A 142,099-nucleotide genomic window follows, 5' to 3' on the forward strand; every position below is an offset into this window, starting at 1 on the left:
TTTATAATGCAGGTTTCAGCACCTCTTAACAGTGTAAAGAAGAACCACCCAGTTTATAATGCAGGTTTCAGCACCTCTTAACAGTGTAAAGAAGAACCACCCAGTTTATATTGCAGGTTTCAGCACCTCTTAACAGTGTAAAGAAGAACCACCCAGTTTATAATGCAGGTTTCAGCATCTCTTAACAGTGTAAAGAAGAACCAGATAATCTGAATGTCAAGGTTTCTCATATTCTCACCTGTCACTGTCATCCAGCTCTCTGGTGATTCTCCTTCAGAGTTGGTACACTTGTAGAGTCCTTCATCTGACTTGGATACTGCAGGGATGGTCATCTCTCCTGTTGTCTCAGTCCTGATGAGGGATCCATCTTTGTAGAAATCAGCTGTGAGGTTAGAGGGAGTTACCTGATATCTGCAGCGCAGAGTCACAGAATCTCCCTCAGTCACAGGAAGGGCAGGGCTCTCCAGGATCACAGCTCCAGCTGTATATAATATATAAACATCATATATAAACAGGGCTCTCCAGGATCACAGCTCCAGCTGTATATAATATATAAACATCATATATAAACAGGTCTCTCCAGGATCACAGCTCCAGCTGTATATAATTTATAAACATCATATATAAACAGGTCTCTCCAGGATCACAGCTCCAGCTGTATATAATATATAAACATCATATATAAACAGGGCTCTCCAGGATCACAGCTCCAGCTGTATATAATATATAAACATCATATATAAACAGGGCTCTCCAGGGTCACAGCTCCAGCTGTATATAATATATAAACAGGTCTCTCCAGGATCACAGCTCCAGCTGTATATAATATATAAACAGGTCTCTCCAGGATCACAGCTCCAGTTGTATATAATATATAAACAGATCTCTCCAGAATCACAGCTCCATCTGTATATAATATATAAACATCATATATAAACAGGTCTCTCCAGGATCACAGCTCCAGCTGTATATAATATATAAACATCATATATAAACAGGGCTCTCCAGGATCACAGCTCCAGCTGTATATAATATATAAACATCATATATAAACAGGTCTCTCCAGGATCACAGCTCCAGCTGTATATAATATATAAACATCATATATAAACAGGGCTCTCCAGGATCACAGCTCCAACTGTATATAATATATAAACAGATCTCTCCAGGATCACAGCTCCAGCTGTATATAATATACAAACATCATATATAAACCTAACATCAGCTATCTCAAACCAGATGAACCACTAAATACTATAATGTTATTAGATGGTGTTTGTGGACATACCATGTACTGTGATGTTGACAGCGTTGCTGTGTTCTCCAGACTCAGACTCACACCAGTACACTCCACTGTGCGATGGTATTAGTGACACGTTGCATGAAGACCCTTGTTGTTTTCCCCAGTCAGTATTACACTCTGAAATGATTCCTCTCGATGTGTTCCTCACCACTCTCCATCCAGTTGAGTTCCCCTGAACCTCACAGCTCAGAGAGACAGACTCAAATTTAAAAAACTGAGATCTGTCAGGACTGATGCTCAGAGAAGCTGGAGGAGAGAGATAGAGAGAGAGAGAGAGAGAGAGAGAGAGAGAGAGACAGAGAGAGAGACAGAGAGAGAGAGAGAAACAATGAGTAGAGTACAGCAGCTTCCTCTTGCATAGCTAAAGTGAGCCTCCAACTTGGTTACATTAACCCAGGCGGACGAGCAAGGAACTAGCTAGAACGAGTTCAACTTTAACCAAGTTGGAGTCTCACGTTAGCTAACTAGCTAGCTACCACAGCTAGCTAGTTAGCTAACGTGAGACTCCAACTTGGTTACATTAACACAGGCGGACTATATACAAGAAAATATCCCCAAACACACAGTGGCTAAACTCTGGTGCCCAAACACCTGGCGTGCCCTCATTCACTAACTCAAGAGTGGTCATATCTACCCTCCCCCAAGAAAATACCTTAAACTGCTACCATACAGCAAGTGAATGCAACCACCACTCCATCTTGGACTTGAACAGCCTCTAAAATGAGGTCCATCTCTACCAGACAACAGTCCCCATCCTGGACATGAACAGCCTTTATAACCAGGTCCACCTCTACAAGACAACAGCCTCCATCCTGGACTTGAACAGCCTTTATAACCAGGTCCACCTCTACAAGACAACAGTCCCCATCCTGGACTTGAACAGACTTTATAACCAGGTCCACCTCTACAAGACAACAGCCCCCATCCTGGACTTGAACAGCCTTTATAACCAGCTCCACCTCTACAAGACAACAGCCTCCATCCTGGACTTGAAAAGCCAAGTGTGCAGTTAAATTTGGTAAAAAAACACATTTCTTTCCACTGGGCCATGGGTTGAGACAGGGGTGCAGCTTGAGCCCTCTTCAATATACATATATCAACCAGTCTGCAGCACCGAGCCTCACCCTACTTGACTCAAAAATCAAATGTCTATAGTTACAGATGATCTGGTGCTTCTGTCCTCAACCAAGGAAGGCCTATAGCAACACCTAGATCTTCTGCACAGATTCTGTCAAGATTTGGGCCCTGAGAGTAAACCTCAGTAAGACAAAAATAATGGTGTTCCAAGTAAGGGAATACCACCCTGAAATGGGCAAAAATGAATGTGAACTTATTGGCATCGGACGAAACATATACACTTTGTACAAAACCACTCAAATGGGCATTGTTTAATTCAAAACTGATTGCAAATGCCATATTGCAAATGCCAAGTGTCACACAGCAAAAATCCAATAGATGGCGAGCGCTACCCTGAAAATGTTCATATTGCAAATGAGCATCAAGTCAAGACCAAAGAGTAAAATTTTGAAAATGTTGATTTGTTTTCAAAAACGTATCACCACCTTAAAAAGTGCTTTCTGGATCTCGATTTTTTTGTCAATTACACATGTGTAAGAACGGTATGAACATACTTTTGTCATATTTTGTTGTCATATTTTTTTTAATGTAATTGTGCATAAGGCATATGTTTTGTCCATTTGCAATATGATTTCATAGGAAGTCAAAAGTCAAAGTCAAAAGTCAGTGAACCATTGCCAAAGGCCGTAAGAATGTCCATGAAAATGTCCAAATGCAATATGAAAGTATTGAAAGTGCGACATCAGGGTGTTATGTGCATTTGCCATGTACGATCATATGAAGTTGGCTTCCAAAACCTAAAGTCCAAACCCAAAAGTGAACCATGTCCAAATGGCATTTATACTTTCCAAATTATACACTGCTCAAAAAATAAAGGGAACACTAAAATAACACATCCTAGGTCTGAATGAATGAAATATTCTTATTAAATACTTTTTTCTTTACATAGTTGAATGTGCTGACAACAAAATCACACAAAAATTATGAATGGATATCAAATTTATCATCCCATGGAGGTCTGGATTTGGAGTCACACTCAAAATTAACTTCTTGAAACTCCCCATCCCGGATCCGGGATCGTGACTAAGCCTCAGGCTCATTAGCATAACGCAACGTTAACGATTTCTGAAAATCGCAAATAAAATTAAAATAATGCGTTTGCTCTCAAGCTTAGCCTTTTCTTAACAACACTGTCATCTCAGATTTTCAAAATATGCTTTTGAACCATAGAAATGGACTAATTTGTGTAAGAGTATGCACAGCTAGCATAGCATTTTGTGTAGCATGTAGCACGCAACATTTTCACAAAAGCCAGATAACCAAATAAATAAAATCATTTACCTTTCAATGAGGAGACTCCCAGCCACATACCAGATGCGCAGTGTTTCCTGAAAGCGTCTGTGTGTAGGAGAAATCGTTCCGTTTTCTACATTGCGCCTGGCTACCGAAACGAACCGAAAATGCAGTCACCTACAACGTGAAACTTTTTCCGGATTAACTACATAATATCGACCGAAACATGGCAAACGTTGTTTGGAATCAATCCTCAAGGTGTTTTTTCACATATCTCTTCATTGACATGCAGTTCGTGGAAGCTTGCTTCCCTCTCTGTGTCCCATGGAAAAATACTGGCAGGTGACTTTTGCGCACCAATTTCGGCGCAGGACACCGGGCGGACACGTGGTAAATGTGGTCTCTTATGGTCAATCTTCCAATGATCTGCCTACAAATACGTCACAATGCTGCAGACACCTTGGGGAAACGACAGAAAGGGCAGACTCATTCCTCTTGCGTTCACAGCCATATAAGGAGATCATGACAAACAGAGCCTCAAAATCCTTGTCATTTCCTGGATGCCATCTCATCTTGGTTTTGCCTGAAGCTCACGTTAAAGGGCACGCACAGAGAAGATATTTGTATTTCTGGACACGTCAGAGTGTTTTCTTTCGAACAGTAGCAATTATATGCATAGTCGAGCATCTTTTTGTGACAAAATATCTTGTTTAAAACGGGAACGTTTTTCATCCAAAAATGAAATAGCGCCACCATAGATGTAAGAGGTTAAAGTGGAAAACCACACTACAGGCTGATCCAACTTTGATGTAATGTCATTAAAACATGTCAAAATGAGGCTCAGTAGTGTGTGTGGCCTCCACGTACCTGTATGACCTCGCTACAATGCCTGGGCATGCTCCTGATGAGGTGACAGATAGTCTCCTGAGGGATCTCCTGCCAGACCTGGACTAAAGCATCTGCCAACTCCTGGACAGTCTGTGGTGCAACGTGACGTTGGTGGATGGAGCGAGACATGATATCCCAGATGTGCTCAATTGGATTCAGGTCTGGGGAATAGGTGGGCCAGTCCATAGCATCAATGCCTTCCTCTGGCAGGAACAGCTGAAACACTCCAGCCACATGAGGTCTAGCATTGTCTTGCATTAGGAGGAACCCAGGGCCAACCACACCAGTATATGGTCTCACAAGGGGTCTGAGGATCTCCTCTCGGTACCTAATGGCAGTAAACACCTTCTTTTGACTGTGAAGGGTTAATGTCACACGGTCAAGGATAGGCTTGGACAGATCAGGAGGACCTTAGGAACAGTCCTGTGGTTGAATTGTATTTCTAAACCTAACGGTTCCGCCGCTGTGACTCAAAATCAAATGACGTACTGGTGCAGGCTTCATATTGGGCCTATTTTTCTCATGGTCGCTGCGCTCAGACCGAGCGAGCTACGGTCAAGCGGGGCACCTCGTTGGACTCGGCACAGTCTGGACACTATGGTGATGCCATTGTTTGTGTTGATTTCAGAATGTCCATTTGGTCATGTTTTCTCACTTTTGCAAAGTCACTGTGCATTTGCCATATGGTTAACTGGGCAGTCACCATCACCAATTTGTCATGCCATAGAAATCATGCAGGAATGCCAAATTGACTGGCCCGATGACCTCGGGATGTCTGGGCAGTGATTCTGGTACCTCTCCATCGCTCGTTTGGGTTGATTTCAGAATGTCACTTTTGGTGATGGCACCTCACTGTTAAAACATATTGCAAATGTTCCTTACTTTTGCAAAGTCACTGAAAATTCATGCAGGAATGCCAAATTGACTGGCCCGATGAACTCGGGATGGCTCGGCAGTGATTCTGGTACCTCTCCATCGCTCGTTTGAGTTGATTTCAGAATGTCGCTTTTGGTGATGGTACCTCAATGTTAAAACATATTGCAAATGTTCCTTACTTTTGCAAAGTCACTGAAAATTCGTGCAGGAATGCCAAATTGACTGGCCCGATGAACTCGGGATGGCTCGGCAGTGATTCTGGTACCTCTCCATCGCTCATTAGGGTTGATTTCAGAATGTCCATTTGGTAATGTTTTCTCACTCTTTCAAAGTCACTGTGCATTTGCCATATGGTTAACTGGGCATTCACCATCACCAATTTGTCATGCCATAAAAATCATGCAGGAATGCCAAATTGACTGGCCCGATGACATAGGGATGGCTGGGCAGTGATACTGGTACCTCTCCATCGCTCGTTTGGGTTGATTTCAGAATGTCGCTTTTGGTGATGGTACCTCACCGCTTAAACATATTGCTAATGGACAAGAGTCACCTGCAAGTCACCGTCCATCAGTCAATTTGATATCATTCTGACACCAAACTGATACAAACTGACACCAAACCCACTCTTCCCAACTCATTTAGGAGCCAAGTATAACATACTTCAGAGCTGGCCCAAAATTCACAAGGCCTTCGGTACAAAACATTAAAAAAAACATAAAACACATAGTTACTTTCTAGCTGCGGGGCCAGTTCGGACATTATGTGCAGTCCTATGTGAGGCGACCCCGAATCCCGAGTTTCGGCTCGATAGGTCATTTGGTGTCCGAGTAAAAGCCTAATTGGAGCTGAAAATCCACTTTTTCCATGCCTTGCTACGGGGTCCTTGAATGAGCTATCGGACCGAGATGTTGGGTTCTGTCTCTATGGGCCGAGACGGTCACAATGCACCTAGTCTTGTGTCTCTGGGACATTTCTAAATGTCGCCATTTTCGTAATGGTCAAAATGAATTGAAGTCATTGCAAATGTTCGACGCTGTTTCTCGGTCCGAGAACCTCCTAGAGCGCTGTAACTCACCACGCACTATCTACCTGAGGTCTAGAACAGGATTCTAAAGTTTCGGAACTCTAGGTCTGACGGTTCTTTTTTAGCTCGAACAAAGCTAACTATTGGAGGCACTGTCAGTCTCTACACACCCCAATACGTCCCTCCATCCAAGTTGTGTATCTGTGTGATTTATTTTTCCTTTGAATTTTTATGGGAAAAATGACTGATTTACAGTTCATGGGGGTTGTCTAATCACACATATGAAGTTTTGGACAGATCTGATTTTTTTAACCCTTCCAAACAGCCCCTGAGACACCAATTATGGCACTTCCGGTTGGCACAGGAAGCTATAAATACACACATGTCTTGACTGACATAGAAACCTACGGAATCCTGAGTTTTAAGTCTTTAAGTTGAGAATTGACTGATCTACACAGGGTTGAATAATGCAGAGGCCTTTTCACCTTTCGAGGCGATGTACATCCAAATACCTTTTGGGTCAATTTAACCACTTCCGGTTGCTCCAGGAAGCTTAGAATCGACACGGGTAGATCTCATAGTGGTCTGATGGAATGTCATAGAAGACAGGTTCATACAGCATTCATAACCCATATAGACTCCAGGTTGTATTTAGGGGAGCAGGCAATGTATTCCTATGGGGAGAGAAGTCAATGCACACTGTTTTTTTGTAAACACCTTCTTTTAACTGTGAAAGGTTAATGCCACACAGTCAAGGTTAGGCTTGCACAGATCGGGAGGACCTTAGGAACACTCCTGTGTTTGAATTGTCCTTCTAAACCTAACGGTTCCGCCGCTGTCACCCAAAATCAAATGACATTGTGGTGCAGGCATCATTGTGGGCCTATTTTTCTCATGGTCGCTGCGCTCAGACCGAGCGAGCTACGGTCAAGCGGGGCACCTCGTTGGACTCGGCACGGCCTTGGGATTATGTTTATGCTATTGCCTGCTCTCTGTGTCTTTAAACACAACGCTTTGTCACTCCATCCTTGCTGTGTGTGTGTGTGAGAGCTTTTCTTTGACATCTGTTGGGAAAAATGACTGATTTACAGTTCATGGGGGTTGTCTAATCACACATATGAAGTTTTGGACAGATCTGATTTTTTTAACCCTTCCAAACAGCCCCTGAGACACCAATTATGGCACTTCCGGTTGGCACAGGAAGCTATAAATAAACTCATATCCTCATTGGGGTATGCCTTTACAGAATCCTGAGTTTTAAGTCTTTACGTTAAGAACTGAGTTATTTACGGAGGGTTTAGTGAGTGTGTGTTATTTCAGAAAATCATAGAAAATCACAGAAATGTCGCAGAGCTCCGCAGCACATTTTAAAAATATTCGTATGAACACCCTGCAACTGGATCTGTAACCGTTGAAAAAAAAACCACCTATATCTGAACATCACGATCTGGTCATCGTACGATTTCTATTAAATGACGATAGATAAATGGCTGATTTTTTTTTTATTGACACCGGAGGCTCCTTGACTTTGACGTGAAGTGAAAAAATCTTTTCTCTATTTTCATTTTGGACCTTTAATCCCAGAAATATGGCCATAACTCAAAAACCGTTGAGGCCTAGACGCCATCTTGTTCGGGGCCATCTTCCCATTATGCCAAACCTACGCTCACCAAGTTTCGGCTTCGAAATATTTTCAGTTTTCGAGATATGGCACGTCGTGATTCGGGATGTTTTGTCCAATAGCAATATGATTGCTTATGCCCTCTTGTGGGATCTTCCGGCATAGCGGAAAAATGGGCCAAAATTTGTTTATTTTATAAAACGAAAACCGAATGTCCGACAAAGTTCATTTGATGACTTCCCGGTAGGTCTGGCCCTGCCGCTCGGCCCGACGCCGTCCCCGAATTTTTTAAATGTTTTCGGACGTCTAGTAAGGACCGTACAGTTCCAATAGGGACTTTCTCACTAACCATACGGTGATTGTCAAAATGTTCCCTTAAGGTATGTCAGGCTACCTCTGGCAAGCACTTGGAGGGCTGTGCGGCCCCCCAAAGAAATACCAACCCACACTATGACTGACCCACCACCAAACCGGTCATGCTGGAGGATGTTGCAGGCAGCAGAACGTTCTCCACGGCGTCTCCAGACTGTCACGTCTGTCACATGTGCTCAGTGTGAACCTGCTTTCATCTGTGAAGAGCACAGGGCGCCAGTGGCGAATTTGCCAATCTTGGTGTTCTCTGCCAAACGTCCTGCACGGTGTTGGGCTGTAAGCACAACCCCCACCTGTGGACGTCGGTCCCTCATACCACCTTCATGGAGTCTGTTTCTGACCGTTTGAGCAGACACATGCACATCTGTGGCCTGCTGGAGGTCATTTTGCAGGGCTCTGGCAGTGCTCCTCCTGTTCCTCCTTGCACAAAGGCGGAGGTAGCGGTCCTGATGCTGGGTTGTTGCTCTCCTACGGCCTCCTCCACGTCTCCTGATGTACTGGCCTGTCTCCTGGTAGCGCCTCCATGCTCTGGACACTACGCCGACAGACACAGCAAACCTTCTTGCCACATCTCACATTTATGTGCCATCCTGGATGAGCTGCACTACCTGAGCCACTTGTGTGGGTTGTAGACTCCGTCTCATGCTACCACTAGAGTGAAAGCACCACCAGCATTCAAAAGTGACCAAAACATCAGCCAGGAAGCATAGGAACTGAGAAGTGGTCTGTGGTCCCCACCTGCAGAACCACTCCTTTATTGGGGGTGTCTTGCTAAATGCCTATAATTTCCACTTGTTTTCTATTCCATTTGCACAACAGCATGTGCAATTTATTGTCAATCAGTGTTGCTTCCTAAGTGGACAGTTTGATTTCACAGAAGTGTGATTGACTTGGAGTTACATTGTGTTGTTTACTTCTTTGAGATAGGGGGCGCTCTTTTAATTTTTGGATAAAAAAAACGTTCCCGTTTTAAACAAGATATTTTGTCACGAAAAGATGCTCGACTATGCATGTAATTGACAGCTTTGGAAAGAAACCACTCTGACGTTTCCAAAACTGCAAAGATATTATCTGTGAGTGCCCCAGAACTAATGCTACAGGCGAAACCACAATGAAATTTCATACAGGAAATGGTCCAGAATTTGAATGCGCTGTGTTCCAATGTCTCCTTATATGGCTGTGAATGCGCAAAGAATGAGCCTGCACTTTCTGTCGTTTCCCCAAGGTGTCTGCAGCATTGTGACTTATTTGTAGGCATATCATTGGAAGATTGACCATAAGAGACTACATTTACCAGGTGTCCGCCCGGTGTCCTCCTCCGACATTATTGCGTAATCTCCAGCTCCATGCACGTTTCAATTTGCTTCAGAGGAGAAAGCCAACTGCCACGAATGATTTATCGTCGATAGATATGTGAAAAACACCTTGAGGATTGATTCTAAACAACGTTTGCCATGTTTCTGTCGATATTATGGAGTTAATTTGCGAAAAAGTTCACGTTGTAATGACTTCATTTTCATTTTTTTTTACCCAAACGTGATTATATTATATTATTATTTTTTGAAAAACTGAACATTTGCTATCAAACTGAGAGTCTCCTCATTGAAAACATCTGAAGTTCTTCAAAGGTAAATTATTTTATTTGAATGCTTTTCTTGTTTTTGTGAAAATGTTGCCGGCTGAATTCTAGGCTTATAGCTATGCTAGCTATCAATATTCTTACACAAATGCTTGTTTAGCTATAGTTCAATAGCATATTTTGAAAATCTGAGATGACAGTGTTGTTAACAACAGGCTAAGCTTGAGAGCAAATATATTTATTTCATTTCATTTGCGATTTTTATGAATAGTTAACGTTGCGTTATGCTAATGAGCTTGAGGCTATAAATAGGATCCCGGATACGGGATTGCTCGTCGCATGAAGTTAAGTGTTCCTTTTTTGAGCAGTGTATATAGCCCTATGTTAAGCCATGAATCAACCTAGATGGTCCATTTGTCATGTATGATGAGGGAGAAGTGGGACTCTGTAGTTTAACTTGTTTGTTTTTTTAATCCAAAATGTCCAAAATAACCGGGGCGCCCCCAATTGGATGGGCATGGTTGGGGGGGAGGGTGCTCCATTACCAAACCGTGGACCCCTTGCACCCCCCCTAAAGGCATTAAAATATGTTTTTTATATGTGCTCCTGGTAACCCGTTCCAATCTCAGGCGCAGGATGTCCATTTGCAATATGTTTCAATGGGCATTTACAATCACGAATTTGACATGCTCAAAAATACTACAGAAATGCAAAATTGACTGGCCTGATGAACTCGGGATGTCCAGGCAGTGATTCTGGTTCCTTTCCATCTCTCATTGTGTTGATTTCATCATGTCCATTTGGTGATGTTTTTTCACTCTTTAAACATATTACAAATGGACAAAGTCAGCCAGCAGGTCAGCGTCAATCAATCAATTAGATATCATTCTGACACCAAACCCACTTTTTCCAACTCGTTTAGAAGCCAACTATCACATATTTCAGAGCAGTTCATAGTTCATTGATAGTTAATTTGGAGCCCGAGCAGAGACCTTAATTGGTGCTGAAAATCCACATTTTCTGGGTGTTGCTATGAGGTCCTTGAATGAGCTATCGGACAGAAACATTAGGGTCCGTCTCTATGGGCCAAGGCGGTTTCAATGCACCTAGTCTTGCAACTCTTGGACTTTTCTAAATGTCGTCATTTTCGTGATGGTCAAAATTAATTGAAGTTATTGCAAATGTAAGAGGCTGTTTCTCGGTCTGAGAACCTTCTAGAGCCACATAACAAAAGTTTCAGAGCCTGACGGTTTTTTGATAATTGAACAAAGGTAACGATTGCAGGCTCTGTTTGTCTCTAAACCCCACACTTTGTCACTCCATCCTTGCTGTGTTTATGTGTGAGTTTTTCTTGGAAGTCTGATGGGAGAAATGACTGAATTACAGTTCATGAGGGTTACCTAGTCACACATGTGAAGTTTTGGAAAGATGTTGCGGTTGACACAGGAGGCTGAAAGTGAATACATATCCTCATCGTCTTTATGTTAAGACCTGATTTACAGAGGGTTGAATGAGTGTGTGTGATTTCATCACAGAAGTCTCGCAGTCCGAAACCTTAACATCTGAACACGCCGCAACTGGATCTGGATCTGAAAGAATAACACATTTCTTTGACCATCACCAATTGTACTTTGTATGATTTCTCGTAAATTACGATAGATAAATGGCTGGTTCTGTTTTTCCTGACTCCGTAGGTTCAAGTGCTTTGACGTGAAGCAGTCAAATTAGCGCTCTATTTTCGTTTTTGACTTTTAATCCCAGAAAAATGGCCTTAACTCAAAAAGGCCTCGACGCCATCTTTTTCGGGGCTAACTGCCCATTATGCCAAACCTATGCTCGCCAAGTTTCGTCTTTGAAGTCTCTTCCGTTTAGGAGAAATGGCCATGTCGTGATTGGTGATGTTTTGTACATTTGCAATAAGATTCCATTTGCCTGGTGGAATTTACCGGGACAGCAGAATAATGACCAAAATTTGTAAATGTTATAAAACGAAAACCGAATGTCCGAGAGACTCCGTTCGATGACTTCCCGGAAGATCTGGCCCCGGTGCACGGACCGCCTCCGTCCGTGAATTTTACAAACATTTGCAGACGTCTAGTAAGGGACCGTATATTTTTAATATGGAGTTTCTCATCGATCATACAGCAAATGCCAAAATGTTCCTTTCATGTATGTAAGGTCCAGTCGTCAAGACAACAAATACAAATTCTATCTAGATACAGTTGCACTAGAACATAAAAATAATTATATCTACCTCGACCTAAACCTCAACACCAAAGGTAACTTCCACAAGGCTGTGAATGATCTAACAGACAAAGCAGGAAGGGCCTTCTATAGCAGCAAAAACAATAAAACTTGACATCCCAATCAGGATCTGGCTACACATGCTTCAATCCTTTAACCTCTTACGGCCACTGAGACGCTAGCGTCTCACCTAGCCACTAGCCTGAGGAAATGCGTAGCGCCAAATTCATATAGTACTCGATAAAACTCAAACTTTCATTAAATCACACATACAGGGTACTCAATTAAAGCAACACTCGTTGTGAATCGAGCCAACATGTCAGATTTTTAAAATGCTTTTCGGCGAAAGCATGAGAAGCTATTATCTGATAGCATGCACCCCCCCGAAATACCTGAACGAGACGGAAACAAAAGAATTAGCGTAGCCGGCGCTACACAAAACGCAGAAATAAAATATAAAACATGCATTACCTTTGATGAGCTTCTTTGTTGGCACTCAAATATGTCCCATAAACATCACAATTGGTTCTTTTTTTTAAAATTAATTCCGTCCATGTATACCCAAAATGTCCATTTATAAAGCCCGTCTGATCCAGAAAAAAACAGCTTTCCAAAACGCAACGTCATTACAAAAAATGTAAAAAGTTGCATATAAACTTTCCTAAAATACTTCCAACTACTTTTGTAATCCAACTTTAGGTATTTGTAAACGTTAATAATCGATCAAATTGATGACGGGGCGATCTGTATTCAATAGCAGCAAGTCAACAAATCATGGACGATTTTCTCTCTTTCATAACTTTCCACCGTGTAACCTCTGACAGGAAGTGCCTATTCTTCATTTCACCTAAGATTAACTTCAACCCAATTCCCAAGACTGTCGACATCGTGTGGAAGCTGTAGGAACTGTAAACTGGGCGCTATCTAATTTCCCTTGACATAGACAATACAGGGAACTGGCGGAGGGATATATTTTTTTTCCCTGAACAGTTTTCCCTTGGGGTTTTGTCTGCAACACAAGTTCTGTTATAGTCACAGACATGATTTAACCAGTTTAATAACCTTCAGAGTGTTGTCTATGCACACATACTAATCATATACATATACTATATTCCTGGCATGAGTAGCAGGACGTTGAAATTTTGCACGCTTTTTATCAAAAAGTTGAAAAAATGCACCCTAACCACAAAACACTTTGCCCATTATGGAAACACCCAATTGAGACACTGAATACAGATTTCTGCAAAAATATGCTTTTTGTAAAACACAAGCAGAGCAGAATTAGGGCAATATCTGTTCACAAACAGACCCCACAGAGCCCCAGGACAGCAACACAATTAGACCCAACCAAATCATGAGAAAACAAAAAAGATAATTACTTGAAACATCGGAAAGAATTAAACTGAGCAAACTAGCATGCTATCTAGCCCTAAATAGAGGGTGTGTCTAGAGAAACAACTAGCTTGTGTCTGCTACATGGTGTCTATAGAGAAACAACTAACTTGTGTCTGTTACATGGTGTCTATAGAGAAACAACTAACTTGTGTCTGTTACATGGTGTCTACAGAGAAACAACTAACTTGTGTTTGTTACATGGTGTCTATAGGACAGGCCCAGTGGGTTGTGCCTGTTAGATTGTGTCTATAGGACATGCCCAGTGGGTTGTGTCTGTTACATGGTGTCTATAGGACAGGCCCAGTGGGTTGTGTCTGTTACATGGTGTCTATAGGACAGGCCCAGTGGGTTGTGTCTGTTACATGGTGTCTACAGGACAGGCCCAGTGGGTGGTGTCTGTTACATGGTGTCTATAGGACAGGCCCAGTGGGTTGTGTCTGTTACATGGTGTCTATAGGACAGGCCCAGTGGGTTGTGTCTGTTACATGGTGTCTATAGGACAGGCCCAGCGGGTTGTGTCTGTTACATGGTGTATATAGGACAGGCCCAGTGGGTTGTGTCTGTTACATGGTGTCTATAGGACAGGCCCACTGGGTTGTGTCTGTTACATGGTGTCTATAGGACAGGCCCACTGGGTTATGTCTGTTACATGGTGTCTATAGGACAGGCCCAGTGGGTGGTGTCTGTTACATGGTGTATGTGATGCCACTGGGTGAAAATAGAGTTTCTATTGCCTCCGTATAGTGCTCTACCTTTGACCATGAAGGAACAGGGTGCCATTTGGGATAGAGGCTGCAGAAAACCATCAGGCCAAACCATCAGACCACGGAAACACAGAAAACCATCAGACCAAACCACAAGCCACGGAAACACAGATGACCGACACATTTTTAGATTTACATTTTAGTAGACGCTCTTATCCAGAGAGCAGTTAGTGCATGGACATCTAGTCATAGTACATTCATGGACAACTAGTCATAGTACATTCATGGACAACTAGTCATAGTACATTCATGGACAACTAGTCATAGTACATTCATAAAAAGATAGAGGCGGGTGACTGAGATATGGTCATGGTAGGACACAGTTTTGGAGTTGGGTTGGATATGAGATGAATCACACACACCAGAAAATATCACACACACACACACCTGGGGCCTTATGAAGTTTGCTGACTTAGGACCAGTTTTGACTTTAAGATCACAAAGCATAACCTACACAGTGCCTGTACAATGAATAACATACATGGGCAGGCAGGGGGACCTGATCCCCGATCTGCACTCTGAGATACAGGGCCTGTACAATGAATAACATACATGGACAGACAGGGGTACCAGATCCCAGATCAGACGCTGAAATGTTTGAACCATACAGACTATACAAACATGATCGAACACAATGGAATTAGAATTTACTATGAGAGGAGAAAGATGGAGGCAATAATATGAGAAAAAAGAGAGAAGAGAAGAGAAGTCGCTCTGGATAAGAGCGTCTGCTAAATGACTTAAATGTAAATGTAAATGTAGAAGAAGAAAAATGTTACTATGATAGAACAGGTGATGAATATAGATAAATGTTACTATTATAGAACAGGTGATGAATATAGATAAATGTTACTATTATAGAACAGGTGATGAATATAGATAAATGTTACTATTATAGAACAGGTGATGAATATAGATAAATGTTACTATTATAGAACAGGTGATGAATATAGAGAAATGTTACTATTATAGAACAGGTGATGAATATAGAGAAATGTTACTATTATAGAACAGGTGATGAATATAGAGAAATGTTACTATTATAGAACAGGTGATGGATTTGGAGAAATGTTACTATTATAGAACAGATGATGAATATAGAGAAAGGTTACTATTATAGAACAGGTGATGAATATAGAGAAATGTACTCACCTCCACCTTGTCCAAGGCTACAGTATACCAGTGTACTCAACAGCACTGAAACACACAGAGAGAACTATCACTATGGTACATGATGGAAACACTGAAACACACAGAGAGAACTATCACTGTGGTAAATGATTGATAATAAACTATACAGATATTAAACCATTTAGATATCAAAATATACTGAAATTAAAGTATATTGATATTAAACTATATTGACATTAAACCATATTGATATGAAACATATAGATTTTAAACTATATAGATATTAAACCATATAGATAATAAATTATATAGATATTAAACTATACAGATATTAAACTACATAGATATTAAACCATATATATATTAAACTATATAGATATTCAAATATACAGATATACAGATATTAAACTATTTAGATATTAAACCATACATATATTAAACTATACATATATTAAACTATACATATACTAAACTATACATATATTAGACTATACATATATTAAACTATACATATATTAATCTATATAAATATTAAACCATATAGATATTAAACTATGTAGATATTAAACTATACATATATTAAACTACATGATGTAAACACTGAAACACACAGAGAGAACTATCGTTTTGGTACATGATGGAAACACTGAAACACACAGAGAGAACTATCACTATGGTACATGATGTAAACACTGAAACACACAGAGAGAACAATCACTATGGCTTCAATCTATTAAGCATAATATCAAAATCCCCAACAAAATGTGTAGAGTACTATATATATACTAAACTATATAGATATTAAACTATACAGGTATTAAACCACACATATATTAAACTATAAAGATATTAAACTATACATGTATTCAACAATATAGATATAAAACCATATAGATGTTAAACTATATAGATATTAAACCATACAGATATTAAACTATATAGATAATAAACCATATAGATATTAAACTATACATATATTAGACTACTTAAACATTAGACTACATAGATATTAATCTATATAGATATTAAACACTATAGATATTAAACTATATAGATATTACACAACATAGATATTCAACTATATAGATACTAAACACTATAGATATTAAAGTATATAGATATTAAACCATATAGAAATGAAAGCATAGAGATATAAAACTACTTAGATACTAAACTATATAGATATTAAAACATACAGATATTAAACTACATAGATATTAAACCATATTGATATTAAACCATAAATATATTAAACTATATAGTTATTAAACCATACAGATATTAAAATACTTAGATATTAAACTACATAGATATTAAACCATATAGATATTAAACCATACATATCTAAAACTATATAGATATCAAACCATACAGATATTAAACTACTTAGATATTAAACTACATAGATATTAAACCATACAGATATTAAACTATATAGATATTAAATAATATAGATAATAAAACATACAGATATTAAACTCCTTAGAAATTTAACGACATAGATAATAAACTATATCGATATTAAACCCTATAGAAATTAAACTATATAGATATTAAACTACGTAGATATTAAACTATATAGATATTAAACTATATAGATATTAAACACTATAGATATTAAACTATATAGATATTAAGCTATATAGATGTTAAACCATATAGATATTGAACGACATAGATATTAAACCATACAGATATTAAACTAGTTAGATATTAAACTACATAGATATTAAACCATATAGATATTAAACTACATAGATATTAAACTATATAGATATTAAACACTATAGATATTAAACTATATAGATATTAAACCATATAGATATTAAACCATACATATGTAAAACTATATAGATATCAAACCATACAGATATTAAACTACTTAGATATTACACTACATAGATATTAAACCATATAGATTTAAACTATATAGATATTAAATAATATAGATATTAAAACATACAGATATTAAACTCCTTAGAAATTTAACTACATAGATATTAAATTATATCGATATTAAACCCTATAGATAATAAACTATACAGGTATTAAACTACACAGATATTAAACTACATAGATATTAAACTGCATAGATATTAAACACTATAGATATTAAACTATATAGATATTAAACTACATAGATATTAAACCATATAGATATTAAACCATACATATGTAAAACTATATAGATATCAAACCATACAGATATTAAACTACTTAGATATTAAACTACATAGATATTAAACTATATAGATATTAAATAATATAGATATTAAAACATACAGATATTAAACTCCTTAGAAATTTAACTACATAGATATTAAACTATATCGATATTAAACCCTATAGAAATTAAACTATATATATATTAAACTATATAGATATTAAACTACATAGATATTAAACTATATAGATATTAAACACTATAGATATTAAACTATATAGATGTTAAACTATATAGATATTAAACTAAATAGATATTAAACCATATAGATATTAAACTACTTAGATATTAAACTACATAGATATTAAACCATATAGATATTAAACTATATAGATATTAAATAATATAGATATTAAAACATACAGATATTAAACTCCTTAGAAATTAAACTACATAGATGTTAAACTATATCAATATTAAACCCTATAGAAATTAAACTATATAGATATTAAACTACATAGATATTAAACTACATAGATATTAAACTATATAGATATTAAACTCTATAGATATTAAACTATATAGATATTACACGACATAGATATTCAACTATATAGATACTAAACACTACAGATATTAAACTCCTTAGAAATTAAACTACATAGATATTAAACTATATCAATATTAAACCCTATAGAAATTAAACTATATAGATATTAAACTACATAGATATTAAACTACATAGATATTAAACTATATAGATATTAAACTCTATAGATATTAAACTATATAGATATTACACGACATAGATATTCAACTATATAGATACTAAACACTATAGATATTAAAGTATATAGATATTAAACCATATAGAAATGAAACCATATAGATATAAAACTACTTAGATACTAAAGTATATAGATATTAAAACATACAGATATTAAACTACATAGATATTAAACCATATTGATATTAAACCATAAATATATTAAAATACTTAGATATTAAACCATATAGATATTAAACCATACATATCTAAAACTATATAGATATCAAACCATACAGATATTAAACTACTTAGATATTAAACTACATAGATATTAAACCATACAGATATTAAACTATATAGATATTAAATAATATAGATATTAAAACATACAGATATTAAACTCCTTAGAAATTAAACTACATAGATATTAAACTATATCAATATTAAACCCTATAGAAATTAAACTATATAGATATTAAACTACATAGATATTAAACTACATAGATATTAAACTATATAGATATTAAACTCTATAGATATTAAACTATATAGATATTACACGACATAGATATTCAACTATATAGATACTAAACACTACAGATATTAAACTCCTTAGAAATTAAACTACATAGATATTAAACTATATCAATATTAAACCCTATAGAAATTAAACTATATAGATATTAAACTACATAGATATTAAACTACATAGATATTAAACTATATAGATATTAAACTCTATAGATATTAAACTATATAGATATTACACAACATAGATATTCAACTATATAGATACTAAACACTATAGATATTAAAGTATATAGATATTAAACCATATAGAAATGAAACCATATAGATATAAAACTACTTAGATACTAAAGTATATAGATATTAAAACATACAGATATTAAACTACATAGATATTAAACCATATTGATATTAAACCATAAATATATTAAACTATATAGTTATTAAACCATACAGATATTAAAATACTTGGATATTAAACTACATAGATATTAAACCATGTAGATTTTAAACCATGCATATCTAAAACTATATAGATATCAAACCATACAGATATTAAACTACTTAGATATTAAACTACATAGATATTAAACCATACAGATATTAAACTATATAGATATTAAATAATATAGATAATAAAACTTACAGATATTAAACTCCTTAGAAATTTAACGACATAGATAATAAACTATACCGATATTAAACCCTATAGAAATTAAACTATATAGATATTAAACTACATAGAAATGAAACTATATAGATATTAAACTATATAGATATTAAACACTATAGATATTAAACTATATAGATATTAAACTATATAGATGTTAAACTATATAGATATTAAACTACATAGATATTACACTATATAGATATTAAACTCTATAGATATTAAACTATATAGATATTACACGACATAGATATTCAACTATATAGATTCTAAACACTACAGATATTTAACTCCTTAGAAATTAAACTACATAGATATTAAACTATATCAATATTAAACCCTATAGAAATTAAACTATATAGATATTAAACTACATTGATATTAAACTACATAGATATTAAACTATATAGATATTAAACTCTATAGATATTAAACTATATAGATATTACACGACATAGATATTCAACTATATAGATACTAAACACTATAGATATTAAAGTATATAGATATTAAACCATATAGACATGAAACCATATAGATATAAAACTACTTAGATACTAAAGTATATAGATATTAAAACATACAGATATTAAACTACATAGATATTAAACCATATTGATATTAAACCATAAATATATTAAACTATATAGTTATTAAACCATACAGATATTAAAATACTTAGATATTAAACTACATAGATATTAAACCATATAGATATTAAACCATACATATCTAAAACTATATAGATATCAAACCATACAGATATTAAACTACTTAGATATTAAACTACATAGATATTTAACCATACAGATATTAAACTATATAGATATTAAATAATATAGATATTAAAACATACAGATATTAAACTCCTTAGAAATTAAACTACATAGATATTAAACTATATCAATATTAAACCCTATAGAAATTAAACTATATAGATATTAAACTACATAGATATTAAACTACATAGATATTAAACTATATAGATATTAAACTCTATAGATATTAAACTATATAGATATTACACAACATAGATATTCAACTATATAGATACTAAACACTACAGATATTAAACTCCTTAGAAATTAAACTACATAGATATTAAACTACATAGAAATGAAACTATATAGATATTAAACTATATAGATATTAAAATACTTAGATATTAAACTACACAGATATTAAACTATATAGATATTAAATAATATAGATAATAAAACTTACAGATATTAAACTCCTTAGAAATTTAACGACATAGATAATAAACTATATCAATATTAAACCCTATAGAAATTAAACTATATAGATATTAAACTACATAGAAATGAAACTATATAGATATTAAACTATATAGATATTAAACACTATAGATATTAAACTATATAGATATTAAACTATATAGATGTTAAACTATATAGATATTAAACTACATAGATATTACACTATATAGATATTAAACTCTATAGATATTAAACTATATAGATATTACACGACATAGATATTCAACTATATAGATTCTAAACACTACAGATATTAAACTCCTTAGAAATTAAACTACATAGATATTAAACTATATCAATATTAAACCCTATAGAAATTAAACTATATAGATATTAAACTACATAGATATTAAACTACATAGATATTAAACTATATAGATATTAAACTCTATAGATATTAAACTATATAGATATTACACGACATAGATATTCAACTATATAGATACTAAACACTACAGATATTAAACTCCTTAGAAATTAAACTACATAGATATTAAACTACATAGAAATGAAACTATATAGATATTCAACCATATAGATACTAAACACTATAGATATTAAAGTATATAGATATTAAACCATATAGAAATGAAAGCATAGAGATATAAAACTACTTAGATACTAAACTATATAGATATTAAAACATACAGATATTAAACTACATAGATATTAAACCATATTGATATTAAACCATAAATATATTAAACTATATAGTTATTAAACCATACAGATATTAAAATACTTAGATATTAAACTACATAGATATTAAACCATATAGATATTAAACCATACATATCTAAAACTATATAGATATCAAACCATACAGATATTAAACTACTTAGATATTAAACTACATAGATATTAAACCATACAGATATTAAACTATATAGATATTAAAAAATATAGATAATAAAACATACAGATATTAAACTCCTTAGAAATGTAACGACATAGATAATAAACTATATCGATATTAAACCCTATAGAAATTAAACTATATAGATATTAAACTACGTAGATATTAAACTATATAGATATTAAACTATATAGATATTAAACACTATAGATATTAAACTATATAGATATTAAGCTATATAGATGTTAAACCATATAGATATTGAACGACATAGATATTAAACCATACAGATATTAAACTAGTTAGATATTAAACTACATAGATATTAAACCATATAGATATTAAACTACATAGATATTAAACTATATAGATATTAAACACTATAGATATTAAACTATATAGATATTAAACCATATAGATATTAAACCATACATATGTAAAACTATATAGATATCAAACCATACAGATATTAAACTACTTAGATATTACACTACATAGATATTAAACCATATAGATTTAAACTATATAGATATTAAATAATATAGATATTAAAACATACAGATATTAAACTTCTTAGAAATTTAACTACATAGATATTAAATTATATCGATATTAAACCCTATAGATAATAAACTATACAGGTATTAAACTACACAGATATTAAACTACATATAGATATTAAACTGCATAGATATTAAACACTATAGATATTAAACTATATAGATATTAAACTACATAGATATTAAACCATATAGATATTAAACCATACATATGTAAAACTATATAGATATCAAACCATACAGATATTAAACTACTTAGATATTAAACTACATAGATATTAAACTATATAGATATTAAATAATATAGATATTAAAACATACAGATATTAAACTCCTTAGAAATTTAACTACATAGATATTAAACTATATCGATATTAAACCCTATAGAAATTAAACTATATATATATTAAACTATATAGATATTAAACTACATAGATATTAAACTATATAGATATTAAACACTATAGATATTAAACTACTTAGATATTAAACTACATAGATATTAAACCATATAGATATTAAACTATATAGATATTAAATAATATAGATATTAAAACATACAGATATTAAACTCCTTAGAAATTAAACTACATAGATATTAAACTATATCAATATTAAACCCTATAGAAATTAAACTATATAGATATTAAACTACATAGATATTAAACTACATAGATATTAAATGATATAGATATTAAACTCTATAGATATTAAACTATATAGATATTACAGACATAGATATTCAACTATATAGATACTAAACACTACAGATATTAAATTCCTTAGAAATTAAACTACATAGATATTAAACTATATAAATATTAAACCCTATAGAAATTAAACTTTATAGATATTAAACTACATAGATATTAAACTACATAGATATTAAACTATATAGATATTAAACTCAATAGATATTAAACTATATAGATATTACACGACATAGATATTCAACTATATAGATACTAAACACTATAGATATTAAAGTATATAGATATTAAACCATATAGAAATGAAACCATATAGATATAAAACTACTTAGATACTAAAGTATATAGATATTAAAACATACAGATATTAAACTACATAGATATTAAACCATATTGATATTAAACCATAAATATATTAAAATACTTAGATATTAAACCATATAGATATTAAACCATACATATCTAAAACTATATAGATATCAAACCATACAGATATTAAACTACTTAGATATTAAACTACATAGATATTAAACCATACAGATATTAAACTATATAGATATTAAATAATATAGATATTAAAACATACAGATATTAAACTCCTTAGAAATTAAACTACATATATATTAAACTATATCAATATTAAACCCTATAGAAATTAAACTATATAGATATTAAACTACATAGATATTAAACTACATAGATATTAAACTATATAGATATTAAACTCTATAGATATTAAACTATATAGATATTACACGACATAGATATTCAACTATATAGATACTAAACACTACAGATATTAAACTCCTTAGAAATTAAACTACATAGATATTAAACTATATCAATATTAAACCCTATAGAAATTAAACTATATAGATATTAAACTACGTAGATATTAAACTACATAGATATTAAACTATATAGATATTAAACTCTATAGATATTAAACTATATAGATATTACACGACATAGATATTCAACTATATAGATACTAAACACTATAGATATTAAAGTATATAGATATTAAACCATATAGAAATGAAACCATATAGATATAAAACTACTTAGATACTAAAGTATATAGATATTAAAACATACAGATATTAAACTACATAGATATTAAACCATATTGATATTAAACCATAAATATATTAAACTATATAGTTATTAAACCATACAGATATTAAAATACTTAGATATTAAACTACATAGATATTAAACCATATAGATATTAAACTACATAGATATTAAACTATATAGATATTAAACACTATAGATATTAAACCCTATAGAAATTAAACTATATAGATATTAAACTACATAGATATTAAACTACATAGATATTAAACTATATAGATATTAAACACTATAGATATTAAACTATATAGATATTAAACCATATAGATATTAAACCATACATATGTAAAACTATATAGATATCAAACCATACAGATATTAAACTACTTAGATATTAAACTCCTTAGAAATTTAACTACATAGATATAAAACTATATCGATATTAAACCCTATAGAAATTAGACTATATAGATATTAAACTACATAGATATTAAACTATATAGATATTAAACAATATAGATATTAAACTATGTAGATATTAAACTATATAGATTTTAAACCATATAGATATTAAACTAATAATATATCCCATTTAGCAGACGCTTTTGTCCAAAGCGACTTACAAGTCGGCTGGGGCCACTACTTTTACATATGGGTGGCCCCAGCTGGAATCGAACCCACGACGCTTGGCGTTGCAAGCACCATGCTCTACCGACTGAGCCACAAAGGACCCATAGATATTAAACCATATAGATAGTAAACCATACTTAGATATTAAACTACATAGATATTAAACCAAATAGATATTAAACCATACATATATTAAAACATATTGATATGAAACCATATAGATATGAAACCATATAGACACTAAACTACTTAGATATTAAACTATATAGATATCAAACCATGTAGATATACAAATATATAAATATATTAAACTATATTGATATTAAACTCTATTGATATTAAACTGTGTAGATATTAAACTACATAGATATTAGACTACATAGATGTTAAACTTTTTAGATATTTAACACTATAGATGTTAAACCATATAGATATTAAACTATATAGATATTACACCATATCGATATTAAACCATACATATATTAAACTATATAGATATTAAACCATACAGATATTAAACCATGTAGATATACATATATATATATATATTAAACTATATTGATATTAAACTCTATTGATATTAAACTGTGTAGATATTAAACAATATTGATATTAAACTATATCGATATTAAACTATACAGATATTAAACTATACAGATATTAAACTACATAGATATTAAACCATATATATATTATACCATATTGATATGAAACATATAGATTTTAAGCAAAAAAATATTAAACCATACAGATATTAAACTCCTTCAAAATTAAACTACATAGATATTAAACTATATTGATATTAAACCCTGTAGCTATTATACTATATAGATAATAAACTACATAGATATTAAACTATATAGATATTAAACACTATAGATATTAAACTATACATATATTAAACTATATAGATATTAAACCATATAGATATTAAACCATACATATATTAAACTATATAGATATTAAACCATACAGATATTAAACTATATAGATATTAAACTATATTGATATTGAACGATATTGATATGAAACATATATATTTTAAACTATATGGATATTAAACTACATAGATATTAAACCATAGAAATTAAACAATATAGATATTAAATAATATAGATATTAAAACATACAGATTTTAAACTCCTTAGAAACCACACTATCTCGATATTAAACTATATCGATATTAAACACTATATATATATTAAACTATATAGATATTAAACTATATAGATATTAAACACTATAGATATTAAACGATATAGATATTAAACAATATAGATGTTAAACCATATAGATATTAAACCATACATATTAAACTATATAGATATTAAACCATACAGATATTAAACTACTTAGATATTAAACTATATAGATATTAAACACTATAGATATTAAACGATATAGATATTAAACAATATAGATGTTAAACCATATAGATATTAAACCATACATATTAAACTATATAGATATTAAACCATACAGATATTAAACTACTTAGATATTAAACTATATTGATAATAAACTCTATTGATATTAAAATATATAGATATTAAACAATATTGATATTCAACCATTTTGATATGAAACATGTATATTTTCAACTATATAGATATTAAATTAAATGTTGGTAGACAGAAGGTGCTCTTTGGTAACAGGGGTGACTTGTCATCAAAAAGAAAGGAGGACCAAGGCCTCTTCATATAATTCATTAAAATGCCTTTATTTGTATGGCATGTTCAATAGAAACAATGCTTTAAAAATCCGACGCGTTTCGGCTGCATGGCCTTCGTCAGGGAGTACAAAGAAATAATACAATGTCCTCTTTTGAACAGCTTTTTCAATCAGCCCTAATTAGAAGAGGGAATGGTTACACAATTGATTGGACACACCTAGTAAGCAATAATATACACGTTAAAAGGGGAAATACTGTAGCTATGTAATCATAAACATACAACTCCAAGCTAGAAGTATCAGAACACTTAAAAAGGTAGTTCTAACCTTAAATATGACTGGCAGAAGGGTCAAGAATAAGATAGCAATATATTCCATAGGACACTAGAACACATCAAAACATGAACAGTCTAAACATAGTTGAAGGCAATTGAGCAAAATGTCCACTAGATGACAGCAAATGGACCAATCACAACCCTACAGGAAGGTTGAGAAATCCATATGTTCATTCAAACCAGGGTATTTAGTGGCCTGTAGTTTGTAAATCAAAACCTTCATTTAAACCAGGGTACTTAGTAGTTTGTAAATCCATATCTCCATTTAAACCAGGGTATTTAGTGGCCTGTAGTTTGTAAATCCATATCTTCATTTAAACCAGGGTATTTAGTGGCCTGTAGTTTGTAAATCCATATCTTCATTTAAACCAGGGTATTTAGTGGCCTTTAGTTTGTAAATCTTCATTTAAACCAGGGTACTTAGTGGCCTGTAGTTTGTAAATCCATATCTCCATTTAAACCAGGGTATTTAGTGGCCTGTAGTTTGTAAATCTCCATTAAAACTGGGGAACTTAGTGGCCTCTAGTTTGTAAATCTTCATTTAAATCAGGTTACTTTATGGCCTTTATTTTGTAAATCTTCATTTAAACCAGGGTACTTAGCGGCCTGTAGTTTGTAAATCCATATCTTCATTTAAACCAGGGTACTTAGTGGCCTGTAGTTTGTAAATCCATATCTTCATTAAACCAGGGTACTTAGTGGCCTGTAGTTTGTAAATCCATATCTCCATTTAAACCAGGGTACTTAGTGGCCTGTAGTTTGTAAATCCAGATCTTCATTTAAACCAGGGTATTTAGTGGCCTTTAGTTTGTAAATCTCCATTTAAACCAGGGTACTTAGTGGCCTGTAGTTTGTAAATCCATATCTTCATTTAAACCAGGGTACTTAGTGGCCTGTAGTTTGTAAATCCATATCTTCATTAAACCAGGGTACTTAGTGGCCTGTAGTTTGTAAATCCATATCTCCATTTAAACCAGGGTACTTAGTGGCCTGTAGTTTGTAAATCCAGATCTTCATTTAAACCAGGGTATTTAGTGGCCTGTAGTTTGTAAATCTCCATTTAAACCAGGGTACTTAGTGGCCTGTAGTTTGTAAATCTCCATTTAAACCAGGGTACTTAGTGGCCTGTAGTTTGTAAATCAATATCTCCATTTAAACCAGGGTACTTAGTGGACTGTAGTTTGTAAATCCATATCTCCATTTAAACCAGGGTATTTAGTGGACTGTAGTTTGTAAATCTCAATTTAAACCAGGGTACTTAGTGGCCTGTAGTTTGTAAATCTCCATTTAACCCAAGGTACTTAGTGGCCTGTAGTTTGTAAATCCATATCTCCATTTAAACCAGGGTACTTAGTGGCCTGTAGTTTGTAAATCCATATCTAAATTTAAACCAGGGTACTTAGTGGCCTGTAGTTTTGTAAATCTCCATTTAAACCAGGGTACTTAGTGGCCTGTAGTTTGTAAATCCATATCTCCATTTAAACCAGGGTATTTAGTGGCCTGTAGTTTGTAAATCTCCATTTAAACCAGGGTACTTAGTGGCCTGTAGTTTGTAAATCCATATCTCCATTTATACCAGGGTATTTAGTTGCCTGTAGTTTGTAAATCTCCATTTAAACCAGGGTATTTAGTGGCCTGTAGTTTGTAAATCCATACCTTCATTTAAACCAGGGTACTTAGCGGCCTGTAGTTTGTAAATCCATACCTTCATTTAAACCAGGGTACTTAGTGGCCTGTAGTTTGTAAATCCATACCTTCATTTAAACCCGGGTACTTAGTGGCTGTAGTTTGTAAATCCATACCTTCATTTAAACCAGGGTACTTAGCGGCCTGTAGTTTGTAAATCCATATCTTCATTTAAACCAGGGTACTTAGTGGCCTGTAGTTTGTAAATCCATACCTTCATTTAAACCAGGGTACTTAGTGGCTGTAGTTTGTAAATCCATACCTTCATTTAAACCAGGGTAATTAGCGGCCTGTAGTTTGTAAATCCATACCTTCATTTAAACCAGGGTACTTAGTGGCTGTAGTTAGTAAATCCATACCTTCATTTAAACCAGGGTACTTAGCAGCCTGTAGTTTGTAAATACATATCTTCATTTAAACCAGGGTACTTAGTGGCCTGTAGTTTGTAAATCCATACCTTCATTTATACCAGGGTACTTAGTGCCTGTAGTTTGTAAATCCCAAAACATTCCCTTTGGTTTTACTGTTTAAGACGGTCCCCTTTTCTATTAGAGGCCGGAATATGATCAATACCCATAGCTTTTTTGGAGGCAGGGTTGCCATGGTGTAGGTACTTGTAGTGCCTTGCCATGGGGTAGTCTTCATTGCCTGCCCTTTTGGCGTACTTGTGTTCCGCTAAGCGGTCTTGAAGGCGTCTCTTTGTCCGTCCAATGTAGAACACCTTGCACTGTGGACATTCCAATCTATAGATGACGTGAGTGGTTTTGCAGTTAATGAAATGCTTCACGTAGTACTCCATTTAGGAAGCTGTTTCAACAAAATACATCTTCTGTGCAATATTTCTGCAATGGTTGTAATGGTTACATTTAAAAGAGCCCTTGGGTTTGTGGTCAAGCCAAGTTTTTTTAGAGTCACCCCGAAGATAACTGTGGACTAATTTGTCATTTAGGGTAGGACATCTCTTAAATCTTATGACTGGTGGCTCAGGGAAGACTTGGCGGTAGTAGCGTATCACTTTGGATGATTCCTCAATTATTTTTTATGATTCTTTTAATGTTCTATGCTTCAGTACTGTATTTTGTAACAAAATACACTCTCTCTGATGTATCGCGAGGCTCTCCCCTTCGCAACAAGTTCTCTCTGTCAAGTCATCCAGCCCTTATACCTGCATCTTTCAGGACATGAACGCTGTTGCCTCGATTCAAGAAGCAATTTTCCAATTCAGCAGATTTGACACTAGTCTGTTTTCTGATCGCAAATTCTGCGGACTCTTTGGAATTGGACATATGGAATGTTCTCTTTTAGCTTTTTGGGGTGAAAGCTGTTAAACCATATTGATATCAAACCATATAGATATTTAACTATATAGATATTGAACCATATTGATATCAAACACTTACAGTTCTACACCATACATATACATATATAAAAACCTATGTATATTGAAATATGTAGATATTATGATGTAGATATTACACAAGGTAGATATTCAAAATATAGAATTTCTACTATATAGATATTAAACCATACAGATATTAACATATTCATATTAAACAATACAGATATTAAATGTAAATGTAATATTAAAACATATAGATATTAAACCATATTGATATTAAACTATATAGATATTAAACTGTATAGATATTAAACCATATAGATATTAAACTGTATAGATATTAACATGTAGATATTAAACTATATAGATATTAAATCATATTGATATTAAACGGTATAGATATTAAACCATATAGATATTATTAAACTCACAGAGTAGAAGACAGGTGCGTTCCATCTCAACGTGTCGATCACTAACTCTCTAAACTCTGGCGACTTCTAGGCTGTCCATCCCCCCCACCTCCCCCTTGTCTCCTCTCCTCTCTACCCATCTATACTTAGTCTCTACTGAGAAAGACTGAGAGGTGTGAAAGATGTGTGTGACAGAAGGAAGGGGCCTAGAGAGTAGAGATACACAAAGAGAAGAGAGATCGAGAGAAACCGGGAGAGAAAGAGATTGAGACAGGGAGATACTGGAAGAGACTGGAAGAGACAGAGACTCGGAGAGACTGGGAGAGACTGGGAGAGACAGAGAGACAGAGAGACAGGGAGACAGAAAGAGATAGAGAGAGACACAGAGAGAGAGACAGAGAAAGACAGTGATGAGACAGTGAGAGAGAGAGATAGGGATAGAGACAGACAGGGAGAGAGAGAGACAGCGAGAGAGAGAGAGATAGAGAGAGAGAGACAGGGATAGAGAGAGAGTCCAACATTTCCTCAGTGAAAACAATGTCCTGAGCAAATGTCAAATTGGCTTCTTACCAAAAATGCGTACAACAGACGACACACTGCACACTCAAATTGACAAAAATAAAACAAAAGCAGTCTTCCTTTGTTGATTTCAAAAAAGCTTTAGACTCAATTTGGCATGAGGGTCTGCTATACAAATTGATGGAAAGTTGTGGAGGGAAGGCATATGACATTATGAAAGCAATGTACACAAACAACAAGTGTGCAGTTAATATTGGCAATAAACACACAGATGTAGCCCCACCCTCTTCAACATATATATCAATGAATTTGTGAGGGCACTAGAACAGTCGGCAGCACCCAGCCTCACCCTACTGCACTCATAAATCGAATGTGTACTGTTTGCAGAGTATCTGGTGCTTCTGTCCCCAACCTACAGCAGCACCTAGATCCGTCCCCAACCAAGGAGCGACAACAGCAGCACCAAGATCTGTCCCCAACCAAGGAGGGCCTACAGCAGCACCTAGATCTATCCCCAACCAAAGAGGGCCTACAGCAGCACCTAGATCTGTCCCCAACCAAGGAGGGCCTACAGCAGCACCTAGATCTATCCCCAACCAAGGAGGGCCTACAGCAGCACCTAGATCTGTCCCCAACCAAGGAGGCCCTACAGCAGCACCTAGATCTGTCCCCAACCAAGGAGGGCCTACAGCAGCATCTAGATCTGTCCCCAACCAAGGAGGGCCTACAGCAGCACCTACATCTGTCCCCAACCAAAGAGGGCCTACAGCAGCACCTAGATCTTTCCCCAACCAAGGAGGGCCTACAGCAGCACCTAGATCTGTCCCCAACCAAGGAGGGTCTACAGCAGCACCTAGATCTGTCCCCAACCAAGGAGGGCCTACAGCAGCACCTAGATCTATCCCCAACCAAAGAGGGCCTACAGCAGCACCTAGATCTGTCCCCAACCAAGGAGGGCCTACAGCAGCACCTAGATCTGTCCCCAACCAAGGAGGGTCTACAGCAGCACCTAGATCTGTCCCCAACCAAGGAGGGCCTACAGCAGCACCTAGATCTATCCCCAACCAAAGAGGGCCTACAGCAGCACCTAGATCTGTCCCCAACCAAGGAGGGCCTACAGCAGCACCTAGATCTGTCCCCAACCAAGGAGGGCCTACAGCAGCAGCTAGATCTGTCCCCAACCAAGTAGGGCCTACAGCAGCACCTAGATCTGTCCCCAACCTCGGGAGTTTTTCCTAGCCACCGTGCCTCTAACCTGCATTGCTTGCTGTTTGGGGGTTTAAGCTGGGTTTCTGTACAGCACTTTGAGATATCAGCTGATGTACGAAGGGCTATATAAATACATTTGATTTAATTTGATTTGAGGGCCAGCAGCAGCATCTAGATCGTCTACACAGATTCTGTCAGACTTGGGCCCTGACAGTAAACCTCAGTAAGACAAAACAAATAATGGTGTTCCAAAAAAGGTCCAGTAGCCAAGACACAAATAATTATACCTACCTTGGCCTAAACAAGGCTGTAAACAAGGCTGTGAACAAGGCTGTGAACGATCAAGGCTGTGAACGATCAAGGCTGTAAACAAGGCTGTGAACGATCAAGGCTGTAAACAAGGCTGTGAACGATCAAGGCTGTGAACGATCAAGGCTGTAAACAAGGCTGTGAACAAGGCTGTGAACGATCAAGGCTGTGAACGATCAAGGCTGTAAACAAGGCTGTGAACAAGGCTGTGAACGATCAAGGCTGTGAACGATCAAGGCTGTGAACGATCAAGGCTGTAAACAAGGCTGTGAACGATCAAGGCTGTAAACAAGGCTGTGAACGATCAAGGCTGTGAACGATCAAGGCTGTGAACGATCAAGGCTGTAAACAAGGCTGTGAACGATCAAGGCTGTAAACAAGGCTGTGAACGATCAAGGCTGTGAACGATCAAGGCTGTGAACAAGGCTGTGAACGATCAAGGCTGTAAACAAGGCTGTGAAACATCAAGGCTGTAAACAAGGCTGTGAACCATCAAGGCAAAAAGGGACATCAAAAGGAACATAAACTCAACATCCCAATTAGGATCTGGTTAAAAATTCTTCAATCAAATCAAATAATTTCACATTTTATTGGTCACATACACATGGTTATCAGATGTTAGTGCACTTGTAGTGAAATGCTTGTGCTTCTAGTTCTGACAATGCAGTAATAACCAACGAGTAATCTAACCTAACAATTCCACAACTACTACCTTATACACACAAGTGTAAAGGGATAAAGAATATGTACATAAAGATATATGAACGAGTGATGGTACAGAACGGCATAGGCAAGATGCAGTAGATGGTATCGAGTACAGTATACATATGAGATGAGTAATGTAGGGTATGTAAACATTATATTAGGTGGCACTGTTTAAAGTAGGTAGTGATACGTTTTTTTTACATCCATTTCCATCAATTTCCATTATTAAAGTGAGCTGGAGTTGAGTCAGTGTGTTGGCAGAATCCACTCAATGTTAGTGGTGGCTGTTTAAAATGTATCCAACAAGTAATATCTAACAAATTACACAAAATACACCTAATAAACACAAATCTAAGTAGGAATGAATTAAGACTATATACATATGGACGAACGATGTCAGAGCAGAACGGACCAAGATACAGGAGAATAGTATAGAATACAGTATATAAATATGAGATGAGTATTGCAAGATATGTGAACATTATTAAAGTGATTAGTGTTCCATTCCTTAAAGTGGCCAGTGATTCCTAGTCTCTGCCTCTAGGCAGCAGCCTCTAATGTGTTAGTGATGGCTGTTTAACAGTCTGATGGCATTGAGATTTAATCTGTTTTTCAGTCTCTCGGTCCCAGCTTTGATGCACCTATACTGACCTCGCCTTCTGGATAATAGTGGGGAGAACAGGCAGTGGCTCGGGTGGACATCAACCAACTCATTGTCACAATGGTAGGGATTAACTGAGTTGGTCTTGGGTCATTGATAAGTCATTGTTTCAATGTAGCCTTGAAATGCGTGGACAGAGTCCAGGAGCCAAGATGATTTGGATGGACTCCTTCATTCTTGTAGAGTATCTTCTGTTTCCAGAAGGCAGACCTGGCTTTCGAGAGATGATAGGCTATGTGCCCAGCGCCCACAAAATAAGGTGGAAACTAAGCTGCACTTGCTAACCTCCTGCCAAATATATGACACATTAGAGACACATACTTGCAAAAGTTTTCATCCCCCTTGCCGTTTTTCCTATTTTGTTGCATTACAACCTGTCATTTACATGGATTTTTATTTGGATTTCATGTAATGGACAAACACAAAATAGTCCAAAATGGTGAAGTGAAATGAAAAACATAACTTGTTTCAAAATATAAAAAATGATTAAAAACAGAAAAGTGGTGCATGCGTATGTTTTCACCCCCGTTGCTATGAAGCCCCTAAATGATCTAGTGCAACCAATTACCTTCAGAGGTCACATAATTAGTTAAATAAAGTCCACCTGTGGGAAATCTAAGTGTCACATGATCTCAGTAGATAAAGGAGCTAAAAAGTACAGATGAGGGGATCAGGGTTGGGTTATAAAAAAATGTCTGAAACTTTGAACATACCACAGACCCACAAAGAATTAGACAACAAATCAAACATTGATAACCTCCCATGAGTATTGGGTGAAATACCAGTGTGCTGTCACAGCTGCAAGATGCTGCCCTGGTAACCAGTGGAGCACAATCAGTATTGTAACTACAACCTATATTTCCCTCTTTTTTTCATACTTCAACTTATTGAACATTGTTTCAAACTGTACATAGCGAATACCACATATACTCATAAACAGTTTGTAATAAGCAAACTTGCTCCCACCAGCATTCCCACCACATGTCTTCCAAATTGCTAATTTAGCTGCACCTGACACAACGTTAAGTGACAGAAGTACACCCCTTCGACTAAACCTGTACTTTGGCCCAAATAGAAACATTTGGGAAGCGAAAACCAACTAGTGATCCGGTCAATCATCCCGACCAACATGGGACACTATAAGAACAAATGTGCCAGTTTCAGACTCAGCACAGAATGGACACCCCTCCCCAACTGTAGGATCCAGGTGTACCAGACGCATGTTGGTGGCTATAGCTCCATGTAGGTCAGCTGTCCTCTTTTCAATAGGCAGTTTGTAGAAAGACCGCCAACAGCCTTTTGGGGAGGCACCTGGACCAAACACACCCGCTCACCTCGTCAATTTGATTTGACCCCTTCCAGGGTAGAAGCATGGGACACTTTTACACATATTATGCCTTCCTTCCTACTGCCTTGAACTCCCCAGGGTATTGAAGGTAAGCAGCATCCCCATATCCTGCTCGAACCGCAGCACTAACATTCAGCGCAGGGAACACATCCTCTAGACCCTCCGTCCACCGATCAGAGTTGGAAGTATCAGTCACATACTGCCGATGAAGTACTGGCAAGGAATCGTAGACCACAGCTGCAACCTTCCTCAGTAGGCGAGGTGATCGGATATACTTTTGGGGGAGGAATATTTTTAGGGTAGGATCAGCTTTAATATTGCAGAAAACTTGTCGCTTCCATCAATGTAATTGTCTGCATCATTTCCAATCCCTCAAATATTTTTGGGGGGTAAACATATATATTTTTATATTTATACATACAGTTGAAGACGGAAGTTTACATACATCTTAGCAAAATAAATTTAGCTCAGTTGTTCACAATTCCTAACATTTAATCCTAGTAAAAATTCACTGTTTTATGTCAGTTAGTATCACCACTTTATTTTAATAATGTGAAATGTCAGAATAATAGTAGAGAGAATGATTTACTTCAGCGTTTATTTTTTTCATCACATTCCCAGTGGGTCAGAAGTTTAAATACACTCAATTAGTATTTGGTAGCATTGCATTTAAATTGCTTAATTTGGGTCAAACGTTTCAGGTAGCCTTCCACAAGCTTCCCACAATAAGTTGGATGAATTTTGGCCCATTCCTCCTGACAGAGCTGGTGTAACTGAGTCAGGGTTGTAGGCCTCCTTGCTCACACACACTCTTTCAGTTCGGCCCACAAATGTTCTTCAGGCTTGAGGTCAGGGCTTTGTGATGACCACCCCAATACCTTGACTTTGTTGTCCTTAAGCCATTTTGCCACAAGTTTGGAAGTATGCTTGGGGTCCATGTCCATTTTAACTTCCTGATTGATGTCTTGAGATGTTGCTTCAATATATCCACGTATTTTCCTACCTCATGATGCCATCTATTTTGTGATGTGGACCAGTCCGTCCTGCAGCAAAGCACCACCACAACATGATGCTGCCACCCCCGTGCTACACAAATCAAACCAAATGTATTTATATAGCCCTTCGTACATCAGCTGATATCTCAAAGTGCTGAACAGAAACCCAGCCTAAAACCCCAAACAGCAAGCAATGCAGGTGTAGAAGCACGGTGGCTAGAGTATCTCTACCACTCCTGCTGTCTCTAGAGAGTTGAAAACAGCAGGTCTGGGACAGGTAGCACATCCGGTGAACAGTTCAGGGTTCCATAGCCGCAGGCAGAACAGTTGAAACTGGAGCAGCAGCACGGCCAGGTGAACTGGGGACAGCAAGGAGTCATCATGCCAGGTAGTCCTGAGGCATGGTCTTAGGGCTCAGGTCCTCCGAGAGAGAGAAAGAAAGAGAGAAACAGAGAATTAGAATTAGAGTTAGAATTATTTTCAACCACCAACTTACCATCCTGAGACAAGGCCGAGTATAGCCCACAAAGGCCAAGGATAGCCCACAAAGATCTCCGCCACGGCACAACCCAAGGGGGGGCGCCAACCCAGACAGGAAGACCACGTCAGTGACTCAACCCACTCAAGTGACACAGCCTCCTAGGGATGGCATGAAAGAGCACCAGTAAGCCAGTGACTCAGCCCCTGTAATAGGGTTAGAGGCAGAAAATCCCAGTGGAGAAAGGGGAACCGGCCAGGCAGAGACAGCAAGGGCGGTTGGTTGCTCCAGAGCCTTTCCGTTTACCTTCCCACTCCTGGGCCAGATGACACTCAATCATATGACCCCCTGAAGAGATGAGTCTTCAGTAAAGACTTAAAGGTTGAGACTGAGTCTGCGTCTCTCACATGGGTGGGCAGACCATTCCATAAAAATTGAGATCTCTTGGAGAAAGCCCTGCCTCCAGCTGTTTGCTTAGAAATTTTAGGGACAATTAGGAGTCCTGCGTCTTGTGACCATAGTGTACGTGTAGGTATGTACGGCAGGACCAAATCAGAAAGATAGTTAGGAGCAAGCCATTGTATTGCTTTGTAGGTTAGCAGTAAAAACCTTGAAATCAGCCCTTGACTTAACAGGAAGCCAAGTGTAGCGAGGTTAGCACTGGAGTAATATGATCCATTTGTTTGGTTCTAGTCAGGATTCAAAAGTTAAAGTTTTTCTATTTAAATTATTATACAACATTCTTGCAACCAATACAATGAAGAGACCGAATCATTAGATCATTTGTTTTGGTATTGACCATATGTCTCAGGTTCAGGAATGGCTGAAGAAATGCAACATTTACCTGGAGTTATCTCTGCACATAGCATTGCTGGGTGATTTCAAAAGTCATAGTCAATCGTTCAATAATATTATAATGCTTTTAGCAAAAATGTCTCTTTTATTTACAACCTGTAGAAACTATGAGAATCGAAAGCTTCAGTACTTTTGTGAAGCATCACAGCGCAGTTGAAAAGTATATATGACCAATAGAAAACTCTTCAGAGACAGATGGGAGGAGTTGAGTGTACTTGAAACAAACAGACAATATAAATTGTAAAATATAGAGTGACCGTAAAATGTTTATGGTATATATAAGCTTAAGTGTTGTTGTCCATTAGTTTACTCCAATTTGGGGAGGGGTGGTAGGGTTAGGGGAACATAATAAAGGAAAATATACAACACATATATATGTGGGGGATTGAAAATGATTAGGATAAATACATTGCCTGAAGTCACAGTCTATCTGCAATATTAAAGCTGAGAAACAAAAGAACACACTGAGTGTGAAACTGCTCAAGGACACATTGACACAATCCCCCATATAGCACTGGGTGGGGGTGGCTGTGAAACTCCCCTCTCCTCGCTCAAGGACTTCGACTTCACACCTCTGTGCTAATTGAAGATCAACTAGATCTGTTCAGTTCTAGCAAGCTTGGTAGCCTTAACTTAGTATTCAGTCCATATAAGATAAAATATATTTTTGTAATGTAGTATTCTTCTTGGATTTTAAAAGTAACTTCAGACTAAACATTACTCAATCAGTTCTAGGTTCAGGTTGTATGGTGTTTGCTGGTTTCTGTTTGCTGGTCGTTTTGCTGGTCTGTTTGCTGGTCGTTGGTTTTTCAGAGAAAGTTTATTGAACTTTAAATCCATTTTTTTTGTAAAAACATGTTGAAAAATTCAAGAACTCATCTGCTCAATTACATTTTATTAAAGGGGCTTTGTTGAAGACAAACAAAAGTGAAATAAACAAAAAATGTACAGTAAACATGACACTCACAGGAGATTAAAAAGAATAAAGACATTTCAAATGTTATTTCATATGCAAATGGTTAGTGAAAATAAATAAACATAAATATGCTTAATTAGTGCAGCTCAGTTTCCACCTCAATATGCACATAGACTGTCTTCTCTTGAGAGCCAGGCAGCCTTTCTCAATAACAAGGTTATGCTCACAAGGTTATTCAAGTCTGTACATAGTCAAAGCTTTCCTTAATATTAGGTTGGGTCTAATTGTGTTGCTGTCCTGGGGATCTCTGGTGTCTGTTTGTGTTTGTGAACAGAGCCCCAGGACCAGCTTGCTTAGGGGACCAGGTTCATGTCTCTGTAGGTGATGGCTTTGTTAGGGAAGGTTTGAGTATCGCTTCCTTTTAAGGTGATTGTAGAATTGAATGACTCTTTTCTGGATTTTGAAAAATTTGCGTGAATCGGCCTAATTCTGCTCTGCATGCATTATTTGTTGTTTTACATTGTACACAGAGGATGTTTTTGCAGAATTCTGCATGCAGAGTCTCAATTTGTTGTTTGTCCCATTTTGTGAATTCTTGCTTGGTGAGCGGACCCCAGACCTCGCATTCGCTCTCTGTCTGTCTCTCTCTCTGTGTCTCCCTGTCTGTCTGTCTCTCTTCTCTCTGTCTTTCTCTGCCTCTTTTAAAATTTTTTTTTATTTTTGCCTTTATTTAAATAGGCAAGTCAGTTATGAACAAATTCTTATTTTCAATGACGGCCTAGGAAGAGTGGGTTAACTGCCTTGTTCAGGGGCAGAATGAAAGATGTGTACCTTCTCAGCTTGGGGATTTGATCTTGCAACCTTTAAGTCACTACTCCAACGCTCTACCACGATGCTCCCTGCCACTCCTCTCTGTCTCTGTCAATTCAATTCAATTCAAGGGGCTTTATTGGCATGGGAAACATGTGTTAACATTGCCAAAGCAAGTAAGGTATATAATATATAAAGTGAAATAAACAATAAAAAATAACAGTAGACATCACACATACAGAAGTTTCAAAACAATAAAGACATTACAAATGTCATATTATATATATATATATATATACAGTGTTTTTACAATGTGCAAATGGTAAAGGACACAAGATAAAATAAATAAGCATAGATATGTGTTGTATTTACAATGGTGCGTGTTCTTCACTGGTTGCCCTTTTCTCGTGGCAACAGGTCACAAATCTTGCTGCTCTGATGGCACACTGTGGAATTTCACCCAGTAGATATGGGAGTTTTTCAAAATTGGATTTGTTTTCGAATTCTTTGTGGATCTGTGTAATCTGAGGGAAATATGTCTCTCTAATATGGTCATACATTGGGCAGGAGGTTAGGAAGTGCAGCTCAGTTTCCACCTCATTTTGTGGGCAGTGAGCACATAGCCTGTCTTCTCTTGAGAGCCATGTCTGCCTACGTCGGCCTTTCTCAATAGCAAGGCTATGCTCGCTGAGTCTGTACATAGTCAAAGCTTTCCTTAATTTTGGGTCAGTCACAGTGGTCAGGTATTCTGCCGCTGTGTACTCTCTGTGTAGGGCCAAATAGCATTCTAGTTTGCTCTGTTTTTTGTTAATTCTTTCCAGTGTGTCAAGTAATTATCTTTTTGTTTTCTCATGATTTGGTTGGGTCTAATTGTGCTGCTGTCATGGGGCTCTGTAGGGTGTGTTTGTGAACAGAGCCCCAGGACCAGCTTGCTTAGGGGACTCTTCTCCAGGTTCATCTCTCTGTAGGTGATGGCTTTGTTGTGGAAGGTTTGGGAATCGCTTCCTTTTAGGTGGTTATAGAATTTAACTGCTCTTTTCTGGATTTTGATAATTAGTGGGTATCGGCCTAATTCTGCTCTGCATGCATTATTTGGTGTTCTACGTTGTACACTGAGGATATTTTTGCAGAATTCTGCGTGCAGAGTCTCAATTTGGTGTTTGTCCCATTTTGTGAAGTCTTGGTTGGTGAGCGGACCCCAGACCTCACAACCATAAAGGGCAATGGGCTCTATGACTGATTCAAGTATTTTTAGCCAAATCCTAATTGGTATGTTGAAATTTATGTTCCTTTTGATGGCATAGAAGGCCCTTCTTGCCTTGTCTCTCAGATCCTTCACAGCTTTGTGGAAGTTACCTGTGGCGCTGATGTTTAGGCCGAGGTATGTATAGTTTTTGTGTGCTCTAGGGCAACAGTGTCTAGATGGAATTTGTATTTGTGGTCCTGGTGACTGGACCTTTTTGGAACACCATTATTTTGGTCTTACTGAGATTTACTGTCAGGGCCCAGGTCTGACAGAATCTGTGCATAAGATCTAGGTGCTGCTGTAGGCCCTCCTTGGTTGGTGACAGAAGCACCAGATCATCAGCAAACAGCAGACATTTGACTTCAGATTCTAGTAGGGTGAGGCCGGGTGCTGCAGACTTTTCTAGTGCCCGCGCCAGTTCGTTGATATATATGTTGAAGAGGGTGGGGCTTAAGCTGCATCCCTGTCTAACCCCACGACCCTGTGTGAAGAAATGTGTGTGTTTTTTGCCAATTTTAACCGCACACTTGTTGTTTGTGTACATGGATTTTATGATGTCGTATGTTTTACCCCCAACACCACTTTCCAACAGTTTGTATAGCAGACCCTCATGCCAAATTGAGTCGAAGGCTTTTTTGAAATCAACAAAGCATGAGAAGACTTTGCCTTTGTTTTGGTTTGTTTGGTTGTCAATTAGGGTGTGCAGGGTGAATACATGGTCTGTTGTACGGTAATTTGGTAAAAAGCCAATTTGACATTTGCTCAGTACATTGTTTTCATTGAGGAAGTGTACGAGTCTGCTGTTAATGATAATGCAGAGGATTTTCCCAAGGTTACTGTTGACGCATATTCCACGGTAGTTATTGGGGTCAAATTTGTCTCCATTTTTGTGGATTGGGGTGATCAGTCCTTGGTTCCAAATATTGGGGAAGATGCCAGAGCTAAGGATGATGTTAAAGAGTTTTAGTATAGCCAATTGGAATTTGTTGTCTGTATATTTGATCATTTCATTGAGGATACCATCAACACCACAGGCCTTTTTGGGTTGGAGGGTTTTTATTTTGTCCTGTAACTCATTCAATGTTATTGGAGAATCCAGTGGGTTCTGGTAGTCTTTAATAGTTGATTCTAAGATCTGTATTTGATCATGTATATGTTTTTGCTCTTTATTCTTTGTTATAGAGCCAAAAAGATTGGAGAAGTGGTTTACCCATACATCTCCATTTTGGATAGATAATTCTTCGTGTTGTTGTTTGTTTAGTGTTTTCCAATTTTCCCAGAAGTGGTTAGAGTCTATGGATTCTTCAATTACATTGAGCTGATTTCTGACATGCTGTTCCTTCTTTTTCCGTAGTGTATTTCTGTATTGTTTTAGTGATTCACCATAGTGAAGGCGTAGACTCAGGTTTTCCGGGTCTCTATGTTTTTGGTTGGACAGGTTTCTCAATTTCTTTCTTAGAATTTTGCATTCTTCATCAAACCATTTGTCATTGTTGTTAATTTTCTTCGGTTTTCTATTTGAGATTTTTAGATTTGATAGGGAAGCTGAGAGGTCAAATATACTGTTAAGATTTTCTACTGCCAAGTTTACACCTTCACTATTGCAGTGGAACGTTTTACCCAGGAAATTGTCTAAAAGGGATTGAATTTGTTGTTGCCTAATTGTTTTTTGGTAGGTTTCCAAACTGCATTCCTTCCATCTATAGCATTTCTTAATGTTACTCAGTTCCTTTGGCTTTGATGCCTCATGATTGAGTATTGCTCTGTTTAGGTAGACTGTGATTTTGCTGTGGTCTGATAGGGGTGTCAGTGGGCTGACTGTGAACGCTCTGAGAGACTCTGGGTTGAGGTCAGTGATAAAGTAGTCTACAGTACTACTGCCAAGAGATGAGCTATAGGTGTACCTACCATAGGAGTCCCCTCGAAGCCTACCATTGACTATGTACATACCCAGCGTGCGACAGAGCTGCAGGAGTTGTGACCCGTTTTTGTTGGTTATGTTGTCATAGTTGTGCCTAGGGGGCATACGGGGGGGGATGCTGTCACCTCCAGGCAGGTGTTTGTCCCCCTGTGTGCTGAGGGTGTCAGGTTCTTGTCCGGTTCTGGCATTTAGGTCACCACAGACTAGTACATGTCCCTGGGCCTGGAAATGGTTGATTTCCCCTCCAGGATGGAGAAGCTGTCTTCATTAAAATATGGGGATTCTAGTGGGGGGATATAGGTAGCACACAGGAGGACATTTTTCTCTGTTAGGATAATTTCCTTTTGAATTTCTAGCCAAATGTAGAATGTTCCTGTTTTGATTAATTTAATGGAGTGAGTTAGGTCTGCTCTATACCAAATTAGCATACCCCTGAGTCCCTTCCCTGTTTCACACCTGGTAGTTTGGTGGATGGGACTACCAGCTCTCTGTAACCTAGAGGGCATCCAGTGGGTCTGTCTCCTCTATACCAGGTTTCTTGCAAGATGACAATGTCTGTATTACCGATTTCTTTGGTGAAGTCCGGGTTTCTGCTCTTCAGGCCAAAGGCAGATGACCTCAGGCCTTGGATATTCCAGGATGAAATAGTAAAGGCTTTTTGTTCCATAAAGTGTCCAATGTTGTTGGTCGTGGTTTGGCCTCAGGCCAGTAAGTGTGAGCAGAGCCTGCTGAGCATCTGGTACATGCCATTGGCTTGGGCGAGTGTGAGAGTGGGGGTTGGGACTGTTTGCCCGCTCACTACCTGGGCGTATGTGTGGCTTCCATGTTGAGGCCCTCTTTGCGGGGGTGGGGTGCATGGGGTGGGCAGGAGTGGCATAGGTCTGATCTGAGGGGGCCTAAATGGGGTGTGGGCATGATTGACGTGGGGGGTGTTGATTGGTTGGGGTAGGGGTGTGGATGTGTCTGGGTGTGCGGTGGTCTGGATGTAATTCCTCTTGGCGTGGGTCCTCTATGTGTAGGTCCAGGGGGGGGTCCTGCAGGTCTGGGAGGGTGTCTCGCTGGTCTGGGTGGGGTGTCTATTGATCTGTTGCTCCTGTGTGAAGTGTTGGGGATACGTTTGAGAGCGATGTCCTTTAGAGTTCGGGCAAAGATGGGCACTGCTGCCTTGTAGAGGTGGACCTGGTCATAGAGGCTGTTCAAGTCCAGGGTGGAGTGGTGGGCCAGGAAAACGTTTGGTTTTGAGGCACAGTCACGGGAAATACTTGCGTTTACCCGCTGTATTGTGGCAGTGTGGAAGTCTTTTCGTGGTAGCAGGGTGGAGATAACCACTTGTGCGTTGGGGAAAGTAGAAGAAGCCTTTTCAATCACTCCCTTCAGTGCTGTGGCCACTCTTTCCTGCTGGGCCCTCAGGTCGTTTGTGCCTGTGTGTATTATTATGTGGCTGGGTGAGCCTAGTTTGGCCTCAGACAGAAGGTCTATGGCGCTCTGGGTGTTTGGACACCAGAGTTTAGACACACTGTGTTTGGGAAAAAGTTTTTTTCTTCTATATATTTCCCATTTGAGTCCATCAGTAGTACAATCTGTGTCTTGTGTTTGTCCTCAGTGGGAGTGGGGGTTGTCAGAAGGGCTATCAGGGTGGCTGACAGGGGGGTGCTCAGGGGGTGAGAGCCGCTGGGCTTGGGGTTCTTCATTTGTCTGTTCTGCTGTGATGTCGAGATTTTTGTTGGGTGCTGAGGTGGGCTGTTCTGCTGGCTTCTCTGTGGGGGTGGCCACCTCTCTAGTGGGTTGTTCTCTGTCACACGCCGTCCCCCTCAACCTCTCCTCCATCCCCCTCAACCTCTCCTCCATCCCCCTCACCTTCTCCTCCATCCCCCTCAACCTCTCCTCCACCAGCAGTCTGATACTCTCCTCTAGTTGCCTGTTCTGCTCCTCTTTCTCCTGTTGTATTTGTCTCACCACTGTCCAAAGTGCAGATATGTCTCTGTCCACCTCCAGCTCTCCTGGTCTGGTTAAGGGGCTGTTGTTTTGCTGGGCTGTTGTCTGGGTCTGTGCTGACTGAAGTGTGATCACCTGCTGTTCCAGCTCCACCTGCCTTATCTCCAGCTGGGTGAATTTGTCTTTCATTTCAATGAGGGAGTGGTAATCTGTGCTGGGAGGTTGACTCTCCGCTGGGGTTGCTCGTCTGTGGGGTTACATAGTGAAGAGGTCTGGTCTGACCCACTCGGTGTGGGGGTATCTTTATCAAGGGAGAGCTTCTCCTGCTGGGCTAATTCTTTGATTAGGTGAAAGTCCAGCTGAAACTGTTTGGTGTTATTCTGTACAATTACTGTTCCGGACTTATAGATATTTATATTGCTTGACTCAGAGTCCTCGTTATCAAGTATTCTGAGTTTCCAGCCCTCGTTAACCCCCCCTCTCTTAACAAAGGGGTAGTGTGCTAATATAGCACTGTGCCATGCCAGGGGATGGTTTGTGTGGAAGATAAGGTTGCTGATGTTCCCATTTTTGTAATAGTCAGCAAAAAGTGTCTCTTGATTTTCCATAAGGAGCTTCATTTTGTAATCTTTTCTTGACTTATCATTCTTTACATGCAAAGGGTACTGTATTTTAATTACCTCTGAACAGCGGGAGGGAGCCTCTAAGGCCTCTCCATTTGGTTGGGGTAGACTGTGTGACTCTCCTGCCATTGTTGGGCTCATGGGCTTTGACACCTCTCACTTGACACGTCAGTGCTAGTTGAAGCTGTATCAAGCTTGGCAGAATTATGTTAGAATTCAGTCCTTATAAAGTAATGTTGTGTATTTTTCTTCTTGGCTTTTGGCTTTTAAATATATAGTTTCAGACTAAGCATTACTCACTCAGTTCCAGGTTGGATGGGGTTTTCAGGTTTCTGTTGTTTTCCAGAGAATTTGCTGTGTAGAGAAATAAATCTTGGTAGTTGTGAACCTTCCAGGTGATTCCGTAATTCCGTCCAAAATCAGGTTGTAGGTTTTAAGTTTTGATTTGAAGTGGGGGTTATGTTGTAGAGGGTAGAATCCAGTATGTGTTCCTGACAAAAAATCCAAGTTTATCTAACTCCTAATCTATCTTTTTTAAAGAAAATGCTGAAAAATGCAGGAGCTCATCTGATTGTGACCTCTCTCTCTCTCTCTCTCTCTGTCCTCTGTCTCTGTCTCCATCTCTCTTCTCTCTCCGTATCTCTATCTCTCCCTATCTATGTCTCTCGCCCTATCTCTCTCTCTCAGTCTCTCTCTCCCTGTTACTCTCAATCTCTCTTTCTCTGTCTCTCTGTGTATCTAGTCTCTCTAGGCCCACTCCATCTGTCACACACATCTTTCACACCTCTCAGTCCTTCTCAGAAGAGAGGAAGTAGGGATGGGTAGAGAGGAGAGGTGGTCACAAGAGTTTAGAGAGAGTTTGTGATCGACACATTGAGATGGAACGGACCTGTCTTCTACTCTGTGAGTTTAATATTATCTAAATGGTTTAATATCTGTATAGTTTAATATCTGCATAGATTAATATCTGTATGGTTTAATATCTATATGGTTTAATATCTATATAGTTGAATATCTATATAGTTGAATATCTATATGGTTTAATATCTGTACGGTTTAATATCTATATAGTAAAATATCTATATAGTTTAAAATCTATCTAGTTTAATATCTATATAATTTAACATCGATATGGTTTAATATCTGTATGGTTTAATACCTATATAATTTAAAATCTATATGGTTTAATATATATATGGTTTAATATATATATATAGTTTCATATCTATATGGGTTGATATCTATATAGTTTAATATCTATATGGTTTAATATCTATATGGTTTAATATATATATAGTTAATTATCTATATGGTTTAATATCTATATGGTTTAATATCTATATAGTTTAATATCTATATAGTAAAATATCTATATAGTTTAAAATCTATCTAGTTTAATATCTATATAGTTTAATGTCTGCATAGTTTAATATCTATGTAGTTTAACGTTTGTATACGTTATTAAATGTTTTTATATTTCTATAGTTTAATGTCTATATGTTTTATATCTACGTGGTTTAATACAGTTGAAGTCGTTAGTTTACATACACTTAGGTTGGAGTCATTAAAACTCATTTTTCAACCACTCCAAAAGTTTCTTGTTAACAAAATATAGTTTTGTCAAGTCAGTTAGGACATCTACTTTGTGCATGACACAAGTCATTTTTCAACACTTGTTTACAGACAGACTATTTCACTTATAATTCACTGTATCACAATTCCAGTGGGTCAGAAGTTTACCTAAACTAAGTTAACTGTGCCTTTAAACAGCTTGGACAATTCCAGACAATTATATCATAGCTTAAGAAGCTTCTGATAGGCTAATTGACATATTTTGAGTCCATTGCAGGTTTACTTCTGGATGTATTTCAATGCTGACCTTCAAACTTAGTGCCTTTTTGCTTGACATCATGGGAAAATCAAAAGAAATCAGCCAAGACTTCAGAAAATAATTGTAGACCTCCACAAGTCTGGTTCATCCTTGGGAGCAATTTCCAAACGCCTGAATATACCACGTTCATCTGTACAAACAATAGTACGCAAGTATAAACACCATGGGACCACGCAGCCATCATACCGCTCAGGAATGAGACGCGTTCTGTCTCCTTGAGATGAAAAGACAGCAACAAACAAAGATCGTACTTTTTGGAGAAATGTCCTCTGGTCTGATGAAACAAAAATAGAGCTGTTTGGCAATAATGACCATCGTTATGTTTGGAGGAAAAAGGGGGAGGCTTGCAAGCCGAAGAAAACCATTCCAACTGTGAAGCATGGGGGTGGCAGCATCATGTTGTGGGTGTGCATTGCTGCAGGAGGGACTGGTACACTTCACAAAATAGATGGCATCATGAGGTAGGAAAATGATGTGGATATATTGAAGCAATATCTCAAGACATTGTCGGGAAGTTAAAGTTTGGTCGCAAATGGGTCTTCCAAATTAACAATGACAACAAGCATACTTCCAAAGTTGTGTCAAAATGGCTTAAGGACAACAAAGTCAAGGTATTGGAGTGGCCATCACAAAGCCCTGACCTCAATCCTATAGAAAATTTGTGGGCAGTACTGAAAAAGCATGTGCGAGCAAGGAGGCCTACAACCCGGACTCAGTTAAACCAACTCTGTCAGGAGGAATGGGCCAAAATTCACCCAAATTATTGTGGGAAGCTTGTGGAATGCTACCTGAAACGTTTGACCCAAGTTAAACAATTTAAAGGCAATGCTACCAAATACTCATTTAGTGTATTTAAACTTCTGACCCACTGGGAATGTGATGAAAGAAATAAAAGCTGAAACAAAGCATTCTCTCATCTATTATTCTGACATTTCACATTCTTCAAATAAAGTGGTGATCCTAACTGACCTATGACAGGGACTTTTTACTAGGATTAGATGTCAGAAAATGTGAAATGTGAAAACTGAGTTTAAATGTATTTGCCGAAGATGTATGTAAACTTCCGACTTCAACTGTATCTATGTGTTTTAATATCTGTATGGTTTCATTTCTATATATTTGCATATCTATATGGTTTAATATCTATATATTTTCATATCTATATAGTTTAATATCCATATGGTTTAATATCTATATGGTTTAATATCCATATAGTTTAATATCTATATAGTTTAATATCTATATGGTTTAATATCTATATGGTTTAATATCTATATAGTTGAATATCTATATGGTTTAATATCTGTATAGTTGAATATCTATATAGTCTAATATCTATACATTTTCATATCTATATGGTTTAATATCTATATGGTTTAATATCTGTATAATTTAATATCTATATAGTTTAATATCTATATATTTTCATATCTATATAGTTTAATATCTATATATTTTCATATCTATATAGTTTAATATATATATATATATATATATAGTTTAATATCTATATGGTTTAATATCTATATAGTTTAATATCTATATAGTTTAATATCTATATGGTTTAATATCTACATAGTTTAATATCTATATAGTTTAATATCTATATGGTTTAATATCGGCAATGTTTAGTATCTGTGCAATATGAAAACATTGCTGCCATACCACATATAGATGTATTGAACACATTCATAAATGGCAAAAGAAATCGATATATACAACAAGTAATACATATATACAACAAGTAATACAGTTTAGTTTAGAGAGACAGCAGTAGTTACTAACCCCAGTTTTGAAGTGTATCTAGGAGCTCAGGAAACATTTCTGTTTTTTTCGTTTGTATCTGAGTCTCCCCTTTCCATAGTGGGGTCATATTAGTTTGTAGCTGAGTCTCCTCTTTCCATAGTGGGGTCATGTTAGTTTGTAGCTGAGAGTCTCCCCTTTCCATAGTGGGGTCATATTAGTTTGTAGCTGAGTCTCCTCTTTCCATAGTAGGGTCATATTAGTTTGTAGCTGAGTCTCCTCTTTCCATCGTGGGGTCATATTAGTTTGTAGCTGAGTCTCCTCTTTCCATCGTGGGGTCATATTAGTTTGTAGCTGAGTCTCCTCTTTCCATCGTGGGGTCATATTAGTTTGTATCTGAGTCTCCCCTTTCCATAGTGGGGTCAGATTAGTTTGTAGCTGAGAGTCTCCCCTTTACATAGTGGGGTCATATTAGTTTGTAGCTGAGAGTCTCCTCTTTCCATAGTGGGGTCATATTAGTTTGTAGCTGAGAGTCTCCTCTTTCCATAGTGGGGTCATGTTAGTTTGTAGCTGAGTCTCCTCTTTCCATAGTGGGGTCATGTTAGTTTGTAGCTGAGTCTCCCCTTTCCATAGTGGGGTCAGATTAGTTTGTAGCTGAGAGTCTCCCCTTTACATAGTGGGGTCATATTAGTTTGTAGCTGAGAGTCTCCTCTTTCCATAGTGGGGTCATATTAGTTTGTAGCTGAGTCTCCCCTTTCCATAGTGGGGTCATATTAGTTTGTAGCTGAGAGTCTCCTCTTTCCATAGTGGGGTCATGTTAGTTTGTAGCTGAGTCTCCCCTTTCCATAGTGGGGTCATATTAGTTTGTAGCTGAGTCTCCTCTTTCCATAGTAGGGTCATATTAGTTTGTATCTGAGTCTCCTCTTTCCATAGTGGGGTCATATTAGTTTGTATCTGAGTCTCCTCTTTCCATCGTGGGGTCATATTAGTTTGTAGCTGAGAGTCTCCCCTTTCCATAGTGGGGTCATATTAGTTTGTATCTGAGTCTCCTCTTTCCATCGTGGGGTCATATTAGTTTGTAGCTGAGAGTCTCCCCTTTCCATAGTGGGGTCATATTAGTTTGTAGCTGAGTCTCCCCTTTACATAGTAGGGTAATATTAGTTTGTAGCTGAGAGTCTCCCCTTTCCATAGTGGGGTCATATTAGTTTGTATCTGAGTCTCCTCTTTCCATAGTGGGGTCATATTAGTTTGTATCTGAGAGTCTCCCCTTTCCATAGTGGGGTCATATTAGTTTGTAGCTGAGTCTCCCCTTTACATAGTGGGGTCATATTAGTTTGTATCTGAGTCTCCTCTTTCCATAGTGGGGTCATATTAGTTTGTAGCTGAGTCTCCTCTTTCCATAGTGGGGTCATATTAGTTTGTAGCTGAGTCTCCTCTTTCCATAGTGGGGTCATATTAGTTTGTAGCTGAGTCTCCTCTTTCCATAGTGGGGTCATATTAGTTTGTATCTGAGTCTCCCCTTTACATAGTGGGGTCATATTAGTTTGTAGCTGAGAGTCTCCCCTTTCCATAGTGGTGTCATATTAGTTTGTATCTGAGAGTCTCCCCTTTACATAGTGGGGTCATATCTCCCAAACTGACTGAACAGCTGACTGACTTCAGACGAATCCCTTGACACTTTCCACTGCAGACAACAACAACAACAACAACAACAACAACAACAACTCTGACTACTAGGAAATTAATATCTGTGGTCCAGCCCTGTGTTTCCATCATGTACCATAGTGATAGTTCTCTCGGTGTGTTTCAGTCTTTACATCATGTACCATAGTGATAGTTCTCTCTTTGTGTTTCAGTGTTTACATCATTTACCATTGTGATAGTTCTCTCTGTGTGTTTCAGTGTTTCCATCATGTACCATAGTGATAGTTTTCTCTGTGTGTTTCAGTGTTTCCATCGTGTACCGTAGTGATAAGTCTCTCTGTGTGTTTCAGTCTTTACATCATGTACCATAGTGATATATCTCTCTCTCTGTTTCATTGTTTACATCATGTACCATAGTCATAGTTCTCTCTGTGTATTTCGGTGTTTACACCATGTATCATGGTGAAAGTTCTCTCTGTGTGTTTCAGTGTTTCCATCATGTACCATAGTAACAGTACTCTCTGTGTGTTTCAGTGTTTACACCAAGTACCAAAGTGATAGTTCTCTCTGTGTGTTTCTGTGTTTACATCATGGACCATAGTGATAGTTATCCCTGTGTGTTTCAATGTTTACATCATGTAAAATGGTGATAGTTCTCTCTGAGTGTTTCAGTGTTTACATCATGTACAATAGAGAGAGTTCTCTCTGTGTGTTTAAGTGTTTCCATCATGCACCATAGTGATAGTTATCTCTGTGTGTTTCAGTGTTTCCATCATGTACCATAGTGATAGTTCTCTGTGTGTGTTTCAGTGATTACATCATGTACCATTGCAATAGTTACCTCTGTGTGTTTCAGTGTTTACATAATGTACCATAGTGATAGTTCTCTCTGTGTGGTTCAGTGTTTACATCATGTACCACCGTGATAGTTCTCTCTGTGTGTTTCAGTGTGTACATCATGTACCATAGTGCTAGTTATCTCTGTGTATTTCTGTGTCTACACCATGCACCATAGTGATAGTTCTCTCTGTGTGTTTCAGTGTTTACATCATGTACCATAGTGATAGTTCTCTGTGTGTGTTTCAGTGATTACATCATGTACCATAGTGATAGCTCTCTCTGTGTGTATCAGTGTTTACATCATGTACCATAGTGATAGTTCTCTCTGTGTGTTTCATTGTTTACATCATGTACCATTGTGATAGTTATCTCTGTGTATTTCAGTGTTTACATTATGTACCATAGTGATAGTTCTCTCTTTGTGTTTCAGTGATTACATCATGTACCATAGTGATAGCTCTCTCTGTGTGTATCAGTGTTTACATCATGTACCATAGTGATAGTTCTCTCTGTGTGTTTCATTGTTTACACCATGTACCATTGCGATAGTTATCTCTGTGTATTTCAGTGTTTACATAATGTACCATAGTGATAGGTCTCTCTGTGTGGTTCAGTGTTTACATCATGTACCACCGTGATAGTTCTCTCTGTGTGTTTCAGTGTGTACATCATGCACCATATTGATAGTTATCTCTGTGTATTTCAGTGTTTACACCATGCACCATGGTGATAGTTCTCTCTGTGTGTTTCAGTGTTTACATCATGTACCATAGTGATAGTTCTCTCTGTGTGTTTCAGTGTTTCCATCATGTACCATAGTGATAGTTCTCTCTGTGTGTTTCAGTGTTTCCATCGTGTACCGTAGTGATAAGTCTCTCTGTGTGTTTCAGTCTTTACATCATGTACCATAGTGATATATCTCTCTCTCTGTTTCATTGTTTACATCATGTACCATAGTCATAGTTCTCTCTGTGTATTTCGGTGTTTACACCATGTATCATGGTGAAAGTTCTCTCTGTGTGTTTCAGTGTTTCCATCATGTACCATAGTAATAGTCCTCTCTGTGTGTTTGAGTGTTTCCATCATGTACCATAGTGATAGTTCTCTCTGTGTGTTTCTGTGTTTACATCATGGACCATAGTGATAGGTATCCCTGTGTGTTTCAATGTTTACATCATGTAAAATGGTGATAGTTCTCTCTGAGTGTTTCAGTGTTTACATCATGTACCATAGAGAGAGTTCTCTCTGTGTGTTTAAGTGTTTCCATCATGCACCATAGTGATAGTTCTCTCTGTGTGTTTCAGTGTGTACATCATGTACCATAGTGATAGTTCACTGTGTGTTTCGGTGATTACATCATGTACCAAAGTTATAGTTCTCTCTGTGTGTTTCATTGTTTCCATCATGTACCATAGTGATAGTTCTCTCTGTGTGTTTCAGCCTTTACATCATGTACAATGGTGATAGTTCTATCTGTGCCTTTCAGTAATTACATCATGGACAATAGTGATAGTTCTCTCTGTGTGTTTCAGCCTTTACATCATGTACAATGGTGATATATCTCTCTCTCTGTTTCATTGTTTACATCATGTACCATAGTCATAGTTCTCTCTGTGTATTTCGGTGTTTACACCATGTATCATGGTGAAAGTTCTCTCTGTGTGTTTCAGTGTTTCCATCATGTACCATAGTAATAGTACTCTCTGTGTGTTTCAGTGTTTACACCAAGTACCATAGTGATAGTTCTCTCTGTGTGTTTCTGTGTTTACATCATGGACCATAGTGATAGTTATCCCTGTGTGTTTCAATGTTTACATCATGTAAGATGGTGATAGTTCTCTCTGAGTGTTTCAGTGTTTACATCATGTACCATAGAGAGAGTTCTCTCTGTGTGTTTAAGTGTTTCCATCATGCACCATAGTGATAGTTATCTCTGTGTGTTTCAGTGTTTCCATCATGTACCATAGTGATAGTTCTCTGTGTGTGTTTCAGTGATTACATCATGTACCATTGCGATAGTTACCTCTGTGTGTTTCAGTGTTTACATAATGTACCATAGTGATAGTTATCTCTGTGTGGTCCAGTGTTTACATCATGTACCACCGTGATAGTTCTCTCTGTGTGTTTCAGTGTGTACATCATGTACCATAGTGATAGTTATCTCTGTGTATTTCAGTGTTTACACCATGCACCATGGTGATAGTTCTCTCTGTGTGTTTCAGTGTTTCCATCATGTACCATAGTGATAGCTCTCTCTGTGTGTATCAGTGATTACATCATGTACCACAGTGATAGCTCTCTCTGTGTGTATCAGTGTTTACATCATGTACCATAGTGATAGTTCTCTCTGTGTGTTTCTGTGTTTACATCATGGACCATAGTGATAGTTATCCCTGTGTGTTTCAATGTTTACATCATGTAAAATGGTGATAGTTCTCACTGAGTGTTTCAGTGTGTACATCATGTACCATAGTGATAGTTATCTCTGTGTATTTCAGTGTCTACACCATGCACCATGGTGATAGTTCTCTCTATGTGTTTCAGTGTTTACATCATGTACCATAGTGATAGTTCTCTCTGTGTGTTTCATTGTTTACATCATGTACCATTGTGATAGTTATCTCTGTGTATTTCAGTGTTTACATTATGTACCATAGTGATAGTTCTCTCTTTGTGTTTCAGTGATTACATCATGTACCATAGTGATAGCTCTCTCTGTGTGTATCAGTGTTTACAGCATGTACCATAGTGATAGTTCTCTGTGTGTGTTTCAGTGATTACATCATGTACCATAGTGATAGTTCTCTCTTTGTGTTTCAGTGATTACATCATGTACCATAGTGATAGTTCTCTGTGTGTGTTTCAGTGATTACATCATGTACCATAGTGATAGTTCTCTCTTTGTGTTTCAGTGATTACATCATGTACCATAGTGATAGCTCTCTCTGTGTGTTTCAGTGTTTACATCATGTACCATAGTGATAGTTCTCTCTGTGTGTTTCAGTGTTTCCATCGTGTACCGTAGTGATAAGTCTCTCTGTGTGTTTCAGTCTTTACATCATGTACCATAGTGATATATCTCTCTCTGTTTCATTGTTTACATCATGTACCATAGTGATAGTTCTCTGTGTGTGTTTCAGTGATTACATCATGTACCATAGTGATAGTTCTCTCTTTGTGTTTCAGTGATTACATCGTGTACCATATTGATAGTTATCTCTGTGTATTTCAGTGTTTACACCATGCACCAGTTTGATAGTTCTCTCTGTGTGTTTCAGTGTTTACATCATGTACCATAGTGATAGTTCTCTCTGTGTGTTTCAGTGTTTCCATCGTGTACCGTAGTGATAAGTCTCTCTGTGTGTTTCAGTCTTTACATCATGTACCATAGTGATATATCTCTCTCTCTGTTTCATTGTTTACATCATGTACCATAGTCATAGTTCTCTCTGTGTATTTCGGTGTTTACACCATGTATCATGGTGAAAGTTCTCTCTGTGTGTTTCAGTGTTTCCATCATGTACCATAGTAATAGTCCTCTCTGTGTGTTTGAGTGTTTCCATCATGTACCATAGTGATAGTTCTCTCTGTGTGTTTCTGTGTTTACATCATGGACCATAGTGATAGTTATCCCTGTGTGTTTCAATGTTTACATCATGTAAAATGGTGATAGTTCTCTCTGAGTGTTTCAGTGTTTACATCATGTACCATAGAGAGAGTTCTCTCTGTGTGTTTAAGTGTTTCCATCATGCACCATAGTGATAGTTCTCTCTGTGTGTTTCAGTGTGTACATCATGTACCATAGTGATAGTTCACTGTGTGTTTCGGTGATTACATCATGTACCAAAGTGATAGTTCTCTCTGTGTGTTTCATTGTTTCCATCATGTACCATAGTGATAGTTCTCTCTGTGTGTTTCAGCCTTTACATCATGTACAATGGTGATAGTTCTATCTGTGCCTTTCAGTAATTACATCATGGACAATAGCGATAGTTCTCTCTGTGTGTTTCAGTGTTTCCATCATGTACCATAGTGATAGTTCTCTCTGTGTGTTTCAGCCTTTACATCATGTACAATGGTGATATATCTCTCTCTCTGTTTCATTGTTTACATCATGTACCATAGTCATAGTTCTCTCTGTGTATTTCGGTGTTTACACCATGTATCATGGTGAAAGTTCTCTCTGTGTGTTTCAGTGTTTCCATCATGTACCATAGTAATAGTACTCTCTGTGTGTTTCAGTGTTTACACCAAGTACCATAGTGATAGTTCTCTCTGTGTGTTTCTGTGTTTACATCATGGACCATAGTGATAGTTATCCCTGTGTGTTTCAATGTTTACATCATGTAAGATGGTGATAGTTCTCTCTGAGTGTTTCAGTGTTTACATCATGTACCATAGAGAGAGTTCTCTCTGTGTGTTTAAGTGTTTCCATCATGCACCATAGTGATAGTTATCTCTGTGTGTTTCAGTGTTTCCATCATGTACCATAGTGATAGTTCTCTGTGTGTGTTTCAGTGATTACATCATGTACCATTGCGATAGTTACCTCTGTGTGTTTCAGTGTTTACATAATGTACCATAGTGATAGTTCTCTCTGTGTGGTTCAGTGTTTACATCATGTACCACCGTGATAGTTCTCTCTGTGTGTTTCAGTGTGTACATCATGTACCATAGTGATAGTTATCTCTGTGTATTTCAGTGTTTACACCATGCACCATGGTGATAGTTCTCTCTGTGTGTTTCAGTGTTTCCATCATGTACCATAGTGATAGCTCTCTCTGTGTGTATCAGTGATTACATCATGTACCATAGTGATAGTTCTCTCTTTGTGTTTCAGTGTTTCCATCATGTACCATAGTAATAGTCCTCTCTGTGTGTTTGAGTGTTTCCATCATGTACCATCGTGATAGTTCTCAATGTGTGTTTCAGTGTGTGCATCATGTACCATAGTGATAGTTATCTCTGTGTATTTCAGTGTTTACATCATGTACCATTGTGATAGTTCTCTCTGTGTGTTTCAGTGTTTACATCATGTACCATAGTGATAGCTCTCTCTGTGTGTTTCAGTGTTTACACCAAGTACCATAGTGATAGTTCTCTCTTTGTGTTTCAGTGTTTACATCATGTACCAAAGTGATAGTTCTCTCTGTGTGTTTCATTGTTTCCATCATGTACCATAGTGATAGTTCTCTCTGTGCCTTTCAGTAATTACATCATGGACAATAGCGATAGTTCTCTCTGTGTGTTTCAGTGTTTCCATCATGTACCATAGTGATAGTTCTCTCTGTGTGTTTCAGTGTTTCCATCGTGTACCATAGTGATAAGTCTATCTGTGTGTTTCAGTCTTTACATCATGTACCATAGTGATATATCTCTCTCTCTGTTTCATTGTTTACATCATGTACTATAGTGATAGTTCTCTCTGTGTATTTCGGTGTTTACACCATGTACCATGGTGAAAGTTCTCTCTGTGTGTTTCAGTGTTTACACCAAGTACCATAGTGATAGTTCTCTCTGTGTGTTTCTGTGTTTACATCATGGACCATAGTGATAGTTATCCCTGTGTGTTTCAATGTTTACATCATGTAAAATGGTGATAGTTCTCTCTGAGTGTTTCAGTGTTTACATCATGTACCATAGAGAGAGTTCTCTCTGTGTGTTTAAGTGTTTCCATCATGCACCATAGTGATAGTTCTCTGTGTGTGTTTCAGTGATTACATCATGTACCATAGTGATAGCTCTCTCTGTGTGTATCAGTGTTTACATCATGTACCATAGTGATAGTTCTCTCTGTGTGTTTCATTGTTGACACCATGTACCATTGCGATCGTTATCTCTGTGTATTTCAGTGTTTACATAATGTACCATCGTGATAGTTCTCTCTGTGTGGTTCAGTGTTTACATCATGTACCACCGTGATAGTTCTCTCTGTGTGTTTCAGTGTGTACATCATGTACCATATTGATAGTTATCTCTGTGTATTTCAGTGTTTACACCATGCACAATGGTGATAGTTCTCTCTGTGTGTTTCAGTGTTTCCATCATGTACCATAGTAATAGTCCTCTCTGTGTGTTTGAGTGCTTCCATCATGTACCATCGTGATATTTCTCTCTGTGTGTTTCAGTGTTTACATCATGTACCATTGTGATAGTTCTCTCTGTGTGTTTCAGTGTTTACATCATGTACCATAGTGATAGTTCTCTCTGTGTGTTTCAGTGTTTCCATCATGTACCATAGTGATAGCTCTCTCTGTGTTTTTCAGTGTTTACATCATGTACCACATTGATAGTTATCTGTGTGTTTGAGTGTTTCCATCATGTACCACAGTGATAGTTCTCTCTGTGTGTTTCAGTGCTGTTGAGTACACTGGTATACTGTAGCCTCAGACAAGGTGGAGGTGAGTACATTTCTCTATATTCATCACCTGTTCTATAATAGTAACATTTCTCTATATTCATCACCTGTTCTATAATAGTAACATTTCTCTATATTCATCACCTGTTCTATAATAGTAACATTTCTCTATATTCATCACCTGTTCTATAATAGTAACATTTATCTATGTTCGTCACCTGTTCTATAATAGTAACATTTCTCTATATTCATCACCTGTTCTATAATAGTAACATTTATCTATATTCATCACCTGTTCTATAATAGTAACATTTCTCTATATTCATCACCTGTTCTATAATAGTAACATTTCTCTATATTCATCACCTGTTCTATAATAGTATAATGTATTCCTGTCTCTTCATTGGTTGTGACTTCATATCAGTCTACACCAACCCTTCATATCGGTCTCCAGTCCTTATTGTCTTAGTAAAGAAGGTACCTGGCCGTATCAGCATCACTACTCTGGACGGTTCTGACTTGTTCCCCCTTTGGCCGCCTTTCCTTACAGTTCTCTGCTGCCAATGACTGGAACAAACTGCAAAAATCGCTCTCTTATCTCCCTCACTAAATTCAAGCTCCAGCTGTCAGGGCAGCTCACAGATCACTGTGTTACGACAAATGAGTGAGGAGGTGTGGAGTCAGGCGCAGAGAGCAAAAGATGTGGGAAAAAACATGCTTTAATGTCCAGGAAAAATAACATGAACAAAAGTAGGAAAACGAATGATCAGAAATAATAACGGACAGCGCAAAACCCAAAATACAAACAAAATACACTCAAACACAGAACAGACGAACGAAACAGAAGCGGGCTGAACAAACTATATATAACCCTACCCAAACAACCAAACAAGAAACAGGTGATACCAATCAGACAAAACCAAAGGAACACAGAACAACGGTGATAGCTAACAGACCGGCGACGACGAGCGCCGAGCGCCACCCGAACAAGAAGGGGAGTCACCTTCGGTAATATTCGTGACACACTGCACCTGCACATAGCCCATCTGTAAATAGCCCATCCAACTACCTCATCCCCATACTGTATTTATTTATTTATTTTGCTCCTTTGCAACCCAATGTCTCTACTTGCACATTCATCTTCTGCACATCTATCATTCCAGTGTTTAATTGCTATATTGCAATTACTTCGACACTATGGCCTATTTTATTGCCTTTACCTCCCTTATCTAACCTCATTTGCACACACTGTATATATACTTTTTTTCTAATGTATTATTGACTGTATGTTTGTTTAATCCATGTGTAACTCTGTGTTGTTGTTTGTGTCGAACTGCTTTGCTTTATCTTGGCGTTGTCGCAGTTGTAAATGAGAACTTGTTCTCAACTAGCCACCTGGTTAAATAAAGGTGTTCTCAACTGGCCTACCTGGTTAAATAAAGGTGTTCTCAACTGGCCTACCTGGTTAAATAAAGGTGTTCTCAACTGGCCACCTGGTTAAATAAAGGTGTTCTCAACTGGCCTACCTGGTGAAATAAAGGTGTTCTCAACTGGCCTACCTGGTTAAATAAAGGTGTTCTCAACTGGCCACCTGGTTAAATAAAGGTGTTCTCAACTGGCCTACCTGGTTAAATAAAGGTGTTCTCAACTGGCCACCTGGTTAAATAAAGGTGTTCTCAACTGGCCTACCTGGTGAAATAAAGGTGTTCTCAACTGGCCTACCTGGTTAAATAAAGGTGTTCTCAACTGGCGTACCTGGTTAAATAAAGGTGTTCTCAACTAGCCACCTGGTTAAATAAAGGTGAAATAAACATAAAAAAGAGAGCAAAGACAGATAATAAATGGTTGATTAATAAATAAAGTGAAATAAAATAAATATATATATCAAACTTGTCACTATTTTTTGTGTCTAGGTTTTATAAAGCCTTGTCTCCAGGTCTCAGCCTACCCTCATCACCAGGTTAAACAGCTGGAGAATAGCCTCTTTCTGCTGTGTTTCAGCATCACTGTTCCAGGCTTCATCACTCTTAAGGGCCTGTATTTTAAAGTGTACATGAGACAATGCAACTCTATCTCTCCTTCTTTATCTCTCCCTTTCTTTCTCTCTCTCTTAGATCTCTCTCCTCCAGCGTCTCTGAGCGTCAGTCCTGACAGATCTCAGTTCTTTAAATTTGAGTCTGTCTCTCTGAGCTGTGAGGTTCAGGGGAACTCTGCTGGATGGAGAGTGGTGAGGAACACATCGAGAGGAATCCTTTCAGAGTGTAATACTGACTGGGGAAAACAACAGGGGTCTTCATGCAACGTGTCACTAATAACATCGCACAGTGGAGTGTACTGGTGTGAGTCTGGGTCTGGAGAACACAGCAATGCTGTCAACATCACAGTACATGGTATGTCCACAAACACCATCTACTAACATTATAGTGTTTAGTGGTTCATCTGGTTTCAGATAGCTGATGTTATGTTTATATATGATGTTTATATATTATATATAGCTGGAGCTGTGATCCTGGAGAGACCTGTTTATATATGATGTTTATATATTATATACAGCTGGAGCTGTGATCCTGGAGAGACCTGTTTATATATGATGTTTATATATTATATATAGCTGGAGCTGTGACCCTGGAGAGACCTGTTTATATATTATATACAGCTGGAGCTGTGATCCTGGAGAGCCCTGTTTATATATGATGTTTATATATTATATACAGCTGGAGCTGTGATCCTGGAGAGACCTGTTTATATATGATGTTTATATATTAGCTATATACAGCTGGAGCTGTGATCCTGGAGAGACCTGTTTATATATGATGTTTATATATTATATATAGCTGGAGCTGTGATCCTGGAGAGACCTGTTTATATATGATGTTTATATATTATATACAGCTGGAGCTGTGATCCTGGAGAGACCTGTTTATATATGATGTTTATATATTATATATAGCTGGAGCTGTGACCCTGGAGAGACCTGTTTATATATTATATACAGCTGGAGCTGTGATCCTGGAGAGCCCTGTTTATATATGATGTTTATATATTATATACAGCTGGAGCTGTGATCCTGGAGAGACCTGTTTATATATGATGTTTATATATTATATACAGCTGGAGCTGTGATCCTGGAGAGACCTGTTTATATATGATGTTTATATATTATATACAGCTGGAGCTGTGATCCTGGAGAGCCCTGTTTATATATGATGTTTATATATTATATACAGCTGGAGCTGTGATCCTGGAGAGCCCTGTTTATATATGATGTTTATATATTATATACAGCTGGAGCTGTGATCCTGGAGAGCCCTGTTTATATATGATGTTTATATATTATATACAGATGGTGCTGTGATCCTGGAGAGACCTGTTTATATATGATGTTTATATATTATATACAGCTGGAGCTGTGACCCTGGAGTGACCTGTTTATATATGATGTTTATATATTATATACAGCTGGAGCTGTGATCCTGGAGAGCCCTGTTTATATATGATGTTTATATATTATATACAGCTGGAGCTGTGATCCTGGAGAGACCTGTTTATATATGATGTTTATATATTATATACAGTTGGTGCTGTGATCCTGGAGAGCCCTGTTTATATATGATGTTTATATATTATATACAGCTGGAGCTGTGATCCTGGAGAGCCCTGTTTATATATGATGTTTATATATTATATACAGCTGGTGCTGTGATCCTGGAGAGCCCTGTTTATATATGATGTTTATATATTATATACAGCTGGAGCTGTGATCCTGGAGAGCCCTGCCCTTCCTGTGACTGAGGGAGATTCTGTGACTCTGCGCTGCAGATATCAGGGAACTCCCTCTGACCTCACAGCTGGTTTCTACAAAGATGGATCCCTCATCAGGGCTGAGACTACAGGAGAGATGACCATCCCTGCAGTATCCAAGTCAGATGAAGGACTCTACAAGTGTACCAACTCTGAAGGAGCATCACCAGAGAGCTGGATGACTGTGACAGGTGAGACATTGTAATCTCTAGAAGTAATACATATGTCTAAGATAATATAATTACAATAATTGTCTCTTGTTCTTTTAAACAGTTTGTTTATAACTATTTATTGTGTTGTTTTCAATTGTGTTTTTCAAGATAGGGGATCTACCTCATCCTCGTCTCCTCCCACCCCTCTCACCCCATCCTCCTCCTCACCCCCCTCCCCCTCCTATCTCCCCCCCTCTCTCCTCCTCCCTCTGTCTGTCTCTGGGTTGGTGGCTGGTCTCTCCATCTCTCTGATCATTCTACTGGTCCTGTTCTGCAAGAGGAACAAAGATGTAGCAGCTGAACCCAGAGATGTTACGTATGCTGACGTTAGAATCATACAGGAACCAGAACCCAGGAGAAGGAGAGGTACACACACACACACACACACACACACACACACACACACACACACACACACACACACACACACACACACACACACACACACACACACACACACACACACACACACACACACACACACACACACAAACAAACACACACAGTACAATGTCTTTATGTCTTCAAACCGTTGTCTCGTCTCCTCCAGAGAAGTCTCCAGGAGCTGATCCAGTCTACTCTGCAGTGAAGACCTCCAACACCACAGGTACTGTAGTAATGTATAACACTATACTTCCACAGGTACTGTAATACTGTATAACACCACAGGTACTATAGTACTGTATAACACTATACTTCCACAGGTACTGTAATACTGTATAACACCACAGGTACTGTAATAATGTATAATACTATAACACCACAGGTACTGTAATACTGTATAACACAATAACACCACAGGTACTGTAATACTGTTTAACACTATACCACCACAGGTAATGTAGTACTGTATAACACTATAACACCACAAGTACTGTAATACTGTATAACACAATAACACCACAGGTACTCTAATACTGTATAACACTATACCACCACTGTTACTGTCATACTGTATAACACTATAACACAACACAGGTACGGTAATAATGTATAACACCACAGGTACTGTAATACTGTATAACACAACAGGTACTGTAATACTGTATAACACAACAGGTACTGTAATACTGTATAACACTATAACAACACAGGTACTGTAATACTGTATAACACTATAACACCACAGGTACTGTAATACTGTATAACACAATAACACCACAGGTACTGTAATACTGTATAACACTATACCACCACAGGTAATGTAGTACTGTATAACACTATAACACCACAAGTACTCTAATACTGTATAACACTATAACACCACAGGTACTGTAATACTGTATAACACTATAACACCACAGGTACTGTAATACTGTATAACACTATAACACCACAGGTACTCTAATACTGTATAACACTATACCACCACTGTTACTGTCATACTGTATAACACTAACATCACAGGTACTGTAGTACTGTATAACACTATAACACAACACAGGTACGGTAATAATGTATAACACCACAGGTACTGTAATACTGTATAACACAACAGGTACTGTAATACTGTATAACACAACAGGTACTGTAATACTGTATAACACTATAACAACACAGGTACTGTAATACTGTATAACACTATAACACCACAGGTACTGTAATACTGTATAACACTATAACACCACAGGTACTGTAATACTGTATAACACCACAGGTACTGTAATACTGTATAACACTATAACACCACAGGTACTGTAATCCTGTAAAACACTATAACACCACAGGTACTGTAATACTGTATAACACTTACACCACAGGTACTGTAATCCTGTAAAACGCTATAACACCACAGGTACTGCAATACCGTATACCACCATAGGTACTGTAATGCTGTATAACGCTATAACACCACAGGTACTGTAGTAATGTATAACACTATTACACCACAGGTCCTGTATAGCACTATAACACCACAGGTACTGTAATACTGTAAAACACTATAACACCACATGTACTGTAATACTGTATAAAACTATAACTCCACAGGTACTATAATACTGTATAACACTATAACACCACAGGTAGTGTAATACTGTATAATACTATAACACCACAGGTACTGTTGTACTGTATAACACTATAACACCACTGGTACTGTAATACCGTATAACACTAACACCACAGGTACTGTAATACTGTATAACACTATAACACCACAGGTACTGTAATACTGTATAACACTATAACACCACAGGTACTGTAATACCTTATAACACTATAACACCACAGGTAGTGTAATACTGTATAACACTATAACATCACAGTAACTGTAATACCTTATACCAGTATAACACCACAGGTACTGCAAAACCGTATACCACCATAGGTACTGTAATGCTGTATAACACTATAACACCACAGGTACTGTAATACTGTATAACACTATAACACCACAGGTACTGTAGTACCGTATACCACCACAGGTACTGTAATACTGTACAGCACTATAACACCACAGGTACTGTAATACTGTATAACACTATAACACCACAGGTACTGTAATACTGTATAACACTATAACACCACTGGTACTGTATAGCACTATAACACCACAGGTACTGTAATACTGTATGACACTATAACACCACAGGTACTGTAATACTGTATAACACTATAACTCCACAGGTACTATAATACTGTATAACACTATAACACCACAGGTGCTGCAATACTGTATACCACTATAACACCACAGGTACTGTAATACTGTATAACACTATAACACCACAGGTACTGTAATCCTGTATAACACTATAACACCACAGGTACTGTAATACTGTATAACACTTACACCACAGGTACTGTAATCCTGTAAAACGCTATAACACCACGGGTACTGCAATACCGTATACCACCATATGTAATGTAATGCTGTATAACGCTATAACACCACGGTTACTGTAGTAATGTATAACACTATTACACCACAGGTACTGTATAGCACTATAACACCACAGGTACTGTAATACTGTAAAACACTATAACACCACATGTACTGTAATAATGTATAAAACTATAACTCCACAGGTACTATAATACTGTATAACACTATAACACCACAGGTAGTGTAATACTGTATAATACTATAACACCACAGGTACTGTAATATTGTATAACACTATAACAGGTACTGTAATACTGTATAACACTATAACACCACAGGTACTGTAATACTGTATAACACCACAGGTACTGTAATACCTTATAACACTATAAAACCACAGGTACTGTAATACTGTATAACACTATAACACCACAAGTACTGTAATACTGTATAACACTATAACACCACAGGTACTGTAATACCTTATAACACTATAACACCACAGGTACTGTAATACTGTATAACACTATAACACCACAGGTACTGTAATACTGTATAACACTATAACAGGTACTGTAATACTGTATAACCCTATAACACCACAGGTACTGTAATAGTGAATAACACCACAGGTACTGTAATACCTTAACACACTATAACACCACAGGTACTGTAATACTGTATAACACTATAACACCACAGGTACTGTAATACTGTTTAACACTATAACAGGTACTGTAATACCTTATAACACTATAACACCACAGGTACTGTAATACTGTATAACACAGCAGGTAGTGTAATATCGTATAACACTATAACACCACAGTTACTGTAATACTGTATAACACTATAACACCACAGGTACTGTAATACTGTATAACACTTACACCACAGGTACTGTAATCCTGTAAAATGCTATAACACCACAGGTACTGCAATACCGTATACCACCATAGGTACTGTAATGCTGTATAACGCTATAACACCACAGGTACTGTAGTAATGTATAACACTATTACACCACAGGTACTGTATAGCACTATAACACCACAGGTACTGTAATACTGTAAAACACTATAACACCACATGTACTGTAATACTGTATAAAACTATAACTCCACAGGTACTATAATACTGTATAACACTATAACACCACAGGTAGTGTAATACTGTATAATACTATAAAACCACAGGTACTGTAATATTGTATAACACTATAACAGGTACTGTAATACTGTATAACACTATAACACCACAGGTACTGTAATACTGTATAACACCACAGGTACTGTAATACCTTATAACACTATAAAACCACAGGTACTGTAATACTGTATAACACTATAACACCACAGGTACTGTAATACCTTATAACACTATAACACCACAGGTACTGTAATACTGTATAACACTATAACACCACAGGTACTGTAATACTGTATAACAATATAACAGGTACTGTAATACTGTATAACCCTATAACACCACAGGTACTGTAATAGTGTATAACACCACAGGTACTGTAATACCTTATAACGCTATAACACCACAGGTAGTGTAATACTGTATAACACTATAACACCACAGGTACTGTAATACTGTATAACACTATAACACCACAGGTACTGTAATACTGTATAACACAACAGGTACTGTAATACTGTATAACACAACAGGTACTGTAATACTGTATAACACTATAACAACACAGGTACTGTAATACTGTATAACACTATAACACCACAGGTACTGTAATACTGTATAACACTATAACACCACAGGTACTGTAATACCGTATACCACCACAGGTACTGTAGTACTGTATAACACTATAACACAACAGGTACTGTAATACCGTATAACACTACAACACCACAGTTACTGTAATACTGTATAACACCACAGGTAATGTAGTACTGAATTACACGATACCCCCACAGGTACTGTAATACTGTATACCACCACAGGTACTGTAATACCTTATAACACTATAACACCACAGTTACTGTAATACTGTATAACACTATAACACCCCAGGTACTGTAATACTGTATAACACCACAGGTACTTTAGTACTGTATAACACAATAACACCACAGGTACTGTAATACTGCATAATACCACAGGTACTGTAGTACTGTATAACACTATAACACCACAGGTACTGTAATACTGTATAACACCACAGGTAGTGTAATACTGTATAACACTTACACCACAGGTACTGTAATCCTGTAAAATGCTATAACAGGTACTGTAATACTGTATAACCCTATAACACCACAGGTACTGTAATAGTGTATAACACCACAGGTACTGTAATACCTTATAACGCTATAACACCACAGGTAGTGTAATACTGTATAACACTATAACACCACAGGTACTGTAATACTGTATAACACTATAACACCACAGGTACTGTAATACTGTATAACACAACAGGTACTGTAATACTGTATAACACAACAGGTACTGTAATACTGTATAACACTATAACAACACAGGTACTGTAATACTGTATAACACTATAAAACCACAGGTACTGTAATACTGTATAACACTATAACACCACAGGTACTGTAATACCGTATACCACCACAGGTACTGTAGTACTGTATAACACTATAACACAACAGGTACTGTAATACCGTATAACACTACAACACCACAGTTACTGTAATACTGTATAACACTAAAACACCACAGGTACTGTAATACCGTATAACACTAACACCACAGGTACTGTAATACTGTATAACACCACAGGTAATGTAGTACTGAATTACACGATACCCCACAGGTACTGTAATACTGTATACCACCACAGGTACTGTAGTACTGAATAACACTATAACACCACAGGTACTGTAATACTGTATAACAATATAACAGGTACTGTAATACTGTATAACCCTATAACACCACAGGTACTGTAATAGTGTTTAACACCACAGGTACTGTAATACCTTATAACGCTATAACACCACAGGTAGTGTAATACTGTATAACACTATAACACCACAGGTACTGTAATACTGTATAACACTATAACACCACAGGTACTGTAATACTGTATAACACAACAGGTACTGTAATACTGTATAACACAACAGGTACTGTAATACTGTATAACACTATAACAACACAGGTACTGTAATACTGTATAACACTATAACACCACAGGTACTGTAATACTGTATAACACTATAACACCACAGGTACTGTAATACCGTATACCACCACAGGTACTGTAGTACTGTATAACACTATAACACAACAGGTACTGTAATACCGTATAACACTACAACACCACAGTTACTGTAATACTGTATAACACTAAAACACCACAGGTACTGTAATACCGTATAACACTAACACCACAGGTACTGTAATACTGTATAACACCACAGGTAATGTAGTACTGAATTACACGATACCCCCACAGGTACTGTAATACTGTATACCACCACAGGTACTGTAATACCTTATAACACTATAACACCACAGTTACTGTAATACTGTATAACACTATAACACCACAGGTACTGTAATACTGTATAACACCACAGGTACTTTAGTACTGTATAACACAATAACACCACAGGTACTGTAATACTGCATAATACCACAGGTACTGTAGTACTGTATAACACTATAACACCACAGGTACTGTAATACTGTATAACACCACAGGTACTGTAGTACTGAATAACACTATAACACCACAGGTAGTGTAATACTGTATACTACTATAACACCACAGGTACTGTAATATTGTATAACACTATAACAGGTACTGTAATACTGTATAACACTATAAAACCACAGGTACTGTAATACTGTATAACACTATAACACCACAGGTACTGTAAAACTGTATAACACTATAACACCACAGGTACTGTAATACCTTATAACACTATAACACCACAGGTACTGTAATACTGTATAACACTATAACACCACAGGTACTGTAATACTGTTTAACACTATAACAGGTACTGTAATACTGTGTAACCCTATAACACCAAAGGTACTGTAATACATTATAACACTATAACACCACAGGTACTGTAATACAGTATAACACTATAACAACACAGGTCCTGTAATACTGTATCACACTATAACACCACAGGTACTGTAATACCTTATAACACTATAACACCACAGGTACTGTAATACTGTATAACACTATAACACCACAGGTACTGTAATCCTGTAAAACACTATAACACCACAGGTACTGTAATACTGTATAACACTTACACCACAGGTACTGTAATCCTGTAAAACGCTATAACACCACAGGTACTGCAATACCGTATACCACCATAGGTACTGTAATGCTGTATAACGCTATAACACCACAGGTACTGTAGTAATGTATAACACTATTACACCACAGGTCCTGTATAGCACTATAACACCACAGGTACTGTAATACTGTAAAACACTATAACACCACATGTACTGTAATACTGTATAAAACTATAACTCCACAGGTACTATAATACTGTATAACACTATAACACCACAGGTAGTGTAATACTGTATAATACTATAACACCACAGGTACTGTTGTACTGTATAACACTATAACACCACTGGTACTGTAATACCGTATAACACTAACACCACAGGTACTGTAATACTGTATAACACTATAACACCACAGGTACTGTAATACTGTATAACACTATAACACCACAGGTACTGTAATACCTTATAACACTATAACACCACAGGTAGTGTAATACTGTATAACACTATAACATCACAGTAACTGTAATACCTTATACCAGTATAACACCACAGGTACTGCAATACCGTATACCACCATAGGTACTGTAATGCTGTATAACACTATAACACCACAGGTACTGTAATACTGTATAACACTATAACACCACAGGTACTGTAGTACCGTATACCACCACAGGTACTGTAATACTGTACAGCACTATAACACCACAGGTACTGTAATACTGTATAACACTATAACACCACAGGTACTGTAATACTGTATAACACTATAACACCACTGGTACTGTATAGCACTATAACACCACAGGTACTGTAATACTGTATGACACTATAACACCACAGGTACTGTAATACTGTATAACACTATAACTCCACAGGTACTATAATACTGTATAACACTATAACACCACAGGTGCTGCAATACTGTATACCACTATAACACCACAGGTGCTGTGATACTATATAACACTATAACACCACAGGTACTGGAATAATGTATAACAATATAACACCACAGGTACTGTAGTACTGTATAACACTATAACACCACAGGTGCTGCAATACTGTATACCACTATAACACCACAGGTGCTGTGATACTATATAACACTATAACACCACAGGTACTGGAATACTGTATAACAATATTACACCACAGGTACTGTAGTACTGTATAACACTATAACGCCACAGGTACTGTAAAACTATATAACACTATAACACCACAGGTACTGTAATAGTGTATAGCACTATAACAACACAAGCACTGTAATACAGTATAACACTATAACACCACATGTACTGCAATACTCTATAACACTATAACACCACAGGTACTGTAATACTGTATAATACTATAACACCACAGGTACTGCAATACTCTGTAACACTATAACACCATAGTTACTGTAATACTGTGTAACACTATACCACCACAGGTACTGTGATACTGCATAACACTATAACACCACATTTACTGTAATACTGTATAACACCACAGGTACTGTAGTACTGAATAACACGATACCACCACAGGTACTGTAATACTGTATAACACCACAGGTACTGTAGTACTGTATAACACTCTAACACCACAGATACTGAATAACACTATAACACCACAGGTACTATAGTACTGTATAACACTATACTTCCACAGGTACTGTAATACTGTATAACACCACAGGTACTGTAATACTGTATAATACTATAACACCACAGGTACTGTAATACTGTATAACACTATACCACCACAGGTACTGTAGTACTGTATATCACTATTACACCACAGGTACTCTAATACTGTATAACACTATACCACCACAGGTACTGTAATACTGTATAACACTATAACACCACAGGTACTGTAATACTGTACAACACTATAACACCACAGGTACTCTAGTACTGTATAACACTATAACACAACACAGGTACGGTAATAATGTATAACACCACTGGTACTGTAATACTGTATAACACAACAGGTACTGTAATACTGTATAACACAACAGGTACTGTAATACTGTATAACACTATAACAACACAGGTACTGTAATACTGTATAACACTATAACACCACAGGTACTGTAATACTGTATAACACTATAACAAAACATGTACTGTAATACCGTATACCACCACAGGTACTGTAGTACTGTATAACACTATAACACAACAGGTACTGTAATACCGTATAACACTACAACACCACAGTTACTGTAATACTGTATAACACTATAACACCACAGGTACTGTAATACTGTATAACACTATAACACCACAGGTACTGTAATACCGTATAACACTAACACCACAGGTACTGTAATACTGTATAACACCACAGGTACTGTAGTACTGAATTACATGATACCCCCACAGGTACTGTAATACTGTATACCACCACAGGTACTGTAATACCTTATAACACTATAACACCACAGTTACTGTAATACTGTATAACACTATAACACCACAGGTACTGTAATACTGTATAACATCACAGGTACTTTAGTACTGTATAACACAATAACATCACAGGTACTGTAATACTGTATAACACCACAGGTACTGTAGTACTGAATAACACTATAACACCACAGGTAGTGTAATAAGGTATACTACTATAACACCACTGGTACTGTAATATTGTATAACACTATAACAGGTACTGTAATACTGTATAACACTATAAAATCACAGGTACTGTAATACTGTATAACACAATAACACCACAGGTACTGTAAAACTGTATAACACTATAACACCACAGGTACTGTAATACCTTATAACACTATAACACCACAGGTACTGTAATATTGTATAACACTATAACACCACAGGTACTGTAATACCTTTTAACACTATAACAGGTACTGTAATACTGTATAAACCTATAACACCACAGGTACTGTAATACTGTATAACACTATAACACCACAGGTACTGTAATCCTGTATAACACTATAACACCACAGGTACTGTAATACTGTATAACACTTACACCACAGGTACTGTAATCCTGTAAAACGCTATAACACCACAGGTACTGCAATACCGTATACCACCATATGTAATGTAATGCTGTATAACGCTATAACACCACGGTTACTGTAGTAATGTATAACACTATTACACCACAGGTACTGTATAGCACTATAACACCACAGGTACTGTAATACTGTAAAACACTATAACACCACATGTACTGTAATAATGTATAAAACTATAACTCCACAGGTACTATAATACTGTATAACACTATAACACCACAGGTAGTGTAATACTGTATAATACTATAACACCACAGGTACTGTAATACTGTATAACACTATAACACCACAGGTACTGTAATACTGTACAACACTATAACACCACAGGTACTGTAATACTGTATAACACTATAACACCACAGGTACTGTAATACTGTATAACACTATAACAAAACAGGTACTGTAATACCGTATACCACCACAGGTACTGTAGTACTGTATAACACTATAACACAACAGGTACTGTAATACCGTATAACACAACAGGTACTGTAATACTGTATAACACAACAGGTACTGTAATACTGTATAACACTATAACACCACAGGTACTGTAATACTGTATAACACTATAACAAAACAGGTACTGTAATACCGTATACCACCACAGGTACTGTAGTACTGTATAACACTATAACACAACAGGTACTGTAATACCGTATAACACTACAACACCACAGTTACTGTAATACTGTATAACACTATAACACCACAGGTACTGTAATACTGTATAACACTATAACACCACAGGTACTGTAATACCGTATAACACTAACACCACAGGTACTGTAATACTGTATAACACCACAGGTACTGTAGTACTGAATTACATGATACCCCCACAGGTACTGTAATACTGTATACCACCACAGGTACTGTAATACCTTATAACACTATAACACCACAGTTACTGTAATACTGTATAACACTATAACACCACAGGTACTGTAATACTGTATAACATCACAGGTACTTTAGTACTGTATAACACAATAACACCACAGGTACTGTAATACTGTATAACACCACAGGTACTGTAGTACTGAATAACACTATAACACCACAGGTAGTGTAATAAGGTATACTACTATAACACCACTGGTACTGTAATATTGTATAACACTATAACAGGTACTGTAATACTGTATAACACTATAAAATCACAGGTACTGTAATACTGTATAACACAATAACACCACAGGTACTGTAAAACTGTATAACACTATAACACCACAGGTACTGTAATACCTTATAACACTATAACACCACAGGTACTGTAATATTGTATAACACTATAACACCACAGGTACTGTAATACCTTTTAACACTATAACAGGTACTGTAATACTGTATAACCCTATAACACCACAGGTACTGTAATACTGTATAACACTATAACACCACAGGTACTGTAATCCTGTATAACACTATAACACCACAGGTACTGTAATACTGTATAACACTTACACCACAGGTACTGTAATCCTGTAAAACGCTATAACACCACAGGTACTGCAATACCGTATACCACCATATGTAATGTAATGCTGTATAACGCTATAACACCACGGTTACTGTAGTAATGTATAACACTATTACACCACAGGTACTGTATAGCACTATAACACCACAGGTACTGTAATACTGTAAAACACTATAACACCACATGTACTGTAATAATGTATAAAACTATAACTCCACAGGTACTATAATACTGTATAACACTATAACACCACAGGTAGTGTAATACTGTATAATACTATAACACCACAGGTACTGTAATATTGTATAACACTATAACAGGTACTGTAATACTGTATAACACTATAACACCACAGGTACTGTAATACTGTATAACACCACAGGTACTGTAATACCTTATAACACTATAAAACCACAGGTACTGTAATACTGTATAACACTATAACACCACAAGTACTGTAATACTGTATAACACTATAACACCACAGGTACTGTAATACTGTATAACACTATAACAGGTACTGTAATACTGTATAACCCTATAACACCACAGGTACTGTAATAGTGAATAACACCACAGGTACTGTAATACCTTAACACACTATAACACCACAGGTACTGTAATACTGTATAACACTATAACACCACAGGTACTGTAATACTGTTTAACACTATAACAGGTACTGTAATACCTTATAACACTATAACACCACAGGTACTGTAATACTGTATAACACAGCAGGTAGTGTAATATCGTATAACACTATAACACCACAGTTACTGTAATACTGTATAACACTAAACACCACAGGTACTGTAATACTGTATAACACTTACACCACAGGTACTGTAATCCTGTAAAATGCTATAACACCACAGGTACTGCAATACCGTATACCACCATAGGTACTGTAATGCTGTATAACGCTATAACACCACAGGTACTGTAGTAATGTATAACACTATTACACCACAGGTACTGTATAGCACTATAACACCACAGGTACTGTAATACTGTAAAACACTATAACACCACATGTACTGTAATACTGTATAAAACTATAACTCCACAGGTACTATAATACTGTATAACACTATAACACCACAGGTAGTGTAATACTGTATAATACTATAAAACCACAGGTACTGTAATATTGTATAACACTATAACAGGTACTGTAATACTGTATAACACTATAACACCACAGGTACTGTAATACTGTATAACACCACAGGTACTGTAATACCTTATAACACTATAAAACCACAGGTACTGTAATACTGTATAACACTATAACACCACAGGTACTGTAATACCTTATAACACTATAACACCACAGGTACTGTAATACTGTATAACACTATAACACCACAGGTACTGTAATACTGTATAACAATATAACAGGTACTGTAATACTGTATAACCCTATAACACCACAGGTACTGTAATAGTGTATAACACCACAGGTACTGTAATACCTTATAATGCTATAACACCACAGGTAGTGTAATACTGTATAACACTATAACACCACAGGTACTGTAATACTGTATAACACTATAACACCACAGGTACTGTAATACTGTATAACACAACAGGTACTGTAATACTGTATAACACAACAGGTACTGTAATACTGTATAACACTATAACAACACAGGTACTGTAATACTGTATAACACTATAACACCACAGGTACTGTAATACTGTATAACACTATAACACCACAGGTACTGTAATACCGTATACCACCACAGGTACTGTAGTACTGTATAACACTATAACACAACAGGTACTGTAATACCGTATAACACTACAACACCACAGTTACTGTAATACTGTATAACACCACAGGTAATGTAGTACTGAATTACACGATACCCCCACAGGTACTGTAATACTGTATACCACCACAGGTACTGTAATACCTTATAACACTATAACACCACAGTTACTGTAATACTGTATAACACTATAACACCACAGGTACTGTAATACTGTATAACACCACAGGTACTTTAGTACTGTATAACACAATAACACCACAGGTACTGTAATACTGCATAATACCACAGGTACTGTAGTACTGTATAACACTATAACACCACAGGTAATGTAATACTGTATAACACCACAGGTACTGTAGTACTGAATAACACTATAACACCACAGGTAGTGTAATACTGTATAACACTTACACCACAGGTACTGTAATCCTGTAAAATGCTATAACAGGTACTGTAATACTGTATAACCCTATAACACCACAGGTACTGTAATAGTGTATAACACCACAGGTACTGTAATACCTTATAACGCTATAACACCACAGGTAGTGTAATACTGTATAACACTATAACACCACAGGTACTGTAATACTGTATAACACTATAACACCACAGGTACTGTAATACTGTATAACACAACAGGTACTGTAATACTGTATAACACAACAGGTACTGTAATACTGTATAACACTATAACAACACAGGTACTGTAATACTGTATAACACTATAAAACCACAGGTACTGTAATACTGTATAACACTATAACACCACAGGTACTGTAATACCGTATACCACCACAGGTACTGTAGTACTGTATAACACTATAACACAACAGGTACTGTAATACCGTATAACACTACAACACCACAGTTACTGTAATACTGTATAACACTAAAACACCACAGGTACTGTAATACCGTATAACACTAACACCACAGGTACTGTAATACTGTATAACACCACAGGTAATGTAGTACTGAATTACACGATACCCCCACAGGTACTGTAATACTGTATACCACCACAGGTACTGTAGTACTGAATAACACTATAACACCACAGGTACTGTAATACTGTATAACAATATAACAGGTACTGTAATACTGTATAACCCTATAACACCACAGGTACTGTAATAGTGTTTAACACCACAGGTACTGTAATACCTTATAACGCTATAACACCACAGGTAGTGTAATACTGTATAACACTATAACACCACAGGTACTGTAATACTGTATAACACTATAACACCACAGGTACTGTAATACTGTATAACACAACAGGTACTGTAATACTGTATAACACAACAGGTACTGTAATACTGTATAACACTATAACAACACAGGTACTGTAATACTGTATAACACTATAACACCACAGGTACTGTAATACTGTATAACACTATAACACCACAGGTACTGTAATACCGTATACCACCACAGGTACTGTAGTACTGTATAACACTATAACACAACAGGTACTGTAATACCGTATAACACTACAACACCACAGTTACTGTAATACTGTATAACACTAAAACACCACAGGTACTGTAATACCGTATAACACTAACACCACAGGTACTGTAATACTGTATAACACCACAGGTAATGTAGTACTGAATTACACGATACCCCCACAGGTACTGTAATACTGTATACCACCACAGGTACTGTAATACCTTATAACACTATAACACCACAGTTACTGTAATACTGTATAACACTATAACACCACAGGTACTGTAATACTGTATAACACCACAGGTACTTTAGTACTGTATAACACAATAACACCACAGGTACTGTAATACTGCATAATACCACAGGTACTGTAGTACTGTATAACACTATAACACCACAGGTACTGTAATACTGTATAACACCACAGGTACTGTAGTACTGAATAACACTATAACACCACAGGTAGTGTAATACTGTATACTACTATAACACCACAGGTACTGTAATATTGTATAACACTATAACAGGTACTGTAATACTGTATAACACTATAAAACCACAGGTACTGTAATACTGTATAACAATATAACACCACAGGTACTGTAAAACTGTATAACACTATAACACCACAGGTACTGTAATACCTTATAACACTATAACACCACAGGTACTGTAATACTGTATAACACTATAACACCACAGGTACTGTAATACTGTTTAACACTATAACAGGTACTGTAATACTGTGTAACCCTATAACACCAAAGGTACTGTAATACCTTATAACACTATAACACCACAGGTACTGTAATACAGTATAACACTATAACAACACAGGTCCTGTAATACTGTATCACACTATAACACCACAGGTACTGTAATACCTTATAACACTATAACACCACAGGTACTGTAATACTGTATAACACTATAACACCACAGGTACTGTAATCCTGTAAAACACTATAACACCACAGGTACTGTAATACTGTATAACACTTACACCACAGGTACTGTAATCCTGTAAAACGCTATAACACCACAGGTACTGCAATACCGTATACCACCATAGGTACTGTAATGCTGTATAACGCTATAACACCACAGGTACTGTAGTAATGTATAACACTATTACACCACAGGTCCTGTATAGCACTATAACACCACAGGTACTGTAATACTGTAAAACACTATAACACCACATGTACTGTAATACTGTATAAAACTATAACTCCACAGGTACTATAATACTGTATAACACTATAACACCACAGGTAGTGTAATACTGTATAATACTATAACACCACAGGTACTGTTGTACTGTATAACACTATAACACCACTGGTACTGTAATACCGCATAACACTAACACCACAGGTACTGTAATACTGTATAACACTATAACACCACAGGTACTGTAATACTGTATAACACCACAGGTACTGTAATACCTTATAACACTATAAAACCACAGGTACTGTAATACTGTATAACGCTATAACACCACAGGTACTGTAGTAATGTATAACACTATTACACCACAGGTCCTGTAATACTGTATAACGCTATAACACCACAGGTACTGTAGTAATGTATAACACTATTACACCACAGGTCCTGTATAGCACTATAACACCACAGGTACTGTAATACTGTAAAACACTATAACACCACATGTACTGTTGTACTGTATAACACTATAACACCACTGGTACTGTAATACCGTATAACACTAACACCACAGGTACTGTAATACTGTATAACACTATAACACCACAGGTACTGTAATACTGTATAACACCACAGGTACTGTAATACCTTATAACACTATAACACCACAGGTAGTGTAATACTGTATAATACTATAACACCACAGGTACTGTTGTACTGTATAACACTATAACACCACTGGTACTGTAATACCGTATAACACTAACACCACAGGTACTGTAATACTGTATAACACTATAACACCACAGGTACTGTAATACTGTATAACACCACAGGTACTGTAATACCTTATAACACTATAAAACCACAGGTACTGTAGTACTGTATAACACTATAACGCCACAGGTACTGTAAAACTATATAACACTATAACACCACAGGTACTGTAATACTGTATAACGCTATAACACCACAGGTACTGTAGTAATGTATAACACTATTACACCACAGGTCCTGTATAGCACTATAACACCACAGGTACTGTAATACTGTAAAACACTATAACACCACATGTACTGTTGTACTGTATAACACTATAACACCACTGGTACTGTAATACCGTATAACACTAACACCACAGGTACTGTAATACTGTATAACACTATAACACCACAGGTACTGTAATACTGTATAACACCACAGGTACTGTAATACTGTATGACACTATAACACCACAGGTACTGTAATACTGTATAACACTATAACACCACAGGTACTGTACTACCTTATAACACTATAACACCACAGGTAGTGTAATACTGTATAACACTATAACATCACAGTAACTGTAATACCTTATACCAGTATAACACCACAGGTACTGCAATACCGTATACCACCATAGGTACTGTAATGCTGTATAACACTATAACACCCCGGTAACTGTAATACTGTATAACACTATAACACCACAGGTACTGTAGTACCGTATACCACCACAGGTACTGTAATACTGTACAGCACTATAACACCACAGGTACTGTAATACTGTATAACACTATAACACCACAGGTACTATAATACTGTATATCACTATATCACCACAGGTACTGGAATACTGTATACCACTATAACACCACAGGTGCTGTGATACTATATAACACTATAACACCACTGGTACTGTATAGCACTATAACACCACAGGTACTGTAATACTGTATGACACTATAACACCACAGGTACTGTAATACTGTATAACACTATAACTCCACAGGTACTATAATACTGTATAACACTATAACACCACAGGTGCTGCAATACTGTATACCACTATAACACCACCGTTGCTGTGATACTATATAACACTATAACACCACAGGTACTGGAATAATGTTTAACAATATAACACCACAGGTACTGTAGTACTGTATAACACTATAACACCACAGGTGCTGCAATACTGTATACCACTATAACACCACAGGTGCTGTGATACTATATAACACTATAACACCACAGGTACTGGAATACTGTATAACAATATTACACCACAGGTACTGTAATACTGTATAACACTATAACGCCACAGGTACTGTAAAACTATATAACACTATAACACCACAGGTACTGTAATACTGTGTAACACTATACCACCACAGGTACTGTGATACTGCATAACACTATACCACCACAGGTACTGTGATACTGCATAACACTATAACACCACATTTACTGTAATACTGTATAACACCACAGGTACTGTAGTACTGAATAACACGATACCACCACAGGTACTGTAATACTGTATAACACCACAGGTACTGTAGTACTGAATAACACGATACCACCACAGGTACTGTAATACTGTATAACACCACAGGTACTGTAGTACTGTATAACACTCTAACACCACAGATACTGAATAACACTATAACACCACAGGTAATATAGTACTGTATAACACTATACTTCCACAGGTACTGTAATACTGTATAACACCACAGGTACTGCAATACTCTGTAACACTATAACACCATAGTTACTGTAATACTGTGTAACACTATACCACCACAGGTACTGTGATACTGCATAACACTATAACACCACATTTACTGTAATACTGTATAACACCACAGGTACTGTAGTACTGAATAACACGATACCACCACAGGTACTGTAATACTGTATACCACCACAGGTACTGTAGTACTGTATAACACTCTAACACCACAGATACTGAATAACACTATAACACCACAGGTAATATAGTACTGTATAACACTATACTTCCACAGGTACTGTAATACTGTATAACACCACAGGTACTGTAATACTGTATAATACTATAACACCACAGGTACTGTAATACTGTATAACACAATAACACCACAGGTACTGTAATACTGTATAACACTATACCACCACAGGTACTGTAGTACTGTATATCACTATTACAACACAGGTACTCTAATACTGTATAACACTATACCACCACAGGTACTGTAATACTGTATAACACTATAACACCACAGGTACTGTAATACTGTATAACACTATAACACCACAGGTACTGTAGTACTGTATAACACTATAACACAACACAGGTACGGTAATAATGTATAACACCACAGGTACTGTAATACTGTATAACACAACAGGTACTGTAATACTGTATAACACAACAGGTACTGTAATACTGTATAACACTACAACACCACAGTTACTGTAATACTGTATAACACTATAACACCACAGGTACTGTAATACTGTATAACACTATAACACCACAGGTACTGTAATACCGTATAACACTAACACCACAGGTACTGTAATACTGTATAACACCACAGGTACTGTAGTACTGAATTACATGATACCCCCACAGGTACTGTAATACTGTATACCACCACAGGTACTGTAATACCTTATAACACTATAACACCACAGTTACTGTAATACTGTATAACACTATAACACCACAGGTACTGTAATACTGTATAACATCACAGGTACTTTAGTACTGTATAACACAATAACACCACAGGTACTGTAATACTGTATAACACCACAGGTACTGTAGTACTGAATAACACTATAACACCACAGGTAGTGTAATAAGGTATACTACTATAACACCACTGGTACTGTAATATTGTATAACACTATAACAGTTACTGTAATACTGTATAACACTATAAAATCACAGGTACTGTAATACTGTATAACACAATAACACCACAGGTACTGTAAAACTGTATAACACTATAACACCACAGGTACTGTAATACCTTATAACACTATAACACCACAGGTACTGTAATATTGTATAACACTATAACACCACAGGTACTGTAATACTTTTTAACACTATAACAGGTACTGTAATACTGTATAACCCTATAACACCACAGGTACTGTAATACTGTATAACACTATAACACCACAGGTACTGTAATCCTGTATAACACTATAACACCACAGGTACTGTAATACTGTATAAGACTTACACCACAGGTACTGTAATCCTGTAAAACGCTATAACACCACAGGTACTGCAATACCGTATACCACCATATGTAATGTAATGCTGTATAACGCTATAACACCACGGTTACTGTAGTAATGTATAACACTATTACACCACAGGTACTGTATAGCACTATAACACCACAGGTACTGTAATACTGTAAAACACTATAACACCACATGTACTGTAATAATGTATAAAACTATAACTCCACAGGTACTATAATACTGTATAACACTATAACACCACAGGTAGTGTAATACTGTATAATACTATAACACCACAGGTACTGTAATATTGTATAACACTATAACAGGTACTGTAATACTGTATAACACTATAACACCACAGGTACTGTAATACTGTATAACACCACAGGTACTGTAATTCCTTATAACACTATAAAACCACAGGTACTGTAATACTGTATAACACTATAACACCACAAGTACTGTAATACTGTATAACACTATAACACCACAGGTACTGTAATACCTTATAACACTATAACACCACAGGTACTGTAATACTGTATAACACTATAACACCACAGGTACTGTAATACTGTATAACACTATAACAGGTACTGTAATACTGTATAACCCTATAACACCACAGGTACTGTAATAGTGCATAACACCACAGGTACTGTAATACCTTAACACACTATAACACCACAGGTACTGTAATACTGTATAACACTATAACACCACAGGTACTGTAATACTGTTTAACACTATAACCGGTACTGTAATACCTTATAACACTATAACACCACAGGTACTGTAATACTGTATAACACAGCAGGTAGTGTAATATCGTATAACACTATAACACCACAGGTACTGTAATACTGTATAACACTATAACACCACAGGTACTGTAATACTGTATAACACTTACACCACAGGTACTGTAATCCTGTAAAATGCTATAACACCACAGGTACTGCAATACCGTATACCACCATAGGTACTGTAATGCTGTATAACGCTATAACACCACAGGTACTGTAGTAATGTATAACACTATTACACCACAGGTACTGTATAGCACTATAACACCACAGGTACTGTAATACTGTAAAACACTATAACACCACATGTACTGTAATACTGTATAAAACTATAACTCCACAGGTACTATAATACTGTATAACACTATAACACCACAGGTAGTGTAATACTGTATAATACTATAAAACCACAGGTACTGTAATATTGAATAACACTATAACAGGTACTGTAATACTGTATAACACTATAACACCACAGGTACTGCAATACTGTATAACACCACAGGTACTGTAATACCTTATAACACTATAAAACCACAGGTACTGTAATACTGTATAACACTATAACACAACAAGTACTGTAATACTGTATAACACTATAACACCACAGGTACTGTAATACCTTATAACACTATAACACCACAGGTACTGTAATACTGTATAACACTTTAACACCACAGGTACTGTAATACTGTATAACAATATAACATGTACTGTAATACTGTATAACCCTATAACACCACAGGTACTGTAATAGTGTATAACACCACAGGTACTGTAATACCTTATAACGCTATAACACCACAGGTAGTGTAATACTGTATAACACTATAACACCACAGGTACTGTAATACTGTATAACACTATAACACCACAGGTACTGTAATACTGTATAACACTATAACACCACAGGTACTGTAATACTGTATAACATCACAGGTACTTTAGTACTGTATAACACAATAACACCACAGGTACTGTAATACTGTATAACACCACAGGTACTGTAGTACTGAATAACACTATAACACCACAGGTAGTGTTATAAGGTATACTACTATAACACCACTGGTACTGTAATATTGTATAACACTATAACAGGTACTGTAATACTGTATAACACTATAAAATCACAGGTACTGTAATACTGTATAACACAATAACACCACAGGTACTGTAAAACTGTATAACACTATAACACCACAGGTACTGTAATACCTTATAACACTATAACACCACAGGTACTGTAATATTGTATAACACTATAACACCACAGGTACTGTAATACTTTTTAACACTATAACAGGTACTGTAATACTGTATAACCCTATAACACCACAGGTACTGTAATACTGTATAACACTATAACACCACAGGTACTGTAATCCTGTATAACACTATAACACCACAGGTACTGTAATACTGTATAACACTTACACCACAGGTACTGTAATCCTGTAAAACGCTATAACACCACAGGTACTGCAATACCGTATACCACCATATGTAATGTAATGCTGTATAATGCTATAACACCACGGTTACTGTAGTAATGTATAACACTATTACACCACAGGTACTGTATAGCACTATAACACCACAGGTACTGTAATACTGTAAAACACTATAACACCACATGTACTGTAATAATGTATAAAACTATAAATCCACAGGTACTGTAATACCTTATAACACTATAACACCACAGGTACTGTAATACTGTATAACACTATAACACCACAGGTACTGTAATACTGTATAACACTATAACAGGTACTGTAATACTGTATAACACCACAGGTACTGTAATACCTTATAACACTATACAACCACAGGTACTGTAATACTGTATAACACTATAACACCACAAGTACTGTAATACTGTATAACACTATAACACCACAGGTACTGTAATACCGTATAACACTATAACACCACAGGTACTGTAATACTGTATAACACTATAACACCACAGGTACTGTAATACTGTATAACACTATAACAGGTACTGTAATACTGTATAACCCTATAACACCACAGGTACTGTAATAGTGCATAACACCACAGGTACTGTAATACCTTAACACACTATAACACCACAGGTACTGTAATACTGTATAACACTATAACACCACAGGTACTGTAATACTGTTTAACACTATAACCGGTACTGTAATACCTTATAACACTATAACACCACAGGTACTGTAATACTGTATAACATAGCAGGTAGTGTAATATCGTATAACACTATAACACCACAGGTACTGTAATACTGTATAACACTATAACACCACAGGTACTGTAATACTGTATAACACTTACACCACAGGTACTGTAATCCTGTAAAATGCTAAAACACCACAGGTACTGCAATACCGTATACCACCATAGGTACTGTAATGCTGTATAACGCTATAACACCACAGGTACTGTAGTAATGTATAACACTATTACACCACAGGTACTGTATAGCACTATAACACCACAGGTACTGTAATACTGTAAAACACTATAACTCCACAGGTACTATAATACTGTATAACACTATAACACCACAGGTAGTGTAATACTGTATAATACTATAAAACCACAGGTACTGTAATATTGAATAACACTATAACAGGTACTGTAATACTGTATAACACTATAACACCACAGGTACTGCAATACTGTGTAACACCACAGGTACTGTAATACCTTATAACACTATAAAACCACAGGTACTGTAATACTGTATAACACTATAACACAACAAGTACTGTAATACTGTATAACACTATAACACCACAGGTACTGTAATACCTTATAACACTATAACACCACAGGTACTGTAATACTGTATAACACTTTAACACCACAGGTACTGTAATACTGTATAACAATATAACAGGTACTGTAATACTGTATAACCCTATAACACCACAGGTACTGTAATAGTGTATAACACCACAGGTACTGTAATACCTTATAACGCTATAACACCACAGGTAGTGTAATACTGTATAACACTATAACACCACAGGTACTGTAATACTGTATAACACTATAACACCACAGGTACTGTAATACTGTATAACACTATAACACCACAGGTACTGTAATACTGTATAACATCACAGGTACTTTAGTACTGTATAACACAATAACACCACAGGTACTGTAATACTGTATAACACCACAGGTACTGTAGTACTGAATAACACTATAACACCACAGGTAGTGTAATAAGGTATACTACTATAACACCACTGGTACTGTAATATTGTATAACACTATAACAGGTACTGTAATACTGTATAACACTATAAAATCACAGGTACTGTAATACTGTATAACACAATAACACCACAGGTACTGTAAAACTGTATAACACTATAACACCACAGGTACTGTAATACCTTATAACACTATAACACCACAGGTACTGTAATATTGTATAACACTATAACACCACAGGTACTGTAATACTTTTTAACACTATAACAGGTACTGTAATACTGTATAACCCTATAACACCACAGGTACTGTAATACTGTATAACACTATAACACCACAGGTACTGTAATCCTGTATAACACTATAACACCACAGGTACTGTAATACTGTATAACACTTACACCACAGGTACTGTAATCCTGTAAAACGCTATAACACCACAGGTACTGCAATACCGTATACCACCATATGTAATGTAATGCTGTATAACGCTATAACACCACGGTTACTGTAGTAATGTATAACACTATTACACCACAGGTACTGTATAGCACTATAACACCACAGGTACTGTAATACTGTAAAACACTATAACACCACATGTACTGTAATAATGTATAAAACTATAACTCCACAGGTACTGTAATACCTTATAACACTATAACACCACAGGTACTGTAATACTGTATAACACTATAACACCACAGGTACTGTAATACTGTATAACACTATAACAGGTACTGTAATACTGTATAACACCACAGGTACTGTAATACCTTATAACACTATAAAACCACAGGTACTGTAATACTGTATAACACTATAACACCACAAGTACTGTAATACTGTATAACACTATAACACCACAGGTACTGTAATACCTTATAACACTATAACACCACAGGTACTGTAATACTGTATAACACTATAACACCACAGGTACTGTAATACTGTATAACACTATAACAGGTACTGTAATACTGTATAACCCTATAACACCACAGGTACTGTAATAGTGCATAACACCACAGGTACTGTAATACCTTAACACACTATAACACCACAGGTACTGTAATACTGTATAACACTATAACACCACAGGTACTGTAATACTGTTTAACACTATAACCGGTACTGTAATACCTTATAACACTATAACACCACAGGTACTGTAATACTGTATAACACAGCAGGTAGTGTAATATCGTATAACACTATAACACCACAGGTACTGTAATATTGTATAACACTATAACAGGTACTGTAATACTGTATAACACTATAAAATCACAGGTACTGTAATACTGTATAACACAATAACACCACAGGTACTGTAAAACTGTATAACACTATAACACCACAGGTACTGTAATACCTTATAACACTATAACACCACAGGTACTGTAATATTGTATAACACTATAACACCACAGGTACTGTAATACTTTTTAACACTATAACAGGTACTGTAATACTGTATAACCCTATAACACCACAGGTACTGTAATACTGTATAACACTATAACACCACAGGTACTGTAATCCTGTATAACACTATAACACCACAGGTACTGTAATACTGTATAACACTTACACCACAGGTACTGTAATCCTGTAAACGCTATAACACCACAGGTACTGCAATACCGTATACCACCATATGTAATGTAATGCTGTATAACGCTATAACACCACGGTTACTGTAGTAATGTATAACACTATTACACCACAGGTACTGTATAGCACTATAACACCACAGGTACTGTAATACTGTAAAACACTATAACACCACATGTACTGTAATAATGTATAAAACTATAACTCCACGGGTACTATAATACTGTATAACACTATAACACCACAGGTAGTGTAATACTGTATAATACTATAACACCACAGGTACTGTAATATTGTATAACACTATAACAGGTACTGTAATACTGTATAACACTATAACACCACAGGTACTGTAATACTGTATAACACCACAGGTACTGTAATACCTTATAACACTATAAAACCACAGGTACTGTAATACTGTATAACACTATAACACCACAAGTACTGTAATACTGTATAACACTATAACACCACAGGTACTGTAATACCTTATAACACTATAACACCACAGGTACTGTAATACTGTATAACACTATAACACCACAGGTACTGTAATACTGTATAACACTATAACAGGTACTGTAATACTGTATAACCCTATAACACCACAGGTACTGTAATAGTGCATAACACCACAGGTACTGTAATACCTTAACACACTATAACACCACAGGTACTGTAATACTGTATAACACTATAACACCACAGGTACTGTAATACTGTTTAACACTATAACAGGTACTGTAATACCTTATAACACTATAACACCACAGGTACTGTAATACTGTATAACACAGCAGGTAGTGTAATATCGTATAACACTATAACACCACAGGTACTGTAATACTGTATAACACTATAACACCACAGGTACTGTAATACTGTATAACACTTACACCACAGGTACTGTAATCCTGTAAAATGCTATAACACCACAGGTACTGCAATACCGTATACCACCATAGGTACTGTAATGCTGTATAACGCTATAACACCACAGGTACTGTAGTAATGTATAACACTATTACACCACAGGTACTGTATAGCACTATAACACCACAGGTACTGTAATACTGTAAAACACTATAACACCACATGTACTGTAATACTGTATAAAACTATAACTCCACAGGTACTATAATACTGTATAACACTATAACACCACAGGTAGTGTAATACTGTATAATACTATAAAACCACAGGTACTGTAATATTGAATAACACTATAACAGGTACTGTAATACTGTATAACACTATAACACCACAGGTACTGTAATACTGTATAACACCACAGGTACTGTAATACCTTATAACACTATAAAACCACAGGTACTGTAATACTGTATAACACTATAACACCACAAGTACTGTAATACTGTATAACACTATAACACCACAGGTACTGTAATACTGTATGACACTATAACACCACAGGTACTGTAATACTGTATAACACTATAACTACACAGGTACTATAATACTGTATAACACTATAACACCACAGGTGCTGCAATACTGTATACCACTATAACACCACAGGTGCTGTGATACTATATAACACTATAACACCACAGGTACTGGAATACTGTATAACAATATAACACCACAGGTACTGTAGTACTGTATAACACTATAACGCCACAGTTACTGTAAAACTATATAACACTATAACACCACAGGTACTGTAATAGTGTATAGCACTATAACAACACAAGCATTGTAATACAGTATAACACTATATCACCACATGTACTGCAATACTCTATAACACTATAACACCACAGGTACTGTAATACTGTATAATACTATAACACCACAGGTACTGCAATACTCTGTAACACTATAACACCATAGTTACTGTAATACTGTGTAACACTATACCACCACAGGTACTGTAATACTGTATAACACCACAGGTACTGTAGTACTGTACAACACCATAACACCACAGGTACTGCAATACTGCATAATACCACAGGTACTGTAGTACTGTATAACACTATAACACCACAGGTACTGTAATACTGTATAACACCACAGGTACTGTAGTACTGAATAACACGATACCACCACAGGTACTGTAATACTGTATAACACCACAGGTACTGTAGTACTGTATAACACTATAACACCACAGGTATTGCTGTACTGTATAACACTATAACACCACAGGTACTGTAGTACTGTATAACACTATAACACCTTTACATTTACATTTACGTCATTTAGCAGACGCTCTTATCCAGAGCGACTTACACCACAGGTACTGTAATACTGCATAATACCACAGGTACTGTAGTACTGTATAACACTATAACACCACAGGTACTGTAATACTGTATAACACCACAGGTACTGTAGTACTGAATAACACGATACCACCACAGGTACTGTAATACTGTATAACACCACAGGTACTGTAGTACTGTATAACACTATAACACCACAGGTATTGCTGTACTGTATAACACTATAACACCACAGGTACTGTAGTACTGTATAACACTATAACACATTTACATTTACATTTACGTCATTTAGCAGACGCTCTTATCCAGAGCGACTTACACCACAGGTACTGTAATACTGCATAATACCACAGGTACTGTAGTACTGTATAACACTATAACACCACAGGTACTGTAATACTGTATACCACCACAGGTACTGTAGTACTGAATAACACGATACCACCACAGGTACTGTAATACTGTATAACACCACAGGTACTGTAGTACTGTATAACACTATAACACCACAGGTACTGTAGTACTGTATAACACTATAACACCACAGGTATTGTAGTAATGTATAACACTATAACACCACAGTTACTGTAATACTACATAACCCTATAAAACCACAGGTACTGTAATACTGTATACCAATATAACACCACAGGTACTGTGATACTGTATAACACTATAACACCACAGGTACTGTTATACTATATAACACTAAAACACCACCGGTACTGTAGTACGGTATTACACCACAGGTACTGTAATACTATATAACACTATAACACCACAGGTACTGTAGTACTGTATAACACTATAACACCACAGGTACTGTAATACTACATAACGCTATAACACCACAGGTACTGTAATACTGTATAACACTATAACACCAAAGGTACTGTAATACTGTATAACACTATAACACCACAGTTACTGTAATACTGTATAACACTATAACACCACAGGTACTGTAATACTGTATAACACCACAGGTACTGTAGTACTGTACAACACCATAACACCACAGGTACTGTAATACTGCATAATACCACAGGTACTGTAGTACTGTATAACACTATAACACCACAGGTACTGTAATACTGTATAACACTATAACACCACAGGTACTGTAATACTGTATAAAACTAAAACTCCACAGGTACTATAATACTGTATAACACTATAACACCACAGGTTCTGTAATACTGTATAACACTATAACACCACAGGTACTGTTATACTATATAACACTATAACACCACCGGTACTGTAGTACGGTATTACACCACAGGTACTGTAATACTATATAACACTATAACACCACAGGTACTGTAGTACTGTATAACACTATAACACCACAGGTACTGTAATACTACATAACGCTATAACACCACAGGTACTGTAATACTGTATAACACTATAACACCACAGGTACTGTAATACTGTATATCACTATATCACCACAGGTACAGTAATACTGTTTAACGCTATAACACCACAGGTACTGTAGTACTGTATAACACTATAACACCACAGGTACTGTAATACTGTATAAAACTAAAACTCCACAGGTACTATAATACTGTATAACACTATAACAGGTACTGTAATACTGTATAACACTATAACAGGTACTGTAATACTGTATAACTCCCACAGGTACTGTAATACCTTATAACACTATAAAACCACAGGTACTGTAATACTGTATAACACTATAACACCAAATGTACTGTAATACTGTATAACACTATAACACCACAGGTACTGTAATACTGTATAACCCTATAACACCACAGGTACTGTAATACTGTATAACACTATAAAAACACAGGTACTGTAATACTGTATAACACTATAACACCACAGGTACTGTAATACCTTATAACACTATAACACCACAGGTACTGTAATACTGTATAACACTATAACACCATAGGTACTGTAGTACTGTATAACACTATAACACCACAGGTACTGTAATACTATATAACACTATAACACCACAGGTACTGTAATACTGTATAACACTATAACACCACAGGTACGGTAATACTGTATATTACTATATCACCACAGGTACAGTAATACTGTTTAACGCTATAACATCACAGGTACTGTAGTAATGAATAACACTATAACACCACAGGTACTGTAATACTGTATAAAACTAAAACTCCACAGGTACTATAATACTGTATAACACTATAACACCACAGGTACTGTAGTACTGTATAATACTATAACACCACAGGTACTGTAATATTGTATAACACTATAACAGGTACAGTAATACTGTATAACACTATAACACCACAGGTACTGTAATACCTTATAACACTATAAAACAACAGGTACTGTAATACTGTATAACACTATAACACCACAGGTACTGTAATACTGTATAACACTATAACACCACAGGTACAGTAATACCTTATAACACTATAACACCACAGATACTGTAATACTGTATAACACTATAACACCACAGGTACTGTAATACTGTTTAACACTATAAAAGGTACTGTAATACTGTATAACCCTATAACACCACAGGTACTGTAATAAATTATAACACTATAACACCACAGGTACTGTAATAATGTATAACACTATAACACCACAGGTACTGTAATACTGTATAACACTATAACACCACATGTACTGTAATACTGTATAACACTAACACCACATGTACTGTAATACTGTAAAATACTATACCACCACAGGTACTGTAGTAATGTATAACACTATAACATCACAGTAACTGTAATACCTTATACCAGATTAACACCACAGTTACTGCAATACCGTATACCACCATAGTTACTGTAATGCTGTATAACGCTATAACACCACTATTACTGTAGTACAGTATAACACTATAACACCACAGGTACTGTATAGCACTATAACACCACAGGTACTGTAATACTGTATAACACTATAACACCACAGGTACTGTAATACTGTATAACACTATAACAGGTGCTGTAATACTGTATAACCCTATAACACCACAGGTAATGTAATACTGTATAACACCACAGGTACTGTAGTACTGTATAACACTATAACACCACAGGTACTGTAATACTGTATAACACTATAACAGGTGTTGTAATACTGTATAACCCTATAACACCACAGGTAATGTAATACTGTATAACACCACAGGTACTGTAGTACTGTATAACACTTACACCAATGGTACTGTAGTACTGTATAACAACACAGGTACTGTAATACAGTATACCACTATAACACCACAGGTACTGTGATACTATATAACACTATAACACTACAGGTACTGTAATACTGTATAACAATATAACACCACAGGTACTGTAGTACTGTACAACACTTACACCAATGGTACTGTAGTACTGTATAACACTATAACACCACAGGTACTGTAATACTGTATAATACTATAACACCACAGGTACTGCAATACTCTATAACACTATAACACCATAGTTACTGTAATACTGTGTAACACTATACCACCACAGGTTCTGTGATACTGCATAACAATATAACACCACAGGTACTGTAATACTGTATAACACTTACACCAATGGTACTGTAGTACTGTATAACAACACAGGTACTGTAATACAGTATACCACTATAACACCACAGGTACTGTAATACTGAATACCACCACAGGTACTGTAATACTTAATAACACTATAACACCACAGTTACTGTAATACTGTATAACACTATAACACCACAGGTACTGTAATACTGTATAACACCACAGGTACTGTAGTACTGTATAACACCATAACACCACAGGTACTGTAATACTGCATAATACCACAGGTACTGTAGTACTGTATAACACTATAACACCACAGGTACTGTAATACTGTATACCACCACAGGTACTGTAGTACTGAATAACACGATACCACCACAGGTACTGTAATACTGTATAACACCACAGGTACTGTAGTACTGTATAACACTATAACACCACAGGTACTGTAGTACTGTATAACACTATAACACCACAGGTATTGTAGTACTGTATAACACTATAACACCACAGGTACTGTAATACTACATAACCCTATAAAACCACAGGTACTGTAATACTGTATACCAATATAACACCACAGGTACTGTAATACTGTATAACACTATAACACCACAGGTACTGTTATACTATATAACACTATAACACCACCGGGACTGTAGTATGGTATTACACCACAGGTACTGTAATACTATATAACACTATAACACCACAGGTACTGTAGTACTATCTAACACTATAACACCACAGGTACTGTAGTACGGTATTACACCACAGGTACTGTAATACTATATAACACTATAACACCACAGGTACTTTAGTACTGTATAACACTATAACACCACAGGTACTGTAATACTACATAACACTATAACACCACAGGTACTGTAATACTGTATAACACTATAACACCACAGGTACTGTAATACTGTATATCACTATATCACCACAGGTACAGTAATACTGTTTAACGCTATAACACCACAGGTAATGTAGTACTGTATAACACTATAACACCACAGGTACTGTAATACTGTATAAAACTACAACTCCACAGGTACTATAATACTGTATAACACTATAACAGGTACTGTAATACTGTATAACACTATAATAGGTACTGTAATACTGTATAACACCACAGGTACTGTAATACCTTATAACACTATAAAATTACAGGTACGGTAATAACTTATAACACTATAACACCACAGGTACTGTAATACTGTATAACACTATAACACCACAGGTACTGTAATACTGTATATCACTATATCACCACAGGTACAGTAATACTGTTTAACGCTATAAAACCACAGGTACTGTAGTACTGTAAAACACTATAACACCACAGGTACTGTAGTACTGTATAACCCTATAACACCACAGTTAATGTAATACTGTATAACACCACAGGTACTGTAGTACTGTATAACACTATAACACCACAGGTACTGTAGTACTGTATAACACTATAACACCACAGGTACTGTGATACTATATAACACTATAACACTACAGGTACTGTAATACTGTATAACAATATAACACCACAGGTACTGTAGTACTGTACAACACTTACACCAATGGTACTGTAGTACTGTATAACACTATAACACCACAGGTACTGTAATACTGTATAATACTATAACACCACAGGTACTGCAATACTCTATAACACTATAAAACCATAGTTACTGTAATACTGTGTAACACTATACCACCACAGGTTCTGTGATACTGCATAACAATATAACACCACAGGTACTGTAATAATGTATAACACTTACACCAATGGTACTGTAGTACTGTATAACAACACAGGTACTGTAATACATTATAACACTATAACACCACAGGTACTGTAATACTGAATACCACCACAGGTACTGTAATACTGTATAACAATATAACACCACAGGTACTGTAGTACTGTACAACACTTACACCAATGGTACTGTAGTACTGTATAACACTATAACACCACAGGTACTGTAATACTGTATAATACTATAACACCACAGGTACTGCAATACTCTATAACACTATAACACCATAGTTACTGTAATACTGTGTAACACTATACCACCACAGGTTCTGTGATACTGCATAACAATATAACACCACAGGTACTGTAATACTGTATAACACTTACACCAATGGTACTGTAGTACTGTATAACAACACAGGTACTGTAATACATTATAACACTATAACACCACAGGTACTGTAATACTGAATACCACCACAGGTACTGTAATACTTAATAACACTATAACACCACAGTTACTGTAATACTGTATAACACTATAACACCACAGGTACTGTAATACGGTATAACACTATAACACCACAGGTACTGTAATACTGCATAATACCTCAGGTACTGTAGTACTGTATAACACTATAACACCACAGGTACTGTAATACTGTATACCACCACAGGTACTGTAGTACTGAATAACACGATACCACCACAGGTACTGTAATACTGTATAACACCACAGGTACTGTTGTACTGTATAACACTATAACACCACAGGTACTGTAGTACTGTATAACACTATAACACCACAGGTATTGTAGTACTGTATAACACTATAACACCACAGGTACTGTAATACTACATAACCCTATAAAACCACAGGTACTGTAATACTGTATACCAATATAACACCACAGGTACTGTAATACTGTATAACACTATAACACCACAGGTACTGTTATACTATATAACACTATAACACCACCGGGACTCTAGTATGGTATTACACCACAGGTACTGTAATACTATATAACACTATAACACCACAGGTACTGTAGTACTATCTAACACTATAACACCACAGGTACTGTAGTACGGTATTACACCACAGGTACTGTAATACTATATAACACTATAACACCACAGGTACTTTAGTACTGTATAACACTATAACACCACAGGTACTGTAATACTACATAACACTATAACACCACAGGTACTGTAATACTGTATAACACTATAACACCACAGGTACTGTAATACTGTATATCACTATATCACCACAGGTACAGTAATACTGTTTAACGCTATAACACCACAGGTACTGTAGTACTGTATAACACTATAACACCACAGGTACTGTAATACTGTATAAAACTAAAACTCCACAGGTACTATAATACTGTATAACACTATAACAGGTACTGTAATACTGTATAACACTATAATAGGTACTGTAATACTGTATAACACCACAGGTACTGTAATACCTTATAACACTATAAAACCACAGGTACGGTAATAACTTATAACACTATAACACCACAGGTACTGTAGTACTATCTAACACTATAACACCACAGGTACTGTAGTACTGTATAACACTATAACACCACAGGTACTGTAATACTACATAACACTATAACACCACAGGTACTGTAATACTGTATAACACTATAACACCACAGGTACTGTAATACTGTATATCACTATATCACCACAGGTACAGTAATACTGTTTAACGCTATAACACCACAGGTACTGTAGTACTGTATAACACTATAACACCACAGGTACTGTAGTACTGTATAACCCTATAACACCACAGGTAATGTAATACTGTATAACACCACAGGTACTGTAGTACTGTATAACACTATAACACCACAGGTACTGTAGTACTGTATAACACTATAACACCACAGGTACTGTGATACTATATAACACTATAACACTACAATTACTGTAATACTGTATAACAATATAACACCACAGGTACTGTAGTACTGTACAACACTTACACCAATGGTACTGTAGTACTGTATAACACTATAACACCACAGGTACTGTAATACTGTATAATACTATAACACCACAGGTACTGCAATACTCTATAACACTATAACACCATAGTTACTGTAATACTGTGTAACACTATACCACCACAGGTTCTGTGATACTGCATAACACTATAACACCACAGGTACTGTAATACTGTATAACACTTACACCAATGGTACTGTAGTACTGTATAACAACACAGGTACTGTAATACAGTATAACACTATAACAGCACAGGTACTGTAATACTGAATACCACCACATGTACTGTAATACCTTATAACACTATAACACCACAGTTACTGTAATACTGTATAACACTATAACACCACAGGTACTGTAATACTGTATAACACCACAGGTACTGTAATACTGTATACCACCACAGGTACTGTAGTACTGAATAACACGCTACCACCACAGGTACTGTAATACTGTATAACACCACAGGTACTGTAGTACTGTATAACACTATAACACCACAGGTACTGTAGTACTGTATAACACTATAACACCACAGGTATTGTAGTACTGTATAACACTATAACACCACAGGTAGTGTAATACTACATAACCCTATAAAACCACATGTACTGTAATACTGTATACCAATATAACACCACAGGTACTGTAATACTGTATAACACTATAACACCACAGATACTGTTATACTATATAACACTATAACACCACCGGTACTGTAGTATGGTATTACACCACAGGTACTGTAATACTATATAACACTATAACACCACAGGTACTGTAATACTATCTAACACTATAACACCACAGGTACTGTAGTACGGTATAACACTATAACACCACAGGTACTTTAGTACTGTATAACACTATAACACCACAGGTACTGTAATACTACATAACACTATAACACCACAGGTACTGTAATACTGTATAACACTATAACACCACAGGTACTGTAATACTGTATATCACTATATCACCACAGGTACAGTAATACTGTTTAACGCTATAACACCACAGGTACTGTAGTACTGTATAACACTATAACACCACAGGTACTGTAATACTGTATAAAACTAAAACTCCACAGGTACTAAAATACTGTATAACACTATAACAGGTACTGTAATACTGTATAACACTATAATAGGTACTGTAATACTGTATAACACCACAGGTACTGTAATACCTTATAACACTATAAAACCACAGGTACAGCAATACTGTATAACACTATAACACCAAAGGTACTGTAATACTGTATAACACTATAACACCACAGGTACTGTAATAACTTATAACACTATAACACCACAGGTACTGTAGTACCGTATAACACTATAACACCACAGGTACTGTAATACTACATAACACTATAACACCACAGGTACTGTAATACTGTATAACACTATAACACCACAGGTACTGTAATACTGTATATCACTATATCACCACAGGTACAGTAATACTGTTTAACGCTATAACACCACAGGTACTGTAGTACTGTATAACACTATAACACCACAGGTACGGTAGTACTGTATTACACTATAACACCACAGGTACTGTGATACTATATAACACTATAACACTACAGGTACTGTAATACTGTATAACAATATAACACCACAGGTACTGTAGTACTGTACAACACTTACACCAATGGTACTGCAGTACTGTATAACACTATAACACCACAGGTACTGTAATACTGTATAATACTATAACACCACAGGTACTGTAATACTACATAACCCTATAAAACCACAGGTACTGTAATACTGTATACCAATATAACACCACAGGTACTGTAATGCTGTATAACACTATAACACCACAGGTACTGTTATACTATATAACACTATAACACCACCGGTACTGTAGTATGGTATTACACCACAGGTACTGTAATACTATACTGTAGTACTATCTAACACTATAACACCACAGGTACTGTAGTACGGTATTACACCACAGGTACTGTAATACTATATAACACTATAACACCACAGGTACTTTAGTACTGTATAACACTATAACACCACAGGTACTGTAATACTACATAACACTATAACACCACAGGTACTGTAATACTGTGTAACACTATAACACCACAGGTACTGTAATACTGTATATCACTATATCACCACAGGTACAGTAATACTGTTTAACGCTATAACACCACAGGTACTGTAGTACTGTATAACACTATAACACCACAGGTACTGTAATACTGTATAAAACTAAAACTCCACAGGTACTATAATACTGTATAACACTATAACAGGTACTGTAATACTGTGTAACACTATAATAGGTACTGTAATACTGTATAACACCACAGGTACTGTAATACCTTATAACACTATAAAACCACAGGTACAGCAATACTGTATAACACTATAACACCAAAGGTACTGTAATACTGTATAACACTATAACACCACAGGTACTGTAATAACTTATAACACTATAACACCACAGGTACTGTAGTACTATCTAACACTATAACACCACAGGTACTGTAGTACTGTATAACACTATAACACCACAGGTACTGTAATACTACATAACACTATAACACCACAGGTACTGTAATACTGTATAACACTATAACACCACAGGTACTGTAATACTGTATATCACTATATCACCACAGGTACAGTAATACTGTTTAACCCTATAACACCACAGGTACTGTAGTACTGTATAACCCTATAACACCACAGGTAATGTAATACTGTATAACACCACAGGTACTGTAGTACTGTATAACACTTACACCAATGTTACTGTAGTACTGTATAACAACACAGGTACTGTAATACAGTATAACACTATAACACCACAGGTACTGTAGTACTGTATAACACTATAACACCACAGGTACTTTGATACTATATAACACTATAACACTACAGGTACTGTAATACTGTATAACAATATAACACCACAGGTACTGTAGTACTGTACAACACTTACACCAATGGTACTGTAGTACTGTATAACACTATAACACCACAGGTACTGTAATACTGTATAATACTATAACACCACAGGTACTGCAATACTCTATACCACTATAACACCATAGTTACTGTAATACTGTGTAACACTATACCACCACATGTTCTGTGATACTGCATAACACTATAACACCACAGGTACTGTAATACTGTATAACACTTACACCAATGTTACTGTAGTACTGTATAACAACACAGGTACTGTAATACAGTATAACACTATAACACCACAGGTACTGTAATACTGAATACCACCACAGGTATTGTAATACCTTATAACACTATAACACCACAGTTACTGTAATACTGTATAACACTATAACACCACAGGTACTGTAATACTGTATAACACCACAGGTACTGTAATACTGTATACCACCACAGGTACTGTAGTACTGAATAACACGATACCACCACAGGTACTGTAATACTGTATAACACCACAGGTACTGTAGTACTGTATAACACTATAACACCACAGGTACTGTAGTACTGTATAACACTATAACACCACAGGTATTGTAGTACTGTATAACACTATAACACAACAGGTACTGTAATACTACACAACCCTATAAAACCACAGGTACTGTAATACTGTATACCAATATAACACCACAGGTACTGTTATACTATATAACACTATAACACCACCGGTACTGTAGTACGGTATTACACCACAGGTACTGTAATACTATATAACACTATAACACCACAGGTACTGTAGCACTATCTAACACTATAACACCACAGGTACTGTAGTACGGTATTACTCCACAGGTACTGTAATACTATATAACACTATAACACCACAGGTACTGTAATACTGTATATCACTATATCACCACAGGTACAGTAATACTGTTTAACGCTATAACACCACAGGTACTGTAGTACTGTATAACACTATAACACCACAGGTACTTTAATACTGTATAAAACTAAAACTCCACAGGTACTATAATACTGTATAACACTATAACAGGTACTGTAATACTGTATAACACTATAACAGGTACTGTAATACTGTGTAACACCACAGGTACTGTAATACCTTATAACACTATAACACCACAGGTACAGTAATACTGTATAACACTATAACACCGCAGGTACTGTAATAACTTATAACACTATAACACCACAGGTACTGTAATACTGTATAACACTATAACACCACAGGTACTGTAATACTGTATAACCCTATAACACCACAGGTACTGTAGTACTGTATAACACTATAACACAACAGGTACTGTAGTACTGTATAACACTATAACACCACAGGTACTGTGATACTATATAACACTATAACACTACAGGTACTGTAATACTGTATAACAATATAACACCACAGGTACTGTAGTACTGTACAACACTTACACCAATGGTACTGTAGTACTGTATAACACTATAACACCACAGGTACTGTAATACTGTATAATACTATAACACCACAGGTACTGTAATACTACATAACCCTATAAAACCACAGGTACTGTAATACTGTATACCAATATAACACCACAGGTACTGTAATACTGTATAACACTATAACACCACAGGTACTGTTATACTATATAACACTATAACACCACCGGTACTGTAGTATGGTATTACACCACAGGTACTGTAATACTATACTGTAGTACTATCTAACACTATAACACCACAGGTACTGTAGTACGGTATTACACCACAGGTACTGTAATACTATATAACACTATACCACCACAGGTACTTTAGTACTGTATAACACTATAACACCACAGGTACTGTAATACTACATAACACTATAACACCACAGGTACTGTAATACTGTATAACACTATAACACCACAGGTACTGTAATACTGTATATCACTATATCACCACAGGTACAGTAATACTGTTTAACGCTATAACACCACAGGTACTGTAGTACTGTATAACACTATAACACCACAGGTATTGTAATACTGTATAAAACTAAAACTCCACAGGTACTATAATACTGTATAACACTATAACAGGTACTGTAATACTGTGTAACACTATAATAGGTACTGTAATACTGTATAACACCACAGGTACTGTAATACCTTATAACACTATAAAACCACAGGTACAGCAATACTGTATAACACTATAACACCAACGGTACTGTAATACTGTATAACACTATAACACCACAGGTACTGTAATAACTTATAACACTATAACACCACAGGTACTGTAGTACTATCTAACACTATAACACCACAGGTACTGTAGTACTGTATAACACTATAACACCACAGGTACTGTAATACTACATAACACTATAACACCACAGGTACTGTAATACTGTATAACACTATAACACCACAGGTACTGTAATACTGTATATCACTATATCACCACAGGTACAGTAATACTGTTTAACGCTATAACACCACAGGTACTGTAGTACTGTATAACACTATAACACCACAGGTACTGTAGTACTGTATAACCCTATAACACCACAGGTACTGTAGTACTGTATAACCCTATAACACCACAGGTAATGTAATACTGTATAACACCACAGGTACTGTAGTACTGTATAACACTTACACCAATGTTACTGTAGTACTGTATAACAACACAGGTACTGTAATACAGTATAACACTATAACACCACAGGTACTGTAGTACTGTATAACACTATAACACCACAGGTACTGTGATACTATATAACACTATAACACTACAGGTACTGTAATACTGTATAACAATATAACACCACAGGTACTGTAGTACTGTACAACACTTACACCAATGGTACTGTAGTACTGTATAACACTATAACACCACAGGTACTGTAATACTGTATAATACTATAACACCACAGGTACTGCAATACTCTATAACACTATAACACCATAGTTACTGTAATACTGTGTAACACTATACCACCACATGTTCTGTGATACTGCATAACACTATAACACCACAGGTACTGTAATACTGTATAACACTTACACCAATGTTACTGTAGTACTGTATAACAACACAGGTACTGTAATACAGTATAACACTATAACACCACAGGTACTGTAATACTGAATACCACCACAGGTATTGTAATACCTTATAACACTATAACACCACAGTTACTGTAATACTGTATAACACTATAACACCACAGGTACTGTAATACTGTATACCACCACAGGTACTGTAATACTGTATACCACCACAGGTACTGTAGTACTGAATAACACGATACCACCACAGGTACTGTAATACTGTATAACACCACAGGTACTGTAGTACTGTATAACACTATAACACCACAGGTACTGTAGTACTGTATAACACTATAACACCACAGGTATTGTAGTACTGTATAACACTATAACACAACAGGTACTGTAATACTACACAACCCTATAAAACCACAGGTACTGTAATACTGTATACCAATATAACACCACAGGTACTGTTATACTATATAACACTATAACACCACCGGTACTGTAGTACGGTATTACACCACAGGTACTGTAATACTATATAACACTATAACACCACAGGTACTGTAGCACTATCTAACACTATAACACCACAGGTACTGTAGTACGGTATTACTCCACAGGTACTGTAATACTATATAACACTATAACACCACAGGTACTGTAATACTGTATATCACTATATCACCACAGGTACAGTAATACTGTTTAACGCTATAACACCACAGGTACTGTAGTACTGTATAACACTATAACACCACAGGTACTTTAATACTGTATAAAACTAAAACTCCACAGGTACTATAATACTGTATAACACTATAACAGGTACTGTAATACTGTATAACACTATAACAGGTACTGTAATACTGTGTAACACCACAGGTACTGTAATACCTTATAACACTATAACACCACAGGTACAGTAATACTGTATAACACTATAACACCGCAGGTACTGTAATAACTTATAACACTATAACACCACAGGTACTGTAATACTGTATAACACTATAACACCACAGGTTCTGTAATACTGTATAACCCTATAACACCACAGGTACTGTAGTACTGTATAACACTATAACACAACAGGTACTGTAGTACTGTATAACACTATAACACCACAGGTACTGTGATACTATATAACACTATAACACTACAGGTACTGTAATACTGTATAACAATATAACACCACAGGTACTGTAGTACTGTACAACACTTACACCAATGGTACTGTAGTACTGTATAACACTATAACACCACAGGTACTGTAATACTGTATAATACTATAACACCACAGGTACTGTAATACTACATAACCCTATAAAACCACAGGTACTGTAATACTGTATACCAATATAACACCACAGGTACTGTAATACTGTATAACACTATAACACCACAGGTACTGTTATACTATATAACACTATAACACCACCGGTACTGTAGTATGGTATTACACCACAGGTACTGTAATACTATACTGTAGTACTATCTAACACTATAACACCACAGGTACTGTAGTACTGTATTACACCACAGGTACTGTAATACTATATAACACTATACCACCACAGGTACTTTAGTACTGTATAACACTATAACACCACAGGTACTGTAATACTACATAACACTATAACACCACAGGTACTGTAATACTGTATAACACTATAACACCACAGGTACTGTAATACTGTATATCACTATATCACCACAGGTACAGTAATACTGTTTAACGCTATAACACCACAGGTACTGTAGTACTGTATAACACTATAACACCACAGGTATTGTAATACTGTATAAAACTAAAACTCCACAGGTACTATAATACTGTATAACACTATAACAGGTACTGTAATACTGTGTAACACTATAATAGGTACTGTAATACTGTATAACACCACAGGTACTGTAATACCTTATAACACTATAAAACCACAGGTACAGCAATACTGTATAACACTATAACACCAACGGTACTGTAATACTGTATAACACTATAACACCACAGGTACTGTAATAACTTATAACACTATAACACCACAGGTACTGTAGTACTATCTAACACTATAACACCACAGGAACTGTAGTACTGTATAACACTATAACACCACAGGTACTGTAATACTACATAACACTATAACACCACAGGTACTGTAATACTGTATAGCATTATAACACCACAGGTACTGTAATACTGTATATCACTATATCACCACAGGTACAGTAATACTGTTTAACGCTATAACACCACAGGTACTGTAGTACTGTATAACACTATAACACCACAGGTACTGTAGTACTGTATAACCCTATAACACCACAGGTACTGTAGTACTGTATAACCCTATAACACCACAGGTAATGTAATACTGTATAACACCACAGGTACTGTAGTACTGTATAACACTTACACCAATGTTACTGTAGTACTGTATAACAACACAGGTACTGTAATACAGTATAACACTATAACACCACAGGTACTGTAGTACTGTATAACACTATAACACCACAGGTACTGTGATACTATATAACACTATAACACTACAGGTACTGTAATACTGTATAACAATATAACACCACAGGTACTGTAGTACTGTACAACACTTACACCAATGGTACTGTAGTACTGTATAACACTATAACACCACAGGTACTGTAATACTGTATAATACTATAACACCACAGGTACTGCAATACTCTATAACACTATAACACCATAGTTACTGTAATACTGTGTAACACTATACCACCACATGTTCTGTGATACTGCATAACACTATAACACCACAGGTACTGTAATACTGTATAACACTTACACCAATGTTACTGTAGTACTGTATAACAACACAGGTACTGTAATACAGTATAACACTATAACACCACAGGTACTGTAATACTGAATACCACCACAGGTATTGTAATACCTTATAACACTATAACACCACAGTTACTGTAATACTGTATAACACTATAACACCACAGGTACTGTAATACTGTATAACACCACAGGTACTGTAATACTGTATACCACCACAGGTACTGTAGTACTGAATAACACGATACCACCACAGGTACTGTAATACTGTATAACACCACAGGTACTGTAGTACTGTATAACACTATAACACCACAGGTACTGTAGTACTGTATAACACTATAACACCACAGGTACTGTAGTACTATCTAACACTATAACACCACAGGTACTGTAGTACGGTATTACACCACAGGTACTGTAATACTATATAACACTATAACACCACAGGTACTTTAGTACTGTATAACACTATAACACCACAGGTACTGTAATACTACATAACACTATAACACCACAGGTACTGTAATACTGTATAACACTATAACACCACAGGTACTGTAATACTGTATATCACTATATCACCACAGGTACAGTAATACTGTTTAACGCTATAACACCACAGGTAATGTAGTACTGTATAACACTATAACACCACAGGTACTGTAATACTGTATAAAACTACAACTCCACAGGTACTATAATACTGTATAACACTATAACAGGTACTGTAATACTGTATAACACTATAATATGTACTGTAATACTGTATAACACCACAGGTACTGTAATACCTTATAACACTATAAAACTACAGGTACGGTAATAACTTATAACACTATAACACCACAGGTACTGTAATACTGTATAACACTATAACACCACAGGTACTGTAATACTGTATATCACTATATCACCACAGGTACAGTAATACTGTTTAACGCTATAAAACCACAGGTACTGTAGTACTGTAAAACACTATAACACCACAGGTACTGTAGTACTGTATAACCCTATAACACCACAGTTAATGTAATACTGTATAACACCACAGGTACTGTAGTACTGTATAAAACTATAACACCACAGGTACTGTAGTACTGTATAACACTATAACACCACAGGTACTGTGATACTATATAACACTATAACACTACAGGTATTGTAATACTGTATAACAATATAACACCACAGGTACTGTAGTACTGTACAACACTTACACCAATGGTACTGTAGTACTGTATAACACTATAACACCACAGGTACTGTAATACTGTATAATACTATAACACCACAGGTACTGCAATACTCTATAACACTATAACACCATAGTTACTGTAATACTGTGTAACACTATACCACCACAGGTTCTGTGATACTGCATAACAATATAACACCACAGGTACTGTAATACTGTATAACACTTACACCAATGGTACTCTAGTACTGTATAACAACACAGGTACTGTAATACATTATAACACTATAACACCACAGGTACTGTAATACTGAATACCACCACAGGTACTGTAATACTTAATAACACTATAACACCACAGTTACTGTAATACTGTATAACACTATAACACCACAGGTACTGTAATACGGTATAACACTAACCACAGGTACTGTAATATATAACACCACAGGTACTGTAGTACTGTATAATAACACCACAGGTACTGTAGTACTGTATAACACAGGTACTATAATACTGTATACTATAACACCACAGGTACTGTAATACTGTATAACACTATACCACAGGTACTGTAATACTGTATAACACCACAGGGTACTGTAACACCACAGGTACTGTAGTATAACACTATAACACCACAGGTACTGTAGTACTGAATAACACCACAGGTACTGTAATACTATATAACACCACAGGTACTGTAATACTGTATAACACCACAGGTACTGTAGTACTGTATAACACTATAACACCACAGGTACTGTAGTACTGTATAACACTATAACACCACAGGTACTGTAGTACTGTATAACACTATAACACCACAGGGTACTGTATAACACCACAGGTACTATATAACACTATAACACCACAGGTACTGTAGTACTGGTATATACACCACAGGTACTAATACTATATAATACTATACTGTAATACTGTATAACTATAACACCACAGGTACTGTAGGTACTAATCTAACACTATAACACCACAGGTACTGTACTGTATAACACTATAACACCACAGGTACTGTAATACCTGTATAACACTATAACACCACAGGTACTGTGTGTAATACTATAACACTATAACACTATAACACCACAGGTACTTACTAATACTGTATAACACTATAACACCACAGGTACTGTAACCTTATAACACTATAACACTACATAACACTATAACACCACAGGTACTGGTACTGTATAATACTATAACACCACAGGTACTGTAATACTGTATAACACCACACACTATAACACCACAGGTACTGTAATACTGTATAACACTATACAGGTACTGTGTACTGTATAACACTATAACACCACAGGTACTGTAATACTACATAACCCTATAAAACCACAGGTACTGTAATACTGTATATACACCACTGTAGTACTGTATAACACTATAACACCACAGATACTGTAATACTGTATAACACTATAACACCATAATAGGTACTGTAATACTATATGTATAACACCACAGGTACTGTAGTACTATAACACTATAACACCACAGGTACTGTAATACTGTATAACACTATAACACCACAGGTACTGTAATACTGTATAACACAGGTACTATACTGTATAACACTATAACACAGGTACTGTAATACTGTATAACACTATAACACCACAGGTAATACTGTAATACAGGTGTATAACACTGTATAACACCACAGGTACTGTAATACTGTATAACACTATAAACTGTATAACACCACAGGTACTGTACCTTATAACACTATAAACCACAGGTACACACTATAACACCACAGGTATTGTATAACACTATAACACCACAGGTACTGTAATACTGTATAACACTATAACACCACAGGTACTGTAATACTGTATAACACTATAACACCACACTGTAGTATAAACTATAACACCACAGGTACTGTAGTACTGTATAACACTATAACACCACAGGTACTGTAATACTACATAACACTATAACACCACAGGTACTGTAATACTGTATAACACTATAACACCACAGGTACTGTAATACTGTATATCACTATATCACCACAGGTACAGTAATACTGTTTAACGCTATAACACCACAGGTACTGTAGTACTGTATAACACTGTATTACTGTATAACACCACAGGTACTGTGATACTGTATAAACTATAACACCACAGGTACTGTAATACTATAACACTATAACACAGGTACTGTAGTACTGTATACAATATAACACCACAGGTACTGTAATACTGTATAACACTATAACACCACAGGTACTGTAATACTGTATAACACTATAACACCACAGGTACTACACCACAGGTACTGTAATACTGTATACTGTATAATATAACTATAACACCACAGGTACTGTAGTACTATCATAACCCTATAACACCACAGGTACACCACAGGTACTGTAATATATAACACTATAACACCACAGGTACTTTAGTACTGTATAACACTATAACACCACAGGTACTGTAATACTACATAACACTATAACACCACAGGTACTGTAATACTGTATAACACTATAACACCACAGGTACTGTAATACTGTATATCACTATACACTAATACTATAACACCACAGGTACTGTAGTACTGTATAACACTATAACACCACAGGTACTGTAATACTGTATAAAACTAAAACTCCACAGGTACTATAATACTGTATAACACTATAACAGGTACTGTAATACTGTATAACACTATATAGGTACTGTAACACTATAACACCACAGGTACTGTAATACTGTATAACACTATAACACCACAGGTACTGCAATACTGTATAAAACTAAAACACCAAAGGTACTATAATACTGTATAACACTATAACACCACAGGTACTGTAATACTGTATAACACTATACACCACAGGTACTGTAATACTGTATAACACTTACACCACAGGTACTGTATACACTATAACAACACAGGTACTGTAATACAGTATAACACTATAACACCACAGGTACTGTAATACTGTATACCACCACAGGTACTGTAATACCTATAACACTATGACACCACAGCTACTGTAATACTTAATAACACTATAACACCACAGGTACTGTAATACTGTATAACACCACAGGGTAGTACTGTATAACACTATAACACCACAGGTACTGTAATACTGTATAACACCACAGGTACTGTAGTACTGAATAACATGATACCACCACAGGTACTGTAATACTGTATAACACCACAGGTACTGTAGTACTGTATAACACTATAACGCCACAGGTACTGTAGTACTGTATAACACTATAACACCACAGGTACTGTAGTACTGTATAACACTATAACACCACATGTACGGTATACTATATAACACTATAACACCACAGGTACTGTAATACTATATAACACTATAACACCACAGGTACTGTAATACTATATAACACTATAACACCACCGGTTCTGTAGTACGGTATTACACCACAGGTAGTGTAATACTATATAACACTATTACACCAGAGGTACTGTAGTACTATATAACACTATAACACCACAGGTACTGTAGTACGGTATTACACCACAGGTACTCTAATACTATATAACACTATAACACCATAGGTACTGTAGTACTGTATAACACTATAACACCACAGGTACTGAAATACTGTATAACACTAACACCACAGGTACTGTAGGCCACTATAACACCACAGGTACTGAAATACTGTATAACACTAACACCACAGGTACTGTAATACTATATAACACTATAACACCACAGGTACTGTAATACTGTATAACACTATAACACCACAGGTACCGTAATACAGTATAACACTATAACACCATAGTTACTGTAATACTATAAAACACTATAACACCACAGGACCTGTAATACTGTATAACACTATAACACCACAAGTACTGTAATACTGTATAACACTATAACACCACAGGTACTGTGATACTATATAACACTATAACACCACAGGTACTGTAATACTGTATAACAATATAACACAACAGGTACTGTAGTACTGTATAACACTATAACACCACAGGTACTGTAATACTATATAACACTATAACACCACATGTACTGTAATAGTGTATAGCACTATAACAACACAGGTATTGTAATACAGTATAACACTATAACACCACAGTTACTGCAATACTCTATAACACTATAACACCACAGGTACTGTAATACTGTATAACACTATAACACCATAGTTACTGTAATACCGTGTAACACTATACCACCACAGGTACTGTAATACTGCATAACAGTATAACACCACAGGTACTGTAATACTGTATAACACTTACACCACAGGTACTGTAGTACTGTATAACAACACAGGTACTGTAATACTGTATAACACAACAGGTACTGTAATACTGTATAACACAACAGGTACTGTAGTACTGTATAACACTATAACACCACATGTACTGTAATACTATATAACACTATAACACCACAGGAACTGTAGTACTATATAACACTATAACACCACAGGTACTGTAGTACTGTATTACACCACAGGTACTGTAGTACTGTATAACACTATAACTCCACTGTTACTGTAATACTATATAACACTATAACACCACAGGAACTGTAGTACTATATAACACTATAACACCACAGGTACTGTAGTACTGAATTACACCACAGGTACTGTAGTACTGTATAACACTATAACACCACAGGTACTGTCATACTGTCACAGGTACTGTCATACTGTATAACACTATAACACCACAGTTGCTGTAATACTGTATAACACTATAACACCACAGGTACTGTAGTACGGTATTACACCACAGGTACTGTAATACTATATAACACTATAACACCACAGGTACTGTAGTACTATATAACACTATAACACCACAGGTACTGTAGTACTGTATTACACCACAGGTACTGTAATACTATATAACACTATAACACCACAGGTACTGTAGTACTGTATAACACTATAACACCACAGGTACTGTAATACTATATAACACTATAACACCACAGGTACTGTAATAGTGTATAGCACTATAACAACACACGTACTGTAATACTATATAACACTATAACACCACAGGTACTGTAGTACTATATAACACTATAACACCACAGGTACTGTAGTACTGTATTACACCACAGGTACTGTAGTACTGTATAACACTATAACTCCACTGTTACTGTCATACTATATAACACTATAACACCACAGGAACTGTAGTACTATATAACACTATAACACCACAGGTACTGTAGTACTGTACTACACCACAGGTACTGTAGTACTGTATAACACTATAACACCACAGGTACTGTAATACTGTATAACACTATAACACCACAGGTACTGTAATACTGTATAACACTATAACACCACAGGTACTGTAGTACGGTATTACACCACAGGTACTGTAATACTATATAACACTATAACACCACAGGTACTGTAGTACTATATAACACTATAACACCACAGGTACTGTAGTACTGTACTACACCACAGGTACTGTAATACTATATAACACTATAACACCATAGGCACTGTAGTGCTGTATAACACTATAACACCACAGGTACTGTAATACTGTATAACACTATAACACCACAGGTACTGTAGTACTGTATAACACTATAACACCACAGGTACTGTAATACTATATAACACTATAACACCACAGGTACTGTAATAGTGTATAGCACTATAACAACACACGTACTGTAATACAGTATAACACTATAACACCACAGGTACTGCAATACTCTATAACACTATAACACCACAGGTACTGTAATACTGTATATTACTATAACACCACAGGTACTGCAATACTCTATAACATTATAACACCATAGTTACTGTAATACTGTGTAACACTATACCACCACAGGTATTGTAATACTGTATAACACTCCAACATACAGCTGGTCCAGTCAGTGTTAATATCCTCTCGCTCTCCTGTGTTTAGTTCCAGGTGGATCTGGTCCAGTCTGTGTTAATATCCTCTCTCTCTCCTGTGTTTAGTTCCAGGTGGATCTTGTCCAGTCTGTGTTAATATCCTCTCTCTCTCCTGTGTTTAGTTCCAGGTGGATCTTGTCCAGTCTGTGTTAATATCCTCTCTCTCTCCTGTGTTTAGTTCCAGGTGGGTCTGGTCCAGTCTGTGTTAATATCCTCTCTCAGGTTGAGCTGGTCCAGTCTGTGTTAATTTCCTCTCTCAGGTGGGGCAGGTCCAGTCTGTGTTAAAATCCTCTCTCTCTCTCTCTCCTGTGTTTAGTTCCAGCTGGTCCAGTCTGTGTTAATATACTCTCTCTCCTGTGTTTAGTTCCAGGTGGATCTGGTCCAGTCTGTGTTAATATCCTCTCTCTCTCTCCTGTGTTTAGTTCCAGGTAGTCCAGTCTGTGTTAATATCCTCTCTCTCTCCTGTGTTTAGTTCCAGCTGGTCCAGTCTGTGTTAATATCCTCTCTCTCTCCTGTGTTTAGTTCCAGCTGGTCCAGTCTGTGTTAATATCCTCTCTCTCTCTCTCTCTCTCTCTCTCCTGTGTTTAGTTCCAGCTGGTCCAGTCTGTGTTAATATCCCCTCTCTCTCCTGTGTTTACTTCCAGGTAGATCTGGTCCAGTCTGTGTTAATATCCTCTCTCTCTCCTGTGTTTAGTTCCAGGTGGGTCTGGTCCAGTCTGTGTTAATATCCTCTCTCAGGTTGAGCTGGTCCAGTCTGTGTTAATTTCCTCTCAGGTGGGGCAGGTCCAGTCTGTGTTAAAACCTCTCTCTCTCTCCTGTGTTTAGTTCCAGCTGGTCCAGTCTGTGTTAATATACTCTCTCTCTCCTGTGTTTAGTTCCAGGTGGATCTGGTCCAGTCTGTGTTAATATCCTCTCTCTCTCCTGTGTTTAGTTCCAGGTGGACCTGGTCCAGTCTGTGTTAATATACTCTCTCTCCTGTGTTTAGTTCCAGGTGGATCTGGTCCAGTCTGTGTTAATATCCTCTCTCTCTCTCCTGTGTTTAGTTCCAGGTGGTCCAGTCTGTGTTAATATCCTCTCTCTCTCCTGTGTTTAGTTCCAGCTGGTCCAGTCTGTGTTAATATCCTCTCTCTCTCCTGTGTTTAGTTCCAGGTGGTCCAGTCTGTGTTAATATCCTCTCTCCTGTGTTTAGTTCCAGCTGGTCCAGTCTGTGTTAATATCCTCTCTCTCTCCTGTGTTTAGTTCCAGGTGGTCCAGTCTGTGTTAATATCCTCTCTCTCTCCTGTGTTTAGTTCCAGCTGGTCCAGTCTGTGTTAATATCCTCTCTCTCTCTCTCTCTCTCTCTCCTGTGTTTATTTCCAGCTGGTCCAGTCTGTGTTAGTATCCTCTCTCTCTCCTGTGTTTAGTTCCAGGTAGATCTGGTCCAGTCTGTGTTAATATCCGCTCTCTCCTGTGTTTAGTTCCAGGTGGATCTGTTCCAGTCTGTGTAAATATCCTCTCTCTCTCCTGTGTTTAGTTCCAGGTGGTCCAGTCTGTGTTAATATCCTCTCTCTCTCTCTCTCTCTCTCTCTCTCTCTCTCTCTCTCTCTCTCTCTCTCTCTCCTGTGTTAGTTCCAGGTACATCTGGTCCAGTCTGTGTTAAAATCCTCTCTCTCTCCTGTGTTTAGTTCCAGGTGGATCCGGTCCAGTCTGTGTTAATATCCTCTCTCTTTCTCCTGTGTTTAGTTCCAGGTGGATCCGGTCCAGTCTGTGTTAATATCCTCTCTCTCTCCTGTGTTTAGTTCCAGGTGGTCCAGTCTGTGTTAATATCTCTCTCTCTCTCTCTCTCTCTCTCTCTCTCTCTCTCTCTCCTGTGTTAGTTCCAGGTACATCTGGTCCAGTCTGTGTTAATATCCTCTCTCTCTCCTGTGTTTAGTTCCAGGTGGATCTGTTCCAGTCTGTGTAAATATCCTCTCTCTCTCCTGTGTTTAGTTCCAGGTGGTCCAGTCTGTGTTAATATCCTCTCTCTCTCTCTCTCTCTCTCTCTCTCTCTCTCTCTCTCTCTCTCTCTCTCTCTCCTGTGTTAGTTCCAGGTACATCTGGTCCAGTCTGTGTTAATATCCTCTCTCTCTCCTGTGTTTAGTTCCAGGTGGATCCGGTCCAGTCTGTGTTAATATCCTCTCTCTCTCTCCTGTGTTTAGTTCCAGGTGGATCCGGTCCAGTCTGTGTTAATATCCTCTCTCTCTCCTGTGTTTAGTTCCAGGTGGATCTGGTCCAGTCTGTGTTAATATCCTCTCTCTCTCCTGTGTTTAGTTCCAGGTGGACCTGGTCCAGTCTGTGTTAATATCCTCTCTCTCTCCTGTGTTTAGTTCCAGGTGGATCCGGTCCAGGTGATGTGACCTATGCTGACATCAACCACACTGATAAGAGACAACACAACAGGAGGAGAGGTAGGAAGAAGGGAGAGACCATCAACACTCCCTCATCTTTCTGGAGTAAATAATATGACCATCAACACTCCCTCATCTTTCTGGAGTAAATAATATGTTTTTAGTGTTTTAACATGTCACTAGTTGTAAACTGTTTATGTGTTTCTATCAGAGAAGGTCGTTCCAGACCCTGTCTACTCAGCAGTGAAGACAGACAGAGATTCAGGTCAGAAGGTTGTTCCAGACCCTGTCTACTCAGCAGTGAAGACAGACAGAGAGACAGGTCAGAAGGTCGCTCCAGACCCTGTCTACTCGGCAGTGAAGACAGACAGACAGAGATACAGGTCAGTAGGTCGTTCCAGACCCTGTCTACTCAGCAGTGAAGACAGACAGACAGAGATACAGGTCAGAAGGTATTTCTAGACCCTGTCTACTCAGCAGTGAAGACAGACAGACAGACAGACAGAGAGACAGGTCAGAAGGTCGCTCCAGACCCTGTCTACTCAGCATTGAAGACAGACAGACAGAGAGACAGGTCAGAAGGTCGTTCCAGACCCCGTCTACTCAGCAGTGAAGACAGACAGACAGAGAGACAGGTCAGAAGGTCGTTCCAGACCCTGTCTACTCAGCAGGGAAGACAGACAGAGATACAGGTTAGTAGGTTGTTCTAGACCCTGTCTACTCGGCAGTGAAGACAGACAGAGATACAGGTCAGAAGGTCGGACAGACAGATGCAAAGATGCAAAAACAGACAGACATATGCAAAAGATGCAAAAACATGACGGAAAGTATAACATTGCAGACATAGAACAGATCCACTGCTACTTAGACTTGCTTTAACATGTAATTACAGATCTATAACACACATTTCTATGTGAATTTTGTCGCCCCTAAAATAACGTATTTCTGACTGAGGTAGGTCCAGATCATTGTATCACTAACCCTAATGTACAGACTGAGGTAGGTCCAGATCACTGTATCACTAACTCTAATGTACAGACTGAGGTAGGTCCAGATCACTGTATCACTAACCCTAATGTACAGACTGAGGTAGGTCCAGATCACTGTATCACTAACCCTAATGTACAGACTGAGGTAGGTCCAGATCACTGTATCACTAACCCTAATGTACAGACTGAGGTAGGTCCAGATCACTGTATCACTAACCCTAATGTACAGACTGAGGTAGGTCCAGATCACTGTATCACTAACCCTAATGTACAGACTGAGGTAGGTCCAGATCACTGTATCACTAACCCTAATGTACAGACTGAGGTAGGTCCAGATCACTGTATCACTAACCCTAATGTACAGACTGAGGTAGGTCCAGATCACTGTATCACTAACCCTAATGTACAGACTGAGGTAGGTCCAGATCACTGTATCACTAACCCTAATGTACAGACTGAGGTAGGTATCACTGTACACTAACTCTAATGTACAGACTGAGGTAGGTCCAGATCACTGTATCACTAACCCTAATGGACAGACTGAGGTAGGTCCAGATCACTGTATCACTAACCCTAATGTACAGACTGAGGTAGGTCCAGATCACTGTATCACTAACCCTAATGTACAGACTGAGGTAGGTCCAGATCACTGTATCACTAACCCTAATGTACAGACTGAGGTAGGTCCAGATCACTGTATCACTAACCCTAATGTACAGACTGAGGTAGGTCCAGAACACTGTATCACTAACCCTAATGTACAGACTGAGGTAGGTCCAGATCACTGTATCACTAACCCTAATGTACAGACTGAGGTAGGTCCAGATCACTGTATCACTAACCCTAATGTACAGACTGAGGTAGGTCCAGATCACTGTATCACTAACTTCAACCTTCTTCAACTCTAACTTCAATTCTGTCCCTAAATTCAAGCCGAATCCTAATTTCAACTCTAACCCTTAAACCTTAACTTCAAAATTAAGTGTTTATTATGAATGATGTAACATGTTGTGGTTGTTATGAATGATGTAGCAAGTTGGGTTAAGAATATTGTAGCATGTTGTGTTTTCTGTGAACGATGTAGCAAGTTGTGTTTGTTATTAACGATGGAGCATGTTGTGTTATGAATGATATAGAACATTGTGTTTGTTGTGAAATGTAGCATGCTGTGTTTGGTATGAATGATGTAGCATGTTGTGTTATGAATGAATTAACATGTTCTGTTATGAATTATGTAGCATGTTGCTTGTTATGAAGGATGTAACATGTGTGTTTGTTACAATTGATGTAGCATTTTGTGTATTTTATGAATGATTTATCATGTTTCGTTTGTTATCAATGATGTAGCGTGTTGTGATGTTAATGATGTAGCGTGTTGTGATGTTAATGATGTAGCGTGTTGTGCTTGTTATGAATTATGTAGTGTGTTTTGTTTGTTTTGAATGATGTAAAATGTTCTTTATGAATGATGTAGCATGTTGTGTTATGAATGATGCAGCATGTTATGTTGTCAATGATGTAGCATGTGGCGTTTGTTATGAAATGTAACATGTTGTGTTTGTTATGAACGATGAAGAAAGTTGTGTATGATATGAATGATGTAACATGTTTTGTTTGTTATTAATGATGAAGCATGTTGTAATATTAATGATGTAGCATGTTGTGTTATGTCGTTTCTAGCATGTTGTGTTTGTTATGAATGATGTAGCATGTTATGTTATGAATGATTTTAGGACTTTGTGGTTGTTATGAATGATATGACATGTTCTGTTTGCTATGAATGATGTCGCATGTTTTGTTAGTTATGAATGATATAACATGTTGTAAAATTAATGATGTAGCAAGTCATGTTAAGAATGATGTAGCATGTTGTGCTTGTTATGAATTATGTAGAATCGGCGTCCTATATCGCAACAAAGCATCCTTCACTCATGCTGCCAAACATACCTCGTAAAACTGACCGTCCTACCGATCCTCGACTTCGGAGATGTCATCTATAATATAGCCTCCAACACTCTACTCAACAAACTGGATGCAGTCTATCACAGTGCCATCCGTTTTTCACCAAAGCCCCATACACTACCCAACATTGCGACCTGTAGCATGTTGTGTTTGTTATGAACGATGTAACATGTTATGCTATGAATGATGTTGCATGTTGTGTTAGTTATCATTGATGCATTTTGTGTTTGTTATGAATTATGTAGCATGTTTTTGTTAAGAATGACGCAGCATGTTGTGTTTGTTATGAATGATGTAGCATGTTGTGCTATGAATGATATAGAACATTGTGTTTGTTATGAATGATGTGACATGTTGTTTTATGAGGTAAGATGTTATGAAATGTAGTATGTTATATTATGAATAATGTAGCGTTTTATGTTATGGATGATCGAGCATGTTGTGTTTGTTATTAATTATGCAGCATGTTGTGTTTGTTATGAATGATGTAGCATGTTGTGTAATGAATGAAGTAGCATGTTACTCTATGAATGATGTAGAATGTAGTGTTTGTTATGAATGATGTAGCATGTTTGTGTTTGTTTTGAATGATGTAGCATGTTGTTTGTTATGAATGATGTAGCACGTAGTGTTTGTTATGAATCATGTAGCACGTAGTTTTTGTTATTAATGATGTAGCATTTTCTGTTTGTTATGAACGATGTAACATGTTGTGTTATGAATTATGTAGCATGTTGTGTTATGAATGATAATCAAATCAAATCAAATCAAATATATTTATATAGCCCTTCGTACATCAGTACAGAAATCCAGCCTAAAACCCCAAACAGCAAGCAATGCATGTTTTAGAAGCACGGTGGCTAGGAAAAACTCCCTAGAAAGGCCAAAACCTAGGAAGAAACCTAGAGAGCAACCAGGCTCTGAGGGGTGGCCAGTCCTCTTCTGGCTGTGCCGGGTGGAGATTATAACAGAACATGGCCAAGCTGTTCAAATGTTTATAAATGACCAGCATGGTCAAATAATAATAACCACAGGCAGAACAGTTGAAACTGGAGACAGCAAGGAGTCATCATTCCAGGTCGTCCTAAGGCATGGTCCTAGGGCTCAGGTCCTCCGAGAGAGAGAAGAAAGAGAGAAAGAGAGAATTAGAGAGAGCATACTTAAATTCACACAGGACACCGGATAGGACAGGAGAAGTACTCCAGATATAACAAACTGTCCCGAGCCCCCAACACATAAACTACTGCAGCATAAATACTGGAGGCTGAGACAGGAGGGGTCAGGAGACACTATAACCCACCCACTTTGCCAAAGCACAGCCCCCACACCACTAGAGGGATATCTTCAACCACCAACTTACCATCCTGAGACAAGGCCGAGTATAGCCCACAAAGATCTCAGCCACGGCACAACCCAAGGGGGTGAGCCAACCCAACATGCATGTTGTGTTTGTTGTGAATGATGTAGCATGCTATGAATGATATAGAATGTTGTGTTTGTTATGAATGATGTAGCATGTTGTGGTATGAATGATGTAGCATGTTGTGTTTGTTATGAATGATGTAGCATGTTATGTTTGTTATGAATGATGTAGAATGTTGTGTTATGAATGATATAGAACGTTGTGTTTGCTATGAATGATGTATCATGTTGAATTATGAAAAATTATGAAAAATGTAGCATGTAGCATGTTGTGTTTGTTAATAATGATGTAGCATGTTGCACCATCTCACTTTCACACCCAGAGGCCTACCCCAAATCACACCCTGTGTGACAGTATTCCCCCCATCCCTCCTAAAGGTGCGGACTCTGGCCGCACAACCAGAACCCATAGGGCATTTCTAAGCTTTGGCAGCTCTGGTGAGGTACGTAGACCCCGCTCCACCTCTGGCTCGGCCCACTTAGGTGGCAGGGACCCTCGTCGCCGACCCCGGACTGGGGACCCTCATTGCGAGGGCCGGACTGTAGGGCGCCTCTGGGAGCTCCGGACTGAAGGGCGCCTCTGGAGGCTCCGGACTGAAGGGCGCCTCTAGAAGCTCCAGACTGAAGGGCGCCTCTAGAAGCTCCAGACTGAAGGGCGCCTCTAGAAGCTCCAGACTGAAGGGCGCCTCTGGAGGGTCCGGACTGGAGGGCGTTGCTGGAGGATCCGGACTGGAGGGCATCGTTGGAGAATCCGGACTGGAGGGCGTCGCTGGAGGCTCCGGGCTGGAGGGCGATTCTGGAGGGTCCGAACTGGGGGAAGACTCTGGAGGGAGGAATCGCCGAGACAGCCTGGAGCGTGGGGCTGCCACAGGGCCCACCAGGCTGGGGAGAACTACAGGAGGCCTGGTGTGGAGAGGAGGCACCGGATGAACCGGGCTGTGGGGGAGCTCTGGTGTGCAGCTTTGACACCACTCCTCCAGGCTGAATGACCACTTTAGCCAACAATAGAGGATATGTCAATCGAAAGCCCCTTGTAATAACCAGGTCCAGAGTATGGCTGTGGTTATGGGTGGGCCCAGTAGAACGCCCCTTGGTAGATAACCAGGTCCAGAGTATGGCTGTGGTTATGGGTGGGCCAGTAGAAAGCCCCCCTGGTAATACCCAGGTCCAGAGTATGGCTGTGGTTATGGGTGGGCCCAGCAGAAAGCCCTTGGTAATAACCAGGTCCAGAGTATGGCTGTGGTTATGGTGGCTGACATTTAAACAGTATAACATGATGTTCTGGTCTGGTTGGCTGACATTTAAACAGTATAACATGATGATCTGGTTGCTGATATTTAAACAGTATATCATGATGCTCTGGTCTGGTGGCTGACATTTCAAATCAAATCAAAAATCAAATCAAATTTATTTATATAGCCCTTCGTACATCAGCTGATATCTCAAAGTGCTGTACAGAAACCCAGCCTAAAATCCCAAACAGCAAGCAATGCAGGTGTAGAAGCACGGTGGTTAGGAAAAACTCCTAGAAAGGCCAAAACCTAGGAAGAAACCTAGAGAGGAACCAGGCTATGTGGGGTGGCCAGTCCTCTTCTGGTTTTGCCGGGTAAAAGATTATAACAGAACATGGCCAAGATGTTCAAATGTTCATAAATGTCCAGCATGGTCGAATAATAATAAGGCAGAACAGTTGAAACTGGATCAGCAGCACGGCCAGGTGGACTGGGGACAGCAAGGAGTCATCATGTCAGGTAGTCCTGGGGCATGGTCCTAGGGCTCAGGTCCTCCGAGAGAGAGAAGGAGAGAATTAGAGAACACACACTTAGATTCACACAGGACACCAAATTGGACAGGAGAAGTACTCCAGATATAACAAACTGACCCCAGCCCCCCGACACATAAACTACTGCAGCATAAATACTGGAGGCTGAGACAGGAGGGGTCAGGAGACACTGTGGCCCCTTCCGAGGACACCCCTGGACAGGGCCAAACAGGAAGGATATAACCCCACCCACTTTGCCAAAGCACAGCCCCATTTAAACAGTATAACATGACACTCTGGTTGCTGATATTTAAACAGTATAACATGATGCTCTGGTCTGGTGGTTGACATTTAAACAGTATAACATGATGCTCTGTCTGGTGGCTGACATTTAAACAGTATAACATGATGCTCTGGTCTGGTGGTTGACATTTAAACAGTATAACATGATGCTCTGGTCTGGTGGCTGACATTTAAACAGTATAACATGATGCTCTGGTCTGGTGGCTGACATTTAAACAGTATAGCATGATGCTCAAAATACCCAAAGCCAAATGTCCTTACTGATAGCGTTTCTAAAAATAGAGGCTGTCTCCACCCCACACATAGACGTATCAGAGCAGTAGATCTGTGTCTGTTTGAGGTTGTATCTGTATGTGAAAAACATCACCCATTGTTAAACACCTCTGTTCCTCTGTCACACATTTCACATATAATTTTGATCATTTAACTCTTGTCCAGAGCAGCTTACAGTCGTGAGTTGATACATTATTGTACTTTGTCCTGTACTGGTCCCCTGTGGGAATCAAACCCACAACCCTACATTGCAAGGGCAATTCTCTACCAACTGAGCCACACTGGAATCAGACGAACACACAAAAACACACAGACAGATTGGGGTGTATAAATGCATCTAACTACACATTAAACACTGAGACCTGTTAGGGGAGTATAAATGTATCTAACTACACATTAAACACTGAGACCTGTTGGGGTCTATAACTGTTCCTGTGGTGTTGGAGGTATTCACTGTAGTAGACTGGATCAGCTCCACTGTCCCTCACTCATCTCTCTCTCCTCTCTCTTTACCTAGTGACACTGTTCATCAGAACATCATGGTGGAAGGAAAATATGCTCTCCAGCTGCGGTGAATAACCACAACCCTGTCAGTCCATCTCTGTACTTCTCCTTTCTCTTCTCTCTCCCTCCTTCCCTTTTCACACCAACGGACTTATCTTTAGACTCTGCGGCCGCCATCAACAGCATCAGCAACTGAGAGGTGTGAAATTTCCACAACAGAGCTAATTTCAATGCACTTCTCTTTAGATGCTGCAGCCTTGTCCTCAAGTTAGTTTATCATGAGAACATACAGACACCACTGACTGGAACTATCAACAAGAGTTGGTTTATCATGAGAACATACAGACACCACTGACTGGAACCATTTTTCTATGGAACCAATTATCTTTAGCAGCACCAATTTATGTGTGCCAACTTGCCAAATATAGCTTCCAAGACCTGGAGGTTCTATGTGTTTTATCCTGATCTGTTCACTAGATGGCAGTGTTCCATGTGTTGTATCCTGATCTGTCCACTAGATTGCAGTGCTCCATGTGTCCACTATTTTCTGTTTATTTATTTCACCTTTATTTAACTAGGTAGGCTAGTTGAGAACAAGTTCTCATTTGCAACTCTGACCTGGCCAAGTTAAAGCTTAGCAATTCGACACATACAACAACACAGAGTTACACATAGAATAAACAAAACACAGTCAAAAATACAGTAGAACAAAAGAAAACAAAAAGTGTATATACAGTGAGTGCAAATGAGGAAAGTTAAGGAAATAAATTGGCCATGGTGGCGAAGAAATTACAATATAGCAATTAACTTAAACACTGGAATGGTAGATCGGCAGAAGATGAATGTGCAGGTAGGGATACTGGGGTGCAAAGGAGCAAAATAAATAAATACCAGTATGGGGATGAGGTAGGTAGATAGATGGGCTGTTTACAGATGGGCTATGTACGGGTGCAGTGATCTGTAAGCTGCTCTGACAGCTGGTGCTTAAAGCTAGTGAGGGAGATTTGAGTCTCCAGCTTCAGAGATTTTTGCAATTTGTTCCAGTCATGGGCAGCAGAGAACTGGAAGGAAATTGGCTTTGGGGGTGACCAGTGAGATATACCTGCTGGAGTGCGTGCTACGAGTGGGTGCTGCTATGGTCACCAGTGAACTGAGATAAGGCGGGGCTTTACCTAGCAGAGACTTGTAGATAACCTGTAGCCAGTGGATTTGGCGACGAGTACGAAGCGAGGGCCAACCAACGAGAGCGTACAAGTCTCAATGGTGGATAGTGTATGGGGCTTTGGTGACAAAACGGATGGCACTGTGATAGACTGCATCCAGTTTGTTGAGTAGAGTGTTGGAGGCTATTTTATAGATAACATCAGCAAAGTCGAAGATCGGTAGGATGGTCAATTTTACGAGAGTATGTTTGGCAGCATAAGTGAAGGATGCTTTGTTGCGATATAGGAAGCCGATTCTAGATTTAATTTTGGATTGGAGATGCTTAATGTGAGTCTGGAAGGAGAGTTTACAGTCTAACCAGACACCCAGGTATTTGTAGTTGTCCACGTATTCTAAGTCAGAGCCGTCCAGAGTAGTGATGCTGGACGGGAGAGCAGGTGCGGGCAATGATCGTTTGAATAGCATGTATTTAGTTATATGATATAGATAATAAACAGTAGCACAGGTTAGACCAGGTAATTTATACTGTAGGTAGGGGGTAAAGAGACTATGATATATAGATAAACAGTAGTACAGTTTAGACCAGGTAATTTCTACTGTAAAGTGACTATGATATAGATAATAAACAGTAGTACAGTTTAGACCAGGTAATTTATACTGTAGGTAGGGGTAAAGAGACTATGATATAGATAATAAACAGTAGTACAGGTTAGACCAGGTAATTTATACTGTAGGTAGGGGTAAAGAGACTATGTACTGCTTGTCATGTGGTAACATGGAGAACAGTCTAAGACTTGATGACTGGAGTCTCTGACCATTTTATGGGCTTTCCTCTGACAACGGCTGGTATATAGGTCCTGGATGGCAGGAAGCTTGCCCCCAATGATGTATTGAAGGTGAATTCACCAATTTGTAAGTCGCTCTGGATAAGAGCGTCTGCTAAATGACTTAAATGTAAATGTATTGCGTCGTACGCACTACCCTCTGTAGTGCCTTGCTGTCGCAGGCCGATCAGCTGCCATGCTAGGCGGATGATGCAACAGGTCAGGCACCCGCTGCACTACAGCCCCGTCGGCACTACACTGCAGGTCTCTGACCTCTTCCCTATAGGCTGTCTCATCGTCGTCGGTGATCAGGCCTACCACCTTTGTGTCGTCAGCAAACTTAATGATGGTGTTGGAGACCTGCTTGGACAATCAGTTGTGGGTGAACAGGGAGTACAGGAGGGGACTAAGCACCCACCCCTGTGGGTTCCCGGGGTTGAGGATCACTAAGCTAAGGACCCTGGGACTAAACACTTCCCTCTGAAACTGGATCCGGGACTTCCTGACGGGCCAGGTGGTAAGGGTAGGAAACAACACATCTGCCAAGCGCGGCACTATGGTGTTGAACACTGAGCTGTAGTCAATGAACAGCATTCTCACATAGATGTTCCTTTTGTCCAGGTGGGAAAGGGCAGTGTGGTGTGCGATTGAGATTGCGTCATCTGTGGCTCTGTTAGGGCGATATGCTAATTTGGGTGGGTATAGGGTTTCCGGGATGATGGTGTTGATGTGAGACATGACCAGCCTTTCAAAGCACTTCATGGCTACCAATGTGAATGCTACTGGGCAGTAGTCTTTTAGGCAGGTTACCCTTCGCATTCTTGGGCACAGGGACGATGGTGGTCTGCTTGAAATGTGGGTATTACAGACATGGTCAGGGAGACGATGTACAAAAACACACAATAGCACAATTGTTTAGGGGACTGTAAAACGGCAGCCATTCTCCCCTCCTGACACCGACAACAGTGTCTGCTCAATGTTCATTGAAACAGTGTTGATTGTTGTGTTGTGACAAGGTAGGGGTGGTATACAGAAGATATCCCTACCTGGTAAAAGACTAAGTCCATATTATGGAAAGAACAGCTCAAATAAGCAAAAAGAAACAACAGTCCATCATTACTTGAAGACATGAAAACCTCTAGTGACTCTCCATCCCGCATGAGGGAGCGTAATCATCGAATGACACTAATTAGCATAACGCAACAGACATACATATTCCTAGAAAATATTCCTATTCATGAAAATCACAAGTGAAATATATTGAGACACAGCTTAGCCTTTTGTTAATCACCCCGTCATCTCAGAATGTCAAAATATGCTTTACAGCCAAAGCTAGATAAGCATTTGTGTAAGTTTATCGATAGCCTAGCACAGCATTTTGTCCAGCTAGCAGCAGGTAAATCGTTTACCTTTGATGAGCTTCAGATGTTTTCACTCACGAGACTCCCAGTTAGATAGCCAATGTTCATTTTTTCCAAAAATATTATTTTTGTAGGCGAAATAGCTTCACGTTTGGCTGAGAAATCGCGCTGAAATTGCAGTCACAAACACCAAAAAATATTTCAAATTAGCTCCATAATATCGACAGGAAAGTAGCAAACATTGTTTATAATCAATCCTCAAGGTGTTTTTCAAATATCTATTCGATAATATATACACCGGGACAATTAGTTTTTCAGTAGGACCGATTGGAATAATTGCTACCTCTGTATTTTACGCGAGAATCTCTCTGGGAGCATCAGGTGACCACTTGCGCAATATAGCCGCTTATGGGTATTCTTCAACATAAATGCATAAAACTACGTCACAATGCTGTAGACAGCTTGGGGAATACAGAGAAAAAGTAATCTGGTTGATAGCCCATTCACTGCTCAATAGGGACGCATTGGAAAGCAGCGCTTTCAAAACATGAGGCACTTCCGGATTGGATTTTTCTCAGGCTTTCGCCTGCAACATCAGTTTTATTACAGTTTTGTTATAGTTTTGGAAACTTTAGAGTGTTTTCTATCCTAAGCTGTCAATTATATGCATATTCTAGCATCTTGTCCTGACAAAATATCCCGTTGACTACGGGAACGTTATTTTTTCCAAAAATGAAAATACTGCCCCCTAGTCACAAAAGGTTATTAAGGTCAGTCAATTAAACCACATACAAACATGGTCTATTTTTTCTTTCTATAAGGCAGCTCCAAAATGCAAGTATTTCAGCTCAGTGCTTTCTGTGGTGGTGAGGCAGCCAGCAGAAAATATATAGCGTAGGGGTTGGTAATGTTCTGTAGTTGCGCCGTGATTGGCTCAGTGTTCTGTCACTCATAGGGACACCACGTCACAGCAAAATCTACAGGGAGAGCTCGAAAATTCAAGCCCCTTGGGTGCTACCATAGAGTTACATTAGAAGTGCCATCCAAGAAGGCTCAAGGTCATTGACCACAGATATAATTACATCAAATCATGTTATATCTATCATAGCTTTGGCTGGACTGATCTGGATCTACTCCAAGTCGGGATCTACTCCTCTTTGCTCCGACCTGAAGATAACTCATGTCATGATACAATCTTTTTTCAGAATTCCCAGTTGTCTTGAAAGCACCATTACTTTGATGAGATTTGCCCCCAAGAATGACTGCTGTGCCACCTCCAAAAATGTTTTGTATGCTACTGCATAAATTATGTAACATGCCAGGTACTAAATATGCATACTGTAGCAAAGAAAGTCATCCTACGTGTATGTTGGGTAGTAAGTTGTTCCTCAACCAAATAATTTGGTCTATATCCCCCTCATAATGTAGCCTACTGTTCTGACTTGGTGGTGCACATGTAGCCTATAACCTGTTTTAGAGAAATGCCATCATCAAATATAGTAAGACCTTTCATTGTCTGCTTATATGCCACCGTTTCATTCTACGACGGTGTGCAGGGAGAATACTGTAAGAGCGGCCTACATAGAGGTATGTGACTAGGGAGAATAGTGTAAGAGCGGCCTACATAGAGGTATGTGACTATGGAGAATACTGTAAGAGCGGCCTACATAGAGGTATGTGACTAGGGAGAATACTGTAAGAGCGGCCTACATAGAGGTATGTGACTGTAGGTGGAGGTATAGAGGTATGTGACTAGGGAGAATACTGTAAGAGCGGCCTACATAGAGGTATGTGACTGTAGGTGGAGGTATAGAGGTATGTGACTGTAGGTGGAGGTATAGAGGTATGTGACTAGGGAGAATACTGTAAGAGCGGCCTACATAGAGGTATGTGACTAGGGAGAATAATGTAAGAGCGGCCTACATAGAGGTATGTGACTAGGGAGAATACTGTAAGAGTGGCCTACATAGAGGTATGTGACTAGGGAGAATAATGTAAGAGCGGCCTACATAGAGGTATGTCACTGTAGGTGGAGGTATAGAGGTATGTGACTAGGGAGAATAGTGAAAGAGCGGCCTACATAGAGGTATGTAACTAGGGAGAATACTGTAAGAGCGGCCTACATAGAGGTATGTGACTAGGGAGAATACTGTAAGAGCGGCCTACATAGAGGTACGGGACTAGGGAGAATACTGTAAGAGTGACCTACATAGAGGTATGTGACTGTAGGTGGAGGTATAGAGGTATGTGACTATGGAGAATACTGTAAGAGTGGCCTACATAGAGGTATGTGACTGTAGGTGGAGGTATAGAGGTATGTGACTGTAGGTGGAGGTATAGAGGTATGTGACTAGGGAGAATACTGTAAGAGTGGCCTACATAGAGGTATGGGACTGTAGGTGGAGGTATAGAAGTATGTGACTGTAGGTGGAGGTATAGAGGTATGTGACTGTAGGTGGAGGTATAGAGGTATGTAACTGTAGGTGGAGGTATAGAGGTATGTGACTGTAGGTGGAGGTAAAGAGGAATGTGACTGTAGGTGGAGGTATAGAGGTATGTGACTAGGGAGGAAACTGTAAGAGCGGCCTACATAGAGGTATGTGACTGTAGGTGGAGGTATAGAGGTATGTGACTGTAGGTGGAGGTATAGAGGTATGTGACTAGGGAGAATACTGTAAGAGCGGCCTACATAGAGGTATGTGACTGTAGGTGGAGGTATAGAGGTATGTGACTGTAGGTGGAGGTATAGAGGTATGTGACTAGGGAGAATAGTGTAAGAGCGGCCTAAATAGAGGTATGTGACTGTAGGTGGAGGTATAGAGGTATGTGACTAGGGAGAATAGTGTAAGAGCGGCCTAAATAGAGGTATGTGACTGTAGGTGGAGGTATAGAGGTATGTGACTGTAGGTGGAGGTATAGAGGTATGGGACTAGGGAGAATAGTGTAAGAGCGGCCTAAATAGAGGTATGTGACTGTAGGTGGAGGTATAGAGGTATGTGACTGTAGGTGGAGGTAAAGAGGTATGACTAGGGAGAATACTGTAAGAGCGGCCTACATAGAGGTATGTGACTGTAGGTGGAGGTATAGAGGTATGTGACTGTAGGTGGAGGTATAGAGGTATGGGACTAGGGAGAATACTGTAAGAGCGGCCTACATAGAGGTATGTGACTGTAGGAGGAGGTATAGAGGTATGTGACTAGGGAGAATACTGTAAGAGCGGCCTACATAGAGGTATGTGACTAGGGAGAATACTGTAAGAGCGGCCTACATAGAGGTATGTGACTGTAGGTGGAGGTATAGAGGTATGTGACTGTAGGAGGAGGTATAGAGGTATGTGACTAGGGAGAATACTGTAAGAGCGGCCTACATAGAGGTATGTGACTGTAGGTGGAGGTATAGAGGTATGTGACTGTAGGAGGAGGTATAGAGGTATGTGACTAGGGAGAATACTGTAAGAGCGGCCTACATAGAGGTATGTGACTGTAGGAGGAGGTATAGAGGTATGTGACTAGGGAGAATACTGTAAGAGCGGCCTACATAGAGGTATGTGACTGTAGGTGGAGGTATAGAGGTATGGGACTGTAGGTGGAGGTATAGAGGTATGTGACTAGGGAGAATACTGTAAGAGCGGCCTACATAGAGGTATGTGACTAGGGAGAATACTGTAAGAGCGGCCTACATAGAGGTATGTGACTGTAGGTGGAGGTATAGAGGTATGTGACTGTAGGTGGAGGTATAGAGGTATGTGACTAGGGAGAATACTGTAAGAGCGGCATACATAGAGGTATGTGACTGTAGGTGGAGGTATAGAGGAATGTGACTAGGGAGAATAGTGTAAGAGCGGCCTACATAGAGGTATGTGACTGTAGGTGGAGGTATAGAGGTATGTGACTAGGGAGAATACTGTAAGAGCGGCCTACATAGAGGTATGTGACTGTAGGTGGAGGTATAGAGGTATGTGACTGTAGGTGGAGGTATAGAGGTATGTGACTAGGGAGAATACTGTAAGAGCGGCCTACATAGAGGTATGTGACTAGTGAGAATACTGTAAGAGCGGCCTACATAGAGGTATGTGACTGTAGGTGGAGGTATAGAAGTATGTGACTGTAGGTGGAGGTATAGAGGTATGTGACTGTAGGTGGAGGTATAGAGGTATGGGACTGTAGGTGGAGGTATAGAGGTATGTGACTGTAGGTGGAGGTAAAGAGGTATGGGACTGTAGGTGGAGGTATAGAGGTATGTGACTAGGGAGAATACTGTAAGAGCGGCCTACATAGAGGTATTTGACTGTAGGTGGAGGTATAGAGGTATGGGACTGTAGGTGGAGGCATAGAGGTATGTGACTAGGGAGAATACTGTAAGAGCGGCCTACATAGAGGTATGTGACTGTAGGTGGAGGTATAGAGGTATGTGACTAGGGAGAATACTGTAAGAGCGGCCTACATAGAGGTATGTGACTGTAGGTGGAGGTATAGAGGTATGTGACTGTAGGTGGAGGTATAGAGGTATGTGACTAGGGAGAATACTGTAAGAGCGGCCTACATAGAGGTATGTGACAGTAGGTGGAGGTATAGAAGTATGTGACTGTAGGTGGAGGTATAGAGGTATGTGACTGTAGGTGGAGGTAAAGAGGTATGTGACTGTAGGTGGAGGTATAGAGGTATGTGACTAGGGAGAATACTGTAAGAGCGGCCTACATAGAGGTATAGGACTGTAGGTGGAGGTATAGAAGTATGTGACTGTAGGTGGAGGTATAGAGGTATGTGACTGTAGGTGGATGTAAAGAGGTATGGGACTGTAGGTGGAGGTATAGAGGTATGTGACTAGGGAGAATACTGTAAGAGCGGCCTACATAGAGGTATAGGACTGTAGGTGGAGGTATAGAAGTATGTGACTGTAGGTGGAGGTATAGAGGTATGTGACTGTAGGTGGAGGTATAGAGGTATGTGACTGTAGGTGGAGGTAAAGAGGTATGTGACTGTAGGTGGAGGTATAGAGGTATGTGACTAGGGAGAATACTGTAAGAGCGGCCTACATAGAGGTATGTGACTGTAGGTGGAGGTATAGAGGCATGTGACTGTAGGTGGAGGTATAGAGGTATATGACTAGGGAGAATACTGTAAGAGCGGCCTACATAGAGGTATGTGACTGTAGGTGGAGGTATAGAAGTATGTGACTGTAGGTGGAGGTATAGAGGTATGTGACTGTAGGTGGAGGTATAGAGGTATGTGACTGTAGGTGGAGGTATAGAGGTATGTGACTAGGGAGAATACTGTAAGAGCGGCCTACATAGAGGTATGTGACTGTAGGTGGAGGTGTAGAAGTATGTGACTGTAGGTGGAGGTATAGAGGTATGTGACTGTAGGTGGAGGTATAGAGGTATGTGACTGTAGGTGGAGGTATAGAGGTATGTGACTGTAGGTGGAGGTATAGAGGTATGTGACAAGGGAGAATACTGTAAGAGCGGCCTACATAGAGGTATGTGACTAGGGAGAAACTGTGGAGGCCTACATAGAGGTTTGTGACTGTAGGTGGAGGTATAGAGGTATGTGACTAGGGAGAATACTGTAAGAGCGGCCTACATAGAGGTATGTGACTGTAGGTGGAGGTATAGAGGTATGTGACTAGGGAGAATACTGTAAAGAGCGGCCTACATAGAGGTATGTGACTGTAGGTGGAGGTATAGAGGTATGTGACTGTAGGTGGAGGTATAGAGGTATGTGACTAGGAGAATACTGTAAGAGTGACCTACATAGAGGTATGTGACTGTAGGTGGAGTTATAGAGGTATGTGACTAGGGAGAATTCTGTAAGAGCGGCCTACATAGAGGTATGTGACTGTAGGTGGAGGTATAGAGGTATGTGACTGTAGGTGGAGGTATAGAGGTATGGGACTGTAGGTGGAGGTATAGAGGTATGTGACTATGGAGAATACTGTAAGAGCAGCCTACATAGAGGTATGTGACTGTAGGTGGAGGTATAGAGGTATGTGACTGTAGGTGGAGGTATAGAGGTATGTGACTGTAGGTGGAGGTATAGAGGTATGTGACTAGGGAGAATACTGTAAGAGCGGCCTACATAGAGGTATGTGACAAGGGAGAATACTGTAAGAGTGGCCTACATAGAGGTATGTGACTGTAGGTGGAGGTATAGAGGTATGTGACTAGGGAGAATACTGTAAGAGGGGCCTACATAGAGGTATGTGACTGTAGGTGGAGGCATAGAGGTATGTGACTGTAGGTGGAGGTATAGAGGTATTTGACTAGGGAGAATACTGTAAGAGGGGCCTACATAGAGGTATGTGACTGTAGGTGGAGGCATAGAGGTATGTGACTGTAGGTGGAGGTATAGAGGTATGTGACTAGGGAGAATACTGTAAGAGCGGCCTACATAGAGGTATGTGACTGTAGGTGGAGGCATAGAGGTATGTGACTGTAGGTGGAGGTATAGAGGTATGTGACTAGGGAGAATACTGTAAGAGCGGCCTACATAGAGGTATGTGACTAGGGAGGAAACTGTAAGAGCGGCCTACATAGAGGTATGTGACTGTAGGTGGAGGTATAGAGGTATGTGACTGTAGGTGGAGGTATAGAGGTATTTGACTAGGGAGAATACTGTAAGAGGGGCCTACATAGAGGTATGTGACTGTAGGTGGAGGCATAGAGGTATGTGACTGTAGGTGGAGGTATAGAGGTATGTGACTAGGGAGAATACTGTAAGAGCGGCCTACATAGAGGTATGTGACTAGGGAGAATACTGTAAGAGCGGCCTACATAGAGGTATAGGACTGTAGGTGGAGGTATAGAAGTATGTGACTGTAGGTGGAGGTATAGAGGTATGTGACTGTAGGTGGAGGTATAGAGGTATGTGACTGTAGGTGGAGTTATAGAGGTATGTGACTGTAGGTGGAGGTATAGAGGTATGTGACTAGGGAGAATACTGTAAGAGCGGCCTACATAGAGGTATGTGACTAGGGAGAATACTGTAAGAGTGGCCTACATAGAGGTATGTGACTAGTGAGAATACTGTAAGAGCGGCCTACATAGAGGTATGTGACAAGGGAGAATACTGTAAGAGTGGCCTACATAGAGGTATGTGACTAGTGAGAATACTGTTAGAGTGGCCTACATAGAGGTATGTGACTAGGGAGAATACTGTAAGAGCGGCCTACATAGAGGTATAGGACTGTAGGTGGAGGTATAGAAGTATGTGACTGTAGGTGGAGGTATAGAGGTATGTGACTGTAGGTGGAGGTATAGAGGTATGTGACTGTAGGTGGAGTTATAGAGGTATGTGACTGTAGGTGGAGGTATAGAGGTATGTGACTAGGGAGAATACTGTAAGAGCGGCCTACATAGAGGTATGTGACTGTAGGTGGAGGTATAGAGGTATGTGACTGTAGGTGGAGGTATAGAGGTATATGACTAGGGAGAATACTGTAAGAGCGGCCTACATAGAGGTATGTGACTGTAGGTGGAGGTATAGAAGTATGTGACTGTAGGTGGAGGTATAGAGGTATGTGACTGTAGGTGGAGGTATAGAGGTATGTGACTGTAGGTGGAGGTATAGAGGTATGTGACTAGGGAGAATACTGTAAGAGCGGCCTACATAGAGGTATAGGACTGTAGGTGGAGGTATAGAAGTATGTGACTGTAGGTGGATGTAAAGAGGTATGGGACTGTAGGTGGAGGTATAGAGGTATGTGACTAGGGAGAATACTGTAAGAGTGGCCTACATAGAGGTATAGGACTGTAGGTGGAGGTATAGAAGTATGTGACTGTAGGTGGAGGTATAGAGGTATGTGACTGTAGGTGGAGGTATAGAGGTATGTGACTGTAGGTGGAGGTAAAGAGGTATGTGACTGTAGGTGGAGGTATAGAGGTATGTGACTAGGGAGAATACTGTAAGAGCGGCCTACATAGAGGTATGTGACTGTAGGTGGAGGTATAGAGGCATGTGACTGTAGGTGGAGGTATAGAGGTATATGACTAGGGAGAATACTGTAAGAGCGGCCTACATAGAGGTATGTGACTGTAGGTGGAGGTATAGAAGTATGTGACTGTAGGTGGAGGTATAGAGGTATGTGACTGTAGGTGGAGGTATAGAGGTATGTGACTGTAGGTGGAGGTATAGAGGTATGTGACTAGGGAGAATACTGTAAGAGCGGCCTACATAGAGGTATGTGACTGTAGGTGGAGGTGTAGAAGTATGTGACTGTAGGTGGAGGTATAGAGGTATGTGACTGTAGGTGGAGGTATAGAGGTATGTGACTGTAGGTGGAGGTATAGAGGTATGTGACAAGGGAGAATACTGTAAGAGCGGCCTACATAGAGGTATGTGACTAGGGAGGAAACTGTAAGAGCGGCCTACATAGAGGTTTGTGACTGTAGGTGGAGGTATAGAGGTATGTGACTAGGGAGAATACTGTAAGAGCGGCCTACATAGAGGTATGTGACTGTAGGTGGAGGTATAGAGGTATGTGACTAGGGAGAATACTGTAAGAGCGGCCTACATAGAGGTATGTGACTGTAGGTGGAGGTATAGAGGTATGTGACTGTAGGTGGAGGTATAGAGGTATGTGACTAGGGAGAATACTGTAAGAGTGACCTACATAGAGGTATGTGACTGTAGGTGGAGTTATAGAGGTATGTGACTAGGGAGAATTCTGTAAGAGCGGCCTACATAGAGGTATGTGACTGTAGGTGGAGGTATAGAGGTATGTGACTGTAGGTGGAGGTATAGAGGTATGGGACTGTAGGTGGAGGTATAGAGGTATGTGACTATGGAGAATACTGTAAGAGCAGCCTACATAGAGGTATGTGACTGTAGGTGGAGGTATAGAGGTATGTGACTGTAGGTGGAGGTATAGAGGTATGTGACTGTAGGTGGAGGTATAGAGGTATGTGACTGTAGGTGGAGGTATAGAGGTATGGGACTGTAGGTGGAGGTATAGAGGTATGTGACTATGGAGAATACTGTAAGAGCAGCCTACATAGAGGTATGTGACTGTAGGTGGAGGTATAGAGGTATGTGACTGTAGGTGGAGGTATAGAGGTATGTGACTGTAGGTGGAGGTATAGAGGTATGTGACTAGGGAGAATACTGTAAGAGCGGCCTACATAGAGGTATGTGACAAGGGAGAATACTGTAAGAGTGGCCTACATAGAGGTATGTGACTGTAGGTGGAGGTATAGAGGTATGTGACTAGGGAGAATACTGTAAGAGGGGCCTACATAGAGGTATGTGACTGTAGGTGGAGGCATAGAGGTATGTGACTGTAGGTGGAGGTATAGAGGTATTTGACTAGGGAGAATACTGTAAGAGGGGCCTACATAGAGGTATGTGACTGTAGGTGGAGGCATAGAGGTATGTGACTGTAGGTGGAGGTATAGAGGTATGTGACTAGGGAGAATACTGTAAGAGCGGCCTACATAGAGGTATGTGACTGTAGGTGGAGGCATAGAGGTATGTGACTGTAGGTGGAGGTATAGAGGTATGTGACTAGGGAGAATACTGTAAGAGCGGCCTACATAGAGGTATGTGACTAGGGAGGAAACTGTAAGAGCGGCCTACATAGAGGTATGTGACTGTAGGTGGAGGTATAGAGGTATGTGACTGTAGGTGGAGGTACAGAGGTATTTGACTAGGGAGAATACTGTAAGAGGGGCCTACATAGAGGTATGTGACTGTAGGTGGAGGCATAGAGGTATGTGACTGTAGGTGGAGGTATAGAGGTATGTGACTAGGGAGAATACTGTAAGAGCGGCCTACATAGAGGTATGTGACTAGGGAGAATACTGTAAGAGCGGCCTACATAGAGGTATAGGACTGTAGGTGGAGGTATAGAAGTATGTGACTGTAGGTGGAGGTATAGAGGTATGTGACTGTAGGTGGAGGTATAGAGGTATGTGACTGTAGGTGGAGTTATAGAGGTATGTGACTGTAGGTGGAGGTATAGAGGTATGTGACTAGGGAGAATACTGTAAGAGGCCTACATAGAGGTATGTGACTAGGGAGAATACTGTAAGAGAGGCCTACATAGAGGTATGTGACTAGTGAGAATACTGTAAGAGCGGCCTACATAGAGGTATGTGACAAGGGAGAATACTGTAAGAGTGGCCTACATAGAGGTATGTGACTAGTGAGAATACTGTGGAGTGGCCTACATAGAGGTATGTGACTAGGGAGAATACTGTAAGAGCGGCCTACATAGAGGTATAGGACTGTAGGTGGAGGTATAGAAGTATGTGACTGTAGGTGGAGGTATAGAGGTATGTGACTGTAGGTGGAGGTATAGAGGTATGTGACTGTAGGTGGAGTTATAGAGGTATGTGACTGTAGGTGGAGGTATAGAGGTATGTGACTAGGGAGAATACTGTAAGAGCGGCATACATAGAGGTATGTGACTGTAGGTGGAGGTATAGAGGTATGTGACTGTAGGTGGAGGTATAGAGGTATGTGACTAGGGAGAATACTGTAAGAGCGGCCTACATAGAGGTATGGGACTGTAGGTGGAGGTATAGAAGTATGTGACTGTAGGTGGAGGTATAGAGGTATGTGACTGTAGGTGGAGGTATAGAGGTATGTGACTAGGGAGTATACTGTAAGAGTGGCCTACATAGAGGTATGTGACTGTAGGTGGAGTTATAGAGGTATGTGACTAGCGAGAATACTGTAAGAGCGGCCTACATAGAGGTATGTGACTAGGGAGAATACTGTAAGAGCGGCCTACATAGAGGTATGTGACTAGGGAGAATACTGTAAGAGCGGCCTACATAGAGGTATGTGACTGTAGGTGGAGGTATAGAGGTATGTGACTAGGGAGAATACTGTAAGAGCGGCCTACATAGAGGTATGTGACTAGGGAGAATACTGTAAGAGCGGCCTACATAGAGGTATGTGACTAGGGAGAATACTGTAAGAGCGGCCTACATAGAGGTATGGGACTGTAGGTGGAGGCATAGAGGTATGTGACTGTAGGTGGAGGTATAGAGGTATGTGACTGTAGGTGGAGGTAAGGAGGTATGTGACTAGGGAGAATACTGTAAGAGCGGCCTACATAGAGGTATGTGACTGTAGGTGGAGGTATAGAGGTATGTGACTAGGGAGAATACTGTAAGAGCGGCCTACATAGAGGTATGTGACTAGGGAGAATACTGTTAGAGCGGCCTACATAGAGGTATGTGACTAGGGAGAATACTGTAAGAGCGCCCTACATAGAGGTATGTGACTGTAGGTGGAGGTATAGAGGTATGTGACTAGGGAGGTTACTGTAAGGGCGGCCTACATAGAGGTATGTGACTAGGGAGAATACTGTAAGAGCGGCCTACATAGAGGTATGTGACTGTAGGTGGAGGTATAGAGGTATGTGACTGTAGGTGGAGGTATAGAGGTATGTGACTAGGGAGAATACTGTAAGAGCGGCCTACATAGAGGTATGTGACAAGGGAGAATACTGTACAAGTGGCCTACATAGAGGTATGGGACTGTAGGTGGAGGTATAGAGGTATGTGACTAGGGAGAATACTGTAAGAGCGGCCTACATAGAGGTATGTGACTAGGGAGAATACTGTAAGAGCGGCCTACATAGAGGTATGTGACTAGGGAGAATACTGTAAGAGCGGCCTACATAGAGGTATGTGACTAGGGGAGAATACTGTGGCGGCCTACATAGAGGTATGTGACTAGGGAGAATACTGTAAGAGCGGCCTACATAGAGGTTTGTGACTGTAGGTGGAGGTATAAAGGTATGTGACTGTAGGTGGAGGTATAGAGGTATGTGACTAGGGAGAATACTGTAAGAGCGGCCTACATAGAGGTATGTGACTAGGGAGAATACTGTAAGAGTGACCTACATAGAGGTATGTGACTAGGGAGAATACTGTAAGAGTGGCCTACATAGAGGTATGTGACTGTAGGTGGAGGTATAGAGGTATGTGACTAGGGAGAATACTGTAAGAGCGGCCTACATAGAGGTATGTGACTGTAGGTGGAGGTATAGAGGTATGTGACTGTAGGTGGAGGTATAGAGGTATGTGACTAGGGAGAATACTGTAAGAGCGGCCTACATAGAGGTATGTGACTGTAGGTGGAGGAATAGAGGTATGTGACTGTAGGTGGAGGTATAGAGGTATGTGACTAGGGAGAATACTGTAAGAGCGGCCTACATAGAGGTATGTGACTGTAGGTGGAGGTATAGAGGTATGTGACTGTAGGTGGACTATAGAGGTATGTGACTAGGGAGAATACTGTAAGAGTGGCCTACATAGAGGTATGTGACTGTAGGTGGAGGTATAGAGGTATGTGACTAGGGGTACTGAGGTATAGAGGTATGTGACTAGGGAGAATACTGTAAGAGTGGCCTACATAGAGGTATGTGACTGTAGGTGGAGGTATAAAGGTATGTGACTGTAGGTGGAGGTATAGAGGTATGTGACTGTAGGTGGAGGTATAGAGGTATGTGACTAGGGAGAATACTGTAAGAGCGGCCTACATAGAGGTATGTGACTGTAGGTGGAGGTATAGAGGTATGTGACTGTAGGTGGAGGTATAGAGGTATGTGACTAGGGAGAATACTGTAAGAGCGGCCTACATAGAGGTATGTGACTGTAGGTGGAGGTATAGAGGTATGTGACTAGGTGGAGGTATAGAGGTATGTGACTGTAGGTGGAGGTATAGAGGTATGTGACTAGGGAGAATACTGTAAGAGCGGCCTACATAGAGGTATGTGACTGTAGGTGGAGGTATAGAGGTATGTGACTGTAGGTGGAGGTATAGAGGTATGTGACTAGGGAGAATACTATAAGAGCGGCCTACATAGAGGTATGTGACTAGGGAGAATACTGTAAGAGCGGCCTACATAGAGGTATGTGACTAGGAGAATACTGTAAGAGCGGCCTACATAGAGGTATGTGACTGTAGGTGGAGGTATAGAGGTATGTGACTGTAGGTGGAGGTATAGAGGTATGTGACTAGGGAGAATACTGTAAGAGTGGCCTACATAGAGGTATGTGACTGTAGGTGGAGGTATAGAGGTATGTGACTAGGGAGAATACTGTAAGAGCGGCCTACATAGAGGTATGTGACTAGGGAGAATACTGTAAGAGCGGCCTACATAGAGGTATGTGACTGTAGGTGGAGGTATAGAGGTATGTGACTGTAGGTGGAGGTATAGAGGTATGTGACTAGGGAGAATACTGTAAGAGCGGCCTACATAGAGGTATGTGACTGTAGGTGGAGGTATAGAGGTATGTGACTAGGGAGAATACTGTAAGAGTGGCCTACATAGAGGTATGTGACTGTAGGTGGAGGTATAGAGGTATGTGACTGTAGGTGGAGGTATAGAGGTATGTGACTGTAGGTGGAGGTATAGAGGTATGTGACTGTAGGTGGAGGTATAGAGGTATGTGACTAGGGAGAATACTGTAGGTGGACATAGAGGTATGTGACTAGGGAGAATACTGGAGCGGCCTACATAGAGGTATGTGACTTAGGAGAATACTGTAAGAGCGGCCTACATAGAGGTATGTGACTAGGGAGAATACTGTAAGAGCGGCCTACATAGAGGTATGTGACTAGGGAGAATACTGTAAGAGCGGCCTACATAGAGGTATGTGACTGTAGGTGGAGGTATAAGGTATGTGACTGTAGGTGGAGGTATAGAGGTATGTGACTAGGAGAATACTGTAAGAGTGACCTACATAGAGGTATGTGACTAGGGAGTAGGTGGAGGTATCGAGGTATGTGACTGTAGGTGGAGGTATAGAGGTATGTGACTAGGGAGAATACTGTAAGAGCGGCCTACATAGAGGTATGTGACTGTAGGTGGAGGTATAGAGGTATGTGACTGTAGGGGTGGAGTGGCCTATAGAGGTATGTGACTAGGGAGAATACTGTAAGAGCGGCCTACATAGAGGTATGTGACTGTAGGTGGAGGTATAGGTATGTGACTGTAGGTGGAGGTATAGAGGTATGTGACTAGGAGAATACTGTAAGAGCGGCCTACATAGAGGTATGTGACAAGGAGAATACTGTGAGAGTGGCCTACATAGAGGTATGTGACTGTAGGTGGAGGTATAGAGGTATGTGACTGTAGGTGGAGGTATAGAGGTATGTGACTAGGGAGAATACTGTAAGAGTGGCCTACATAGAGGTATGTGACTGTAGGTGGAGGTATAGAGGTATGTGACTAGGTAGAATACTGTGGAGGCCTACATAGAGGTATGTGACTAGGGAGAATACTGTAAGAGTGGCCTACATAGAGGTATGTGACTGTAGGTGGAGGTATAGAGGTATGTGACTAGGGAGAATACTGTGAGAATAGAGGTATGTGACTGTAGGTGGAGGTATAGAGGTATGTGACTAGGAGAATACTGTAAGAGCGGCCTACATAGAGGTATGTGACTGTAGGTGGAGGTATAAGGTATGTGACTGTAGGTGGAGGTATAGAGGTATGTGACTGTAGGTGGAGGTATAGAGGTATGTGACTAGGGGAGAATACTGTAAGGCGGCCTACATAGAGGTATGTGACTAGGGAGAATACTGTGGAGCGGCCTACATAGAGGTATGTGACTGTAGGGTGGAGGTATAGAGGTATGTGACTGTAGGTGGAGGTATAGAGGTATGTGACTGTAGGTGGAGGTATAAGGTATGTGACTGTAGGTGGAGGTATAGAGGCATGTGACTAGGGAGAATACTGTAAGAGTGGCCTACATAGAGGTATGTGACTGTAGGTGGAGGTATAGAGGTATGTGACTAGGACTAGGAGAATACTGTAAGAGCGGCCTACATAGAGGTATGTGACTGTAGGTGGAGGTATAAAGGTATGTGACTGTAGGTGGAGGTATAGAGGTATGTGACTAGGGAGAATACTGTAAGAGCGGCCTACATAGAGGTATGTGACTGGGGGAGAATACTGTGAGCGGCCTACATAGAGGTATGTGACTGTAGGTGGAGGTATAGAGGTATGTGACTAGGGAGAATACTGTAAGAGCGGCCTACATAGAGGTATGTGACTGTAGGTGGAGGTATAGAGGTATGTGACTGTAGGTGGAGGTATAGAGGTATGTGACTGTAGGTGGAGGTATAGAAGTATGTGACTGTAGGTGGAGGTATGGATGTGACTGTAGGTGTGAGGTCATAGAGGTATGTGACTAGAAGAGTGGCCTACATAGAGGTATGTGACTAGGAGAATACTGTAAGAGTTGCCTACATAGAGGTATGTGACTGTAGGTGGAGGTATAGAGGTATGTGACTAGGAGAATACTGTAAGAGCGGCCTACATAGAGGTATGTGACTAGGGGAGAATACTGTAGGTGAGCGGCCTACATAGAGGTATGTGACTAGGGAGAATACTGTAAGGTGGAGGTATAGAGGTATGTGACTAGGAGAATACTGTAAGAGCGCCCTACATAGAGGTATGTGACTGTAGGTGGAGGTATAGAGGTATGTGACTAGGGAGGTTACTGTAAGAGAGAATACATAGAGGTATGTGACTGTAGGTGAGGTATAAGGTATGTGACTGTAGGTGGAGGTATAGAGGTATGTGACTAGAGGAATACTGTAAGAGAGTGACCTACATAGGTATGTGACTAGGAGGAAATACTGTGCCTACTCGAGGTATGTGACCGTAGGTGGAGGTATAGAGGTATGTGACTAGGGGAGAATACTGTAAGAGCGGCCTACATCGAGGTATGTGACTGTAGGTGGAGGTATAGAGGTATGTGACTAGGAGAATGCTGTAAGAGTGGCCTACATAAGAGGTATGTGACTAGGAGAATACTGTAGGCGGCCTACATAGAGAGGTATGTGACTGTAGGTGGAGGTATAGGAGGTATGTGACTGTAGGTGGGGTATAGAGGTATGTGACTAGGGGAGAATACTGTAAGCGCAGCCTACATAGAGAGGTATGTGACAAGGAGGAATACTGTAAAGTGGCCTACATAGAGGTATGTGACTGTAGGTGGAGGTATAGAGGTATGTGACTGTAGGTGGAGGTATAGAGGGTATGTGACTAGGGAGAATACTGTAAGAGTGGCCTACATAGAGGTATGTGACTGTAGGTGGGGTATAGAGGTTTGAATACTGTAAGAGCCTATAGAGGTATGTGACTAGGAGAATACTGCCTACATAGAGGTATGTGACTGTAGGTGGAGTTATAAAGGTATGTGACTGTAGGGTGTAGAATACTGACTAGGGAGAATACTGTGGCCTACATAGAGGTATGTGACTGTAGGTGGAGTTATAAAGGTATGTGACTGTACGGTGGAGGTATAGAGGTATGTGACTGTATAGAGGTGGAATAGGGGTATAGAGAGGTATGTGACTAGGAGAATACTGTAAGAGCTGGCCTACATAGAGGTATGTGACTAGGGAGAATACTTTAAGAGTGGCCTACATAGAGGTATGTGACTAGGAGAATACTGTAAGAGCGGCCTACATAGAGGTATCGTAGAGCTGTAGGTGGAGGTATAGGAGGTATGTGACTGTAGGTGGAGGCATATAGAGGTATGTGACTAGGGAGAATGCTGTAGAGTGGCCTACATAGAGGGTATGTGACTGTAGGTGGAGGTATAGAGGTTTGTGACTAG

General features: G+C 38.0%; 2 protein-coding genes and 1 long non-coding RNA gene across 3 annotated transcripts in view; 2 read left to right on the plus strand and 1 right to left on the minus strand.

The window, feature by feature from the left end:
* The window catches only part of LOC135511218 (Fc receptor-like protein 5), a gene marked incomplete at its 5' end in the record, with an annotated part of 1,633 nt that extends 77 nt beyond the window's left edge, over positions 1 to 1,556 (minus strand). The window contains 2 exons of the mRNA XM_064932847.1: positions 202 to 481; positions 1,289 to 1,556. Coding sequence (XP_064788919.1) covers positions 202 to 481; positions 1,289 to 1,556 — 548 coding nt within the window. The remainder of the gene's footprint in view (positions 1 to 201; positions 482 to 1,288) is intronic.
* Positions 1,557 to 57,921: 56,365 nt separating this feature from the next.
* Positions 57,922 to 61,346, plus strand: LOC135511219 (Fc receptor-like protein 5). The gene is made up of 4 exons (XM_064932848.1): positions 57,922 to 57,940; positions 59,376 to 59,651; positions 61,011 to 61,253; positions 61,336 to 61,346. Exons 1-4 carry the CDS (start codon positions 57,922 to 57,924, stop codon positions 61,344 to 61,346), a joined length of 549 nt encoding a protein of 182 aa, XP_064788920.1.
* A 129-nt stretch (positions 61,347 to 61,475) lies between these two features.
* On the plus strand, positions 61,476 to 115,322 carry LOC135509867 (uncharacterized). Its single transcript, XR_010450998.1, has 4 exons — positions 61,476 to 61,640; positions 61,825 to 61,881; positions 114,927 to 115,007; positions 115,159 to 115,322. It is a non-coding gene; the product is annotated as an uncharacterized LOC135509867 (long non-coding RNA).
* The last annotated feature ends 26,777 nt before the right edge of the window (positions 115,323 to 142,099 follow it).

The sequence above is a fragment of the Oncorhynchus masou genome, chromosome 23 (assembly GCF_036934945.1).
Source record: "Oncorhynchus masou masou isolate Uvic2021 chromosome 23, UVic_Omas_1.1, whole genome shotgun sequence".
NCBI lineage: Eukaryota > Metazoa > Chordata > Actinopteri > Salmoniformes > Salmonidae > Oncorhynchus > Oncorhynchus masou.

Coding starts and splice junctions, on each gene's coding strand:
- LOC135511219 (XM_064932848.1), top strand. Junction 59,652..61,010: donor TGTCAACATCACAGTACATG/GTATGTCCACAA, acceptor TATTATATACAG/CTGGAGCTGTGATCCTGGAG.